The sequence below is a fragment of the Ictalurus furcatus genome, chromosome 18 (genome assembly GCF_023375685.1).
Source record: "Ictalurus furcatus strain D&B chromosome 18, Billie_1.0, whole genome shotgun sequence".
Taxonomy (NCBI): domain Eukaryota; kingdom Metazoa; phylum Chordata; class Actinopteri; order Siluriformes; family Ictaluridae; genus Ictalurus; species Ictalurus furcatus.
Window position 1 is genome coordinate 13,023,846 of NC_071272.1, and position 118,743 is coordinate 13,142,588.

Consider the following 118,743-nt stretch of genomic DNA (forward strand, 5'->3'; position numbering starts at 1 on the left):
TGTTTAGTGAATAGAGAATAAAGAGAATGATTGAGAGAGCCAGTACATATTAGTAAAATGGGGAAAAGAGAATTAGATAAGTTGCCATGATTATTTAGTGGGCTATAGGATGAAAAAATAAGATAGGAAGCCTGTATAAACAATTTGATCTTTAGCAGCTTAATGTCTCTTTTACATCTGTATTAACATGCACTGAGCATCTGAATATCAATATTTGTATAACAAGCAACCTCATCTCTCCCTTGCACTTACATTTGGTATATTGTAGATCTTTTTCTTGTCTCCATTCTGTCCACATTGTGATCTGATTTTATTTGTTCCAGGCAGTATGCACAAAAGCTATGTGGAGTGTAGGGGATTGGCCAGCTGTCAATACATACTCGAATACTGGTAAATTTTCTTCTTATTATTATTATTATTCCCTTATTTTTTATTACTATTATTAATAAATAACTGATAGGATTTAGTTGGACCAGACAGCTAATTATTGTATTTTCAGCTGAAGGGTAACCTAACCTAGATAACTTAAAACTAGGCACTAGCAAGTTAATTTAGCTAGTTAACTACCATTCTTGTTTCTCTAACAGGAACCTTTTATTAGTATAAATTGATGACTAAACAACTCATACAATTACAAATATTTTTTATTTATTTAATTTAGAAACAGACAGTTAGCATACCCCCATCAGCCATAACATTAAAACCACCAGTCTAATATTGTATAGGTTCCCCTTGTGCTATCACTGACCCTTCGAGGCATGGACTCACAAGACTTGTGGATTCATCAGACCAGGCCACCTTCTTCCATTGCTCCATGGTCCAGTTCTGATGCTCACATGCCCATTGTAGATGCTTTCAGTAGGTGGATAGGGGCCAGTATGGACATTCTAACGGCTATGCAGCCCGATACGCAGCAAACTGTGTGTTCTGACATTTTTCTATCATAGCCTGCATTAGCTTTTTCACCAATTTGTGCTACAGTATAGCTCTTCTGTGGGATCGGCTCAGACGGGGTAGACTTCACTCCCACACACAATGAGCCTTGAGCGCCCATGACCCTGTCCAAGTAACTCAGATCCTTATGCTTGCACATTTTTCTTACTTCCAACACATCAACTTCGAGAACTGACTGCTCATTTGCTGCCTAATATAGCCCACCCCTTGACAGTTCCATTGTAATGAGATAATCGTTATTACCACAGGTAAGGTTGTAAGGTTGTAAGTAAGTAATTTTTTAAGTTCAGGTTATATTAAACTATATTTCAGGATTCCATCACAAACATTTTATCCACTGGTATATGATTTAAGTGAACTGATCAGTTATGCTGTGGCATGTAGCTACTTGATCAAACTCTGCCCTTCACTGTGTGAGAAAATCACACTTAGTTAGCAAGGTTTTAAACATCTTTAGGCTCTTTACCCAACATGATCTTTGCAACAAGATAGCCTAGGCAAGGTTACACATTAAATAAAAACATTTCCACATTGATTTGGTGAAATACACTATATTCATGGTTTCATAATGGAGGCATGTCAAAGTATAACTCACATTGATATCCAATGGGTTTTCCCAGACTACCATACCTATATTTACTTTGTAATTTTAATCCATCTTAATATTTGTCTGCTTTAATTGGGTATTTGGGAAATACACCTATTCCAATATGTAATAATAATGTAATAATTTAGACATGTGTGTGTTGCAGACCCACAGAGAATATAGTGCTACGGTTTTAGATTATAATTCATATAAAGAAAAATTTTAATTATTATTTAATTTAAATTTTAATAATCATTTTAAATAATAGGCATACAAATATTTCTTGTTGGGATAAACAAATAGCAAAAATTGTTTAAATTCACCATCCTGCAGGTGAGAAGGCAACAACAATGAAGTCAAAATGTTTGCTGTAATGAGAGAAGCTACTGAAAATGACTGCAGTGAATTGCTCGCTATGGATTCATTTACCTACCTAAAGACATTTCATTTCCTGCTGGCAACAGAGATGGGATTCATATGTTTTCCCTCTCTATGGTTTTTGGGGATCATTTTATTTAATTGTAGCTGCAGGAGTGTAACTTCTTCGTAATGACAGCCTGATGTGAACAGAGTATTCAGATTACATATACACCTGCCAAGGTTTAAATAGATGGTTTGATTCACTTCACTTTTCACCAGGCTGTTATATGATAGGGGTGAACTAGGTAACGGGTGGAAAGTGGCAAAGAGTAGAAGAAAGTGGGGAGAGAAAATTTTTAGGCTCACACAGATATAATTAACTCTCACTCTTTATCAACTATTTAAAAAAAAAATTATCTGATATAACCTAAAACTAGTCATCCATGCTTTTATTTAATTCCACATGGATTATTATAACCTTTTATTATAACCACATGGATTATTACAGCCTGTCATCTCTTTCACATCTGCAGCTAGTTCAAAGTTATACACCTTGAATTTCCTTGGTTTTAGCTGCTGGTTAGAATTTGATTGAAGCTTTTGTTTGTTCTTAAATCTCTAAATAGTCTGCGAAGAAGTCTTTTCAACTTCTTTTATTTGTTCCTTATTCACTTTGTAAATCTAAGGAAGCTTGGGCTTTTTCTATTGCTGTCCCTAAGCTCTGGAACAGTCTATCTTTTAACATCAGGGCATCTCCAACATTGAGTGTTTTTAAAGTTAGCCTTAAGACTTATTTTTATTCTTTAGATTTTGATTAATTGAAATGTATTGTTTAACATTTAACACAACTTTTGTTTTGTTAAATGTGCTCTATAAATAAAGCTGTGACTTGAGTTTTGCCTTGACTTCTTCCCTTTACACCCTTCCATTTATACCTTCCTGATCCTCAAAGCTGGCTAAAACAAAACGTGCTTTTGCAGACGTTCCATCCCTTCTTAAGTCCAAGCTCAAAACATACCTTAATTCAATAGCTTTTGGGAAAGGTTTAATGCATATTGTGTGATTCATGTCTATGCGTTATTGTCTATATATAAAAATATATACATATAGCAACTTGTTTAGCTTTTTTGGTCAAAACTCAGTGTTTTAAATGTGTTTTATAACTATTACTGACTTATTTATACTTATGTCACATCATCTGCATTGTCCATTTTTAGTGACAGTGGTGGCTCAGGTCAGGCTACTCATCAAAACAATGTGAGTATGAATCCCAGAATGGGCAAGCTAGCACTGTTGAGCCCTTGAGCAAGGCCCTTAATCCTCAACTGCCCCCAACTAGGCCACATCATGGTTCTGACCCTGAATGCTGATCGCAGTTTCCTGACAAGTCTTGGTATATGAGGAAAATTCTTTCACTGTACTGTACTGTATAATTAACCATCAGTAACTACATTACCCATGATCCCCAGTCAGACACCATGTCAGCTGAATAACCCCATGCTCTGTCATGCAACCAATCACTGGATCCATGCTCTCTGTCTTCTCGTTACACAATCAGTACATGCCTTTTTAAACTCTGAACAGGTTCCTATAACGTTGTCCCACAAATTTGGAGTTGTCAAGTTTATGCCTTCTCATTTCATGTTTTTTGGTTATTGTCTAGTCCTCCTGTTTTGATTGCCCTGCATTATCATCTCTCTGTCTGTGTGCTGTAACTTACTAGTTGTAACTTACTTGCTCAACCAACCCCAGTATTACGAAGTGTAAATTATGATTAATCAAAGACGGTATGTTCCACGATGTTATGTTTCTACTCCTACGGACCAGTTCTCAATGTTTTCACTCCATGCCTGCTGACTACTTTAATTTAAAAAAAAATAAAAACTAATACAGCACAGTAGGATGACTCCAATAGGACAGCAACTTTTACTGATTACTCTCATTAGCAACAAGTGATGATACACAGCTGGCACCTTGTTTTGGATCTCAGGTGCGCTAAAGAGAGAAGATCAAAGTCAGTTCTCCTTGAACTGGAGCAAGTCCCATCACATCTCAAAGTCACATCTCATTGCTGAGGGGAAAAAAAGCATGTAAAAAGAGTTGGGGCTTGTGGGCTGTGGAGTGAAGGTGGAATCCGAAGAAGACTCTTTATACTTGGTTAAGCTAGCTCAGAGAATTGAGGTGACAAGTTAAATAAATTGAAAAATGTCATGTCAAGGATAGTTCATAAATGATTACAAACTGAATTTTACACTGACAGGATTGAGTATATTTCTGAAAAGTGTATGCTATAAATTCTGGTATTCTAGACTCCAAGCCTGGCAAACCTTAATAGTATTTCTTGCATTAAACACCCCCTCATAACAATATGTCCCTAGGAATACAGTTGAAAGTCTGAATTTCTTAAAACAAATTGATTCCCAGAAACCATGCACATTCACTGCTCTGGGAATCTATTTGTCTGGGAATCTGTTATGTCCCTTCATGCAACCTCCATCGTCTAGCTACTATTAATCCTTTGATTCTCTTCACACTCTTCCCTAAAGCACCGTTTTCTCCATTTCCTTAATTTACATTTACAAAAATGCAATAAAGCATCCCACACACGCACTGAAGCAAATATCTTCTGTCCTAAACCAGGTTGAAATGTCTCAAAGCAGACAGTAAAATATGTGTGCATTTTGATTTTTGACGGTTGTGAGGACATGTTCCAGAAAATTCAGTCAATATTTACAGCACCTCCACTAACCCAATTTCTTTTTTATCCTCCAGCAGTCAATATATGTGTGGTGTTCCCTTAATCTTAACTGAGCTCCATCCATATACACATCCAAACGCACCAGAGCTGAGTTTAACCAAGAGTGCAGGTTTTAAGTGAAATGAAATGGCACATCAATTTTCCCCTGGCCGTGTCACCAAGGCCAGCTGAACCACCTGTCAGTCTGTAAGTCTCCACTAGAACAACACTCCTTGCATTACACTAGAATAACACATGTTGCATTTATACTTTTTTAAAATTCTTGATGACAAGACTGCTGATATGAAAAAGCAGGCCATTATTTGTCAGTTTCCTTCCCTGAAAGAGTATAAATATCTGTGCAAGCATAATAATGACAATCTATTAGAGCCAGTCTAGGTGGATCAATGGGGTACACAGTGGTGTAACGTAACACACACACACACACACACACACACACACACACACACACACACACACACACACTCACTCACTCACTCACACAACACAGCCTGCTAGAGCTGAGCCTTGCCATTTAATAGAACAACTATGCCGGGTCAACAAAGCATTTAACAACAGAACACAAGCTTGTACCTACTGGCGGCATCTCCATATTAGGGACAAAAAACCCTGTTTTTCTTATCTGTACTTTTCATCAGTTGGCTGTGACTCCACAGCAGCCCCTCATCAGTATCCGTCTGTAATTGCTGTGGAAGGAAATCAGGCTTTTCTAATGGCAATTTAATGTGGAGGGCATTATATTTCATCATTAGGGGTGTATTCATTTACCATTTTGAGATCAGAAAATGGGGAAGTTACATATCCTTCATGTGCACACTAAACTGGAAACAGCAAAATGAAGCCAAGATGTAAGTAGTACTTGGAGAGAAAACATCAGTTGACAAATAAGATGATAGGTAATTTCATAAAGCAACAATAACTCTTAGGAGGGATATCAATAGCCGGATGTGTGCCTGTGCTGGGGGGTTTGTCTGATAAACTGAATCGCATTGCATCAGTAGATCAGACTGTTCTCAAAAATAAAAATCACTGTGTACATTGATAAATGCTAGACAGGAATTACTTTGGCATAGCAAACTGAGTTCAAGTGTAATCTTCTCCAGCTGATTCAGAATGTTCACTCTTTATGTACACTTTGAATGAGATGAGGGTGAGAAGAACCAACATGGGTATTTAGACAGAGAGGGAATGTTAATGACAGTATAGCATAGACAATAGTGAGGCTCTTGACTTTGGAATGATGAATAAAACCATAAACTATACCTATACATACACCAATCAGCCATAACATATAGGCAGCAAGTGATTTGCACAACTTTAACAAGGGCCAAATTGTGATGGCTAGACGACTGGATCAGAGCATCTCCAAAACAGTAGGTCTTGTGGGGGTGTTCCAGGTATGCAGTTGTTAGTACTATCAAAAGTGGTCCAAGAAAGGACAACTGGTGAACCAGCAACAGGGTCGTGGGTGCCCAAGGCTCACTGATGCATGTGAGGAGTGAAGGCTAGCTCGTCTGGTCCAATCCCACAGAAGAGATACTGTAAGACAAATTGCTGAAAAAGGTAATGCTGGCTATGATAGAAAGATCTCAGAACACACAGTGCATCACAGTTTGCTGTGTATGGGTCTGTGTAGCCACAGACCAGATAGAGTGCCCATGCTGACCCCTGTCCACTACCGAAAGCACCTACAATGGGCATGTGACCATCGGAACTGGATAATTGAGCAATGGAAAGAGGTGGCCTGGTCTGAAGAATCATGTTTTCTTTTACATCATGTGGATGGCCGAGTGTGTGTGAGTCACTTCCCCGGGAAAGAGATGGCACCAGGATGCACTATGGGAAGAAGACAAGCCGGCGGAGGCAGTGTGGTGCTCTAGGCAGTGTTCTGCTGGGAATCCTTGGGTTCTGGCATTCATGCGTATGTTACTTTGACACATACCACCTACCTAAACATTGCTGCAGATGAAGTACACCCCTTCATGACAATGGTATTCCCTAATGGTAGTGGTCTCTTTCAGCAGGATAATGTGCCCTGCCATACTGCAGAAATTGTTCAGGAATGATTTGAGGAACATGACAAAGACTTCAACGTAGTGACTTGGCCTTCAATTTCCCCAGATTTCAATCTGATCGAGTATCTGTGGGATGTGCTGGACCAACAAGTCCAATCCATGCAGGCCCCACCTTGCAACTTACAGGAGTTAAAGGATCTGCTGCTAACATCTTGATGCCAGATACCACAGCACCTTCAGAAGTCTTGTGAAGTCCATGCCCATGCCATGCTATTTTGGAGGCACAAGAGGGACCTACTGGGGGAAGAAAATTGGGGCGGGGGGGCTTTAACAGACAAACTTTAACTATCCATTTTCGTTGAGCCTGTACTCACTGTAGGCTCATATCCCTGTAATTTACTGCAGCAGTGGAACCCTGTGTGGTCTTCTCCTGTGGTAGACCATCTGATTCTCCGTGCTCAATGTGCTTGTAAAGAGTTTTTATTTGTTTGTATGCATGATTTGGGATCAAGCTTAAGTTAAACTGGTGCACCTAGCTGCATGTCAACAAAATACACACACATAATACATTTCTTTTTTAGACAACACATAATGTTCATACATCATTTGAAGCCAATACTTAAATGCAATACTTGCATTTATATTGGTTTCTCAAATTCTTTGTAATTCTCCACATGTTTGACGATTATACATTAATATTCATAGAACATGAATATAAGTGAAGAGCATCTCACATAATTAATCTCAAACAACAGAAAACTGGTTGAAAATCAGGTGACTGGACATGCAATACATCTTTGTCCTAGCCTGTGTGTTTTATTCAAATGGCTGTCTCAATCAGAATTTAAATGGTCATCACTCTCTATGCGGCTTTCATAGACAGGAAGGGTATAGCTGCTCCTAAAATGTGCAGTGGTAGACTGTGCTTTAAATGTATTACAATAAGCTGTGTTGAATAAGCAAATAGCTAGGCCTTTGACCAGAACCAGGCTATTGAGCTGACTGTTGGACCACCTTGCACTTTCATTTCCTCTGACTGTGATCAGTACTGGGTGGTAACATGCTTTAACCGCCCCATTCACAGCTTCAGTAAAATATTATGCACTTGCGAAACCAATCGCAAGACTGTGTAATGATGGTGGCACATTACTGCCGGGGTGTTGCTGTGCGATGTGAGAAAAGGGGCTTTGTGAACTGTCTAATAGATATTCGGCTCAGGCAGGCTTTAATGACGCAGCTGTCTCAGTTCAAAATACTCCCAACAAGAACAGTGAGTGTTAAGTGAGTTTCCTCAATAAGCAAATTTGCCACCATGTACTCATTTTCATAATCACCGTCATCATATCAGGAGCACAGTGAATGTCTTCATCAAGCAAGCATTACATAGTTGAACAAAAAATGAGCAAATATGAACCAGCTCAATGTCAGTCCCCACTGAGCCCCTGTTTTCTGGTGGAAAGTACTTTTGTTCATTATAATCGAAATGCCTGAGCGCCAGCTGGTCACCTAAAGGCAAGGCTGAGCACTTTTGGAAAAGGTCACCTGCTGCTTGCCTTCAACTGGCTGCATGTGGCATTTTCCAGCCAAAAGTAACACCTGTTTCTCTTTTTTCCAAATCCAGCTCCTTGCAGCATTGTGACATTTGCCCAAAGCATTTACTCAGGTATTCTCTATTCAGCTCGGTGTGTGAGCCTGTACACAAGTGGCTGTCTTTTCAAAAGCACCACCAGGCAATCGGTTCACCATTTCATTTCATTACACACATAGCACTATTTCCAGGCCAATCCCTAGGGCTACATGCCCAATTATCTCTTTTATCACAATTCATTATTATCAAAATTATTCAGCTAATTTGCAGACTGGCTTTATTACACCTTACCATTTTGTCCTTTTAAATTAACAGAAATTGCATTTAATTTTATACTGGTCATTTGAACTCATATTCCTTCACCTGTATAAATATTTAAAATGCTGATTAAAATAAAATAAATCCAATTTGACTCTAAATATAAAGTAACAAATAAATATGCAGTACAATATATCATACAGCAGCTAACAGAAAAAACACCAGATCAGGATTTCAACTCCTGATCTCCCAGCAGTAGGGCCGATAGTTTTCTGTTGTGCCACTCTGAAGCCCAATAAAGTATGATTAATTGTGTCTGCTGTACTCTATGGGATTTGAAGCACTATTGGCATCAGTGACATCTCTTGAATCTGCATTTTTTAATTGTGCAATTACAGGTCAGTGGCCATGCTTAGCTAAGCAAGAAGTGGTATGATGATGGAGATTTTTCAGTCCCCCACTGTTATACTGCTTTCCGATCTACTGGATCTTCATTAAGGTAATAAGTATAAAAACACAGCACTTGTGTGTTGTGAATAGTTCAGTGTCATTTTTACAACTAAGAGATTCATTCAATCATGTATTCATTCATGCTTTATCCAGGTCAGGGTCATGGTAAATCCAAAGTCTTTAACCAGGAACACTGAATGCAAAGTAGGAATACACTCTGGATGGGTGTATAGATGAATATAATTTAATCTGAGAATTAAAACAAGCACGCTACAACTGAACCAGGTTTCATATCACCTGCTTCAGAAACTGGTGAAAGGTACTGACTGCCTGACTGCCAAATTCTCTTTTGCAAAATCAGAAATATTCGTCCATTTCTATTCACACAGGCCACTCAGGTGCTGGTTCATGTCATTTCGAGACTGGACTACTGCAACTCACTCTTGGCAGTTCTGCCTCTGAGCGCGATTCGACCTCTGCAACTGATCCAGAATGTAGTTGCAGACTTCTTTTCAACCTCCCTAAATTCTCTCACACCACCCCATTGCTACGCTCACTCCACTGGCTTCCTGTAGCTGCACGCATCAGATTTAAAACACTGAGCTCAAAGCACTTATCACACCTCACACTGCACCACGCTCCCTCCGATCCTCTAGCACTGCTCGACTGGTCCTACCATCTCTCAGGGTACAAGGAAGGCATGCATCAAGACTGTTCTCTGTTCTGTCACCTAGGTGGTGTGATGAACTTCCCCTAGATATCCAAACAGCTGAGTCACTAGCAGTCTTCAAACGACGTCTAAAGTATTTAAATTAGCACTGAAAAAAATGGTATTGTCTGTGTGCTTTTCTTATTATAATACCTTCCCAACCGAGTTTTTCAACTGATGATATTCTTAGTCTGTGACCTAGTGAACCAGTACTTATTGATAGAGACTTCAAAGCACTTCTATAAGTTGCTCTGGTTAAGGATGTCTGCCAAATGCCATAAATGTAAATGTACTGAAAACTTGCAAATAAGGTATATCTCTCAATCCTAAATGATAGTTTGCCACTCATAAAAGATGTGAAAAATTTGAAGATATGTGGTTTGAAGTTCGCAGAGTGGGGCAGCAGTATTTTTGGGACCGTGGCATTATGTTGAGCAGACCCACTGAGATTGCACAGTGATGTGTGACAGCACTGTATTCCACATTAATGTGCTAGTGAGGGAGAGAGGGACACCACATTAAGTACATGTAGCACTTCCAAATTTACATTCAGAGAGTGTATGAGAGAAGAGCAAAGCCAGACAAATGCTGCACATATTGCATCTGTTAACCTCAAAGAAGAGAGAGAGAGCGAGAGAGAGAGAGAGAGAGTGTGTGTGTATATATATATATATATATATATATATATATATATATATATATATATATATATATATACACACACACACTGATCTACAGTGAATATGTTGACTGATCAGCCCCCAATAAGACTGACCAGATCATAACACAAACTGGCTGTGCTCCTACAAATGCCTCAGTCCATAGTGGGACCAAAACCTTATTATGCTTATGCCAAATACCATCTCATTAATAATTTGTACAAATATGAACAAGGGCATGTATGAAGCAAAACAGTGCCTTCTCTTTTTCCAATGCTCAAATTCCCAGATTTGGAGAGCATGTGCCCACTGAAGGCTCAGATTCCTGTTGTTCCCTGTTTAGCATGTTGTGCATTCTGAGATACTTTCTGCTCACCACAGTTGTAAAGAGTGGTTATTTGAGCTACCATAGACTTTCTGTCAGCTCAAACCAGTCTGGTCATTCTGCTCTGACCTCTCTCACGAACAAGGCATTTATGCCCACAGAACCACCACTCACTAGATGTTTTTGTCTTTTGTACCATTGTGTGTAAACTCCAGAGACTATTGTACTTTAAAACCCCCAGAGATCAACGGTTTCTGAAATACTCAAAAATATTCAAACCAAACTGTCTGGCACAAACAACCATTCCATGATCAGTGTCACTAAGATCACATTTTCCCCATTCTGATGTTTGATGTGAATATTAACTGAAGCTCTTGACCTGTATTGGGGTGATTTTATGAATTGTGCTGCTGCCATATGATTAGCTGATTTGAATATTGCATGAGTAATCAGGTGTACACATATTCCTTGTGTGCATGTAAGTGTATAAAGCTGTAAGAAATGGTATATCCACTAACTCATAACTTTTTATAAAACCTGCACCCAGTGTTCCAATATAACCTCCAGATCCATTGCAACATTGACTAGAATAAAATTGTGTATGATGACGAGTAAAGTAATGCGTGACTTGGGTAAACTGTTACTAATTTGAAAATGTGAAACAGTGTTTGTGGCATACACATCATTTCACACCTACAGAGTGCAGAACCAGAACATTTCATTCCACCTTTACTTAGTAATTGGTAGAATAGTTTCTTCCACTTATACTGCATTGTTAAAGCCTGAGGGAACATAAATCCTTGATTGCTCTGTGATTGGTCTACAATATACACCATGCATACACAAAATGTGGACAGCTGGAGGAAACCCATAGGACACCCATGCAAACACAAGGAGAGCCAAGAGGAACCCCACTTGGACATGGTTAGAACATGTGCTACTCCACACAGACAGTAATTCAAGCTCAGGATCGAACAGGGGACCCCATTACTGTGAGGCAGGCCAAGCTATCCAATGAATCACCTTGCCACCCAAGTGCAGCTTGCATAAATGTTATCCACACCAATCCCTAGACTACTGTTTCTTGTTCCTCCCATTTATCTAAACTGTCACCTCAAAAACAGTGACTGTCAGCAACATAGTAAATGAAAGAAAACTAGCAATGACAAAGCAAAACTAGCAAGTATATCATTGATTATTCTACACTTTGGTAGGTTTATACATGTATGGCTGCATCATTTGAATCCTCCCTGCTGGCACCAATGTACTTTGCTTTGATTGAATGCTGTAAAGGGATGTCAATTAAACAAGCTCATTAGTGGTGTTTTTGTTTTTTTTTTTTCATTCAGGATTTGGTAAAGTTCTTTATTTTTAACTAGAGATTAATATAAGCATTTTTAATATTGTACACTATTTTCCAAGGAACATCCACCAGCTCATGTAGATTCAGCACCATGGATAGCAACCAGAACCCCATTTATGCATGCAGTGTATAAACCCATGACCACCCTCTGCTTTTTGCTAAGATTCTACTTATCTTTTGAATAAACAAATTTCAGCCCTATAAACATTGCTTCCATTTACACATTCAGAATTTTCAATGTGGCACCTTATGTGAGGAGCAGATTTGCTCTTATTATTACCAGATGCCAAGCTGTTCCTCGGCACTGCAAATATTGTTTGTGCCACTGTCCATCTAGCCTGGAGGAATGCTCCTAGGCATATGCAGGCTGTGTTTATGATGGTTTAAACCCAATGAACAAAGCAAGTCACCTGTAAAGGATAAAAGGGTCAAGCTGTTTTCTTCCCCTCTGTGCGCTGGCTGAGGAGTACCCGACTTTGACGGATAGTATGCAATAACTGTGCTGTGTTTAGATGAAAGCCCAGCAATTGTTTGATCCTGGAGGCTCCCAAAAGAATAAGCAAAAAATATTTTATTAATGCAGCTTTCTAAGTGGCCAACTGTGGCACTCATTAGTGAATTTAGAATTACTGCAGAGAAAAGATAATATGCAAAAGTTAAAAGAAGCAGTTTTCTGTTCAAAATCATACGTGCATATATAAAATGTTGGTAAAGAAAGGGGGAAATAAGAGGGCAGAGGGAATGCTGGAGAGATTCAAGCACCAATCAAGTGGAAATAATCAGCTTAACGCAGATTGTTCATCAGATTGCAGATGTTCACCAGGTTTGCTGATCAACGTTCCAGCAACTTCACACAAAAATGCTACCAGCAAGCAGCATGCAGATATTTAACCATGAAAACAAGAGAGCTAATCAAATTGATCCACTGTTGATGGAGTGTATAGTAATATTGAGATAGGCTACACTGCACCCACTTGAGAAGTGCACACAAATGCACTAGGTGAGAATGACAGAGCTCTTCGCACAGTTGATCCTTTTGGGATTTGTTCATTTGTCTGGGATTTGCATTACAATTTAAAAACTGCAAAATATTTGACAATGCAGGGATACATCATAGGCTTGTAAAGGCTTTTGTTATGAAAGTGGCAAATTTCTAAAAGAACACATTTCAAATCATATTTTTATTTTTTTTTAAAAGGCAGTTATCCAGAGTACCAGTTGAACGATAGCACCATTTTGGCCCAGACTTATGAAGTAAAGGACATTTTAATTGCAGTCAGTGGCTCACTTAACTGGATTTATGGGGCTGGAACGTCAAATGGGCATATAGGTCTTTAGACAAAGGTCAGAAATGAAATATGGTGGTTTGGGTGTCAAGCTATAGACTAAGACTTCTGACAGAGCTGATGTTAGAGCAGTAAGCTGTGTATCCTCAGATGACCACACTCTATTAGACCAAAGAGATGGTAAAATGTTTACAGACATATACATATACAGCCCCACACACCACAACAGCAAAACATACATACAGAAAAACAGTGACCTGTGCTTCTGACATCAGATAAAAACCATAGCCTTGGTTAGTTAAGTGTTTGTTTATTTGATCTAACAGTTAATTCCTCAATTTAAACAAATTATATCAGCTGAACACACCCCCCCCACCCTCACCTTGTCTTGAGAGTCTTGCCATTCCCCACCCACTAGCTAACTCCCTATCACATGGCACCTCCCAACTGGATAGGGTTGGGCAAACACATGCTTCCTCCAAGGCATGTGTAGCCAACGTACACCTAGAAAGCATGGACTCTTTTTTTAATGTTCTCTTGACTCCTGGTCATAGATGGTTGAAGACCACCATGGATTTATACTCGCAATCTCCTGATGATAGGGCCAGTGCTTGGAAGTGCTCCCCTTACATGTACCATTAGACACCACAATATCAACGATATCCAGGTTTCCACCTCCACCAAACCCCTTGTCACTGGCCCTTCCCCTAATATCTCCAGAACTCCTTTTTGTGTACAGCCAAAGTTGGATGACTCAGTCTCCTTTATGTGTACAGTCAAAGTTGGATGACTCAGACACAAACTGTGCATGATAAAAATCTGAAATACTTCACACTGATAGTAAATCCACACAATCCAGATCCCCTAGCTCCAACGTCCCTAGCACAATGGTTCACTTTTCTTCCAGTGTAAAAAATTCTAGGTTGTCATCCTAGAACCAATCCTTTGAGATCCTTTCAGATCCATATCAGTTTCATTATCCTAGCTGCCTACCAGTACCTGCACAATATTTTCAGACTCTGACCTTCTCTCTCCTGGTCTAGTAGTGAAATATTTGTGCATGCATCATGCCAAGATGAATGTAGCTGCATTCTTTCCGGCAATCATCCCAATCCAGTCGACTCAAAAATCACCTGGAATGCTGCTTATTATCCTATTTTCATTTCATGACATCACGCTTATTCTTAAAAATCTTTACTGCCATCAAATCTATGCATACTTAGATTACAAAATTCTCCCCTTCACCTTTATACTGGATGAATGTATGTCCTTGCAAACAGCAAATATGGGGCTTTGTCAAATCATGCACTGTGCAAAAAATTTTTAATCCATACATTATAAAAGCAGTTGGAAGAACCGAGATGGCGCACAATGAAAGCATCGGTGATGGAAATGAACCGCTTCTTGAATTCTGCCCACAGCAAGACTGTGATTATTTTCAGTCTGTTAAAAAACAGTAAGATTAACTCAAGCTGTGAGTAATGGTTCTCAATATTAAGGAAGACATGAAGCCTGCAAAACTATGAGCTCTAACATCAGGAAGCCACCTTTACAAGAACACTGGCTGATGCTAAAGTGACTACAGACTGGCCTGCTTGGATAACATAACAATGAAATGAGTATTGTGTTATTTCTGCTGTTTACTCATAGATCTGTCTGAATTATTTATCTTCTTTAGAGTCACTTTAGAGATGTTAGAGACATGGTTGGAGCTGTTCCTATTTCCTCACTGATCCTGCGAAACTGGTAATGTTATAAACAGAAATGAGTCTTATTTAGTGCGTACAGGATATTGTGGCATTTTTCTGCACTACATTGTTTTACACTGTCTTTAACAGTGATGTTTGTTTGTAAATTAGATCTTTTAGCTGTACTCATGTGCAACACACATGAATGAAAGAGGATTTGGGCTGAATGTGTGTTGTGATGTTGTCATATGGTGCGTCTTGGCCCAAATCTGCGGTAATTTTGAAAAATTGCAAGCTCCTCAGACTATTGAGGAGTTTCCTTTATTTTCAAAATCCTGGACGGACTGCTTATTAACAGATCACAGTTTTAGCAAACAACTTACTTCTTTCAGTTACTTTAATCAAGAATACCTCATTTCACATGCTAGAATGGAAGACAAAATATCAGATCTGATACAATATATAGCATCTTTATATTCATGACTGCATCACTACATGGAGATGACCTACGTAACAATTTTAGGTTAATAAAACATTTTCAGAATGTTATGATTCTAAGAGCTTTTGCCTCTAAGAACATTCAATCAGTCCTCTGGGAATCTGTATAAATGTTCCTACAACATCGCTGCCACAGTTTGTTTTCGTAGAAACATTAACACAAACCTTTTCCAAAACTTAGACTCTGAAAAATGAAGTAACAGGAATTGTAATCTAACACATTTTGTGTTAACTATATCATAATTTCCACTATTGTACACTGTTGCTATACGGCAACAATTTACCAACTACCCCACCTGAAGTAATTCAAGCAATAAAAATCCATAAAAACATTTTTTGAAATGTAAATGTAATATTTCATGCAGTAGATGGTTAATGTTAGTGTGTGTATAACTTGAACATTGTGGAAGGAATGTTTTAAGAACATTGTGATGCAACGCGTTAAGAATTTTTGCAGGAGCGTTATTTTTGTATTTGACCTATTGAGCTGTTGAAGTCTTGAATCTGACTGGTCAGAAGGTGTTGATTAATTTTCGATAACAGCAGCTCTGACTATATTGACAGCTATAATTTAGATCACAGCTTTATATTAATGTACTCATTATAATATGCTGTTTCTATAGTAACAGCTAATTCACAGGGATTTGTACAGAGGATGTGCCACATAATCTAAGGCTAATAATAAGCAGATTTTTTTTAAAAAAATGTGTTGTTATTTATAATCATTGTTATGGTGAAGTTTTCTGTAATATACATTTAACGTTTATGTAAGGAGTCTTGGGTGTCAGTTCTAAGGAGTTTCCTGTTTCGTGTGATATGACAAGATGCATTGTTTTGTCTTATTAACTTCAAGAATGAGAAAAGAAATGAGAGGCTGGTGCTGGAATGACTGTATACACAGAAATAGGTATTGAATGTGTCAACATTTTTTTCAGTAAATATATTTCCAATGAGTCTATTCACAACATTAAAGTCCATAAATGAAGTTATGTGTAATAAAGAGGAATGACAGGAAAAAAGTATTGAACATGCTAACTGAAATGTATTTAATATTTAGTGAAGAAGGCTTTGTTTGTAATGACAGCTTCAAGTCACTTCCTGTATGAAGAAATTAATCAGCCGCAGTGTTCAGGTGTGATTTTGGCCCATTCTTCTAAACATATTGTCTTTAAATCTTGTTCAATTGGATTCAAGTCAGGTTATTGACTGGGCCATTCTAACGCCTTGATTTTTTTTTTCCTCTGAAACCAATTGAGAGTTTTCTTTGCTGTATTGTTTGGATCGTTATCCTGCTGGAAGGTCCACCCACATCTCATCTTCATCATCCTAGTGGATGGCAGCAGATTCTTCTCAAGAATCTCCCAGAAAAGGGCTCCATTCATCATTCCTTCAATTATGTGAAGTCTGCCAGTACCATGAGAATAATCTCATTGGAAATATATTAACTGAAAAAAATGTTGACGCGTTCAATAGTTATTTCCCCCACTGTGGCTGCTGTAAGGTAAGTGATAACACAAACTAACTTGCTTCCTTAACGTTAACATAACCATAAATGGTGAAAAAGCTTGACATGTTTATTAATAAATGAAAAACTGTAATCTTTGGCAAATTGCTGTGGTATAAAATGAATAAAATACAGTTATTGGAAAAGAATCTACATCAGGGTGGTAACATGATCTCTGCTCTGTGTAGAGCCACATCACACTATCCTGTCATTGATTATTTTCCTATAACAGTGCACCACATTTGGTTTTATATACGCACACAACATAACCTTCATCACACTTCTAGAATACATGACTGAATGTTCTGATGATGTTCCCTGATAGCTGAGGATGCGCCCAAATATCTTTCTTCTACGTAAGATAATCCTGCAACACTGTTATTTGGTGAAACATTAAACATATGCTGAAGATCTGTCAGGAGATATCTAACAAACTGCTGGTGTATCTTTATCATCTGAATGCGTTTATCTGAAACAGGTGGGCTGTTTCTATAGTGGGAGAACAGGAGCGTTTCCATGAGAACGGTGCCTCCTAAGTGCATGTAGCCACTTTGGAAATGCCACAGGCTTTATAAGTAGGAAATGCACTATATATTTTTTTTAAAAACAAACAAAAAAAAAAAACCCAACCTTTTAGCTATTCATAATACATGCATTAAACATTCACTCGTTGTTTTTGCACAAAACGACAAAGCAGTTCAATTAGTCACTGTGTGATTGTTCAATTCTGTTAAAAACTGAAGAGATGATGATGTTACCTGGAGAGACGGTCTTTTTCTTAATATCAGAGATCCATGTCGGGAAATCAGGCTTGGGAAGGGGATGTTGTCTTCCTGTAAACAAAGGAATGCACGTGAATTAGATGCTTTATAAATTCATTCCACTTAGAAATAAGGGGAAAAAATAGGGTCGATATGCTAAATGTAAATGCACAACACACACACCCCTTCATGTAAGCCCACAAAGCATGTTCATTTTTAAAGTTCAAGCATGTCAGCTTTGTGACTGACACGTGAAAACGTGAACGCGTGAATTCGCTGCATTCCGTGCAATATGATCTCGTAACCAGACAATAATGAGGACCTCAGTGGGCATTTGTTGGCAGGTTAGGTCTACTTACGGTTCGGGGATGGTCGCGTCCAGTCGCTGGTGAAGTCGCGCAGTGAGGATGCTCCGTGTTCAGTCAGTCGTTACGCAGAAACGCATCGCGGCTGCGCAACGGCTCAGGAGCGTGTGGATTTTCCCGCTTTAACGGAGCTTAAGGAAAACGAACAGTAAAGTAATGCACATCTCCAAAATCTAGCTGGAGGGCTGATGGGAAACAAAAGTGCACCTGCAGAGATGGAGTGTCTCAGCTAAGACATGGAGGTGATTGGAACAAGAAAAAAAAAATCTTGAACAGCACAGAGATCTTGTCCACGCCAAGCCTCTATTTTGATTCAATTTATATCGGAGAACGAGATTTTGTTCAACTGAGGTTGTCACTGAAGTTATTGAATGTTTGGAGACACCAAGCGAGCTAGGCATCACCAGAAACACATCAATATAAAAATGGTTCCCTGGCAATCAGTTGTTTTTGCAACAAATCCATCCAGCTCTGAATACCAAACGCAGTTTCTCTGAGATATTGAGAGAGAGAGAGAGAGAGAGAGAGAAAGAGAGAGAGATGACGCGCCAGGCAGGCGGAGGACGCGCGCTGAATGCTAAAGGTGCGCTCCTGTGAGCATCAGCCGCGCGCAATTTCCATGAAGATGATGGACTTTGGAAGTACAACTGGAAAGGCAGGGATGTAAAATGGTGGCAGCTCTGGTTTTCTCCTCACTGCTTTACTGTGGAACGGAGCGGAGAAGCACAGGAACGCAGTTAGTCAGCAGTGAGACTGCAGAGACAGGGGAAGGGAGGGGACACATTCCGGCATCGCGCCCGCGACCCTTACTAATAACCACAGCACATCAGGATCAATCACTGACGAAGCAAGTTAGTCCGACTGGTCATAACGGAACATAGACATAAGCCGACTCAAAAAGATTCCACAGTGACTATCAGGATAATATATGAATATCCTAATTCCTGGTTTAGCTGATATTCTGGATATTGTCATTACTCAGTCTCAGATCCATAAGACAAATGTAGCATAAACATAGAAAATATAGCACCTAGAAATGAATTTAAAGAAAACTTCTCAGAGAGCCTTAGGATGATCTACGAAGTTTGCTAAAAAATACATCATGCAGTTTCTAAGATACGACTTCAGTTCCTGTCTGGCGCCTTCACTATCAAAATGTTTTGTGCGTTATGGACAAACCATGCTGTATATTAAAAATCAGAGAAACAAGGTTTCTCTGAGGTTAGTCTCATAATGCTACCTGCCAAATCTGGTGACAATTGGACTAAATGTGTAGAAGAAGTTTAAAAAAAAACCCAGAAAATTCATAATGGTGGACAATCCATTATGGCGGAAGTGAACACCATGGGCTGCGTCCGAAATCGCATATTGTGACATACTATGCAAACATACTACATGGATGGATTCTGATTAGTTCTTCTGGACCAGTCCCGCTGCATTATGGGATAGGGTAGTATCTACAGTGTCCAGTGGTTCCATACTGCAGAATCTCAGCGGAAGCTGAAGGTCATCCGGGTATTTCTCGCCTACTCTTTAAGGAATACTGAGAATTCTGACATACTACTCCTTTGGTGTACTGATTTTCGCCTACTGTGGTAGGACAGTAGGGTTATTTGGATGCAGCCATGGGGTCCCTGATCTCGGCTGACCCAAATAATTAGAGGAATGTAGAATAATTTTTGTACGACATTCCGTTGTGGAGTTATTATTGTAAAAATATGTCCAAATTTGCCCTATTGGTGGCACTAGAACAACAAAATTGCTGTGAAGCTAACTAAGACTGTCATCTATCACTGTGCCAAATTTCATAAAAAGTCTACAAATAGTTCTATGGACTGCCAATGTTGACCCCCTTGTGGACGTATAACAAGAAGAAGAGGAAAACAAACTAATAGGGTGCCTACACACATTAAGTGCTTGGCCTCTTTAAAATCTTCTGTAATGCTATGCATGGTTATACAACCAGTTTGTCACTTGTTCATTCATTCATTCATTCATCTTCAGTACCTGCTTTATGCTGGTCAGGACAACAGTGGATCCAGAGCCTATTACAGGACTACGGGCCGTGCGACAGGAACACACCCTGGATGAGATACCAGGCCATCACAGGGCACCATGCACACACATATTCACACTTAGGAGCAATTTAGCAATTTAAAACAAACTCAGGCTCAAAATGAGGATCCTGTATCCGTGAGGCAGCAATGCTACTACTGCACCACCATTGCCTCAGCTTGTCCCTTGTGTCAAGCCAAGTTAATGGCCTTGGGTCTCTTGGTTGTAAAACCATTAAAGCGAGTTATTCAGGGGTGGAGAAAGTACTGAGAAATCATACCTAAGTAAAAGTACAGATAATGTGTCAAAATCTCAGTTAAATGAGGAAATATTCAGGATGAAAATGTACTCAAGTGAAAGTTTTTAAATGTTTTTTAAATGTACTTCAGCATTAAAACATGAAAAATAAATGTGTTTAAATTATTACATTAATTTAATGTCATGTTTGCATGTGAAAACTTAACTTTATTACATATAGAAAACTGTTAGGAGATGATTTTCATCTTTAATAATTCTACCTCTAAGGTTGCTAGTCATATACATGACTAATGCTTAGTAGTTTGCTAATGAATTAATCAGAAGTAAAAAATCATGTAGCCAATTTATGCTAGCTGCTGGAATCGATGCTAGTCTAACCTGGCATTAGCAAAGAAAACGGGCTAACTTAGTTAAATATCAACTGTTAATGTTAACAAATTAGAGGGACTTACGTCAACATGCTTTTTTTTCCAATTAGAAGGAGTTAATTCTTTTGTGGAAGGCAAAAGAGACGTCTCATTCTTACTCCAGGATATTGAAACATTTTCTTGAAGTAGGGCCAGGGCGCTCATCCTCAAGCTCAACACTACAGTCTGGGGACTTAACCATATTCAAGTGTACATGGATAACTATAACACTAAGTATGTTGTGTAGCATGAGAAAGTCACTGGAGATAACAAAATGGCTACATTTCTACATTGATGAACTTTATTGAATGCTCAACTGAAATGAATGGATGCTAAACTGAGCCTAGTCTATTTGACATACCGTAACTTTGAAGGTATTTTGAAGGTCTAAATAAAATTGTAAGGAGAAAAATTTATTTGAAAAAAATTTATTAAGTGAGTGTACAACTACTCAATTTCAATAATACTAAAGTAAAGTATAAATATGACAAAAAATAATAATAATATTTAAGTATAGTAACCCATGTATTTTTCCCCTCTGGAGTTATTAGATTTATTATTTCAGTATTAGCTTTCAAATGCAGCAGCCATTTTATATTGCTTTATTCTATACTCATATTTTATCCTCAACACCAGACAGTCATGTATCAGTGGTTGAGGTTCTGGGCTGTTGATCGGAAGTAATAGCAACACCAAGGTACCACCATTAGGCCCTTATGCAAGGCCCTTAATCCTCAGTGCTCCAGGGATGCCATACCACGCCTGACACTGTATCCCATTTTACTTTCTTTCTAACAGATATTCTCAACTAATTCTGTCCTCTGACTAAGGAAGCCAAGGAAGGCTTACGGTTTGGCGACAAAATAAAAGTGGTTTGCTGCTACAAAGTTAAAATAATGTTTAATCTCAGAACTCACATTTAGCACACACAGGTTTAGCAGGCTTTAAAAGGATTGGAATATCATTAAAGTATTAAAAGTTACTATGCGGACGAGAATGAGATCAGGTGTAACAGCTAAAATTAAAAAGTTTGTCATGACCTGTAAACTCTTCCTGAGGTTACTGGGGAGTATAAAACTCTACAGATTACTGTACTGCCAACAAATGGAGCTTGTTGCTTCTACTGTATCTGTTATTTATTTTTCATGTCTTTATGAAATGTACTGGGTTTGTACTCCAGTACATTGGGTTTGAAATGAAACATAGTCAATGTAGAAGTATAAAACCTCAGGTCACCCTTATCTTAACATCTATACTGATAAGCCCTTTTTAATCAAATAAGCAAACAATACACAGCCATAAACCCAAGTAATCTTGCAAATACAATCTAATGCCTGTCACAAGACACTGAATATATTCCCTGGTTATGTTGTCAGGTTGTAATGCAACAATGTACAGTTCCTGTTTGTTGTTATTGAGTTATTGAACATTATTGAGTTTCAACCCTAAATGATTAACACTATGAGAAACTTAGATAAAACAATAAAATAAAAGCATAAACATGTTAATAATTACAGAACTCTAACGATTAAATATCCTGAATTAGATGTAAGCAGATAATTGACTTGTGTACGTCAGAATTCAGAAATCTTGTTGATGTCATTTACAGTCACATTATCACTTACTATAATAATGCAGTTGCACTTCATGCCCATGCCATGCCATGAGGTATAGCCTAGTTTTAGGCTTGACATCTCACACTTGAAAATCTTTACAATGTGGGCCATTTCATTCATATGAAAGGTTAACAAGCAGGGTTTGGGAGAGTTACTTAAAAATTTGATCCCATTACAATTACCAATTACTTCATACTAAATGTATTCATTAACGTAGTCCAGGTATCACAATGTGAAAGTAGTGTAATCTGATTACTTTTGGATTACTTCAAGGACACATATGTAAATAAAGTCAAGCAGTATGATCTAAAATACTTTTATTTAGATCTTAAAAACATTTTCAGTGTTTGGATTTGTCCCTGATGTGTGTAACATTACATGAATAGCATTAAAAAAACAGCGTTACTATGAATGCAGACTTTAATACACTGAAAAAGACACATTATTAGCATCACATAAATATAGATAAATAAAATTGGTTTAAATTGGCCCACGTTTTACATTTTTTCCTACATTCTTTTGAATGTCCATGGAATAATATAAAATATCAGATGCCATGAGTGAACCTTCTGCCATCATTTACACATTTGTATGACCATGTAATACGAAGCAATGAGTTAACATGAAATAAAAATGACCTTATATGGCCATGGGCATTGTTTCGTCTCAGGACAGCTGTCATTTGCTGCTATTGTCAAGCAATTGTCTGATGCCGTACACAACACCACTTCGTCTTCGCGCGTTCATTGAGAGTAGGCTAATGGTTGAGAGGCAAGAATTCGGACAATAGTTGCTGCAAGCCTTTTATAATCGACCAATTGGTGTGTGAGAAGGCAGGAATTACAGAGAGGGGTTAAAGCAATGCAAACATGTGCACATACGATGCAGTATTAGACCATATACACATCATAATGAAACTAAATACCAATCCCAGACTTTTTCTCAAATTTAGAAATCCCGGTCGGTCGCTTTTTTAAGGTCCGAAAAAGAGGACATGTCCAGGAAAAAGAGGACGTATGGTCCCTAACAAAAGCATTTCAAAGAACAATTTGTGTTCATTTCTACCAAATGAACTTTGCCAAAATTAATTTGTGCATGCACCAGGAGGTTGCTCACGTGAGTCACGACTGGCAAGAGAGAACCAGAACTATAATCAAGCAGCTGTCTATATTGTGTTATGTCCAAATATTAATTTCTTTGGTTTTAAATGAAAAAAAAAAATGGTAATCCTGATAGTATTCCCATTTTTAACAAAATATACCTGATTACTTTGTTTTTTGACATAACTCTTACAGATTATAGTTACCAGTTTTTTGTATCCTGATTACATAACGCCGTTACATGTATCTCGTTACTCCCCAAGGTAAAGGTTAGGGACAAGGACAGGCTTAGCATTTGTAGTATTTATTTCTATGAAACACAGTCAAACAAAATCCAATTACACTGTCCTTGCTTGTTCGAATTTTCTCAGGAGATCAAGCTGACAGGATTTTTTCCCCATGTAACTACCAGCTTATAACCTCATTGTTTTGAGGCTCATCAGTGTTTTTTTTGCTATACACTCTGGGTGCATGGTTGTTTATTTTTCTTCTCTTTGTGGTTGCCTTCTCTTAATCTGTATCTGCATCCAGGCTTGTTTTAAATGAACAATTTAGCAGTTTGTCATCATACCTGAAAGAATTGAAATTGTGGTCTTCTTCTGTGGTTGTCAGGTTGTTTACTGTTGCTAAGCTCACTACTGCATCTTAACAAGCAGGCAAGCAATTGATTTTGGCACAACCAATATTTTGGCTTTCTCTTACTGATTTATTCAGACCTTTCAGATGCCTGTTTTATTGCCACTGGAACTTTGTTGGTCCTTATTTTCAGGGATTATGTTTTCCATCTTGAGTGACAACAGTTATTTATTCAGTTCTATATGGATCAATGAAATATGTATATCTATAAAAAAGATGATTCTTTTTTACCCCAACTCTTTTTTACTCTTTTTTTAAATTCTTATTTCACCCCAACCCTAAGCTGAAACCTACACAAAGATGCAACTATATAGGCTGTGGAATATAATAATCTTATTATACTCTTGTCTAATTATTGGTCCTACTAGAGTGTGAGCCATTTTAAGAAGAATACATTTAAGGTTTCCTAAGTGGTGCAACACAGACGCATTCTCCATATTATCAGGAAATTGTGAGTTTAAACCCAGTAATGACACAGCCATGCATGGGTGGGAGCCAAAGGAACAAAATTCACCACACTCTCTTGTGGGACGGATGGCATACTATAGTATCTCTCTTTTAGCAACACTAGCCAATCGTGGGCATTTGTCAGCACATGTATGCAGAAAAGGGCAGATAGCGCTTTCCTCTGAGTGTGTTACACTGCTCTGTGATGCAGCATGAGCAGCACTTTGAGAAGACACAGTTGGCTGGCTTCACGTGTCTTGGAGGAAGCATGTGTTAGCCTTCATGCTCCCCAGTTGGTAGATTTTGTATGCCAGGGGAGAGATGGCTTTTGGGAGGGAATACTAGTTGTTATTAATAATAATTATTATCATAATAGTATAGAAGTTTAGTATATAATAGTATAGATACACTATACTATATCTATACTATAATAGTATAGATACACCCTAAGTAGAAGTTCAGATGAATCATTAACAAGGATCAGATAGATGATGGTGCTGATGAGGAGGTGTTAACCAGGTGGAGCCAGACTAAGAAGATGAAGCCAAGAGTGTAACAAAAATAAAGAAGTACAAACCAACAAAAAAAATTGGTACAGAAATACATAAAGAGTGACATACTATAAGTTAACGACCTTATGGCATCCTGAAAAGGACACAAGTTTAAGTTTCCCTAAGATATGAAGTGAACCAAGGCGAATACATGTGCCACAGTGGAAGATTTGTATATTTCATTAAACTGTGTTCAGCTGACTAGTGACACTTCACACTGGGTGCTCGAAAAGATGCAATGATCATATACATGTTTTGGTGTGAAGTGCATATTTGTGCATATTCTGTCATTTATCCAGCTGGCAATGTTTAAGCAATAGTTTGGCGAAAAATAACAGAATTGGTAAAATAACAGAATTTTCCACTTACACCAAATACAATCAGCCAAGACATTTATGTAACTAGGACTTTATGAGACCCAGAATAGGAGTTAAAGATACTGCATTCATTTGGGGGTACTGTATGTAACGTGCCACGGACATAGGAGTTAAAGATACTGCATTCATTTGGGGGTACTGTATGTGACGTGCCACGGACTTGGCAAAATCCTCCATGATAGTCTTCATATGGAAAGGACTGACTAGCCAACCCAAGTCCCGCTTGTTGCATGCTACTCCTCAGGTAGGACTACAGACAATGGGGCGGCTGTGGCTCAGGTGGTAGAGCAGGTTGTCCACTAATCATAGGGTTGGCGGTTCGATTCCTGGCCCGCATGCCGAAGTGTCCTTGGGCAAGACACTGAACCCCAAGTTGCTCCTGATGGCATGTTAGTGCCTTGCCAGGTCTGCTACCATTGGTGTGTGAGTGTGTGTGTGTGTGGATGGGTGAATGAGACACAGTGTAAAGCACTTTGGATAAAAGCGCTATATAAGTGCGCCATTTACGATGAGTAACAGGAACAGGTGGTGTTATGAATAGTAGGATGTTAACTGTACGTCATTTAGATAAAATAATCATACGTGATAGTCTGACATTTTACTGAGAAAATAACCAGAACAAATAAGTTTATAGTATTTTCAGAGAACATTTTTCTGTTAAGATATTGGACTTCTGATTGGAAGGTCGTGAGTTCAAATCCCAGCACCACCAAACTGCCACTGCTGGGCCCTTGAGCAAGGCCCTTAACCCTCAACTGCTCAGTTGTATAATGACATAACGTAAGTCGCTCTGGATAAGGGTGTCTGCCAAATGCCATAAATGTAAATGTTACTGTCTATGTGGAGTTTCACATGTTCTCCCCATGTCCATGTGGGTTTTCTAACTGGAACTATGATGCTCTGTGCCATTTCGTTTTTTCCTTTCTAATTGGCAGTCTCATCAATAGATCTGCGCGTGTCAGAAAGCAGCATGGCATATGATCAATCACACTCATTCTGGAAATGTGTCACCTATTATAGGTCAATGTTTAAATGTCTTGAATGATACAACACAGGTATTTCAGAAAATGCTAGACTAGTGACTGGCCCTAGTTAACACTAGGTCCGTGTGCAACAAAACTTTCATTTTAAATGACTTTTCTGCCAGACATAACTTGGATATTTTATTCCTGACGGAGACCTGGGTTAGTCCTGGTGAGTCAACAGTTTTTGAGGAACTCTGTCTGTCGAACTGTTGTTTTATTAGTACTCCAAGGCCTTCTGGTAAGGGCGGTGAGGTTGCTATGGTTTTTAAACAGTCACTTAACATACGGACAGTTTCTCTTGGGCTTTACTCGTCGTTTGAGGTACAGTGTGTTGTGTTAGAGTCGACCTCCTCCACGCTATTCTGTGCTTTGATCTATAGGCCACCTAACCTGGACAATGCTTTTTTAAGTGGCTTTTGGGATTTTTTACTTCTATTGTTCCGTTGTATGATCGTATGTTATTATTGGGTGATTTTAATGTACATGTCTGCTGCCCTGGTCGACCCTTGGTTACTGAATTTTGTAATATCTTGGGTTCCTTTGGTCTTATTCAACATATAAATCAGACAACACATGTCTTTGGTCATACTCTAGACCTTATATTGTCATATGGAATCACTGTTGATAATGTTAATATTGAAGATGCTTTCTTCTCTGATCACAAGCCCATTGTTTTTAATGTCCCTGCTGCCAGCTCTGCCGTTGTGACTAGGCCTTCAGGCTATTACTCCCGTTTTATTCATTCACTCACTGCCTCTCAGTTTAGTGAAAGTTATCGAACTAATGCTGCTGAAAAATCTATCTTGAGTGCTGCAGAGTCTTCTTCTGGGCCTGATGATTTGATTGCCTTATTTTACACATTTTGCTCTAATATTTTAGATACCATTGCCCCTTTTAAGCTGAAACAACCAAAGCATAAATCTTATTACTGGCTGGACGATAATACTCGTTCTCTCAGACAGGCTTGTCGTAAAGCAGAGAGGAGATGGAAGCATGATCATTTAACTGTGTCCTTTCAGATTTTTAAAGGTTGTTTGTTTAAGTTTCAGAATGCAGCAAAGTCAACTAGGTCTAGGTATTTCTCTGATTTAAATACTACACACTGTCATAGACCTAAGATTTTATTCACCATGATAAATTCAATTATTAATCCAAGTTGCCAATTCCACGGTGAACCCTCGGCTGAACTTTGTGAGAAGTTTTTAAAGTTTTTTGCTGATAAAGTAATTACCATTCATTCTTCCTTCACTTCACAGTTCTTCAACATGTTTCTCTAAAGGAACTGTGTGATCTGGTTAACCAGATGAAAATAACGGCCACAGCATTTGATGTTGTTCCCTCTGTGATTATGAAAGCAACTTTTTCTGAAATTGGCCCCAGTATCCAGGTGTTGATAAATTCATCTTTGGATGCTGGGGTGGTCCCAGATTGTTTTAAGCATTCTATTGTTCAACCTTTGCTTAAGAAACAGGGTTTGGATGAAGGTTGCTTTAATAATTATCGGCCTGTCTCTAAGCTATCATTTCTGTCAAAGCTGTTAGAGAAAGTAGTACAGTCACAATTGCTCCTGTTTTTAAATTCAGCTAAGTTATTGGAACCTTTACAATCTGGTCTCACTGCTTATCATAGCACGGAGTTTGCTTTGCTAAAAGTGTCCAATGACATTTTAATGGGAATGGATGCAGGAAAAAATACTGTGTTGATGCTACTAAATCTTACAGCTGCCTTTGATACTGTAGACCATAACATACTTCTTTGGCGCTTAGAGCATCTGTTTGGTATCAAGGGTACCGTCCTACAATGGTTCAGCTAATATCTTAAGGACAGGTCCTTTCCGGTAGTGTTGGGTAATTTCTCCTCATCTTCCGCTCCTATTATTAGTGGTGTACCTCAAAGATCCATTCTGGGCCCACTTCTTTTTAACTTATATATGCGTCCGTTGGGGAATATTATTAGGGCACACAATGTCTCTTTTCATTTATATGCTGATGATACCCAGTTGTACATACCATTGAAAGCTGGTGACTCCATTCAGCCATTGTTGGACTGTCTGGACGACATTTAAAAAATGGTTAACAAATAATTTCCTCCAACTTAATGAAGACAAAACCGAAATAATTGTTTTTGGCCCCCTGAGATTGAGAGATGGTCTCATTAATGAGCTTCATAACCATTTCCCTTCAATATCTTCCCAGGTTGGAACCTTGGCATCATTCTGGACTCAGAATTATGCTTAACCAAGCAAATAAATTTGGTCGTTAAGAATAGTTTTTATCAACTACGGATTATTTCTAAACTTAAAACATTTTTGTCTTTCCAAGATTTGGAGAAGGTTATTCATGCTTTTATCACTTCGCACTTAGATTATTGTAATTCATTATACTTGGGTCTTCCTCAGTCATCTCTGGCTCGTCTCCAGATGGTTCAGAATGCAGCTGCAAGGCTGTTGACTAGGGCAAAGAAATTTGATCATGTCACCCCAATGTTAGCATCGCACCATTGGCTCCCGGTCCGTATCAGGATTCAGTTTAAGATTCTGATGTTTGTTTTTAAAACTCTAAATGATCAAGCTCCTTCCTATGTCAAAGATCTTCTTACACCACATTTACCGAACAGACTTCTAAGATCTTCTGATAGGATTCTTTTGCATGTCCCTCGGTCCCGGTTCAAAGCAAAGGGGGATAGAGCTTTTTCAGTTGCTGCCCCTCGTCTATGGAATCAATTGCCACTGGACATCCGCCTTGCACCTTCTATTACCACTTTTAAAAAGAGGCTTAAAACATATCTCTTCTCCCAGGCATTTTAATCTAATTTTCTAATTTTTACTATTGTCTATTGTCTGTTTTTATTTGGTTTTATTCTGTTTTCTATTTTTTCTTTCCTTACTCTTTTCCTTACTCACTTTGGTCAGCTTTGCTGTGTGAAACGTGCTATATAAATAAAATTTACTTACTTACTTAGACTGATGTGCACATAGTACACACTTATACATCTCATAAATGACAGACTTAACACCATGCCTTTAAAACATGCTTTGTAAACAATTAAAAGTAATTAATCAAAAACAGCACAATCTCCATGCTTAAAAATTCTTTATATTAACTGCTAAAAAAAAGTAGTAGCTTAAAATGATGTTCTGTAGTGTGTATGAGGTGAAATAGGTATTTTTCCACACACTGAATATGCAGTGCTGAGAGATATGTTTGTCCCAGTTGCTATTCGTGCCTGGAAAAATAAACCTAGATTTATTTCATAGGAAATTCTAGGATCTAATATTGAAACAGAGGTGTGACCACATGAGTGAGATGTCTCTCTGAGAAGTCTTTTACTATATATTCATGAAAAATTAATGTATTATAACTAGCTCATAATTCTTGATTAAGGAATAATGGAACAAAATAATAATTTTAGCATTAATTAGCACTTTCTGAACTATCAAAATGAGTGCTATACTATAAGTAAGGAATAAAACATGACAGGGCTGCCGTTATAGAAAAAATAATCAACGACAGGGCAGTGTAATGCAACCCAACAGAAAAAAAGAAATACTGTAATCACCCTGAAGTCGATTATTGTCCAATAACAGCACTTTCTGAAGTGTTTTATTTCTCTTACACCACCACTATTTGCCACCTCTAACCATTTTCTGTTAATTAAAGAACAACACATCATACTTTTAATATATATTTATAGATCCATTTAATGCTGTCAAACTTTCATGAAGTTAGTTCCTGTTATCACTTACATGACAGCAACTATAAACATTTCTGTATCAGCCTCTCTTTTTTAAGAGTGTTTTCACCATACAAGTCCTTGTGAATTACTTATTATTATAGAAACAATAACATATTAAAAATAGTGCATTAATTTAAACCTATGATTTGCCTTGCAGACTGCATTATATCAGAGGTGTGTTATAAAATAATACAATAATCGATTAAATAATAAATGTAGGATTTAAAGCAAATCATTCATTCATCATATATTCAGTAACCACTTTATCATGGTCAGAGTTGCAATGAATCTGGAGCCTTTCCTGGGGTTTGGACACCTTGGTTTGGACACCGGTCTATCGCAGGGCACCATGTACACACACATTCACACCTAGGGGCAAGTTAGAGTGACCAATCCATCTACTGGCATGTTTTTGTGATGTCAAGGAAAACCAGAGAACCTGGAGCAAACCCATGTCAAATACACAGAACATGCACAAACACTTCCAGCTCAGAATCGAACCAGGGATCCAGGCTACACCTCCAAGTTGTGCCACCTTGTTTTGACCAAATACTTGAGTATTATTAACTGGACAACTTAGAAGCCAATACAGTATTATCATATGTGACCATTCCTATTGCACCAAGAATAAATTCACTATATGGCCAAAAGTTTGTGGACACCTGAGCATCATAACCATGTGTGCTTGTTGAACACCTCATTCCAACATTGGTCCCCTCTTTGCTGTGATAACAGCCTCCACTCTTTTGAGAAGGCTTTCCATTAGATCTTGAAGCGTGGCTGTGGGAATTTCTGCCCATTACACAAGAGCATTAGTAAGGTCGGGCACTGATGTCAGGTGAGGAGGCATGGTGCACAGTTGGTGTTCCAGTTCATCCCAAAAGTGTACAATGGGGTTGAGATCAGGCCTCTGCATAGACAACTCGAGTTCTTCCACACCAACTGTGGCAAACCATGTCTGCATGGACCTTGCTTTGTGTGCACAGAGGCATTGTTATGCTGGAACAGGTTTGGGCCTCTTAGTTCCACTGAAGGGATTGTAACACTACAGCATACAAAAGAAATTCCAAACAACTGTGTGATTTCAACTTGGTGGCAACAGTTTAGAGAAGAACCACATACAGTACAGGTGTGATGGTCACGTTTGTCGACATACTTTTGGCCATATAGAGCATCTTTTAAATGCATCCAAGATCTTTAGATAAATAAGCAGTGGCTCTCTTTGCTCCATGTTTTAGACCAGTGGTCACCAACCCTGTTCCTGAAGATCTACCTTCCTGAAGTCTTCGGCTCCAACCATAATCGTGCCCACCTGACCCTCTAATCAAGTAGTTCTTGATCAACTAAAACAAGTGTGTTAGATTTTGTTTGGAGATGAAACCTGCAGGAAGGAAGATCTCAAGGTAGATGGTTGTTGACTGCTGTTTTAGAACCTGTATTAAAGGTGAGTAGAGATTTGATTATTGAGTTGTAGACCAATTAAAATGTTAAAATGCCCTTTGTCGCCATCTAGAGAACAAAAAAGGACCATGTTGTGTCTAAATTCCACCACAGGCTTGTTCTAAGCTTATGCTTTCAAATTTACTTGTGATTTAGTCGCTGGAATCCAAAATCATGTTCAGGAAAACGAGTCAGACTTCAGCGTGTTAGCAGGAAAATGAAACTGAGGTAATTTTAATATTAGTGAAATTTTGAAAATACTGTTATACATTTCCCATAATTTTATTAGATACACCTTCATGGAACGTATCGAGTGATGAAGCGAATCATTTTCTTTATTTTTACTCTTTATTTTATATATATATATATATATATATATATATATATATATATATATATATATATATATATATATATATATATAATTATTATTTTTTTTTTTTTTACTTTGCCTTTCTGTGTTTTATAACCTCAGGAAGTAAACAAGTGGCTCGACAGCGCGAGCTGGTACAGCCCTATCGCAACAGTGACGTCTCACAGAACAGCCGCGGAAGAAAAGAAAAAAAAAACAGCCTAGCAGCGGTCTCTGATTGGCGGTGCCAGAAAGCCTCCTCGCACCTGATTGGCTGTGAGTTGAAACTGTACACTACTGTACAGACAACAACAATAAACCCGAGGTGATATGAGATCATCAGACACGCCGCTTCACAAAACAAGAGAGGGTGAGAAATTAGACGGTGCCACCTGTTAGACAGTCGGCGAAGACGATCACTTTGACTAGATGTCGCGTAGGGCGCGGTGTTTTGTTCTTTATTTTCATTCCGTGATGTCAACATTAGAAATCGGGAGAGCGTCTTTGGGTGTGAAACTTGCAGATTAGCTAGACATGTTAGCTTTTGTTATCTGGGTGTGTCGCGTGCCATGAGCAATCAATACCTACTGAGACTGAGGAAAGCTCGTTTTAATTTCGATAAGGAGGAATATACAAAAGTAATAAACACCAGAATAGGAAGTGAAGGAGGAGGAACCATTCTGAATCACTTCTTCTGGAATTCATCAAGAATTACAGGTAACGTTTGTGGATTTTTCTTTTCTTTTCGTTTCTAGGCAGCTTTCGAGATTTCCTAGGTCATTTTAAGCTTCCATATTAATATGAGTTCTGAGCCAGTTGGAGATCTCCTAACTAAAGAAGTAATGTCAGTCTACATGTAATCTACAAGCCTGCAGAGTGAGATCAACTCCTGTGATGCTGGACATTGTTATTTCTGCACTGACTCATTTGAATTTCAGTTAATACTGCTCATGACTAACAGATTGAACCTGTAATAATTCATTGCCACCAGCTTTCACAATGGACGAGACACCACAAAGCGTAAGAGGAGATGCCGGTCCTGTGGATGACAAAGAATCAAGATGGTCAGAGACAGTCGAGAATACTGACTCTCCAAGTAAGACAATTGTGCCTTACACTCAGAAAGTCCTAAAGACTACATGAAGCTTAGATGTTAAAATGTTATCCCTATCTATCTATTTATCTATCATGACTGTGGCTGTTCACATTTATGTCTGCTGTGAGGATGATCTCATCGTGACACTGAAATCTCAGTGGAATATCATTAGAGGACCTTTTCAAGATCATTTCTACCAAATATGGTAAAGCAAAAAAAAAAGATCTGTAACGTCATTTATTGTAGATATCATCTTTCTCAGGTGCGGGCTCTGGTCATATAACACCACCAACATAAAAATGTAAAAACAACAACAAAAAAACTGCTCATATACATTCAGTTTATGCCACAGCTCAGTTGAATTCTCGAATTGAATTCGTCAGAAGGCGTTGATTCATTTTCTTAACCCTCGTGCATCAATGAAAAAAAGTTACACATGGGTCCATAGAGGACAAAAATGTTCATGTCCAAAAACTGTCATAAAATATTATATATTAATATTTTCTTTCCATTTTCACTGATTTTTTATTTATATATATATATAATTAATCATAATTACCAAACATTCATTCATTTTCAGAATTGTAACCCTTTAAATGCTGGTTTGTTTACATAATGCCTCAGATGTTTTTTAATGAAAAAAAAAGAACAATGATTTTTCATATACAAAATTCTAAGCAGATTTTTTTCTTTTATTATTACAGTCTTTACTATGTCAATGATCAACAATAACATTAATTTTGATGCATTAATATTTTTTATGCAGTGTCAGATTTAAAAAACAAAACAAAAATCTACCACTCAGGTCCATAAAGGACAAAAATGTCCATGTCAAAAAACTGTCATGTCATAGAAATGTTATATATATTTTTTTTTTCACCAGCATCAGTTCTGATTATAACTACCAAACATTCATTCATTTTCAGAATTTTAACCCTTTAAACGTCGGTTTCTTTACATAATGCAAAAATCTTCAAAGCTCAGTAACCTTCTCTGACTCATATAAACTGTTCACACACATAAAATTTTCAGTACACACATACAAACCACAACTCTGATATCCATACAAACACAATCACACAATTATAGCTGCATCATTTATTCAGTTGGTCTGCAGCGCTCTATAATACAGCAGAATCAGACAAAAGGAAAAGCATAAATAGCTAGAGACAGAGACTAAACCTGAGAAAATAGTACACATTTCAGAAAGAAAAAAAAAATCAAATCAATGTTTTGAAACCTTGTGAACAAAATAAAAGCCTATTAACACAGAATACATGATTTTGTGCTTAAACGTCACAGGGATTAAATATTACAGTTTGAATGGGTTTCAATGGGGACATTTTCATCCTTAAGGTCCTGAGTGTAACTATTTTGTGTACCTAGTTTAAAATAGATTTATGAAAGCAAATGAGGGTGAAATATTAAAATTTCAATAAAAATACACACCTTTTGGAAAATTTATGCTGTTTGTATTAACACAGACAAAATGTTAAAAAAAAAATTTTTTAAAAATGAAAAGACAAAAATGTCCATAAGAACGCACAAGGGTTTAAAGCAGCTCGGACAGAATTTCTAGCTATAATTCAAATCAAATGAATACGTTCCTTCTTATATGTTATTGGCTCTTTACAGGACTTGTATGGTGAAACGCTGATAAACTGAGTAAAACAAATGGTTCATTCACAAAGATGTACAGTATAATCGTTGATATGGTGATGTTCTCTGTAAGGTTATGATTATTTATGGTCTATTTTATGGTATTTATAGTCTCCAGTATCAGCACTTCTAATGTAATGGTCAGTTCCTCCAGGATTTCACGTTTTGGGATCGCAGAAATGAACGCAAAATCAAGCAAACTCCGCAATATCTGCAGGAGCTTGCGGTTTTTTCAAAATGACAGCAGATTTTCTGCAGAGATTTGGGCCACGTGAGATCATCACAACACGCATTCAGCCAAAGCTTCTTCTTCAGTTCACATGCGTCAAACATGAGTGCAGCTGAAAGGTCTTATTTACCAGTAAACATCACTACGAAAGGCCATGCAAAACTATTTTGTGCAATTGCAGTTCAAGTAGTTTTCCACAGAAAAACGCAGGAAAAAACTCAGTAAATTGCATCACAGATTTTGAAGAAAGAAAGAAAAAAAACAGCCGTAGTAAAATAAAGCATTTTTGGCTACAACAGTCACAAAAAACTCTAGAGCTTCTATTATGTAAGTGATAGAGCAAAACCTTTAGCTTACAATTGAAAATGTTCTTTGGTATAAGAGAAATAAACCTCTTTTTATAGCAACATTTTAGAATAAAATTTCAGCTGAGAATGGTGGAATTAAAGGCTAAAATAAAAGATTATATTTATCAATGTTATTCTAATCCCTCACTCACTCTGGTGTGGCTTGTGGCTTCAGGGGTCGGAGGTCGAGTACGACTCTACTCTGAGTCCCAGGTGCACACGGTGAGCCGCTGGGAAGATGCCGAGCTCCAGGATGGAATTTCAGCTGAAGAGAGCGGAGGAGCTTCAGACGGAGCCCCATTCCGAGGCCGATCCCAATCTGCTCCCGCTGCACTGTGGAAAGCTAAGAAGTATGGACGACAGCTGAGGAGGATGAGTGATGAATTTGACACCTGGCTGGACAGAGGGGTGAGTTTCAATACTAATCATGAGAAGGGATATTAATGATGCATGACATATGAGTACATAATGGACACTGGGAAGAAATAAAATTATACATGTACTCATAAAACCAGCAGAAGGTTAGTCTGTGTTCGTCCCTGTCCCCCCCCCGTGTTTATTTATTCTTTATGTCTTGATGTTGCCAGGACATAAGGAGAGTGAGCAGTCCTGGGAAAGTGTCACAGAAGCAACCCAACCGTGGGTGGTTCTCCTTCCTCTGGGGATCTAGAGAGGAGGAGGAGGGAAGAGAATAAAATTTCACACAGCTAAAATAGAGAGAAAAGTGAAGCAACAATCATCAAGATGAAGGCTGGTCATGTTTGTCACCAGTATGGCCTTTTCATCAAAGTGCTAGGCCAAACTCCTTTTAAAATTTTTTTTTTTTAATTCTATGAAATTACAGGAGAAAGGTGCTAAACATTTGACCACTGCAATACCTAATGTAAAGAATTGTTTTTAGAAGATTTGACAATCTTAACTGACAATCTGATATTTATGGACAATCTCATACTTACTGATAAATTCAACCCCTAAATATTTATTAATTTGTACCCTTTAATATTTGGTAAGAAATGTGATATATTGTTCTATGATGTCTATGATTGTTCTATAAATGAATATATATATATATATATATATATATATATATATATATATATATATATATAAAAAAATATGTTGAGTTTTAAACATGTGTCTTATTGAAGGCTTTAAAGGAATTGTTGGGAAAATGTAAATATAGTGCAAGTGACTCTAAAAGTCACTGAAACAGCCTGTGAAAGTCGTGTGTAGTGGTGGTTAATGATGCGGGTATTGGTCTAATTCAGTCAGGTTCGTCTCAGGGTTTTCTTTTATCACAGCATTTGCTGTTGCTTTCGTTATTGTTTCCATTTTAATAAGACATCAACTGGAGACCTGAGTGCATAATGTGTTTATGAAATGTTTTTGGATTTCACACCTTTTCATGTTTCAAGAGCTGGTGGTTGTCTTTGGCCTTTTATATACACACACAGTACTGGACTTTAGCAGATTGGGTTAAATTGCTTTGTATGCAAAAGTACAGTGAGTTCCAGCCAAACGTTTGCATCAGCATTACAGATGGACAACCCAAATGCTGTGTAAGCTGGTCTTGAATCTCTTAAGCATTTTGTTGATGCCTTACTTGAAATGTGTTTCTGTGTCTTTTTCACAAGCTCTTGGTAAGAATTTATACTGCATTAAATATATTGTGATGAAGCTGTTTGTATAACGATTTGTTCTGTTTGTATCATTGTTTAATTTATTATTTGTGATCGAAAATAAAATTTTGAACTCCATAAATTTCTGCTTTTATTTAGCCAGGTATCAAACATTTTTACAATTAACAAAGATTACCAGACCTAGAAAACTTTAGTGTTGTGGCCAAATGCTTGAATTTGGTGTAGCTTTTTTCAAAATTTTCGATGCAACTTGCAGAGGTTTTTTTGTGCTTTTTTATCTGAAAACTACTTGAATTGGCCAAATTGCAATTGCACAAAATCGTTTTGCCGGTCTTGCGCAATGATGTCGAAGACAGCTTTGGCTGAATGCGCCAAGTGATGTCATCGTAACCAAATATTGGATGAAATCTATGATAATTTTGAAAAATTGCAAGCTCCTGCAAATATTGCAGAGTTTCCTTTCATTTCTGCAATCGCAAAATCCTGGAGGGACTGACTTTCAATATCTACTGCCGAGTTTACCCAAACTCTACAGTGTTGAAGCTTATACTGTTTTAAACTTTGATCTAGTACTCAATAGCACAGTCACACAAAAATAATTTTATTAAAATACACCATCTTTCCAAAGACCAGGGGCACGTTACAAAAGTAATACAAGTGACCATAGGCAACTTAATACAGAGGGCACTTTTAAACTGGGCTTAAATGTTAAAGAGGCATATCAGGCATATTTAAGCCCTGAATCATTACTCAGTTACAAAAATATTTTATAACAACTTTATTATTGTATGGAGGTTGAATCTCTCGTACAATACCTAGTTTCACAGTTTAGGGCATCAAGTCTCTGCATTTCTTTTTCGCTCAGCTCAAAGTCAAAGATTCTGCTGTTTTCTTGAACGCTTTGTGGCTGCGATGAGCGAGGCAGAACAGAAATGCCCTGCTGAACGGCCCACCGGAGTAACACCTGAGCTGGAGTTCGTCCACAGCTCTTAGCCACGTCCTTCACCTCCAGATCCTCCAGGAGTGCACCCTTTCCAAGAGATGAGTACGCTTGGAAGTGAACACCTGCCTTTTTGCACATGTCCCTGAGTTGTATTTGAATAAGTTTCGGGTGACACTCCATCTGCAGCACTGCTGGAGGCACACGGCAGCTTTTAAACAACTCTAAAAGATGCCTCTCAGTGTAATTCGAGACCCCTATGGCCTTAAACTTCCCACTATCATAAAGTTCCTCCAGTACAGCCCAGCTCTGCGAGCGATACTTGGCATGTAGGGGATCTGTTGGTTCTAAACCCCCAATCCCAGGCCAGTGCACCAGATACAGGTCTATGTATTCACAACCCAGCTGTTCCAGACTCCTCAAGCATCCCTCTTTGGCTCTGGGACCATGGTCTTCCGGTCCCAGCTTGCTGATGAGGAACACGTCTGAACGCACAAGGCCATGCTTGGGCAGGAGCTCCCTGATGACTTGCCCTAGATGACCTTCGTTGCCGTACGCTGCAGCCGTATCAAAAGCACGATAGCCTGCATCAAGAGCAGCACTGAGGGACTTGTACAGCTCTCCATAAGTGCGCAGCTTGTACGTGCCCAGACCCAAGAGAGGAATCTGTGTTCCAGAGTTGAGAGGAACTGCACTCACAGTGGACTGCATCTGAAAATAGGTTCCTCAAGTGAGACAAAAGAAGGAACTTAGTTTGCCTTTAGGTTCTCAACCTTGGGGTCTTTCCTGAGGTATTTTACCAACACTTATTCATAATGTAGTTCTATGCATATAAACATTATACAAAATGTAATAATGTAATAGTAATTAACACTGTCTGTTTATTTTTTCAATTTCACTAGCCTTCAATTCAATTTGGAACTCGTTGTAAGCTCACTTTATACCAGACTGCAGCGGCACCCGTCCATCATGCGCATGTTATTCAAAGACGCCTTTCCACCACACGCTGCCATTTAAAATAAAAATATGTGTACGTGTAATTAGTATATTAATAATGTGTGTTTATATATAAATAAGTGTATTTTTGTATGGCATGGTCATGTGTTATAGTTAGAAACACTACAAAACACAATATTCATGCTATATTTTCTTGTGTATGCCCAAAATCTACACACATGGGTGATGTATCAGTCTGTAGCCTACTGCGCAGTACATGCTGTAGCTTCGGTTAATATCTAAACTTTGTATAAAAAATTAATTAAAAAAATAAAACTTCGTAAGCATATACAATGGTAATGATTGTTTATATTAATTACAGATATTTGCATGTAATATTTACTGAAACAGTGCAAACAAACCAAACAAACAAACAAAAAAAGCATGAATGAATACCACACAACCGGATGTGGACAGGCTCCTATGCTTCATGCTCATGATATGTGAAATACAATTCGTGAACCTAATTAAACTAACAAACCCAACCATTTGCTACAACTTGTTTAGTTGTTGCAGGTTGGAGGTTTCAGCAGCCTTGTGGTCCTGTGGCGAACTCGTTTGGAGGTGACATCTTGACTAGATCTCCTGACTTTGATAAGATGCAGTGAGACACACAATCCCGGGCCTCTCATTACACAAGGTGAGTGCAGAGCAGCTGCAGTTGTAGGCTTTTACACAGTCATTCATAAAAGTGTCATTAAATGTGTAAATAAAAATAACCCATGTACTATCTTTTTTTTTTTTTTACGTTTGATGTATAACAATTAAATGTTGTGTGATATGTTTTTATACTTATTTGTTAAGATAAATGTTAGTCTTTAAATAAGAAAGTTGCCTTACATCTTGTGGACTGGATGTATGAATGAATTCTCAGTGCATTACTGTAAAGTAGTATGCTTAACATTTCTACTAATAAGGACCAAGGGCCATTAAAATGGTGTAATTGGCGACAAAATGTTAAGAACAGCTGCTTTAGAGTGTCACAATATTACTTCAACAAGAACCTCCCTGGTGAAAAAAACAATAGAAACCATCACAGAAATTCTAATGGTTTCCACTACAAATACCATCAGTTAACCATTAAAACCAATACCATTATTGGTCCTAAATGGTATCCAGCCATAACGTCAACAGAAGGCAACAAATTACCAATAGAGACTCAGAGGGACCATTAAAAGCAATACAATTCCCATTATTACCATTAAAAATTCTATGAGGGTTTCTATAGTTTTGTTTTCAGCAGGGGTGGAAGAAATAGTGGTCTCTCTCTCACGCACGCACGCGCACACACACACATAGTTTGTCTAATACTGCTTTCTAGACAAATACACAGCTAGAAAGATGTTTTCTCTGTACTCGTGTGACCTTTATCTTATCTCAGTCTACCAAAACCAACATAGATACTTACGCTTTATGTAAATAAGTTAGTATTCAGGACTTTAATAATGCCGATTCTCTTTTAAGCCATGCAGGAACTTCCGCTAAATGGCTTCCGGTTGATTACTTGCAATGCGTCCTTTCGCCACAGGAGGGCACTTAGTGTATTTTATAATTGACGAGGGGGTGGGGGTCATGAACGTTTTTCATTAAAACACAAAGACGTCGTTTGGATTTCTGTGCAGTCCACCCTCCCCTTTTTTCCTTCCCTATGACAAGTACACCTTATACTAGATCTCAACCACTGATATTTAATCACGTTTGCCTAACCCTGGTCCTGTCCTACACATCTTAACATTTTCCCTGCTCGAGCAAACCCACTTTGGCTCAGGAAGGGCTGTTATTTAGCTAATTAGTTGAATCAGGTGTATTGGGAGTGCAGGGATAACACCAAATGTGCAGGACAGGGGATTCTTATGGGCCAGGATTGGATACTCAAAGAACTCCATAAGTTAGGCTAGTGCTTTTCAAACTTTTTTGCAGAAGCAACCCCTTCCATTTATCATCAGTAGCAGAGTGGGAATACAAGCTGGATGGGACACCAGCCCAGAACTGTTCACCATGCACACACCTTCACACCAGGGGCCAATTTAGAATAGTCAATCAACCTTTTTGGTAGGTGAGAGGGAACCAGAGCCACTGGAGGAAGCCCATGAAGAGATCATGGGAAATCATGGGACAGTAACCCAAGCTCAGGATCGAGCAAGGAACAACTGGTGCTGTAACATGTCAACTTTTCCAGTGTTTTTTGTTATTTTGTTTTATTAATCCACTAACTCCATTATGCTCAATAAAAAGTATTTTATGAACACAATCCAACTATTCAAATATTAGACATACTAGGCAAATGTGGATCCACAGTTTAATTTATTGGAGCTATGTAGTATTTCATTTATAAAGTTCCCACCCTTTGAACCCAAACAAGATGCACTGTTCTAAAATGTAGATTCAGAACATTCAGTTAAAAAAAAAAAAAGCAGTTGGATTGAAGCTGACATTATTTGGATAAAAGCCATTTAATTAAAGTGACCAAAAGAAGTCATAGCCCACTTAACATTCTCAGGAAAAACTAGACTTCCCTGGGCAGGTATGCTACCTTGGTACTTATTCTACTAAGTGAATTTACTAGTATAATTTACAACTATAACTTTCTGAAGGTACTTAACTGATTAAAAGCGTTTGAGAGTGCTTATACGTTATATTTTACATTGAGTAACAAATGAACCTGTGTAACATTTTTTCACACTGAAAGAGGATGGAAACTATTTTGCCACCTTCAAATCTCTGCACTGTTACAACTGCCCCAAATTACATTATTAACGGGATTCACCACGAAGTAGCACAAACTCCCAAAATGGGAACTAAGTACTGATGCACATAAGGTGTAAAAGTGATCTAGCCTTGACTGAAACATTTCTCCCAAACATCCAACCTTTTTCTGGAGGCACAAGAACTGGTTATCAGGATACAATGGTTTACGATAATAGAACCACACAAAGGCCTACAGTAGGAGTCATAACTTACGTAAACGAATGGCATAAAAGCTATTGAACTCAAGCACAAACAAGAATTACTCGTCTAATAATCTTTTTTTGTAAAAATACAGAGGACATCCAGCACATAATAATAGAGCTGTCTTTATTCACATGTTCCATACATGAACAGACACCCTGTAAATTTACAGGAGACATGTTTGTTGAAGACATGTTGGTTAACTGAGGACAAAAAGAAATGATTGTTCAGTTGAATTCACAAATTTTCAAATATTGCTCTTGGTTAAATTTTGCAATTTAGATTGAAAGTGAGTCATATGCATCCAAGCTCCTATTTAGAAACATCCCTTTGAAAGTGGGGAAAATGCCTTAATTTCAAGTGCACCTTCCCTGATTTCTGAAGTAGGGACAATAAATTTTGCAATCTCTAAATATAAGCACAGAACAGCAATTTATTGTCAAAACATTCATACTATAACTATAGCTGGATGACAATCTGATTTGACTTTATAATTCTGGTACACAAGTGTTTAGAAAAAGACTAAGATAGCTAGTAATCAAAGAGAGCTCTTCAAGGCATTGGTAAACAACAGACAAATTTGGGATGCAGAGCCATTGTGTTTTTAGAAACCTGGTAGTCTGGTTTGGCCAGTACATGCCAGTGTACAGTTGTTTTATATTACAATTTAGATTAATTAGTAGAACAATGTTTTTATGAGGCAACTGATGCATTGAATCCATTGGTATTCTTAAAGTAATAAATGTAATTTACACAATTTTCCATCTACTCCAAATATTACACTTCAATTTTGTACTCAAGTTATGAGGCAAACACAACTGTCAAGTAATGATAATCTATTTTACCCCCCAAAAAATCCATACATGTATAAAACGTCTTTGACAGGCCTCAAACATTCTACAAGCTACAAAATCAAAAATTTAAATAGTGGCATCATCTATATTCACTATTGCACCATTAATTTATTTTCTTATTTTACAATTAAAGTATTTTCCCATAGAAAGTAACCCTAAGTGGTCACCTAAAAGCCTGTTCAAGAAACTACCAAGAGAAACTACTAAGGAATTCCTAGGTTGTGGAAGGGTGGGGTTGACCCATTTCTATGAATGACTGCATGTTTCATCAATGAATGTCCACAGGGATTGGTTGATGCAGTATCAAACTGCATGTTGAACTCAAACAAAAGCCCACGTCTCACAATTACTGGCATTCCTAAAAATTCTTATGAACAAAAAAAACAGAGGGTTATTCAAGTTTATATTTTACTTTAGATTCACCTGAAAGTTTAGGAACTCTTCAGCAGTTACCAGGATATAAATATACAAGAGAACACAGAGGCCAAAATCATTCAACAACATGGGGAGGATTTGAGAATACAAAAAATAAATTAGGAAAAAAAGTGTGTAGACGTTCATAAATCAGACAATGGCTATAAAAATAGCTACATATGCCCAAAAATACCCATATTCACAATCAAGGTTATGTAAGAAGCTTAAAACATCCAGAGCTATAATGCTCTTGCCTGGAAGTGGATACAACCGTATTTAACCCCTCACACACGGTGAGGAGGATGGTTATAGTTATAGAGGCATCATGGCTGGAAATTTGCAGAAGATGGCAACATTTTGGGGTCACCAAATTTCCAATTAGACACTACCGCCATGACAACAAACTATTTGGAAGGCGTACCAGATTATAGCCTTTTCATTCATCTAACCACAAATATAAGTACCTGGAGTTCATAGACACTACTGGAACTGGGTTCTATGGTCTGATGAAACAAAAATAGTTTTCTGTCAATTCTCAACATGGATTTGGAGTAAAAAAAAACAAACAAAAAAAAACAAAGGATGGTTATACAGAAAAGAAACTAATCCCCACTGTTAAGCAGGGTCCTGGGCCCTGGGAACCATGTTAGGGTACACAGTATCATGAAATTCCCGAAGTATATTTTAAATGAAAATTTGGCAAATGGGCCATGGTTGCATCTTTCAGCAGGACAATGATCTAAAACATATGTCCAAATCCACACAAAAAGGAGTGAATGACCACAGAATCAATCTTGTGTCATGACCATCCCAGTTCCCTGAACTACACTCCATTGAAAGGCTGTGGGCTGAGAAAAAGATGGGAGTCCACAAGCAAGAACATATTACCATGGAGTATTTGGACAGATTCCTTGCTCTGTAACCTCCAATCTCATTAAGCACTATATGTGAAGACTCAAAGTATTAAAAGCAAGGATGCCAATAATTGTGATATGGTTTTTTTATTATTTAAAAAAAGAAAAGTTGAGGATTTTTTTTCACATCCTTTGAACAAATATACTTCAGTTAAATGTTAGATTTCTCTTTAGTGTGAGATATATCTAAATAACCAAAGACATTGTTTCATAAACGTTTTACCCACATTTACCAATGGCACCGATAATTTTGTAGCTTAAGTTAAACATATTTTCTGCCTAAACTGTATTTTATGCATGGCTTTGTAGTTTCTAAACTTTAAAAAGAAGTAATGATTATTCATTTTATTATGGCACACATTTTTTTTGTTTGTAATACGACTTGGATTTTCTTTGAGTTTACTGTAAAGAATTCAACATAAGCCAATCACTGTTGACATTTAGTTATGAAACGGCATTGTTCAAAGCAGTCTGGAGAGGGCATTTATTGTTTGATTCCAAACACGATGATGTCTGTGGTTCATCTGCGATGCATAATTGCAATTTTAATGTGGCCAAGCACTGAAAAGCGGTGTGAGCATTAATATTCAGCTAATATTTCATGTTCAAGCTTTGTTAATTTTTTTATAGACTGCAGTACTATGTCCTAAATCAACTCCTTACCTTTGCTTTATTTACATGATATATAAGTGGAGAATTGTAATATTTGGCAAAGTTGTAAACTATATAGTTGTGCTGGCCGGCCCAGTTCGGTAACCAAAATACAAATATGTGGATTACCAACATCTGACTAACCAGAGCAACTGGTTGCAATTCTCTACTTACCAGAATCCTGCTGTAAGAGGGTGAACTTTCATACTGACAGAACATATGACTGACAGGGATTCTAGCCTAGGCAAATTGCTTGTTTCAGGGTGTGGCTTTGGCATAAACCTACACCAAAATCACTACTTACATTGGATGCAGTGTGAGGCATATAATTACAGTGTGTGGATATATGGCCAAAAGAGAAAAAGTATGTAGACACCTGACCATCACACCCATATGTGGTTCTTCCCCAAACTGTTGCCATAAAGTTGGAAGCACTCAATTGTCTAGAATGTCTTCGTATGCTGTAGCATTAAGATTTTGTTCACTGGAACTAAGGGGCCCAAACATGTTCCAGCATGACAATGCCCCTGTGCACTGTTGAGGTCCTGAAAGACATGGTGTGTCAAGGCTGTAGTCGAAGAACTCGAGAGGCCTGCACCTCAACCACGGGACACCTTGAATTGTGCCCAACTACACTAATGCTAGTGGAGCCGTAGTTTTGGAATGGGATGTTCAGTGGTCAGGTGTGCATATACTTTTGGCTAGATAGCATATCTACTGTATGGAAAAGATTTTGGACCAGACTTCCACGGCTTCAGCATCGCAGTGCAAAGCCAAACAACAACAACAAAAAAAAACACTGTACATTTGTAGAAAATGGAAAATTGTGTAAATTTGCTGTTTCCCAGATCAGCCTGAGCTGCTCTGTTTTAAAAGCAAATAGGATATCTCTCAACCTTGTCTCAAAACAGGTAAAATTTTCTGTATTCTTAAGTCTCACCCCATCACTGAAAATCACACGTTAAGATTTTAAAAAGAAAAAAAAAAAAAAGAAAAACAAATTACAAAATTACTCCAAAAACACTTGCCTGACAATCCGATGACTTGTATGGGAATGGAAAAATAAAATAAAAAAAACACAAATTTGACATGAGTGCTTCAAAAAACATGTAAATGTTTAGACAAAACCAAACATTCTTTCCAGTGTTACTTACCTGTGCAATTAACTTACCTGTATTTCGTGTATGGCAACACAGTCAGCAGCAAATTCTTTTAATAATGCAAACATGGTATGAAACTTTTGGCCAGGGATCAAGGCAGGGCAGTAGAGTAATAGCAGAACTTGAACCTGTGGTGGAAAATTTGGAGTACTATTGGCCCCTATTAAGACCATTTAATATTAGCTGGTTTCTTGGCTTTATTTGTAAGAGAGTGGTCAGGTCAACAGGTCACTTGAACGAAACGAGTGTTAACGGGTGCGAAATGTGTGCGACATTCAAAGGGAAAAACGTTACAACGGAAAAAAACGGTAGTCAGATCACTCGGTTTTATTTAAACGGCTGGAGAGACAGCGGCTGTTATGACATAACTAAATTTCTTTTAAAGTAACCACACCAAGCACAGAAATCGACTTGCGTTCGGACACCTGTTAAAGAGCTCAACCATTTATAAAAGACATCGGTTTGCATCCAGTCGAGATATGGGTTCAGAGGTACATTTTAACAAAGTTTTTAACAAAATCAATGTAGGGAAACACCATCACACGTAGGATAGGCTACAATATTTGGGTTTTGATCATAGTTTTAATCACAAGCAGGTCCAGTGTATCGAGATGTTAAAACGTCTTGAATATAAAGAAAGGCTACAAAGTCTGTGTGAACGATTAATGGGCTGACCACAATATTTTAGGAGCAATACCGACTATGTGGTTGTAGTTTTTGTTTTATGTAGCGGATGGTCATTTGTTTTCCCCGAGTTTCCTTTAGTTGACGCTGCTTTTTCCTAGGAGGCGACGTTGTTTCCAAGCGTGGCGTGTCGAGTCGATGTTGTGTTCGGGCGGCTGTTAAGATGCGATTTGATGATCAGTTGTCGTCCCCCGGCTCTGCCCACTACCACATATTTAATAACGTCCTCCCTCTTCCTCATGCCGGTCCCAATTCTGGAACGCAACGTAACTAAGTCTGTGTCAAAGCTATTCATAAAAATGTTGTATAACCTCAATTTAGAGCCTTACCGTTTTTAATCATGCTAGTCATATACAATGATTTAGGAAAAATCTAATGAAATAGCATATGCCTTAATGTTGTACAAAAATGTAACCATGCTGGTATGGGCTAGGGTTAATTTAAATAAGGAGCACATTAAGCCCCTGTAACAAAAATCTATGATAACAGCGCACTCACTAGTACTAGGCAGTCCTTCACAATCTAAACTGACATACATGCAAAACATACCACTTAATTAAAAGACAATTTGAAGAAATCAAATCTTCTAATTTTGAAAAAAAATACTCAAAGCGATAACACCTACAGTCTTTACACACTAAAAAAAAAAAAAAAAACCTGTCTAAATTCTAAGTCAGCATTTGATTCTCTAATACACTAAGTTGAACAGTTTAACAGAATATTAGCTGCGCTATACCCATTGTGAGAATTAGCTACAAGCATCATAGAATATTTCCTAATTCCTGCAGATATGTCCCTGTTTATTAGCTTGCCTTATACAAAAAGGGAGACGTATCGACTTTATGGACAAAGCAAGTTTAGTAGCCACGGCCAAAGCCATTGCTGTACTTGTCCTCCACGTAATCATCTTTATCAAAGCCTGAGCCGAGCGAGTAACGCTGATAGCCGGAGGCCGCGGCGGAGGACGGGGGAGGAACTGCGGAGCCCGAAGCACCACGAGGATAGCTGCGCATGTAGCTAGGAGGCGGCGGCGGTGGCGGCGGAGGCAGCAGCGACCGACGATTGCCCAGAGGGCTGCGCTCTCGGTAGTAGCGAGGGGCGACGGGAGGCGAGGCGGGTTGCTGCGAAGGCGGAGGACGCCGCTCAAAGGGGTCCCGGTCGTAAAAATGCGGGGCGGCGGCATACGGATCGTGGCGAACACCTCTCTCATATGCTTCGCGGTCATAGTAGGAGCGGGGAGGTGGCGGTGGGAGTGGTGGTGGCGGAAGACGACCTCGAGGCGGATAGAAATCGCCGAGTGGAGGACGCGGGGGCAGGTAAGGAGGATGGTGCGGATGGGGTGGATAGTGATGGGGAGGAGGGGGGAAATAGTCATCTCCTCTGCTATTTTTGGCTTGATTACTGCGAGAGAGTGACACAAAGATTTTTTGATCCTCCAATTTCGTATGATTAAGCTCCCTGATGGCCTCCAAGGCCTCGTTTTCCCTCTGCATATGAACAAATGCATAATTCTTCACAATATCACACTCCACCACCTTGCCATATGGCTGGAAGAGCTCCTTGATTTTGGAAGCTGTGACTCCCTCAGGTACGTTGCCCACGTAGATCTTGGTGGCGTTGCGCACCTTGGTGGTGGCGTACTCGACGGTGATGCGCGAGCCATTGAGCACTTGCTTGTGCAAGGCAGCAACAGCTTTCTGTGCTGCATCCTCCTCATCCATGTGCACAAAGCCATAATTCTTCAGGATGTCACAGTCAGAGACAACACCATGTTGTTCAAACAATGCACGCAGCTCTGCTTCGGTGGTTGCTGAAGCTACATTACCAACAAATATCTTCACCATTTTTAGTGGTTGCAATGAGGTTGGATTTTGGACAGGTTCCTTGGCAACTGGACACAGTCCCTAAAAGCAAAAAGAGATGTCAGAAATAACATCAAACTTTCACCAAACATCTGTGTTAACAGCGTTGCAAAATTGGGGACTTTGTTGCTAAATTTGGAGACTTTTTAGACCTGTTTACTGACCTTTGTCTCTAGGCTCTTATTTGAAATAAACACACTGACTTTTTGAGCAGACATCAATACAGCTCTTGTGGTGCCATGACTAAAGACAAGCTTTTCTTTTCGGTAATAAAAAAAGCTATATTATTTCCTATTCGGATAAAACTTTCTTTGCATCTATTCTGTTTTATTTTATGTATCTTCGGAAAAGCTTCCCTTTTCATGTAGCGTAGTTTAATAATATGTCAAATGATGATGACGCATGAATATGCAAAATAGTCCATGACGCACGTGGTGACTTCTTGAGCACGGATTAGCTACTTTCCCCTGAACAGAGCAGGCAACACAGGGTTAACTACAGGGTCCCACCCTCCCTCCACCAAATATGTGTTAGTAGTTTCATTTTTGTGAAACTACTAACATATATTTGTGGATCTCATTCGATGAATTTGTTTAATTTTTGTAAATCTCGCTGCGTTTATTTGTAGATCGTAATCTATTTATTTGGATTTATAAAACAATTCTAACCTCCATACAAAATGGCCGGAGAGATGACTCGTGACGATTTCATGTCGAAGACTCGCGATATTATATTCTCCGCATATCTACCACCCCAAAACAAAACAAACCGCTTTCCCAGTTTATCCATCAGGCTAAGTTATTTTTTAGTGCACTAGTCTCCGCCATGTTCACTGTTATGAACGGATAAGAAATAGATACAAAATGGACTCTTGGCGAAGAGGCAGAAACCATAACACAGCTAAACAACAAAAAAAAGCTTGACAAAACTTAACATTTCTTATTTTCCCCACACACACGATGCTACTCATTCAAACCAAGAGTTCTAACACAAACCAATTTTTAAAACGACCACGTAAAACCATGAAGAAAAAAACATTCAAACAACCGAGCGCATGTCCAATGGTAAAGCTAGCGTACAGCTAACACAAATCTATAGCTATTGTGATTTAGCCATCATGTTAGCTAGTCTTGACATCGCAAAATACCAAGAATATACTGTTATAACGACTCACTACGGTAGCCAAGCTGTTTGAGTGATTAAAACGTGTGAGAATAGCACAGACAGACGATTACTTCAGTAAATATAAACGAATTCTAGCTAGCTTAGCTATCTAGCTAACCTTTCAGTAAATATATGTTTGCATGAAGTAAACGGAAATCATTTGTACATTGCATATCAACACAACGAAAACGTTTAATGGATCAAACACATGAAAACTTACCACGAAAGCAGAACTACAACAACAAATACCCACTGGTTCCTTATTGTCAGTATTTCATTAGCTGTAGAGCCGGGAGTCGACCTTCAAATGAGTTGATTCTCCGTTCCCGCGCATCGTGACTCGGGAATCGACTCATATGCTTCGATTTGGCTCAAACTACATGAAGTTAATAAATGTGTTAAGATTGACACATCTAAATCTACTGTCAATCAAAATAGTATACTGTGATTATTATTATTATTAGTAGTAGTAGTATTTGTATTAAGAATCTACTGACTCATTAAATGGAATCTTTAAGTCCTATGACCGGGAGCCCACTTAGAGTCGACTCCCAAATTTACGGAACAATCGACTCCAGCTCGCTCTGTTCCAATGAGATAAAGTTTACCTCAAGTTGATTGCTTGCATTTGGCTATCGCTCCCTAGTGGTGGGCCCCTTCATTTACATCCGTCAACTGAAATGTATTGTTGTAAATAATCCGTCTCTTGTTATTTTTAAATTTAAAGACGGTCGGAGGAGGAAATATGTTGTATGTTGTTGACGCATCTCGAAAAAACCCTTTTTGTAGTCTCTCTATATAAATAAAAACTCGCTTAAAAATGGCAATAAAACTGCATTGCATTTTAGCCAACTTTTCAAACATATGTATGGTATAATCGGTAAACTTTATTAGTATAAATACATGTGTATAGCTCGGGTGTTTTGACATCATATTAGTTCACAGACTCATCAAAAATCGCATATCAACCCAAATAATCGTCAAAACGATTTGTAACTATTTACCAAAATCCAACCTTGACTTGGAATCAGACATGACATACACAGACCTTAAATGCTGTGTTTCACAACAGAGTTATTTTCTCTTTTCAACAATCCACCTCTGCCTCTCAGCCTCATAGAATGGAGACTGCTGAAACTCTGCCCATGTCATCTCTGCATTCATTCCCCGTGCCTGATACAGGGAGAGCACTTTAGCAGGACAGTAAATGTATTTGCCTGCCACTCCAGGGAAAGCAGTATGGATATGAGGTCTATTGGGTCCTTGTTTTAGTGGCTGGTGACAGAACCTGCACAGACGACCAGAGGATGGTCCACTAATGATTTCCTCTTGCCTCTCTCTTCAATCACCCTCTTCCTCTCTGCCCCCTCTGCTTAGAGGCCTCCAGCTCCCGCTGAAAGAAGGGAGTGTCTGCAAAATCTTCAAATGGCATTCTGGGGTTGGTCAGTCCCTCTGCAGAGTATGCTTCAAAGACTTTCCTGGAGCAGTAGAAGTATTTAACATCACCAGCCTGATAAAATAAATGCACCGAGGAGCCATCACCCAGGTAACGAGACTTTGGCTGACCACAAGCTAAACAGGATCTAATTTGTTTTTTTGGTGTCTGCTGCTGTTGTTGCAGGGCTGCCTGGTGCTTCTCTAGGATGTCTTTAACCATCTTCTCAACTGCTGCCTGTGTCAGAGGAATGTCTTTAGGAACATCTTTGAGGTGTTGACTTGTCTTGCAAAGAATGATTGTCTTTAATCCTTCTTGCCTCTTCAGATGGGTCCTGATGTAAATGACCTGATGGGGCTCTCCTGAAGGACACTTTGATTCTCCCAGGGGAAAAAAATGTTTTCTTCATGCTGACAGCCTGAGTAGTACCCATAGATATGAACAATTGAAATAAATAAATAAATAAAAGCATTTACATAGTTATGCATAATGTTTTGTAAACTAAAAATATGGCAATTGATTCTTTTAAAATGACTTGACAGGTTTCATGTTAGAGTAGAAGATCAATGACCCATATTTAATTATCCATCCATCCATCCATCTTCTACTGCTTACTCCTTCTTCACGGTCACGGGGAAGCTGGAGCCTATTGAAAAGATACACATCTACTCTAATATAATCTAACATAATATAATATAACCTAATCTAATATAATTGTGTGATCTGCTCACTTGTTACCAAAAGACCTTATTTTCATGTGTGTTTAATTACTGAACAACAACAGACACTGAACAATAGACAACAGAAACAATAGACAACAGAAATATCACTCGGCATACAAACGTATAATAATGTTTCTGAATTGACCCTATGTATATAGTTACAAACCATTCAAATGATATTCATAATATACCAATTTTTCTTTTGAGTAAATAATTGTACAGTTCACTTTACCTGTCGCCTTATTGTGCTTCTTTTCAGGTAAAATTACGAATGTTACCCTAACCCTAATCTGACGTCTCGGGGGCGGGGGGCAAACAAAAAGAGATGAAAGCCGAAAAAATAAAGCCGATGAAGTATTAACTGGTTGATAGGCAGCGGAGGCATTTCAAAATGTAGGTCTTCCAAAAAAAAAAAAAATCGGAACAGCACGATGGAATCAACATGTGGCCAAAAATATATTGCATCCGTAGTGATAAGAACTACCATTGAAAATGAACTGGAAAAGTTAAAGAAAGCTGCGCAGACGCAGTACATGTCAGTCTCCGTAGTGTAGTGGTTATCATGTTCGCCTCACAAGGTCCCCAGTTCGAAACCGGGCGGAAACACACGATCACCATTTCCCCCCCTCCGAGTTATGCTTAAATACGTTCAGTCTGAATTTGCTAATAACTTTGAATAACAAGAGACACTAAATCCTAACTATAAAGACAGCCACAAGGGAGGCACAGATCTTACACTTTATTTCATGATGAAATTTCCACCTTGCCAAAAGTCTCATTTCCCCCATAGCCTTTCATTTGGGCTTCATTAGATACATATCCGACCGTGACACTAAAGTAGGGTATGATGTAAAAAAAATGGTTTTAGCTTTTCAAAGTAGATCTACTTCACTATCTATAGTATACTGCTGGTCGCCATGGTTTCCGTGGAAAGGCCAGGCAAAGTCCTCCTCTGTCCACTCGGTGGCCATCTTGGCAACACTACCAGGCAGTTATTCTGAGTCCTAAAAGACCCTACTTAAAAGAGGACAGACCTATATTCCAGAAATGGATTGACAAGATGGCGTGAATAATGTGCGGTCTATGACTTAAAGGTGCAGTAGTCGATTTTTAAAAATTACTTGTACAAATAACCTGAAAGGTATGTTAATATATGATTTTTTAAATAAAAAAAACAACAAAAAAACAACAACAATGGGTTAAGCCATGACCTTAGCAAAAGTTTATAAAGTCAGTGAGAAAACGACTTCCGATCCGGAGTGCTTGTTTATGTTTGGATGTGCCTCCTGTTAATCATTTTATAGACATTATACTGTATAGGCCACCTAAGATCCTGTCGGCAGAGCTTTGCGAAAATAGTACTGTAGCTGCCATGTTGAGCTTGGTACACTGCCTCAGATCCTTCATATTTTCCAGCCACTGCAGTGGATCAGCTACCACAGGCACACACTAAGGCCTGGTTTACTCTTCCTCCTTTTACATGATGCCATTTCATTTGTCTTAATTTATGGATATGGTTTAGATTGCTGTCTTTCAAGGCAATCAATTGAAAACTGAGTTTCACCAAATTTGCACTGAATTCAAGTGAGACAGCTATGCTATTTATTGACAATGCAATTCTTATATAAAATTTAAATAATTCCAGGCACTTATATAATTCGAAGCCTGTAAGTCAAGGTTTACATTCTTGAGTCTTATTAGTCAGTCCATCCAGGAGTTTGTTTTTTTTTTGTGCAATTATTTTGGCCAAAAATGCTCGATTTTGGTGCGTCTTTATTCCAAATTTGCAGTGCAATTTGCGAAGCTTGTGCAGAAAATTACTTTAATTGGCGAAATTGCAATGCACAAAATTTATTTGCACGGTCTTTCGCAGAGATGTTTGTTGGTAAATGAGACCTTTTAGCTGTAGTCATGTTCGACACACGTCAATCAAAGAGGGCGTTGAGTGAACGTGTGTTCTGATGATATATGACATCTTGGCTCAAATCTGCGACAATTTTGAAAAACTGCAAGCTCCTTTTATTATTGCAGTTCAATTGATTTTGCATTAATTTCTGCGATCGCAAAATTGACTGATTAGGGAGTCTCAAATCTATCCACTTTTTTTTTTTTTTAATGAAAGCAACAGATTTACAAATAAAATCATTTGTATCCAGCTTCATAAATGAGGCCCAATGTGACTAAAAAGCATGTTTCCTGAGGTAATGGTACAACATTTGTTCAGTGAATACTTTCATTAACATGCCACACCTGATACCATTAAAACACATGAATCGCAATAACATTTAGTTGAAAAGCAAAACTTTTTGCAAAACAAGAGACAACAAAATCATCCAACTGTTTTATTCTTATAATATAATCTTCTCCAGAAAAAAAAGGCAACAAAAACACAGACTCATTCCAGTGCAGCACATTGAAACCAACCAGCAACTCTTAATTACACTACAATCCACCAATAATTACTTAATTGGCCCTTAATTAGATTTTGACATATGACCCGTGCAGCAGGAAGTGAAAAGAAAAAACGTAATTGTCTGGACTTAGAGTGCAGAGAGGTGATCCACCGCCAGAGCACCAAGGGTTCAAGTGTGCGCTTCCATTTCAGATCAGATAAGACACGTTACTGTGATGTACACGGGAGTGTGGAGGCTGAGAATGTGAACCACAGTAAGATGAATGAATATTCAAATTTCACTATGGCTCTACTAAAATGTGCGTAGTACTTCAGTCTCAGTTACCCATCACTAAGCGTGCTGTACATTCAGTGTCAAAACCACCAATCTACCTCTGTTCAAAAACGGTAATTTGGAACTGGAAGAAAAAGAAAAAAAATAAATCAAGTAAAAGGGGGGGGGGCTGGGGATTAGAGCGTGTTGAGACAGTTGCTGGTTTGAGTTTGTAGTATAAGAATCACCAGCAAACACTGTTCAGTTCAATAATTACATAAATGTCCTTCCTCCATCACTATACTGTTTAAACAGAAAACGACTTGAGGAGCAAGGAGAAACCACAAAACTGGAAACAAAACAAAATCGCCACAAATAAAAGATGACAACAAAATACAGGTGGGGTGGGGGGTGATGTAGGGACAGAAAACCCAAACCAAGGAAGCACCTCCCACTAAAAATAATAAAAAATAAAAATAAATTCAAGGTGGCCCTCAAAACATCTATACACACACACACACACACACACACACACACACACACACACACACACACACACACACACACACAGACCAGCCTCCCCACCAAGCTGTGCTAACCATCCTGCATCATTTACAGTCTTTAAACTCTTCAGTGTCCACGCTTCTGATGGCGCCACTTTGTCCATCTTCTCCTAATGCACATATGGGCTACAGCTCTCACATCTGCCACAATTCGGTATTAGCTTCATCCCCAAATCATGTTTCTATGCTCACAGCTTAAGCTCGTTGGCAATCTTGGAGGCGATGTTCTTGAAGGCGATGGAGCTGCCCGAGATTCGTTTGAAGCGCACGCCGTTGAGGGAGAGGCGGGGCAGCTTGCACACCTCCATCTCCCACTGAACGAAGTCATCACGTGAAGGATTCCCTGAGTTGCAGAGCAGCATGAAGCGCTCGCGCAGCTCATAATCGCAGCTGTTGGAGTCCAGAACTTTCCGGATCTCCTTCATCATCTCGTTGGGCTCCATGGACGAAGTGGTCTTCATGCTCCACGTGAAGCGCAGTGAACGTGGCTTGATGTCCTTGGAGGACTGGGTGGACGAGGGTGTGCTGGACACAGGAGAGGAGGATGACACAGAGTCCCTGTTCTCATCCCCCGCTGATCCCTGGGTGCCTTTCTCCAGCTTTTCTGCAGTGCTCAACATGGGTCTTGGGCAGAGGTGATGAGAGGAGACAAACAAAGGAGAAGGTGAACAAAAGGAGGATAAATTATTAAAGACACAGTAAACATAATGCTCATTTAGGACTGCACAATCTTATCCACTGAAGCAACGCTCACATACTTATAAGAACACAGACATTTCCATCTGAATTGTACATAGGGAAACATGATTAACTCAAAAATAAAATGTGACATTATGATGGGGAGCTACAATGCAGTCAAACCACTTTGGCATCCTTTTAACAAAAATCAATTTGAGTAAAAAAAAAAAAAAATGTATTCACTAAAATCCTTGAATTGACTAGTACTAATGCTGATCTACTGGTGGTTAGCTGGGTGAAATCTAACAATCAAGGTTAAGAACTCTGCAAGTCTATAGATCCAAGTGATTCTCTTCATAGGGACACACTGTCAAGCTTCAATTCTTGTTCATTAAAATGTTAGAAATTATTCATTAATTCTTAGAGACAAATTAAGAGTTATAACCAATTACATTCAATGTATTGATCATGTTTAAACATTGTAATGATCATTACTTAATTGTTGTCCTCACCTGCTGGCCTCATCTCGACCCTCTCCCTCATACGGACTCCTCAAAGAAAACCGGCACAAGTTTAGTCTATTAATCACTTTTTTCATGCTCTTGTTACTGGCCATTAAACAGAACTAACACCTGTATTACTACCTCTGGCTACAGGTTCCTGATACGAGTTTAGATTCTTCAAATAATAACAGTATTGGAATAATATTAAAGTACCTCTGAACTAAAAACAAAAAATATATATATATTAAATGGTTAAGACTCCATTAACACTGACTATGTTCCATCATAGAGTTTGGTATTTGGATAAACTTTGTAAAATTAATTATTAGTTAAAAATAAATAAATAAACTTGCATGAAAAAAAAAAAAGGTCTGAATGGAGTTGCATACAAGTTTAATTTGGGAGGTCATAAAGTGACTCAGCTAATGTTAGTGATAAACAAAACTGTGGTCATCATTAATATTTATTATTTTATTTATAGCCGACCCTTGGGGGAAATATTTTTAAAAATAGGTATATATATATATATATATATATATATATATATATAAAAATAAACAAGGTTCGTACAGATGCTTCATAATGAAATTCCAGGACTTTCAAAGACTTTCATGCACTATTTGTTTTCAAGGACTATACAAGAGATGTCATACATATTCTTTATTTCTTCTTTTTAAATTATTATAATTATTATTAATAATAATAATAAATCAATTTTTATATGGCACCTTTTGCAGCCATGCTGGACAAAATGTGCATTTCCCAGTCATTGCTTCATCTTCACCATAATGTTAATGTACAGGGTGTCCCAAAAGTTTCCACACACAGGAGTTTCATTTTTTTTTTTTCCCAGATAGCATTTAAGACTACCTTTGACAAAAGAAGAATGTATTGAAATCATTCTCAGGCGGGAAGTTGTTGCAAGGTTGAGATGGACTTTAACAGGAAACATGGCAAGCACATCACACACGACACTGTTGCCAAACTAGTAGCCAGAGTTGGGAGAGACGACTCCATGTGTGTTTACAAAGAAATGGCAATCATGTAGAGGATGTTTTGTTTAAAAAATTATTTTTGTTAAATTTCCCTAAAAAAAAATTTTTTTTTAAATTATTTCCCCTATGTATGGAGACTTTTGGGACTCCTTGTACTCCAGGTGAGTAACAGGAGAACTGTTGCCAGCAGCTTTCAATGCAAAGTCGCTAAATGTGACTAGATGATGTCATGCGCTAATTAGCATATCCATTACATCATCGTGTCGCAAAAGAGCTGTCTCTTAAAATGAATGAGTGAATAGCGGGAGGAGGGGGAGGGGCTGCAGCAGGGAGTCATATTGAGTGAAAGGATTGTTTCTTTCAAAAATAAACACTAAAGTTATTTAGCAATTTCGTATTTATTTACTTTTTATAATTCAAGCACTTTTTAAAGCACCACTAGATTAAAAAATGGCTATTTTCAAGGTTTTGCAGTACTTAAATTTCAAAAAGCCAAATTCAAGCACCTGGTACAGACCCTGTATAAATATATATGTTTTAAAATGACATTTTCAGGAGTACTTTAATATTAGACCCACACTGAGTATAACCATACAATTTTAATAGGTTACCAGGCTAATCTTACATTAACAAGAACTAATGTACTAAAAGCTTAGCATGGTCTAGACATTTGCTTCAACAGTGATTTCAATAAGCATTAGCAGTCTTGGGAGTAAAGAGAATAAAAGGGCAATAAACAGATCAGCACAAAAACAGACTTCAAGTGGTGAACCACTTCCATTTCCTCACTGCAGAGAACGGGGAAGCGCAAGCCAGAAAACATTGCTGCAACAGTCCCTCCACCACATACATCGTAGAGCCTCCTCTCTCAAACCCTCCAACCTTCAAGGAGTAGCACACACCCCTTTACTCACTTTACACACACACACACACACACAGTACATTTCTGTAAAATTCGACATCTAGTGTTTATTAGTACAAACACATTTTAAGCACTAATTTTTGAGCAATTAACCAAGAACTAAAACTTAAGCTAGGATGTTTAAAAAAAAATCAGTTAAGAGATTCCGACTTGTAAAAAGCGTTCAGGTATTTGTAGAACTTGTCATTATAACTGCTGCAACGTCATGCGGAAACACTCAAAATGGCAGCAGATTTAGCAGTAAAATGTAGTTAGGTCGTTGTTTTGTAATATTCATGTAATAATTCATATAATTGACTATTACTAATGTCTTAATGCAAGATTAATCAGAAAATAAATGAAATACATACATACATGTACAATACATACATGTAATTATGTATTTTGCAGATCGTCTCGCACGGATTCATTTTGGAGTACAGAACCCAATGTTGTCAACTAGTAATTATGGTAATTCCGACATGGCTTTAACACAGCATTTGTTCCTAGTAAAAACTCACTCATTAGAACATTAATTTGTAAATTATTATTATTATACCAAAGCACTGTTGAATTCTCAAATCTGACTGGTCAGAATTCATTCCAATCGCAGGTTTATACTAACGAGTCTCATCTTCAGACTAGAGAACGTTTTGCTTTGCGGTTTCTCTAAGGCCTCGTTCACACCCTGACATTAACGTGCATCCTGGGTGACAAGATCAGAAGTCATAGCCGAGACTCAACTGGACTTATGAACGCGTCTTGACTGACCACTTGTATTTCATACAGTGTTTCCTCTGGAGAATTGCTGTCATGTACATTTATAACATCAGCCAATTTATTTTCAGGCAGAAGTGTCCTACGAATCGTATCTCGTACCTTTACAGACAGTCTCAAACATTTGAATCATGTGGTTTTAAAAATAAATGCAACAAGTTGAGCTAAGAAAAGCTGCTGAATTCATGCCTGCTGATATAGCTTCACCTTTATCCATTAACCTAGCGGCAGTGAGGTAATTTCCAAACTGTCTTGTAATGATTACGTATTTTCCGGCTAGGGCAATGAAGCAGTCGATTAGTTGGTCCTTTGATGCTGTCTGGGAGAGAATGAGACGCATTCATGTTTACACTACAAATGTGACGTTTGAGTGAACTTAAGTGCGTCACTTAGAGTGACCACTGTGAGCCGATCACCCAGGACGTCCTGCATGTTAATGCCACGAGTGAACTTCTTAACTTGAAGAGAGAGAAAAGTGAAGGAACAGTTTCTAGCTGCTATAATGTAAGTAATAACAGGAACTAACTTGTTTTGTGGACATTCGTCAACATTAAACATAACCATAAACCGATAAAAGTATGATGTGTCCTCGTTTAATAAAAAAAAAAAATGTTAGTGTTGGCAATTTGTTATGGTGTAAGAGACAAACACAGCAGGATGTGCTGTTCTGGGGTTGGGGGGGGGGGGGGGGGGCAGGGCAACTTTGGGGTGGTCATGACCCTCCACTTCGCATCATGTCGCATAACACCACCCCATCGTTGATTAATTTCCTATAATAGCATGAACCAAAGTGTTTTATTCCTTACATATAAACTGCACTGCTTCCCCAAACAGGGCTATGCAATAATTTGGGTTGTTCCACTTGAGGCTTGCATTTGTTGTTCTTATTTAGAAATATCATGAGTGGAACCATAGAAAGCCTTCCGATTTATACCATTACGTTATAGCCAAAAATCTAATTTCATTCACAGTGTCTTGCAAACCCTGTATAGAAAGAAATGAATATTAATATGCATAACATCACATCCCTTCAATACATTAATTTTTCCTAAAGGTGTGAATTCCTTACTGGCAGCCGTATAAGGAACTGTAGTGAGGTGCGTGCATACAAACTCCGAGAGGCTGAGAAGGCGAATACACCGAGGGCAGACAAGACGAGGCCAGAAGACAGACAAAAGCAGCACATCAGCTCCTATACAGGTGGTTTAGTTTAGCCATTAGGACAACTTCAGTAATAGACACAGAACTAGTTTTGTCAGGTTTCAGAGTGTTTTCATCTGAAGCATGTGTGACTTTGAGGAGTCGGTCATTGTAGTTACTTAACTGCATTGTAGGAGATTTGCATGAAAACAGCACAGACTATGGCACAGGGAGACCTATTCACGAGGTCTGAGGCACAACAAACACTGACTGGAGTCAACAGCCCCAACAAAAGGGTGAGATGTGAATGGAAAAGGGATCAGAGTTATTCACTGAGGGAGGAGAAGCGAAGGGAGGAGGAGAAGACTGGAGAAGGAGCGAGCTGGACAATGGACGCAGGGTATTAGTAAAAGGCAAAACCGTAGAGAGATGTATGAAATATTCACAAAAAAAAAAAAAAACATCCCTTGCATTGAAAGACCACAGAAGGAAAAAAAGAGCACAAAAAAGTTTTTGCGATGATTCAAGGGTTTTGGTATTGCCTACCTTCTGGGGAATCTGAATGAGAGATTTCTACAAGGGAAAAAAAAAAAAAGATGGGGAAGAAAAAAAAAGTGTGTTCTCAAATGTGAAGAAAAAACATAGGAAATCTGCAACAAAAAAGTATTAAGTAAGACATAAAATCCCAGGTGGCCTGTCAGGTGAACGGAGAGCTGCCGTGAGAGGAATGAAGGGTTAACTGGACGTAGGGCACAGAACAGGGGTCGCATTAAGCAATTATGTTATTATAGCTGGAATTTTGTAGTAGTTATGAAAAATGGATTTATCTTAAACATTGGGTGTTTTTGGGGATCACAAAGATTAATGAGATTTGGGGGGGGGGGGGGGGGGGGGATTGGGGGTCCATGAGCATGATTAGATCCATTATGGCATTTCTCACAGTGAAACCCATCCCTGCTCCAAGAGCCCATCATTACGAGGAACCAGTTCATAGCCACAGATATCTGTGCCACTCCAAACCAGCTTGTCCTGAAAGAAGGGAGTAACTGCAAAGTCAACAGGCCAAAATGGGTGAACTCTGATCGGATATCCTCGCATCCCACAATAATGATCTGGCAAATTTTAAAGAAGCACTTGGTAAAACGTCTTGAAAGAATTCAGCCAGCATTTCTTCTTAATACCTGGACAAAGTGAGCGAGTACTGATGACTTTGGAATAAGGTGATAAAGACCTCCATTGCTGACAATCATGCCCTGCTTCAATACTGGGTTTAAGACACCCTTGTCCTTGGTCTACACTGAAACACAGCTGTGTCTACCATTCTTTATATAGATGTGAAAAGGAAATTCTACTCATGAAGCCTACATGTCTTCACTTGAGGTATCAGAGTTATGCAAGGGCCCTCAAGAAGATGTTGAGGATTCTACCAAGGAACTGCATTAATACAGGGCTTCAGAGTTATAGTGAGAGAAGCCTAACACAAACCTAAACCTGAACTGAACATTCTGATGGATTTTAATGGAAAAATGAAATGTGTTTTGGGAAAACCCACAGATTGTCTGCTTTTCCTGAAAGTTGTTTATGATTTGTCTAGTAAATCCTAGGCAGACAAGTGTCTTTAAAAGCCTCCAACTCCAACTGATTAGTATCAGTGGCTAAATTAAGGATAATCTAACAATCCAGTGTTCTAGAAAGTTAAGCATACATTACCAAGAACCACCTACATCCACAGGAAAAGGCAATTTGAGTAATGGATGACCAACAACAGACCTATTCCAGTAGCCTATCAGCAAACATACAAGTTTCTCTCGTATCTTCACTCAACACCAACTACATTTGAAGCCCAGGGAGTGGCAGGGGACAAAACTGTCCATGCTCTCTTGGTGGGAGAGACGTCATAGTGTCTTCCCTGTCAATCACCGCAACACTAGCCAATCACTGGCATATGTGAACTCATGTAAGAGGAAGAGGGCAGATGGTGCTTTCCTCAGAGTGTGTTGCACCGCCTTGCGGTGCAGCATAAGTAGCTGTTGGAAAAGACATACTTGGATGGCGTCACGTGTCTCTGAGGAAGCACGTTAGCCTTCACCATACCCAGTTTGTAGCCGTCGTATGATGGGGAGAGCTCGTTTGAGGGTGGGAATTGGCAGGTGACCAAATTTGGGGGAAAGAGTATAAAACATTAACATACATGGAAGTGCTGAGAGCCAATCAGATTACCTTCAAGATCCTAAGACGCTCTGTGTGAGGCTGGTAGGTTTTGACATTTAGAAAACGGCAACATTAAAAGACAACTGTTCGGCTCTTAAACAGCATCCTAAAGGTTTGCTGACTCCCTAAACCCATACCAGCTCCCATAGCTTGTCAGAGGAAATGAGCTTTGTGTCCTGATTGCGGACAAGGACAGCAATATAGCCACTGAAGGTCTTGCTGCCCTCTCCTGACTTATTTATTTATTCTAACTGCGTAAAGCGCCTGTGGAGATTCCCTGACAACTCTTCCTGTCAACAGCCTGCAACTTCCTCATTCCTCTGGGAGAAAAATCCCAAAGCATTAAACTAAACATTGAACCTGCTTTACCTTCTGTGCCAAAAGGCACTCGTATGGTTCAGTTGATAGCCAATTCTACTAAAGGAGGCATTTACTTCCTTATCCCAAATTTGCTCAACTAGCTCATTTTGTCAGTTTGCTTGTTGTGCTCAGATGCACACTATTTGTAAAAAAAGATCAAGTACTTTCACGTTGCCTTGACGCTAAACCTTTGTTCGAAACGTTGCAATTTTTCAAATTGTAACCCACAAAACTGTCCCAAAAATGGGAAGTCATGTTTTTTCTCATCCCCCGAACGTACATAAACATTTTATATCCAGTAAATTAACTGTAATAAAGCTAAACCGTCTCCACTGTTTTGAACTCACCTGCGCACAAATTTGGAGGTGAATTTGCTGAAGATGCCAGTACCAGTGCGACGGACCTGGCTGTTCCCGTGAGAGAGCGAAGGGGAGGCTGGGGGCCCGTTGTAGGTTGAGGCGTGCTGGTCGCGTGAGGCTCTCTGTTGGCCTGCGTGGAAAGTGCTTCTGCTCGTCACCCCTCTGGGGAAGTTGGTGCGGTCTGCTACCGTGGAGTTGCTTATGTTGTTGGTTGAAGGAGACACCACTGGAACTCTTTGTGGAACGGTGCTGTTTTTAAAAACAAGATTAGTTTATTAGTGTTGCCATGCATATCCTCATCATCATCATATTTTCTCACACTGGAAGCAGCTGATTTAGTGTAAAAATTTAGAACATTTAAAATTGCAAAATGTAAAAAAAAAATAATAATAATTAAAACTTAATACTTTCAGTATTAAATAATGTCATTTTTGTCACTGTTGAAAGAACAACTGAACTGCATTTTTTTTTTAAGATTTAGAAAACCTGAATATCACAGTGGTGTGTAGAAATGTTTTCAAATATCTTGAAAATTGTTTGTCATATCATCCACCCCTACTCATACACTTAGATTTTTACTAAGGGAAAAGTCTAAAATATCCATTTTTCATATTAAAAATCTATCATTTTCAGCTTAATATTAATTTCTTTATAAATTCTGCTGCTTTAACTGATGGCAATTTCAATAATTATTGCACAGCGCACAAAAAATAAAGTGCACGGGTATGTATAGCAAGAGCAATTAATGTATGACATAACTTATAGCCCTGGCTGATTGTCCATCTCCAGAAAGTCCATCTCCATTGCTTTGAAAATTTTAACAAAAAACTTCCCCAACTTCCATAACTAACAATTATACTTTCTCGCTCTCTCTCTTCTCTGCTCATTTCAGCTGTGTTGGAAACTAAGAGCATTGGCAATGGGGGGGGGGGGGTGTTCCATTTCTGTCAGCTTGTTTTTCAAGATATTGCATAGGTCAGATACGCCTCTAATTCATTAAACCATTCTTATTTGCACATAGGCTAAGCACCTTTAATACTAATTATACTCTTAAAACAGCTCCAATTCCCTTAGCCTCATGTTTTCCGAAAATAAACTTGTGCACTAATTACATTACATTGTGGCTTACAACTGGAGTCTTCATTCATTCTGTCGTTATTATATCCACTAATGTCCTGCTTCTTCTTCCACTAATGTCCTGCTTCATCGTTTCTTCACAACGTTTTCCCTTTTGACTTCCTGACCGAGAAGTCTGCTTAATTTTGATACATACACGTTCACTTAAACTCACGCAAGTCATGATATCAATCGAGAGGCTTTAGTAGGGATCTCATATTCTTGCACTGAAGTGAGGATTTGGGGCACACTCAAAAAAATGCTCAGGAGCAACTGCCTGCTTTCTTGGATCCTCCTTTTTCATGTAGTTATTAATGAAGTATGAAGTAATGACCACATATTGAGCTAAAATGGTTGTGTATCATTATACTTAACCAACTGGGCTAGCAAGTCCTAAGTAACTACTTAAATCCCAGTGAACCAATTAAAAATAGCAATACTGTAGAAAAGTTAATTTCATGCTATTAAATATAGCTGTTCTACAATACAACCATTCTGAATTTCATTCATATTTTGTACAGGGTTTGTTTGTGGAATTTCTTGACCAAAGAATTTCAGTATTCAAAGACAGACATACATGAATGAAATAAAAACCAGGCATGCAACATGGGCAGAATCTTAAATCCATGCCAGGCCAGAGTTTAATGGCAAGTTAGCAGCCATGGGCATAAACCTTAACTTACCATGTTCAAACCACTCACATGCATTTTAATGTTAAGTCACAGATGTCCCATTCCATTAACAGAATCAAACTCTGTTGTTAGTTAGTGTGGTTTGAATCAAAACTCAAGACACCCACTTGAGGAGGAAAGGTTTCACCTAATATCATGCAGAACTGTAACCATACTACTTTAGTGAACTAAACTCACGTGTAGCAAAATGCTGTGACATACACCGTCTGCGTTTGTTAGAATGTGCATGCTGAATGAGGATGATGTTAGCAGTGCATCTGTGTTGTGTGTGTGTGTGAGTGGAAGATTTTTCTCAGGAGAAAGAGTGAGAAAGAGACGGACGCAGGCTGATACAGGGGTGCACTCTGAGGCAGAGAGTCGAGGCAGCAGGCACTGACAAGTGTGTGGGAGGAGAGCTATAACATACTGCCGTCTGATGCCAAACCTCAAACCACATCACAAATGCTGTTAGAGATGAGCGGAAAATGCACTTTCACACTGATCAGACTGAGACCATCGCTACCATCTCACAAGAACTGGAGCAGAATTTGATGTGAGAAGCAGTTCTATAATCAGTGTGAAAATGCAACTTACGACTGGATTCGTCCGCTGGGAATGAGGGTGAGATATGAAGCAGGAAGCATGGCGTTATAATACACCAGGAAACATATGAAAGTTTTGTGAAAGGTGGTGAAAGTTCAATATGAAAGAGGTTCTTGAGGTAAGGAGCAAGTGGTGGTCTGGTGTCCAAAGCATCTGCAGCACACTTTGAGCATGCTATTACTGACAACAAAGCAAAGACGAACAGTCAGTGAGATAATAGAGAATAATGTAATCTCTGTTATCTGAAGATCCTGGTGTCGTGAGCAGGTCTGCTCTTTGGCTCCAGCCCAGCACGGAAGCTGTGCCGCCACTTGCCTGGGAAGATGTGCATGGAGGTCTGGGGAGTTGGGGTGGGCCGAGGTGGACAGGGACTTGTGGTGGCGGGGGCGGGAGGAAGAAGCGGAAGTTAGAACAGCAGCTGCCGAGGCGGTAGAGGCGCGGGACCCTGGTGTGCTCAAGCTGGGGGGAGAAACATCCACAAACTCCCTCCTCGAACCGCCACACAGGGGGGCGGCAGGAGAGGAGTGTGAAGTGCACGTGTTAGAGAAAAGCTCATGGAAGGATGGATGGCTGGCTGGAGGGACACGGAATTACAACAAAAAGTTCAATACGATGTTGTGTTATGTGGTGTTGATAATGCAGGCTGGGCTTTGCATGGGCCTAGTTTGGTTAGAAGCACATTACTCTTAGTCATTCAGCACAAAGACAAACTTCAAACATCTCACTAAAGCAAATAAACTATAGGGTATTTTCCACTGCACAAAGCACCAAAAAGCTGGAGTGGTTCTTCTTCCAGTACCAAAGGTCTCTGGTGTACGGTTTCTGCTCAAGATAGCGTTAAGAGTTACAAAAAAAAAAGTTAACGTCAATTTCTCACGCATGACAGTTTCTCTACACAGTCATGTCACTATTCCACGCTTACAAATACATTTGTGTCAGCGCAGTTCACGCCACCTTGTGCTCATTTTTAATGGCCACGCTCACCAAGTCAGGTTACTTGTATTGTACAAAGACGCTGTAGTTCCTCTGCTTAATACGCTACATGGCAAGTTTGTGGACACATGACCATATCACTTATATGCACTTGTTGAACACCCCATTCCAGATTTATTCTCCCTTGGCTGTTATAAATAATCCCCACTCTTCTGGGAAGGCTTTCTACTAGATTATGGAGTGCGGCTGTGGGGATGTGTGACCGTTCAGCCACCTGAGCATTAGTGAAGTCAGGCACTGATATCTAGGGTGCAATCGGCATTCCAGTTAATCCCAATGCTGCTCAGTGGGGTTGTGATCACGGCTCTAAGACAAAGACATTCTATACAACTGTGTGCTGCCAACTTTGTGGCAACAGTCTGGGGATGAACCACGTGTGTGACGATCAGGTGCCTGCATACTTTGTGCCATATCATGTATTTTCACAGAGCACAGTGTAGCGTTTGCTTTGCTTGGATTGCAATCGTTAATTGTAAAATACATCTGGATCGCCATCATTTTATGGTGTCTGTTCATTAGAGCAGAAACAACATACACTAAGCTTACGTCCTATTGCATAGCAAATGTTGGTATTGGAGTGCATGTTGCTGAACTGATGGATTGTTTCAGTTGTCTTTCCGGTTGTTGGCCCCCGATTAGGACGACCCTTGTTTTTCCAGTGTGCAATGAAAAAAAATGCTGCAAATCACTAAGCACAAATCAAGAATCAGACAGGCATAATGTGTACACTTTGATGATCTGACTGTTCATCAGATAAATTAAACTAGGTTAAACAAATGATAATTCAATTATTTGGTACATTTGCCTGGAAAAGCAAAAGAAAAAAAAGAGGGGGGGGGGAAATCAACAGGCTGCAGGATTAATGCATTCAAGTAAGAGCAGACAGAATTTGTATATTAAAGCAAATTTGCATGCAGGTGCATGTGTGTGTGCACCACAGAAGCGTCACCTTAAACACCAGGTGCACAGGCATCAGGCTATGAGGAGGTAAATAGATGAAAGATCATTCTTGCATGTAAATAAGGTGTGTGTGTGTGTGTTGGAAAGGACTGTGCTTGACTCAGCACTATGGTACCCAAGTCTTTGCTATTATGCAACTTAAACACACTAATCCCAAGCAGTGTGGTGTATCCTTCTTCCTTCATCTGCCAGAAGTACAGAGTGCATGCTCCACTCTCACCCTCCCAACCCACTCACACGTGCACTGCCTAATCCAACCGTGCACTGCCTAGTGCACTTCCTAATCTACCCGCGCACTGCCTAGTGCACTCCCTAATCCACCCGCGCACTGCCTAATCCACCCGCGCACTGCCTAGTGCACTCCCTAATCCACCCGCGCACTGCCTAATCCACTCACACTATCTACTTGCACACCACCATCCACGCTCTCCTGATATTCACTCACACACACTATCCACTTGCACACTCTAACCACTCGTGCACAATGCATTCAATTGCGCTCTCCTTCTATCCACTCTCACACGCACTATACAAACTAAATCTTTTTCTATCCACTCGAGCACACTCTACCACTCGCATTTTTAAGTAAACAACTTACAAAAGAAAGGAAAAAAAACAGCGGTCTGTATTTATTCATTTAAGTTCACAGCACAACTATATTACCATCCACGTAACTTTCTGGTACAAATTTGCCTTCGAACTTTAGGAGACAAGGCCTAGAGGGCAGAATAATGCAAAGTTCAAGATGGCTGCTCCCATAATGATAGAGTTTTGCTTGTTGTTGCGCATAACAGTAAGTAATGCTATGTCCTAAACCACACTGTTTAGCCTGCGTAACATTACTCGAGGATGGATTTGGTTTGAGGCATATATTTAAACATATTTACAGAAACGACTTCAGGTGGGGACTTTTTTTTTAGTCAGTAACTGCACTAGCTCCAGTGCGAAACTAAAGGCCTTGGTTGATTTGGGGTATAAAAAAAAAAAAAGAAAAAAAAGAAAAAAAAAAAAAACCCCAAAACACAGGCCAGATTTCAGCCTCATGCTGTGCTGAACATGCACGAGTGTGAGCCATTCCACTTCACAAATACACAACACCTCAAACATAGGGTGCACATGCAAAATAAGACATCCACAACATGACCGTACAGGCGTACTGGTTAGTATAATGCATGTGTGCGTGCTTTTCTTCACTATAGTGTGTGTTTAAGGATTTAAATTCGTACCTGTCCTTGCCATTCTGTACACCGAGGGTAGATCTCTCAGGACCTGGAGAGCTTCTCCCACGACTCGTACCAGTTGAAAGTATGCTGTTCTGTATGGCACAGAAAGGAGCGATCAGCATCAATCAGGGTTACGTTAGAACTGCCAACTCCACTACTGTTAACAGGAAGGAAACGTGAACTAACGGTGGACGGGGTCGGGGTTTTCTTTCGATCGGCTGTAGTCAGCGGGCTTGCAGGAACTTTAGCGGAGCTGCCTGAGCTTTTCCTCCCGTAGTCTTCAGCGATGTGCTTACTGTCGCCCTGAGAGCGCTTAACTGACACAGACAAACCTGGAGCAGGGACAGAGAGAGAGAAAGAAAGAAAGAATGAAAGAAATGACATGTATAAATGTAAGCATGAAATGCAAAATTTAATCCAAACAACTTCTAAATGATCTCAACACGTCTTACTTTGGTCTGTGGATCGGCGCGGCTTCTGGTTGGAGGTACTGCGTTGTACCTTGTGAGAAGGTGATTGTGCATTGTTTGTGAGGTCAATGCTTGGGCGGGGCTTTATGGAGAGCTCGTCCAGCTGGGGTAGAAAGCATTGAGCATTAATACTGAAAGAAAGTAGGGCTGCCACAACACTGAAATCATGATGATAAAGGATTTGTTTTCACAGTATACATCTTAAACCTGTATTCCTTAACACGCATAAATCTCGATCACAACAAAACTGCCCTATGTCGTATCAATACCTTTATACAGACGTACAGCGTGACAGGGCAAACAGATGTACAATTAACTAACGCTGGTTAAACACATCACTAATAATGTTCAGGATTACAACTGAAATCTAATTATGCAGAGTGAAAAGAAAATAAACTATACCCATAACAGATACACATAATATATAAGTGTGTGAGAATTAACATTTACATGCATTTGCAGACCTGCCAACCCGGATAAAGAAACACGTACCACGTGTGAGAACTACGGATTATTTTCTAGTGTCTACAACTTAGTTACATTTGTTTTAGTTAAGATTAAAACACTAGAAAATTTTACATGCACACTCACCCTCTTACAATTCTAGGGAGAAAGAAAATGAAAATGGAAAAAAGAAAAAAAAAAAAAAAAATACAGCACACAGCAATTAATAATTAAAGGGTCTCCATCTTAATTAAAACGGCGACAGCTTTCCTCCCAAGTGGCTGGTGGTTACCATAAAACCCCTTATATATGCTCACTCCAGTTTCTATCACAACCGTGCCGTCACTGCAGATGCAGTCAAACATGTGCAGGAGCGTGAACAACTTTATTTATTCACTTTCGATTTAATCAGCAAAATGTTAGATGTAAAAACTTTATTGTAGGCCTGTTTAATCTTTTTTTTCCAGTCAATACTAAACTTATGGTTTAAAAATGTGACATTTTTGACCATTTTCTTCAGTTTATTATATTTATTTAGGGATGCCACCAAATATTTTCAGATTTTAACTATATACCCATCTAAGGTTAGCTAAAAATACATTTACAGATTTTATTTTGCATTAACAAACAATCTCCAATTTCCTTGCCAGAAAGCGAGGGGTACGACTTTCAAGCATGAAAAGCAAGTCAAAATAAGAGCACTGGCAAAAAGATTACTACAGTGAGATGGGGAAGGGGACACGGCTTCCAAGGGCTGTCAGGTAATATCAGAGACACCTGCACAACTGTCAATCATATCAGATTCATATGTCGATTGGTTCATCTGCTGTTTTTTCTGGGGAGGTGACCTTTTGAGTGATAACTTGCAGCATCGTATTACAGTGTTAAAATGTGGAGCGTCTATGTAAAACACAAAGTTTGTCAGATCTAAATTTGTTGCGGAAAAGTTCAAGAAACGTTATCCAAAATACACACAGGACGTTTTTATTTACACGTCTGCATACCTCTGAATTCCTATAGTCCAGTAATAGGTAAGTAGCCATGATTTCATCATACTTCTGGTTGACAAGGGAGTCTTGTATCTCATCTTGTGCGTATCCCATTTGTAGCATGATATCTGGTGAGGGTGGAAACGGATAAAAGGAAAAGTTACAATAAAAATAAAAACAAACAAACTGGCAAGTAAACACGATAACTCATGAAATAGGAGACACTGAGGACACTAAAATGGACAAAAGCACACACAACCAATGCCAAATCTGCACCTCTGAGGCTGCATCCCCTTCCACCCTCTCGCCCTCCCACAACTGCCCGGCCCACCAACACCAGACGTCTGCCCCACCTCTCTTCCAACCCCCTGCACTGCCGGGGTGCTGACCTGTCCTCTTGGGGTCCTTGTAGTCGGGCTGCGGCTCAATGTAAGGCATCAACTCCTCCTCCTCATGGCCCACATTCATCCAGCGGTCAGTCATGATCTGCTGCTGGATGCACGCACAAAGAGACAGAAACAAAACATAGCACAGGTGCAGTTTAAAGTTGGGACTGGAGTGGACACTAACTATTCCACTAAAGGTAGAATTTTGGAGTCCAGATTGAGTAGACTACATTTTCTCACAAACTACGGCGTGACCCGTCAGCACACAGCAGCACCATTACAAACCTCAAGGCTTCCTCGCTTGGTGGGGTTGAGAATAAGAAATTTCTTCAGCAAGTTCTCACAGTCTGTGGACATGTAGAACGGGATTCGGTACTTCCCTCTTAACACGCGTTCGCGCAGCTCCTGCCAAATCAAGTACAACCCCTCTTTAGATCAGCATTCTAAACCCTTCAAGCTCCCCATGACGTGACACCGCCGCATACCGCCAGCTCACCTTCAGGTTCTGGCCATCGAAAGGCAGCGAGCCGCTGACCAGTGTGTACAGGATGACTCCCAAGCTCCACACGTCCACTTCAGGCCCATCGTACTTCTTTCCCTGGAACAGTTCTGGAGCCGCGTACGGAGGGCTGCCACAAAATGTGTCCAGCTTGTTGCCCAGAGTGAACTCGTTACTGAAGCCAAAATCAGCTATCTTTATGTTCATGTCTGCATCCAGAAGCAGGTTTTCAGCCTGGACAAAAGAATAAGGTTAGGTTTTTTTTATTATTATTTATTTTATTTTTTTTTATGTACAGCTCAAGCATGGCTTGGACAAAGAAAGAAGAAAAAAAAAAACATACAGTAAATACAGGCAGCTTAAATAGGATTTTTTGGCATATCAAATTTATTTAATCTGAATGTTTTCTCCATGTTTTCCAATCAGAATGGAGACCAAAGATTATTTTTCCTTTCTTTGTTCTTCAGATCTTGGTTTTTCTTACATACATTCAAAACTAGGCCTGTGCCAGTAACAAAATCACCTGAATCTTGAATATTACACCCACGGTAAACGGTTCAATAGGGTGGATGAGGTGAAGGGTCATGTGTGGGAATACAAATGTCTTGTTACAACACGTATGAAAGCAAATCAATAAATGAACATTTTCCGTCAGTAAACGCATATATTTAATATCACTGGGTGCTGTTACCACGGTAACCCAGTTAATGGTCATCAGAAACAGGCCTATTCAGAGTAGACACCGGGCATTTCCCTCATGTAAACATGAATCCAGGGTATCCATGTTAAAAGCAATCTAATACGCTAACCAATGCGCAAATAGAGGCAAAGGTGACGACAATCCAAACAATCTCGCTGGATTTGTTCACCAATCATTCGTAATTGTGTGAGGGAACAATGCTTAAAACATGACTCAAAAGCAGCCTCACCTTAAGGTCTCTATGAACGATGCACTTCTGGTGACAGTACTGCACTGCTGACACAATCTGTTCAAAAAAAACAACAAAAAAAAAGTGATGAAGACAAATACCTAGTATTCAAAAGCTGTTAACATTCGTTTTGTCAGTTTGGCCGTTTAAATGTTTACTTAAGAAAAATACCCGGTACTTTTACAAGCTCCGAGCGTGTTCAATGCAAACAGACTCTCACCTGTCTGAATTTGGCTCTGGCTTCTTTCTCTTTCATTCTGCCATGGGCAACGAGGTAATCAAACACCTCTCCTATATCAGGATGAGCAAGGGACAGGAAGAGAACAGTCAAGGGGATGACAAAAGCTTGATTTAGGAGCACCTTGTGGACAGCATAAAGAGAAAATGAGATCTGAAAGAGCTACCTTCACAGCACTGTGCAAAAAAAAAAAAAAAAAAAAAAAAAAAGGGGGGGGGGGGGGGGGGCACCGCTTCAGTTTCTTGTCAGCGAACTTCAGTAGTTGTGGGAACCATAAACACATACCTGGGCTTTTTGCTTAAAACAGGAAGCTTAGCGTACATTTGTTGCTGTAATACACAGATAACTTTAAAACACTTCTGCTGCAGGAATGTTTTTCGGAAGTCAACGTTTAGGGGTTTTTCAAGGCTGGTTTTAGTTCTTGGGCCGTAGTTCAAGGAACAGGAGTGATGGGAGTAGAGTTGCCATTGGTCAAACAATATTGACAAAACGACTGACTATCTTACAGAGCACTTCTAACAATCTGTGGTTAATTAACAACATGTTCCTACAGCTTGTTTTATATTAATCCCTGCCAAAAGGTAAAACGAAACAATTACACAGAGTGGCAAGCAGGAGTGATTTCCGTGCATGATTTTTGTTTAATAAAGAAAAGCAAAAAAGTTTGGAATCATGAATTTTCACTTCGTGTGCACAGCTCCTTTAAAAATCTGCTTTTACTATTAACTTCACAATTGCAGAACAAAGCAAAAATAGTGAAAGAACCCAGAAACCTCAAAATGTCAAACGCCTCTATGTTCGCTGTGTACTTTTATAGCATCATAAACGATCAAAAACCGTTGCACAGATTGCATCATTTCTGTTATTTTACACCATGATCACGGGATACGCAATGCTGTTAACGTAAACCACAGAATCATCCCAGAACTGTAATTCCCCTTCAGAAAAAAGTTACAGATCACGTCACTTACTCGAAAAGCTCAGAAATCTCTGTGGAAAAACACTTTAACTCATTTAGGTCAAAGTTATCGCATGCTGCATACATGCATTTAATATTACTGCTTTATTTAGATATTACATGTATATATATCTACATATACTCTGCTCAGAAGAATTAAGGGAACACTTAAATCACACACTGGATCTCAATTAATTAAATATTCAAGTTGATCATCTTTATAAGATAAGATGGCGGATGGTGTCCTGGGGGATCTCCTCCCAGACCTGGATCAGGGCATCAATGAACTCCTAGACAGTCTGTGGTGCTACTTGGCGACTTCGGATGCTCCGATACATAACGTCCCGGAGATTCTCAATTGGATTCAGGTCGGGGGAATGTGAGGGCCACTCAATGGCATAAATGCCTTCGTCATCCAGAAACTGCTTACACACTCTGGCCACATGAGGCCAGGCATTGTCATGCACCAGGAGGAACCCAGGGCCCATACCACCAGCATAAGGTCTGACAACGGGTCTGAGGATTTTATCCTGGTACCCAACAGCAGTAAGGGTACCATTGGCTAGCACATGGAGGTCTGCGCAACCCTTCAAGGATATTCCTCCCCAGACCATCACTGACCCACCACCAAACCGGTCATGCTGGATGATGGTGCAAGCAGCATAACATTCCCCACGGCATCTCCAGACTCTTTCACGTCCGTCACATGCTCAGTGTGAACCTGCTCTCCTCCGTGAAGAGTACAGGGTGTCAATGGTGGGCCTTCCAAATGCCAATCGAGCTGCACGATTCTGGGCTGTGAGCACAGGTCCCACTAAAGGGCTGCGGGCCATCATGGCAGTGCTCCTCTTGTTCTTCCTTGCACAAAGGAGCAGATAGTGGTCCTGCTGCTGGGTTGTTGCCCTTCTACAGCCCTGTCCAGCTCTCCTCATGTAACGGCCTGTTTCTCTGAATCTCCTCCCTGCTCTTGAAACTGTGCTGGGAGACACACCAAACCTCCTTATGATGGCACGTATGGATGTGTGGGGTTGGACTACCTGCAGGTACTGTCTCATGCTACAAGACTACTTGTGCATACTAACAAAACACAAAACTAGAGACAAATCAGTCAGGAAGGATAAGGAGAGAGCAATCGTCTCTGGCCACCACCTGCAAAACCATTCCCTTTTTGGCGGTTGTCTTGATGTTGCCTCTCCAGTCACTTTCATTTGTACCAAAGCAGGTGAAACTGATTCACAGTCACTTATGCTTCCTAACTGGACAGATTGAGATCACTGAAGTACTGTGTATATACTGTGCTTATTAAGTGTTCGCTTAATTTTTTTGAGCAGTATGTAATATATATTTTATATATATATCTCTCACACACATACATATATATTCTTATTTGATTCATCTACAATGTAAAATCACTTAAATCTCTGTGCTGCTGTAATAAGTGAATAAAATGATCTCTATCTATCAAAGATGAAGGAGAGCTCGAACCTCCACTGGCGTACTCCATAACCAGGTAAAGTGTCTTCTCGGTTTCTATCACCTCAAACAATTTCACTATGGACAAGAAGTCATAAGAGGAAAGAAGTCAAAGACTGGTTAAGGAAAAACAGGTAATACATGCTATGACAGTCAAACTTTCTATGACTTCAAGTTGTTCACGTGATATACTGACGCAGGAAAAAACAAACTGACATTCAGAAAAAAAGACTGATGAAGGACAAAAGCATTCTGTAGGCAAACCAGAAATTCAGGCTTGACCAAACCAGTTGTCTTGTAAGTAAAGCTCACCAATATTTGGGTGATTCAACAGCTTCATGATCCTCACTTCCCGAAAGAGCTGCGAATGAGACAGAGTTCATGCTTGATGTACAGCAGAGACATCATATATTTGTACTCAGGAAGTATTTGAGCCTAAATTGGGGTAATTAGCTCGCCTCTTTGGCCTTGAGCGAAATCAAAGTCGAGCATTTCCAGGATGGATGAGAGAAGCTCTAATGAGCGAGGGTCTAACGTGAGGAAGTCGAGGCGTGTACTGCTAAACAACGGATATACTCGAAAAGGTTTGTTCTGTTTTAGAAGTGCAAAAAGGTGCATAATTAAAACACAAGTTCAAACACAAGATGCACTCACCTTTTGGAGACTGGAGGAGTTGAGCTGAGTCTTGTCTATGATTTTTACAGCCACCTGAATACACGGGTTAGAAGTTATTTTTAATATGGAAGGTAAAATTCAAAGAATTTAACATCGTGTTTAAGAGGAGGGACATCTGATGATTTATCTACGTCATTACGTGAAACTAACAGAACAAAATATTGGTAGGAGGAGTGGAAAGAACGTTTCTTGGTGTTCTTGAGGAAATCGGCCTCAAGATTAAACGTGTATACACAAGGAAACCGAGGACAAGACCAGCAAATAAACAGAGCGTGACTTGAAGTAAAGATCTGGCTGACTTCAGCCTTGACTGGTCCTAGCAGAGATCACAATCTAACATCATCAGGAAACAATTCAGCACACCACATGGTGATTACAGAGTGGTGCACAAGCAATAAATACACAAGTTTCTCTTTTTCCTCCTACTCTATCATTCCATAGGCCCTGTGTGGTTGTCAGTATGGACGCTCAGACACCATACAGTCATGAAGCACATTAACAGGCAGTGGATCTAAAACTATAGCAGTGGTGATGTACTGAATGTGAACTGTGTTAAATGAACCACTTTGTCATGCAGAGAGACTGGGCAAAAAAATTAAATAAATAAAAGACTGCCCAGTAGATGCATTGTGGGACAGCTGAGGAACTGGCAGCCTCTACAGATTGTTAAAGGACCAGTAAATAAAATGACGACAAATGAGATCTCTGAAGTCTCAGTCATCTCTAGGGTAAAAAAAATAATAATAATAATTAAAAAGAAAAGAGAGAGAGAAAAAAAAGTCAGCTTTTGAATCCCTGTGCATTATAACAAGCACCACACAACTCCGAAGCTAGTCACTTTCTATTTCACAGATTCACCGAAAGTAGTAAAAGCAGTTCGATTGTCACCTCTTTGCCAGTGAGAACATGCCGAGCCAGTTTGACCTTTGCGAAATTTCCCTTCCCGATGGTCTTCAGCAGCCGGTATTTACCAATGTGCGGCTGCTCGTCAGCTGCAGTGGCCAGCGAGTTGCGGCCGCGGGGCATGTTGGAGCGAACGCCGGCCTTAGAGTCGGAGTGAATCTGCAAAACAAACACAACACGACCTTAACCCAGCAAGTTCTTTCTGGTTAATACTATTCTGATTCATTTTCCACCAGACAGTGGGCAGAATCGGTGAAACCTGCAGAGAACAGAGCTTTGTGGTTAATAATATCCCTGAAAGAGCTTATGTAATGCCTATTGGACCGTCACCAGGCTCAGTCTGACTACACTATCAAGCAGAAAGACACATCAGAGGAAGGGAAGGGGAGAGAAAGAAAAGAGAAGAAGACTGTGGCAAGGAAACAGAGAACACAGAGAGCGAGAGAGAGAGAGAGAGAGAGAGAGAAAGAGAACGAGAGAGAGAAAGAGAACGAGAGAGAGAGAACGAGAAAGAACGAGAGAGAGAGAGAGAGAGAGAGAGAGAGAGACTGAAGAAGCCAAGACAGGAATTTTTTTTTTTAAATATATATTAATGAACATTATATCATGCTTTTTTAACTGAATAGTTATATTAAATGTTAAGGCATAGCCATGAAAAAAGCTAGTTCCTGTTATCACTTATGTTATAGCAAGCATACAATCTTTCCCTCTAAAGCCTTTGTTTATAAGAGGAAAAAAATTGTGCTGCTTAATTTGCACTGTAGTGTAGGGCTGCAACTAACTATTATGTTCATAATCGATTAGTTGTCCGATTACTTTTACGATTAATCGGGGGGGGGGGGGACTTTCAGTATCATTTTTCGTTTATTTATAATAAAATCCACAGTGTAACAAATATAATATAATATAATTATAATATATTATATATTAGTTATATTTATGAATATAACTTCAGACAAAAACTTTACACAACTGTTTGTCCAATTATATAAGACTGAAAAGAACCCAATACGCACCAGAATATATATTATTCATTTACTATTTATAAATTATATATATATATATATATATATATATATATATAAAATATATAAATAATTTTATAGACAAATTTATATTATATAATAGTATCTATGCATTACCTTTTATGTATGCACAAAAAGCACTGAATTAAACTACAGTCCTACATGAATAATAAAAAAAAACTCACTTTCACTGCACCTTGTGGTTTCTGTGTTTAATATAAAATGCTCCCTGCCTTAGAGGACTTGGAGGTCACACACTTTCTTCCTCAGTCACGTGACTATTTCGCCTCTGTCTGATGGTGACTGAGGTCATGTGGGGAATAAAAGGTAACGGTGACGAACAGGAAACCGAAGAAAGTTATTGTCGGTGACTCTGGGTATTCTGGCTAGCGGCGTCACATAACGTGCGTATCACGTCATGCGCCACCGTCTAGGAACCGGCTTATACTTCCGGTTAGTTAAAAAAAAATGCTAGTGATATATTTGAGATGATATTACTTTTCTAAAATCCCCACACTAGACGGTAGACTACACCGTGCATAGTGTAAGTGTATAGTACGTAATTTGGGACACAACTTTAGCATTTACTCTCCAAAGCGTGTTTTCAGAACAGAAGTAACGTTATGAGTAAACGCACTACGTGCCACGTGCAGACCAACTAATCAATGACAGCGATTTTCATAATCGATTATTATCGATTTGTTGTTGCAGCTCTACTGTAGTGCATATCAGTCCGTACAGGATCTTGGTGATTTTTGTGATCGTTGCAGCCAAAAATGCTTGATTTTGCAGCAGCTTTTTTCCGAAATTTTCAATGCAATTTGTGGAGTTTTTTGTGCTTTTGTGATATCACATGATGCGTCTTGGCCCAAATCTGCAGTTTTTCCTTGATTTTGCATTATTTCTGCGATCACAAAAAGCTACAGGGACCAGCATTTTGTCAAAATAGTGTTTATTTATTTCTGAAGCCATATTTCTGAAAGTACACATGGCTTTCTTTGTTTTTTTGGATAACTGTTTGATTTTTTGTGTCATTTATAATTGTGTCAATTTACTAAATCTTATTTTGTCAAATAGTTAAAAGGAGAGCCATTTTGGGATGATATCTATCCAGAAAATGGGCCTTTGGCAAAAACTTCAAGAGCTACTGTTTAACGAATGCAATTTTCCTATGCAACATCTAAATAGGGACTATTTGTTCCTTATCATTGATTTGTGATTTGAGCCCATGCTGATGGAGCTGCTGAGCCTTAACTTTGGCTGATTTTAATCAACCAATCGATATCTCAGTAAGGCACTAGCACTCATTGAGAAACAGTGTGTTGACTGTGGTCCTCCGCTCTCACCTGAGCTCATTGTATCCACAGCGTGAGGACAATGTTAGCAGTTGAGGTGAGCACATGTGTGGACAGATGTGCTATTGTACTGATTGCATAGATTCATTAAAAAAAAATTTAAAAAATAATAATAAAGTTGTTCCAATGAAATGCTCATTCAACAGAACACCTAATTTAAAAAAATAAAAAATAAAAAATTACCCAGAAACCTTTTAAAAGCTTATAAAAATCTAGACATGCACAAAGTCAGCAACACCAATCACGTCAGTTTTGCACTTGAGTGCACATTAGCTCAAGCAGTCTGATTCCCCTCCACTTTACAACCCCTGGCAAACATCACAGCTGCTCAGTGTTTGCTGGCCAGGCTTGTGCGATATAATTTTTTCCCTGCTCGTGATTGACCATTTTTAATATATCTTCATAAATGGTTTCGTTGTCCAGAACTGTTAGCCTAAAAAAATAAGCTTTTTCACCATTTCAGGTTTGAGGGTGCAGTATTATCAGCTGTGTAGTACAATATCAGCCGTGTGATCGGGAACTGCTTGGTGGCAGCGGCATTCACAAAACTTAAAATGAGGAAAAAAATTATATTTTCTCCTCAGTATATTTTCGATATAATTCTTGTGCAAATCAATCAGTTGTCAATTGTCTGTGGCTGACATTATTACTTTTGTGCTTTAATTATAACAACGATTAAGATTATTTGTAAAGTGCTAGACTTGACAGTTCTTCGTACCCTTTCAAGTCAAAATATTTGTCATATTGAAATCCATAAAAGTATAGCTAACTGATTTTAACTAGGAGGGCACGGTGGCTTAGTGGTTAGCACGTTTGCCTCGCACCAACAGGGTGGGGGTTGAAATCCCACCTCCGCCCAGTGTGCGCAGAGTTTCCTCTCGTGCTTTGGGGGTACTCCGGTTTCCTCCCCCAGCCCAGACATTTGGGGCTGATTGGCATTTCCAAATTGTCCGTAGTGTGAGAGTGTGCCCGGCAATGGGTTGGCACCCCTGCCTTGTGCCCCAAGTCCCCCTGGGATAGGCTCCCCGTGACCCTGTGTAGGATAAGCGGTATGAAAAATGGATGGATGGTTCATAACTGTACTGTATATTTACCTGATGTTAACTAACTCTGACGTAATTTGATAGAGCGTATTTCATATTCATGAACTCAAAACTTTTTCCTTTCCCAGAGAGGGCATGCGAGATGTGAGGAGGGGGGCAGGGCTTCCTGGCCATTCCTGGCAAATTCTTCCAGATTATTTGTTGATTGGATCCTCTCCCATTGTATTTTGGATTTTTGAGTGATACTTCATATGAGCATACTCGGATGTTAAACTGTGGTGCTCAGACACAAAAAGCCCAAAGATTGACAGGTCTGAATATACAATACGATCCAAGTGAACATCGCCGGAAATTACGGCAGTGTAATATCGTGTAGGGACGAATAAATCGTTACATCACTCAAGCCTAGCGCTCGTCTCTGGTGACTTAATCAAAATGCAGGGAAATTTAGCCATTAAAAGAATGAGAAATGCATCGCACATATACATCATGCATAAATTAATGCGCTGTACTATGTTTACATTACATTTATTCATTTAGCAGACGCTTTTATCCAAAGCGACTTACAAATGAGAAAATACAAGCAAAACTATGTTACTACAACTATGTTAACTACAACGTGGTCCACTCCATACATTCAGGTTGAAACATATTTGGACTTGCATGCATGTTTCGTAGGTTTGCAGATTATACGTCGTGGGAGTAGCAGGCTAGTTTATGATGACAGTCATTTGCCTAAAAACTCCATGTTGCCTCATTTCTGGTTTTAGACAGCATGTCATTTAGAAGAAAATAAGTCTGAAATATAGTATTTTCTTGAGAAAAACTTATATTTAGAACTTTAATCATCTATCTAATGTATTTATGATCTGTTTTTTGGGGAAAACAATATTTTGCCCGGTTATGTATATACGCGTAAACTCAACAGTACCGTTTTACTCATGTTCCTGCACTGTAAAACCCTGCACGCAGTTTAGCTCTGTAATATGACGTGTTTGCCTGTGCAGCGAGCCGTTCTTAAGATTGCTGTAATTATCCGCTTGCAGTAAGCATATGGCAAGAAGTGTTTTTTCCTCTTACAAGGTTCACAGCAGGGCGAGATCTTAAGAGTGCTAAACGCAGGCAATGTCTTACAATGATAGTCAGATATTGCACAACTGTGAAACTTTTAAACACACACACACACACGAGAGAGATAACACAACACAAACTAGCTGCTGAGACTTTCAAATGAGCAGTTAAGAGATTCAATAAAATGTCGTTTAGGCATTCTACAAGGACAATACATCTTTGTCATCTTCCCCTCATGCAAACACAGAAGTGGCTCCTCGCTAGAAAGGAACCGGAGCCTCAGTTCTTTTGGTGTGCTATGCCACGGTGTTTGCTGCAGCGTGGCGTGCATCTCACAGCGCACAGAAAAAGCTGCAGTGAAACAGCAATGCAGTTCTCACACAGCTCTGACCTTCACCACATCCTCACGATTCCTCGCTCAGATGCTAGACTAAATTACACCCCGATGTCTAAACGTTGTCGCAAACACGTCAGGAGCGACCACAGGGCGCAGGCAAGGCACCTTCCGACTGACCGTTCTTTAACTACACGGGAGGGAAGAGGGGAGGAGAATTACCCAGAGGGACAGGAAGCAGCTTTCACACAGCCGTAAATCTTCAGTCGTCGGCGCTCGGCAGAGGAGACGCGAAAAGACGAACGTCAGCCGCTGGACAAACTGCTCTCATCTCCCTCTGAGTAAACGTATAATTACAGAACTCAGAGCAAAAAAAAATAAATAAATAATAAAAAATATCCCACACACCGCAGCTGCTTAGACACGTTACTAAATGAAAAAGAAACACCTAACACCACACCACTGGTCGAACGCTTGAACACAATTGGCTCCCAAGACTAATGCAAGCAGTAATAGTAAAATGTATTGTAGTTCTTACTGAACTGGTTTCCAAAACTAGTAGCTTTCATTAAAAATGTAGGAAAAGCAGCAAACAACAGCGCAAACTTTTTGGAAAGTTTATTATTGTGGAAATTCTTTCACTGTACAACCTAGTCTAAAAATATCAGGATTTCACTGTATCAAGGTATTAAATCAACCATTTAACAACAGGTAAAAGTGGATTACAAAATCTATGCGTGAGTCTCTTTATACATTTTTGCACACATAACCAAAACAAAGAAGAAAACAAAAAGATCAAATCCCCTAAGAATCTTCTATTCTTATTTTGGAGAGCGACTTTTCCATAAAAAGCTTTTACCTAAATCACGTTGTTGTTATAAGCTGACTAACAATCGTTAGGTTCAGGTCAGAAATGAGATGTTCTTTTGTGCGTTTTAAAGCTGTTCTGCATGAAAGATTTACGAATACGCCAATGAAGTGGCAGCAAAGGTAACAATATAACGTGTTTACAATGGTAACAGATCACAAGACCGAAGTGGTGTCAGTGTCGCCGCACCCCCTGCTCAGAGATCTGCAGTTTGTTGTAGTATGATTTAGGGTCGAGTCCAGAGGGAAGGGTTGTGAAATTTGAGAAGTTGCAATCAGACATAAAAGTGATGAGTACAACTGGAGTAAGGAACTTGATTGGGTTTTTTTTTAAAAATGAACAGGTAGGTGGTACTAGATGCCATTTTAATCTGTATTAAACATTCCAACAGTGAGGTAATCATCCGATCATACACCGTGACCAACCATGAAGCCGCAACAAAACATTGTTGCTGTTTTAAATATTATAAAAATCGATTTGATTTCTTCAATGTACTTGGTCGCCGTAGTTGTAAGGTTTTCTATGAGCAAGCACGTCCAGCGATAGCAGCGTACACCCGAGACCGTCTGAACACCGCATTCCTTGTTCAAAAGTGAACCTCACCTTGCTGAAGTTCTCTGCCACAGTTTGGAGCAAAAGCCTACATGTTGATGGTGTGGACGAATGACTCAGAGGATAGTGGAGCCTAAAATAAGACAAGCATGCTTAGCCTCTCTGGGGGTCCAAGCACTGAGGGACAGCTTCCCCAAACAACAGGAAGTTGTGCAATATGTGGAAGTTGACTTATAACGGCAGAGAAACAGATACCCACAACGTAATCCAAAAACCATGTATGAGTCCGGAAGCGACGTGTCTGGGTTTGTCTGGAGGACTGGCTCTGAGAGAGAGAGAGAGAGAGAGAGAGAGAGAGAGAGAGAGAGAGAGAGAGAGAGAGAGAGAGCCCTGCAAGAAGTCGACTTCACACAAGCTCGGACATGCCAAGACAGCTGGAAAAAGAAGACAATGGAACTGCCTCAGCGTGACCATGCTAAAGCTTCTCATCAGTTTAACTGGCCAAGGAGGGTATGGAGATACTAAAGTTACGTTAGTGCTCTAACCACGCAGGCCCTGCTTGGCATGAACTACCAGCCAAATTATCAGGTTCTCTGAGGTCTATATTTATCCCTTTTCATTGTTTTCAACAATAAATTACATCGTATGTGAATAATGAGTAGCATTACTGCCTCAGAGCTCCGGGTTCCCGGGTCTGATCCTGAGCTCGGGTTCATGTCTGTGTGGGGCTTCGTAAGTTCTACCCGAGCCTACATAGGCCTCCTCCGGGTTCTCCAGCTTCCTCCCACCTCCCAAAATCATGCCAGTAAGAAGACTAAATAAATTGATTTGGAAAAAAGTGGTTTTTTTTAATAATTGCAAACGTGTGGCATCCCATTAAAGATGTATTCCTGGGTTAGGCTCCGGAGCTACCGCAACCCCGATCAGGAATAAGCACTTACTGAAAAAAATTATTTATTTATTTTATGTCATTACTTTTTCAATAAAATAAATACATTCATGTTAATACATTAAAATTAGACAACTCACCCGTCACATGCTAATCTGACCTTCAAATCTCATCTAAACTGGTTTGCCTAGAAGCATTCGACATGTAAGCCAAAAAACGACAACAATTATGTGCGTTTTATGATTATGACAATTATCGTGTTTTAGTATTGGATAATGATACTGTGCTTGTTCTTGATATCAAAGGCAAAATTTTGGTGTCATAACAACCCAATGATCACAAAACTGCATAATTTTTTTTTTTTACTATTCGCCCTTTCGTCAGGAGATCGCAAGTTCGTATCCGAATAATCCATGAGGAAACACTAAACACTAATTTTCGTGTGACAGGGAAGCACAAACTAAGTTACAGTATCTCACAAAAGTGAGTACACCCCTCACATTTTTGTAAATATTTGATTATATCTTTTCATGTGACAACACTGAAGAAAAGACACTTTGCTACAATGTAAAGTAGTGAGTGTACAGCTTGTGTAACAGTGTAAATCTGTCCTCTCAAAATAACTCCGCACACAGCCATTAATGTATAAAACGCTGGCAACAAAAGTGAGTACACCCCTAAATGAAAATGTCCAAATTGGGCCCAATTAGCCATTTTCCCTCCCTGGTGTCATGTAACTTGTTAGTGTTACAAGATCTCAGGTGTGAATGGGAAGCAGTGTGTTAAATTTGGTGTCATCACTCTCACACTCCCTCATACTGGTCACTGGAAGTTCAACATGGCACCTCATGGCAAAGAACTCTCTCAGGATCTGAAAAAAAGAATTGTTGCTCTGCATAAAAGATGGCCTAGGCTATAAGAAGATTGCCAAGACCCTGACAGTGAGCTGCAGCATGGTGGCCAAGACCATACAGCGGTTTAACAGGACAGGTTCCACTCAGAACAGGCCTCGCCATGGTCGACCAAAGAAGTTGAGTTCACGTGCTCAGCGTCATATCCAGAGGTTGTCTTTGGGAAATAGCCGTATGAGTGCTGCCAGCATTGCTGCAGAGGTTGAAGGGGTGGGGGGGTCAGCCTGTCAGTGCTCGGACCATACACCGCACACTGCATCAAATTGGTCTGCATGGCTGTCGTCCCAGAAGGAAGCCTCTTCTAAAGATGATGCACAAGAAAGCCCACAAACAGTCTGCTGAAGACAAGCAGACTAAGGACATGGATTACTGGAACCATGTCCTGTGGTCTGATGAGACCAAGATAAACTTATTTGGTTCAGATGGTGTCAAGCGTGTGTGGCGGCAACCAGGTGAGTAGTACAAAGACAAGTGTGTCTTGGCTACAGTCAAGCATGGTGGTGGGAGTGTCATGGTCTGGTGCTGCATGAGTGCTGCCGGCAGTGGGGAGCTACAGTTCATTGAGGGAACCGTGAATGCCAACATGTACTGTGACATACTAAAGCAGAGCATGATCAGTATGCAGTATTCCAGCATGATAACGACCCCAAACACACCTCCAAGACAACCACTGCCTTGCTAAAGAAACTGAGGGTGAAGGTGATGGACTGGCCAAGCATGTCTCCAGACCTAAACCCTATTGAGCATCTGTGGGGCATCCTCAAACAGAAGCTGGAGGAGCACAAGGTCTCTAACATCCACCAGCTCCGTGATGTCGTCATGGAGGAGTGCAACCTGTGAAGCTCTGGTGAACTCCATGCCCAAGAGGGTTAAGGCAGTGCTGGAAAATAATGGTGGCCACACAAAATATTGACACTTTGGGCCCAATTTGGACATTTTCACTTAGGGGTGTACTCACTTTTGTTGCCAGCGGTTTAGACATTAATGTCTGTGTGTTGAGTTATTTTGAGGGGACAGCAAATTTACACTGTTTACAAGCTAGTCTAGAGAACACGTTTTTGTAATTATAGTATGCACATTGTGTAAGACTTTTTCCCCCCCTATCATATCAGCACAAAAGGTACTTTTTCTTTATATAAAAAAGGGGTCATCAATAAAACAGAGTAGGTATAGATTAACCCAGTGGCTTTCAGTGCCAATATTTTTGTTCATAAGAGTGAAAAACAGAAACCAGGACACTACTAAATCCATGTTTCACACTTCACACAACACCCACTGACATACATGCAAATGAAACTTTATAGCCGTAATCACGCATTCAGAGGGTGATTGATTTTCCACTGATTGGCTTTCATACAGGTCGGTACACAAAAACACCTCCGCCTCCGAGAGGATCCTGTAGCCGTATATACACACACACACACACACACACACACACACACACACACACACACACACGACACCAAGAAGTCTTTGCGATTCAGTAACAGCTAAAATTGTCGTTAACAACATACTGTACAGAGGAAATTTTCTTTACTTTTGGTTTTATATGTGCATAATAAATCTTTTGAAGGTGCAGTATATGAGAACAGTCTAAGAGGATTACTCCGTGTTCTAGAGGTGCAGGAAAATATATAAAATGATACCAGAGGGCTTTTACACACCCATCATTCATAATATTTGCTTATAGGTTTGCTTAAAGGAATGAGGAAATGATTTGCGTTACAGTTCAGCAGTGTTACTGGCTTTCCCCTGTAAGAATAAAAGGAGGCAGAAAATGAACAAGATGGTTCAAAAATTAATTTAAACCACCTCATCGTAACATACTCTCTGAAAAGCACAGAGTTCCTGTCTTTCAAAACCTGCTGAAGAACCCGAAAGTAGATTTCTGGATGTTGCAGTGTCACGTAGGGGATAACACCCTTGGAACTTGCTGTTGCAGGAAATCAAACAGTCCAACACGAGTCAGCGCCACAGTTAGCACCTGAAGTTTTCCTATAACAGCACATCATTGAGAATAAGAAACGAATAAACAAAGTATAACTTCTTGTGGATTCGATAACAGAGATAACATGGCAAAAGATATAGCTAATGTTATAATACAACTAAAGAAATCTCTAACCTAAACATGCTTTTTTTTCCTACCCAAACGCTGGGTTGAGTCTTTTGGGTTATTTAATTGGGTTATTTTCTCAATCTTGTGTAGTTTTGGGGTAGTTTTGTGTAACCCAACTGCTGGGTTAGTGGCTGGGTCATTTTCCCTGACAGTGAATCAGTGCACCCCTCCCCCACCTCGACACCTCAGCCCAGCTCCTTGGGTCAAATCAACCCAGCGTGGACTGTTTGAATTTGCCTATTAGCGGTTTTCACACCGACAGACTATTAGATTTATTTGGAGAATCAAGGTTCATACCAATATATTTATCCATAAAACCATTACTGTACACTAGAAAAAGCAAAAATGTGCGATAACGGGCCAGTTTACATGACATCAATTTGACCCATTTCCAAATTTGAGATGTCTGAAATACTGGTTAATCTCTCTTTTTCTCTTTGAAATTTTCTGACTTTTCCTCATTTAGGGTCATGAACTTGCATGCAAATATTTCTTCTTATGGCTTGTCTCGGACAGGCCGTAATAAAGGTTTACTGTTTTAAGCTGTTCTTTGTTATTTTTTGGTGTGTATTTAAACTGTGGAACTCATTTTGTGTTTTTTTAGAGTGTAACTAACTTACATAGATATTCATGTACTGAATTAAGTTACGCTAGCCAGCGAAGCTAGCTAGTTAACGTTAGATGAATATACCTCGACTCAATTAACGTTAGTATCTAGCGTGGTTAGGTAAAGTGGTCTTCTTCTGATGAAAACTGCTGGTCAAAGCGGTTTTTTAAAATTAATTAATTAATTAATTAATTAACTAATTAATTAAAGATGGGATTATTATGTAAAATAATCTGAAACTGCTTGTTCGCTTCAAAAAAGGTCATTTAAAGATGTTAGATATTTTAATGGGTCCACATATATTTTCATTAAATCTCAAACATGCTACTTGATGAAGTGAAGTGTTGTTTTTTTTTAAAACATACAGCTTTCCTTCACAAATATGGTAAGGATAATGGTCAAAAAACAAGAAGGGAAAATAAATAAATAAAATTAAAATACAATAACTTAAAACTACAGCCCCCCCCCCCCCCACCACCAACAACTACCACCACCACCCACCACCCCAGAACCCAAACTGCACCCAAGCCCTCTGAAAACCTAGGGAAAGCCCTGGAAAAGGGCTTTGGTTGAATGCAACTTTTGATGAAGGCATCTTGGCACAAATCTGCAGCAATTTTGAAAAATCGCAAGCTCCTCCCAATATTGCAGAATTTGCATTCATTTCTGTGATCACCAAAATCTTGGACTGACTGGTAATACAGCTATAAACAGTCATTCCCTCACCAGCCTCTTTCCTTCCACTCGAACTTGAAGTCAAGACCAAAAATAACGTAGCTTGTCTTGTTACCAGGAAACTGACAACAAAGTCCTCTGTCCTAAAAACTGAAACTGTAAAGGTGAAAATTGGAAAAAGGCCAGGTCATATTTTTCCACTTTCAGTACTCATTGTAGTGTCAGATTCCTGTTCTTGGCTGACAAAAGTGGAACCCGTTGTGGTCTTCTGCTGTTGCAACTTCAATCCACCTCAATGTTCGGCATGCAGAATGTATCGAGATGCTTTTCTGCTCACCAAGGTTGTAAAGAGTGATTGAGAACAGCCATTCTCCTCGGTCCTCTCTCATCAACAAAAGGTGCTTCTGCCACTGAACTGCAGTTCACTGGCTGTTTTTTGGTTCTTCATCCCATTCTGCGTAAACAGAGACAGTTGCACGCGGAAATTCCAGAAGATCAGCGGTTTCTGAAATACTCAAACCAGCCCGTCTGGTACCACCAACCAAAGTGGTGGGTGAGTGTATAATATCTGCGCAATAGCTGACTCTGCTCAGCAAAAGATTTACTTTCCTTCCCGTGCATCGTTTTTGCTTGTTTGATGGTGACAAATCATCACAGAACATTAATCTGCACCTAATTGGTACTTTGCATAATAAGAATAAACCCTGAGATCAACCTCACCGCACTCCCTCCCTTTATGTCTTTAAGGTCATATCCTGATACAACCCCGAGAGCATTTTCAAAGAACCAATGGAATGGCAAGATGAAAAGGAGCGAGCAATGCTGTGGTTCGGCAACATCTGCTGTGGTTCCCTGACATCTGTGCAAATCAGTGCAGAGCCATTTACTCTGGGCCACACCCATTCGGCAAACAGAAAGGCAAGCACTTCTGCCGAAGATTAACCTGCTGGAATTATCTTCAAGCTACACACATCTATAAGATATATGAGCACCACCACCACAAACACACAAATTACACTGCTGATGCTACAGCCTTAAGGACTACAGTGGAAAAATAAAGATAGCTTACTGCAGAATTAAAAGTTAACGCCCACACGTTGCAAAGGTTTTTAATGAGCTACAGATGAACTAGCTCTACCTGTACTCGTTGAAAAACCAGTTCGCGCCAAGATCTCAGCTTCCTTTTCTTCACACACATCACTAAGGAGAACAACACATGGGAGCCACCCACTGCCTCCAGCAGCTCCCTCACACCTAACCAGATTTAATATGCAATCTGCGCTACAGCTTTAGAATATAAGGTCCACTAATCTCTATAGACACAAACCAGAGTATTATGGTGTTCTCAGAGTAGACCGAAACATTCGCAGAGCTTCCGGATAAGCCGTCTGTGGGTGGTTCGAGAAATCTTGGCATTAGCGTGAGCCAAAAAAGAAATAAAAACAAGGATTTCGTTTTGGTCAAACGATTGTAATGTTTAACCATGACATCACGGGTTCGCCGGGTTGTTTGTAAAAGCTATAAGCGAGGAAACATGCTATTTTTATCCGCATTGTGCAGCGTTAATATGAACCCTGAGCACCAGTGCTGAATTTCCACGTCTGCAGAGGATGGGCAGCATTTAAAAAAAAAAAAACCTAAACTAAACAAAAAAATAAATACTGCACTTTCCTGAATGTAGGCTGATTCAAACATGATCACACATTAAATAAGTAAGATTTTTAAGATCGTGGTTATTGTCAGAGCCGTACACGTTGAATAAAAGGACACTCGCTTGTACAGCATTACTTTTTTTTTTGGTAATATCCCCATGAAATCAAAATTCATGTTTTGTGGGTTTTAGTACGAGTATGGTTAGCTGTAAGGTTATCTATAAGCCACTCATTATGTGTTGTTGTCCCCCGACTTTCTCTGGAGATTACGTCAATACATCAAATAATTCTGCGTGTTTCAAGGCACATCACAGAGACTTTAATGGCTAATAGGGTCAAAGGGATTAGGAAAAGACTTTGTAAACATAGACTCAGGCAGTATAGACAAATAAATTTAACCAGCTTTTTTGGACAGCCTGTAGTTCAATGATCACTCAGGCCCGGTCCACACGTATACGGACAGTACGTATATGGAATTAAGTTTGGGCCAAAATATACAATGAGAAAGAACACCACTCTGAAATTGAAAACAGTGAACTCGGAGGCAAAAATTTAACGCGGGCTTCAAATAAACAGCATTCTTTGTTAACAGTTTTCTATGCTTCGTTTTTGCTAATCATGGTTTATCAGTGCGCTGCCACAGTTTTCGCTCTGCAAGTTTACATTCGCCATTCTGGCACAACCTTTCGTGTGGGCGGGGCTTAATAGCGATTTACTCTCATTGGCTAGTGAGATTTGTATCGACAGCTCCATGACCCAGAAGTAGAGATTTCAGTGCCGCGAATTTGGAGAACGCGACTCGATCCGAATCTCACTAGCCACTGAGAGTAAATCACTGTTAAGCCCCGGCAACAAAAGAGATTTGTGCCAGATTTAGAGATGATTAGAAAAAAGGAAGCTTAGAAAACTGTTAAAGAATGCTGCTTATGTGAAGACTGTGTTAAATGTAAAAATTCCATCAAGTCGCTCCAAATTTGCATAAAGTTATACTTTTCTCAAATTTTGAGTGTTGCTGGATACGACCACATGGTAGCGGTCACTAATGCTGCCAGCGCTCACTGAAAACGAATGGTCTCCGGACGCTTTGTCGCTGTGAATCGGTGTGTGTGTGTGAGAATGTACCTTTAAACTGTCCAACACAACAGCTACAGCGATAGTTCAAGTCACCCTGATACTATCACCAATCATCTCAATCCTTTTATGTGCTGTACTGCTCCTGAATCAAACGCTCCAGCAATACAAACCACATTACAAACGAATATTTTGGACAAGTACACCCTTAAACCGTAGTTCCACCTCATCGTCAGTCCACGTATATAAATCCATGGCCATGTTGGTGTTTTTCTGCATTTCCACTTTCCGCTCAATATGCATGCGCTTAACATTATTATTGATGCATTTGTTGCAAGAGTTTTCACTGCACAAAACTGCTCATGTGAGCGTCTTCATGTAGATTTCTTGCGTTTCTAAAATGCTGGTCATGTACACGCAGAGGTATAAAACAACACTGTCAAAAACGTTGAACATGTGGACAAAGCCTCAGTCCTGAACAAACAACCGTTAGAGGAAGAAAAACCGAATGGCAGGGTTGCTATGATCTAAAGTGATGAATTCTCAGCGTCTCTCTTAGAACTTTCCTGTTGCCATAGCGATCCACTTCTCAAAACAGGCCTTGCTCACAAACCCCCCCTCCAGCATTACGGCCGCCTCTCGTCTCAAGCTCCGCTTTTTCCAAACACACCTCAGCAGCTCTCAATGACATATGACTTTACACACACGCAGGCACAAACAACTCGGTTTGTACACACAAGATTGTCGCTGTGGCACTGCCTCACCCCCGCAACTTGGTTGAAAAGAAACCGCACGTAGCACATGCAGCTTGTCTTCTTAGTCACCAAGAAAAATCGGAACTGACCTGAATTGTGACACGGACGAGCGGTTTTAAGATCACCAAAACACTAACGCAGATGTTTGGTACTCGTTTGAAAACTAAGCGCTAGCAGGTCCGTAACGAACATGTTCGGAAGGGGCGTAAGAAAAAAACGAGGCGCCTAGAGAGGCGGAGATCATCGAAAGCAAACACACGGGTTCAGTAGCATAAGCAAGCGGGGGTAAATAAAAGAGATGTGTGAGCCAGCTTGTCGATTACTAGGGTATTAATATCACACCACGGCTATTTCCAGAGCAGGGCAGTAGCAGCTAGAACGCAAATAGAGAGCGGCTGAACCCTCCCATCGTCTCCTCCCCTTGTCCCCATCACCGAACACCACATTTCTGTTCCTCAGGAGCAGGACGCAAGGCGCAGGGGTTTTTTTTGTTTGTTTTAAAACACACCTTTACTCGACTGTCTGTTTTTATGCACTACTAAACTAAACACGCGGTGTCAAAAATATCACATCAATAAGCAGATGGCCCATCGGCTTTCTTGACGTTTGGCAGTGCTAAAGTTTTTAACTTGACCCTGCACGTGGACATGTGTTTGAAAGTGCAGTGGTTCGTTTCAGCAAATTATAGGAAAGCTGTTGAGTACAAAAAAACCCGCAAATTTAAATAATTCTTCTTAAAATGATATCTTGATGCCTGTAAGATCATCAGTACTGAAATCTGTTGTGTTGATGGAAATCTACTACCTTTAAATTCTACTACTTACTTAGAATTGAGATGCTTGCAATTCTGTAATTTGTTTATGGGATTGTTTATTGGGTTTACATTTCCCAAAGTAAACCATAAACATAGAAATTTCTTAACCTAAAAGCCTAGAAATTCACAATCTAAAACCCAAGTCTAGAAAAAGATCACATAAGAATAGAAAATTTCCAATCTAAAACTTGCACCCAGAAAATTCCTGATGTAAAACGTGGGTCTAGAAATTTCCCAATCTAAAACATCCTCTAAAACTTAAAAGCTTAGAAAAAGTACCAATCTAATGCCTAAGAATAGAAAAATCCCCAATCATAAAAAAAATCCTAAATCTTAAACTTAAGCCTAGAAAATGCCCAATCTCAACTTGAGCATAGAAACATTGCAATCTAAACCAACAGCATAGACTGTATGAAAGATATCGCTTAAACTGTAGGAAAGCAAGCTGGCAAAAACACACTCATCATTCTGACTAAATTCCCATGCGATAAATCCAGTGCTCAATGTAAGAGCACCCGCCCTGCGAATGGACAACTGCAAACACACTGGAATTGTATTGTTTTTTAACATTATCTCCACAACTACTTGAATCTTGACAAGTCATGAACCAGACAAGGATCAGCCAGACTGCAGCCATAAACATCAGTCAAGCTACATAAGTGAGAAACTCGCTGAAATGTTGCTACATGCCCAATCAGGTGGCCTGGCTTTCAAAGTAGGGAATTTCCCTTTCCAACTTGTGGAGATTTCCAAGGATTCTCAAATGTAGCTACGGATTTAAACTGACTCGCTGTATAGCACAAAACTTGTCGAGTCGCTGTGGTTTAAACCAAGACGGGCTGAAACTGTCTGCACTTCAGGCAACATGAAAACCTCCGGTTACAAAACACGAATATTTCCTCTACACTTTTAGACAGTTTACAAAAACAGAATGTTCCTGTTTATTCATTTACATATACTACTTTAAGGAAGAAAAAAAACAAGCACTTCAACACTGCTATGATTATAAATAATTCATTCTTTTTTTAAGCCCTTGCTTTGCTGTATGTTTCAAATTTACCAAGTTACTTTTGGTCACATAACTGGAATGCAGAAGTACATACTGATTTGGTGGTGGTTACGTGGTTAATATAAAGGCTGGTCAAATACAATCTGCTTCCTTGTTCATTCCAACACCTCCTCATCTATTAAGAGTCATAGTAAATGTTAATTACTCTACGCCATGTCCCAAAAGACAGAAGTGTTAGGTCAGAAAAATCCACCAGAAAGACATATGCTTATATTTGGGCCAGCAGGCTCATCAACTTAGACTCATCTACTCATCTGTAGGACAAAATAACTAATTTTAATACAGATACGAACTTATATTGTACACTGTAGAAAAGATGTTTCAATGGGTGCAGATGCAGAAGTGAAAAATAAAGATAAAGAGTGCAAGATAAAGTCATGTTTTCAAATATGGCTATGGATGTTCTTCCTTGCTACGGCTAAAGACTGCACTTGCCAAAAACAGACTCCGCTCCAGTCTCAGCTGTTGAACAGTCGACAACTTTACTTGGATATGACGGACATAAAGTTAAAACTCAAATCAGAAACGACTCTGATGCTCTTACTCGAGTTGCTTTCAACACGATTAGCACTGTTTGACTCTATAGTATACATACAGCTATAGAAGAGAAATGATTTATAAATCACACTATCCAGTGTCAACCGGATGAGGACGGGTTCCTCTCAAGGTTTCTTCCTTACGTTGTCTCAGCATGTTTTTCCTCGCCAGTATCACCTCTAGCTTGCTCATTAGGGATAACGTTCAATTTTATTTCCGGATTCTTGTAAAGCTGCTTTGTGACAATGTCCATTGTTAAAAGCACTAATAATTGACGGTTTTGAATAAGCAATCCTGAAAGACAAACATTTTTTAACACTTTTTTTTCCCCCCAAGCCTTGGTTTAATAAAATACCGTCAATTGTACACACACAAACATGCTAATTTGTGAAAATACAGTCATCTAAAAAGCTAACCAAACTCAAGCACAGAAAGTGACACGTTCACGTCTTCAGGCACTTAAATATTGAACACTTAGGCTGCAAATTGACTTTTTGGGATAGAATTTGCTGATAGAATTTCGTTTGAACAAATGATAGTTCACCATTTAACACACTGCAAAAGTGTAGTAATAAACCTAAAGCGTTAATCAGCTCTCAAAACGCACAACACAGTAGCTCGATATCGATATCTATAAACAGGCTGTAAACGTGTAGACGGGGACTTGAAGTGTTAACTAGCTCTCAATAAAAGGCTGAACTCGTGTAAGACTGTGTTGAGTAGCTAGTAAGCGTTAGGAGACACATTTATACACCTGCAATGTTCACGAATGTAAATATCACTGGAATTATTTGTTATTTAGTTAGCCAATAGTGACTGTTCTCGTCGAGTATTTAAACAGAGAGCCCTAACTCGTCAGGCGGATAAACAGATACATAGATACGCGCTAGTTCGTCACTCACATGCTAGCTACTTTGTATTAGCTAGTCATGAAAAGCAGACCAGGAAGTAAGCAAAGCAAACTTCTTTTTCCTCTCCGTCAGAACAACGTTATGGCATTCTTACCTGGTTAGATGAATGCTCGATGACTGATAGCATTGGAGTCCGCGTTGTCATTTCAATCTTCGAGTTGTTTACGAGTTCACGGCTCTTAAAAACTCAGTCGAAAGTGACATTGGTTTTGTTTTCTGTCCGAAGTCCACTGCCAGATCAGCTAACTTTCAGTCCGCTAGCGAGCTTGCACAGCAAGGCTGGAGATCCGGTGACTAGTCAAGTCATAGTTAGTTGGTTTGCCCTGTTCGTGAAGTTCCTTCCCCCCCCCCCCTTTGAAATCAGGATGAATAAATCAGACTCCTTTCTTCTCTGCGCCGTTTGCTAACTAGTTAGCTAACCAGTACACCGTAACAAACAACTGCAGCAGGCTAACCAAGTGTTCAACCTAGTTAGCAAGCCTGCTAATGTTGTTTTCTTTCTCCCATGAGTACCGTGAAATATAAATGGAGTCGATACTGTAATTCGGGTATCTAAATGATAGATAACTAAATCAAATGAAAGAGCTTAATAAGTTCAATTTAAAAAAAATCTAACTTGAAAGACTGAAACTCGGTTTCAGATTAGGCCAGAAAATCCAGTAGATCCCTGTTCCGATGAAATACAGGAATATGAAACTGTTGTAGATGGTGGATCATGTGGACGTGGATAATCTGAATTTCAGATCAAGGAGTAGTCAGTCGCGAAGAACAAACCTGTAGAAAAAAGTTTTGGGGTAAGTCAGCCCGCTAAGTAGGTAGCTAACAGGCTAGCTGGTGATGTCGCCTGGTCTTAACCGATTAGCTGATGCTCACGTCCGCGATATTCGGAGAAAAAGATCCGTAAAGCTAGACAGTGTTCTCATTCTACATGGGAGAATGTTTGCTTCCCTCGAGGATTGATTCTTGACAGCCAGGTAATTAGGATTCAGCTCAGTTTGGCTAGTAATCACTGAGCGAAAGCGTCACACCGATGCCTTGATTGGCATTGCAGCTCAGACTGCGTTGCCTGAAATTCATATTACATTCACCAGTTGCTAACCAACAACATTAGCTAAAGCGCGCGCTGATGTTAGGATTCGCGCCGACCAGTTTCAATAGTTTCTCGATCGACGAGTACACCGAAATCGTAGCTTTCTACACGTTATAAATCGGGAGAATGCTGAAGGGAATTAGAGTGCTGGGCGGCCACTGCAGCGCCCGGACCCAGTTCCTCTGTTTGCCTTCAACACAGCAGTCTGAATCCCAGTCGACTCTTCCACTTCCGCCCGCAGGTGGTGCTACAATATAAAAGCTCCTCCAGCTCTAACTCTCAGGGGTGGAACCATGTGACGAAGGCAACCAGTGCCATGAATCGAGGCTAAATACGTACATAGATTATAATTGAATATAAATCGATTCGAATTGATCACAAAACATATATTTTTAATGTCTATAGAGTAGGACTGTCAAGATTCCATAAACATATCTTACGATACTATACTAGCTGTAGTTATTATCACGGTACCACACAATATTGTGTTAATGCCTCATTCAAATCTACAAAATAAACCAAATCTACAGAAATACATAGATATTAAATAGATACAATTTTTTCCTCTGAATATGTTATTAATGAGAATGAATAACTGGCCCTTGGAAAAACTCAAGAACAATCATATAGTTGGCAAGCAACTGATTCAGTGTGCCACATATTTCATCTATCGTTCTCTAGAGCAATGAAATCATGCAAATGGAAACTGTCCTCAGAGCACTAAGAATGAACACATCATTAGAAATAAGCTGAATTTGGAAATGAACTCCGAAAAAATCATAAAATTGGGAACGTTAGCTCATGTACTATCAAACACAGCTAATTTGAGTATTTACACACAGATGTTAGAATAATATTAGCTCATGTACTATCACACACAGGTAATTTTAGTTTTTACACACAGAGGTTAGCATAACATTCGCTCAGTTACTATCAAAAACAGCTCATTTTAGTATTTACACACAGTGGTTAGCATAACGTTAACTCACTTACAATCAAACACGGCTAATTTTAGTATTTACACACAGAGGTTAACATAACATTAGCTCAGTTACTATCAAACACAGCTGATTGTAGTATTTACACACAGCAGTTAGCATAAGGTTAACTCGATTACTATCAAACACAGCTCATTTTAGTATTTACACACAACGGTTAGCATAAGATTAGCTCAGTTACTATCAAAGACAGCTAACTTTAGTATTTAGTTACTAAACTTTGTGTATTCTGTAAAAGCAGTGAGATGTGTTGTTTTAGTGAAAATAGTATTAACTGCAGCACACACAACACTACCGTATTGACAATACTACAATTTTTAAAAATACAGTGGCATCGGCGGCATTTTGACACTTTAGTGTCTTGATACTACCATAGCGCCGGTATACCGTGCAACCCCACATTAGAGACTGCTCAGACACAACAACTGCACACAGCTACTATTTATTTGACTACGTTTTGCACTCTTGTTCACATACTGTGACTGCACCTATTCCAGTGTTTACAGTTCTGCACTTTGCTTCCATAATATTTAGCACATATACCACACATACCAATATATTCTACATATGTTGTATATGTATAGTATTTGTAAATAATCTCTTTCCCCCTTTCTTCTCTCCTCCTCCCTTTTATATGCAGATGTATATATTTTTTGTATTGCACAAATGTAGAGTACCTGAGCCTCACGACAAGCATTTAGTATGGTAAATGTTCTGGATTTAACCAAGAACCGTGTCTGTATATTAACTGATCTAAAGCAAATATTGCTATTAAACTAATTTAAGAGTAGAGAAAGGGGAACTTTACACTGATCACAGTGTGTGCAGCCATGCGGAATTGATGTCACTCTGTAAATGAGGAAGGAACTGGTGGTTGAGAAGACTACCCCAAGTTGATGAGTTGAAATTGCAAGTTGAGGGGGCATTTTGGATTTTTTTAAAAAATGCTTGTAGGCAGGGAATTACAGATTGCAACTTCGCTTCAACGCAGCATTAAAATAGTCACAGTGTCGTCATCTTTTGTGAATTTACAGTAGGCCTATCCCAGTTTCCGAACAAGGCTTATCACATATCGATCAGAGGCTAATAAATCGCATCATATTGTAACGTATCATATCATAGCATATTCAGTGGTATCAAAAAATATATAATTGTTGCTTATTAATTGAAATTGTATCATATCTATCATACAAGATTCATCGAAATTGTCAAGTATCAAATCATTTCCTTAAGATTAAAAATTGTATCATATCATGTGGAAGCCTGAGATTTACATAAATACTGTATAAACAGTACACTATATGGCCAAATGTGCTTTTGGAACATCCCATTCCAGATTTAGTCTCCCTTTGCTGTTATAATAATCTCCACTCTTCTAGGAAGGCTTTCCATTGGATTTTGGAGAGTGGTTGTGGGGATTTGTCCATTCAGCCCCAAGAGCATTGTTGAGATCTGGCACTGATAGAGAGCGAGGACTCCTGGGGTGTAGTGGAAATTCGAGTTCATCCTGAAAGTGTTCAGTGGGGTTGAGGTTAGGGCTCTGTACAAGACACTCGAGTTCTTCCACTCCAACCTTGGCAAACCATGTCTTCATGGACCTCACTTTTTGCACAGGGGCAGTGTTATTCCAGAACGTGTTTGGGCTGCTTAGTTCCAGTGAAGGGAAATCTTAATGCTACAGCAGACAAAGCCATCCTATACAACTGTGCTTCCAATGTTTTTGGCAAAAGTTTGAAGAAGGCCAACATATGAGTGTGATGGTCAGGTGTCCACATAGTTTTGGCCATATAGTGTGCAAGTGGCAGCCTGAGAAAACCCTTCAGATAGTGAAATTCTGCCATTTTTTACTATATAGTCCTGGAAACAGCAGGCTTTCCTGAACAAGTTTATCTCAATCACTCGTAAAGTTATCGTGTCACAAAGTCTAGTTACCCCCAAAAGTAAAAAGGGAGAAAATCACATTTAAAGACCTAACTCTATATTTCTAAATTAATCTACTAATGGCAAAAGAACATTACCTACCATATTGTATTTAAGGAATAACACACATCAGACTCTTTTGTTATGGAAAAATATAATCCACACCAGGGTAGTGTGAAACAGCCTGACTGTGAAAACTTACTGACTGTTACAAATTACTGACACTCAAGACTCCATTCATAAATGTTACATAAATGTCTTATAACAGAAAAATTCACCATATCTATGATATTTATAGTGGTGTTTGAAAGTTTGTGAACCCTTTAGAATTTTCTATAAGTCTGCATAAATATGACCTAAAACATTATCAGTTTTTGTCTAAAATTAGACAAAGAGAACCCACTTAAACAAATGAGACAAAAATATTATAATTGGTCATTTTATTTATTGAGGAAAATGATCCAATATTACATATCTGTGAGTGGCAAATGTATGTGAACCACTAGGATTAGCAGCCAATTTGAGGGTGAAATTAAAGTCAGGTGCTTTCAATCAATGGGATGACAATCAGGTGTGAGTGAGCACCCTATTTGTTTTTAATATACAGGGATCTATCAAAGTCTGATCTTCACAACACACGTTTGTGGAAGTGTATCTTGGCACGAACAAAGGAGATTTCTGAGGACTTCAGAAAAAGAGTTGTTGTTGCTCATCAGGCTGGAAAAGGTTACAAAACCATCTCTAAAAAGTTTGGACTCAACCAAGCCACCGTCAAATTGTGTCCAAATGGAAGAAATTCAAAACCATTATTACCCTCTCCAGGAGTGGTCGACCATTCCAAGAGCAAAACGTGTAATAGTCATGTAATGAGGTAAAAAAGGAACCCAGGGTAACGTCTAGGCATCTAAAGGCCTCTCTCACATTGGCTAATGTTAATATTCATGAGTCCACCATCAGGAGAACACTGAACAACAATTGTGTGCATGACAGGGTTGCAAGGAGAAAGCTACTGTCCATGAATTGAATCTCAAGAAAAAGTGAGGCATGCAGCAAGACAATGAGCCTAAACACACAAGTCATTGTACCAAAGAATGGTTAAAGAAGAATAAAGTTAATGTTTTGGGATGGCTAAGTCAACGTCCTGACCAACCTTATTTCAATAGAAATGTTGTGGAAGGACCTGAAACAAGCAGTTCATGGGAGGAAACCCACCAACATCCCAGAGTTTAAGTTGTTCTGTACTGAGGAATGGACTAAAATTCCTCTGAGCTGATGTGCAGGACTGATCAACAGTTACCGCAAACATTTATTTGCAGTAATTGCTACACAAGGAGGTCACACCAGATAATGAAAGCAAAGGTTCACATTCTTTTGCCACTCACAGATATGTAATATTGGATTATTTTCCTCAATAAATAAATGAGCATATATAATATTTTTTGTCATATTTGTTTAATTGGGTTCTCTTTGTCTACTTTTAGGACTTGTGTGAAAATCTGGTGATGTTTTAGTTCATATTTATGCAGAAATATAGAAAATTCTAAAGGGTTCACAATCTTTCAATTACTACTGTATTACATGTATTTCTTTGTTAAATAGCAATAGAATTTTAAATCCATTCATTGTTAGCCTTAGATTATGTGAGTCATCTGACATACAAATATCTGTGAACAAGTTGTTACTATAGAAACAATAATATACTAGAACGAGTGCACTGAAATAAATCTAGCACCGATCAGCCATAACATTAAAACCACCTGCCTAATATTGTGTAGGTCCCCCTTGTGCCACCATAACAGCTCCGCCCCATCGGAGCATGGGGTGCTTCTCATTTCTTATTTGTGCACCTTCATTTCCTTTCCTCGATTTTTTTCCTTGCATCTTAGCTCCACCTCCTCGGGACCTGAGGGAGGGATGCAAGGATGAGATGCAAAGAGAGAGGATTTGAAGCGTCGAATGGAATATCCTCGCTCTCTCAAGCGTCGCTTCAAAGTGATGTCAATTAATGATGACTGCGCTTCAGGGATCTGCCGTTATGTTGTTGCAGCTTGGTTAATAACAACATTCTTAATAAAGCAAAATGCACTGATAGTATGTGAAATGTCTGGGTTATTCAACAATGAATGTATAAACAATACATAAATTATCGCATCTTTTGTGCAGCTTTGCATATCCAAACATGCAAGGATCAATTAATTACAATACTCACTGTAAGCATATTATTATTTAATTAGATTTCACACAAAATTACATCACATCATCAAAGGACTTTTTGTTTGTGATTGTGGAAGATGTAAAGGAAGAGGGGAATTTAAACGTGCGTCAAGGTTTTTGACAAGAAACACTTCTGCATGGGATACACCTGTGTATCCTTGCTCCTAGCTCCTCTGGATGCTTTCTCACTCCTCGCTCCTCGCCTCCTTGCGGTGCAATTAGAGAATTGATACGCCCTTCAAGATGGAGGACGGAGGAGCAAGGAAACGAGGAAGCATCAATTTAAGTATTCAGAAGCACCCATGGGCTCCGCAAGACTTCTGAAGGTGAGCTGTGGTATTAGGTAGCAAGACATTAGCAGCAGATCCTTGTCCTTTAAGTTATGAGGTGGGGCCTCCATGGATCGGACTTGTTTGTTCAGCACATCCCAATGATGCTTGATTGGACTGAGACCTGGGGAATTTATAAAGAATTTATAAATAGTTCTCAATGAGATATGTGTAATCACTTTGATTAGCAGCATAATCCACATCAGTCTCTGCCTCGTCACCTGAGTAAAAAAAATGCATTGACGCATTTATATGTTAATTAATTCTTGCCCACTGTGAGCTTTGCAGGCATACAGGCAAAGTAAAGTTGGAAAGTAACCTAAATAAATACTTTTCCAACATAGTTTTGGTAAAAAAAATAGACAATTATATTTTTCTCAAAGTAGAAACATCAAAGAATATTTTTGGCAGAAAATGAATTTTTCTATTGGGTGTCACCCAGAAGAGGACAGGTTCCCTTTTGAGTCTGGTTCCTCACAGGATGAATTTCTCATGTGGTCTCAAGGAGTTTTTTCTTGCCATTGTCACATCTGGCTTGCTCATTAAGAATCCAAATCTACATCTATACATCCGGCTTTGTATAAAGCTGCTTTGTGACAATGTCTGTTGTTAAAGCGCTATAGCTCTTCCTGCCATGGAAAGAAACTTTGTAGTCATTCCAAGGACCTCCAACATAGATTATCTAAATAAATGATTCCAGGCATAGCCAAACCCATTATCTTTACCTTTTAATTTAACCTATTTAACTGTACCTAGGCCAAAGATATAATAGACTAATCCAAAATCTACAGGGATGTGCTGTTTTGGCTCAGGTGAAGATCAAAACATTTGGGGACATTGCAGTGCCTACCTCGTCCCCAGACACTCCATCACCATCCCCACAATCTCCAACACCATCCACACCCTTTCCCCATTTCTTCTGTATTACCGCTGTCCCCTCCTAATGGTAAATGGTAATGATAAATGGTCTGCACTTATATAATGCTTTTTTAACCTTAGCGGTTCTACAAAGCTTTACACTTGTTCTCATTCACCCATTCACACACACACACACACACACACACACACACACACACACACACCACAATGGTGCATAGCAGAGCTACCATGCAAGGCGCTAGCTTGCCATTGGGAGTCTTGCTGAACACTTCCCAAGGATACTTCGGCATGTGGAGTCATCGAACCACCAACCCTAGGATTAGTGGACAACCCGCTCTACCACCTGAGCCACCCAAATAGGGTCCTAATGGCTGTCTCTTGTGGAAAATCCTGTGAAAAGTGAGTGAATGAGGAAGTGAGGGAATGAGTGAGGTACAAGTCAGTTACAACAAGTTTCCAAACGAGTTTCCTCACCATTTAATTCCATTTTCACTACCCTGTGATTACCAATGTCTAAGTGATTATTTGACCTATTTCCTTATCCTCATTAATATAAGTGTCTGTGGCTTTGGTCTCACAACATACAAAAATAAGTTGTTATGACTCAAGCAAATCATCTTGTTTATTAGTGAATCACTTGAAGAAGTGCATTAACTGTAGATATCTACAGATATCTAGATTTGTGTTGACCCTAATAGGTCCCTAATAGAAAAGTGGACAGATCATGTGATTGCAGCTTTGGTTGGTCTAATGAGCCACTTGCATACAGTGCTATGAATCATTTCCATTTGAAGTAATGCAGGTCTCACTTTTCCGGCAGCAATGTTTACATTTGTCAAGTACAGTGAGACAGCAACTTGTCCTGTACTATTATTTGTTTGTTTGTTTGTTTTCTTATTACTATTATTTATTTATTTACTTACTTAAATAAATTATATGTAAATTAGGCATTTTCTTTCATCCGTAGTTATGTATGTATGACAAAGTACATAGTTTGAAGCATTTCTCCAGCTTGCATGGAGGGGCTTTGAGAGTATCTGATGACTGTCAGTGACATTGCTCTTCGGGAGCTCTTGTTCCGTAAAATATCACCATTGTGAGCATAGTGAACGAGCCGGAAATGCAGGAGCAGTATTAAGAAGAACGCGGAACCCCATTGTCATTAACCAGTTTGTTCTTATCTTTTTGCTGTTGTTCCATGTTTCACTTTGTGCTAACGTGATACACTTTGCTGCTCTCTGCTGGTGTGAGAAGTATAACATAAAATACTGAAGTATCCTACGCAACCTTTTGAACTTGAAGCAAAAATAAATACGGATTTGATCAGTTCCTATAGCACTAGGCATGTGATTCAGAATGAGAAATTGGTCAAAATGGTCGATCTTTTTATTCAAATATATAACCTACTCTTCAAAATGGTTTCTTAAAGAGTACTTTGGATAGTTATTGGTTCTTAGCTTTCTAAAATTGTTCTACCTGGAACCTTCTCTGTTAGGGAGCCTCTTATTCTAGTTAAAACCTTTAAGGGTTCTATCTAACTTTTTCCCCCTAAAGAGTGAACTTAGGTCTTTTTGGACTAAAGCTTACACAGCCAGTTTTGCAACCAGGAACCACTTCCATTGTAAAATAAAATCTAATAAAACAAACCTTCAATTATTTATTCATTTACATTTATTCATTTAGCAGGTGCTGTTATCCAAAGCGACTTACAAATGAGAACACCTTTACATTACATTACATTACATTACACATTACAAACACCTTTAGTACTGCATCAGATTTATTTGGCGGCACGGTGGCTTATTGGCTAGCCTCAGACCTCCAGGGTTGGGGATTCCAATCCCGCCTCTGCTCTGTGTACATGGAGTTTGCATGTTCTCCCAGTGCTTCAGGGGTTTCCTCTGGGTACTCCGGTTATCTCCCCCTTTCCAAAGACATGTGTTGTAGGCTGATTGCCATTTCCAAATTGTCTGTAGTGTGTGAATGTGTGTGTGATTGTGCCTTGCAATGGGTTGGATCCCCTGCCTTGTGCCCCAAGTTCCTTGGGATACGCTCCAGGAATAGTGTCCCGTGATAATGTGTAGAATAGGCGGTACTGAAAATGGCTGGATGGATGCCCACGTTTTTCCTATTTTTTTTTTTTTTACCTTTCCACTGTCGCCTCTGGCTTGCTCATTAGAGATAAACTTCTAAATGTAAAATTTCTATACTGAATTTATAAATTTCTGTAAAGCTGATTTGTGACAATGTCCATTGTTAAAAGCACCATGCAAATGAAATTGAATTGAATTGAACTGAATTAGCCAAGTACTTAGGAATAACACAGGAATCATATTGCTGCCATTAGAACTTTTTATTGCTGAACCTTCTAACCAAAACCAGTTACATTATGTTTAAGCGCCAATGAAAAAGATTTTGCATCAAACAGAACACTTTGCAGTTTTATTAAAATGGCTGTCAGACTCATGTTGACATAGTTGTTTTGCTGAACACCCCATTCAATTCAACAACTAGGCTAATAAACATATATATATATATATATATATATATATATATACATATATATATATATATATATATATATATATATATATATATATATATATACACACACACACACACTAACTAGCATGTTTTCCCCATGCTACGGGGGTTTCCTCCAGGTACTCCAGTTTCCTCCCCCAGTCCAAAGACATGCATGGTAGGCTGTTTGGCATGTCCAAAGTGTCCGTAGTGTATGAATAGGTGTGTGAATGTGTATGTGATTGGCACCCTGTCCAGGGTGTACCCCACCTTGTGCCCGATGCTCCCTGGGATAGGCTCCAGGTTCCCCGTGACCCTGTAGGATAAGCGGTATAGAAAATGGATGGATGGATGGATGGATGGATATATACTAATTAGTAATAACTTTGATAGTAATTCATAGTGAGCTCCATCACTGTAATGTGAATAAATAGGCTAAATTAATGACAGACCCTTTGCGTCAGGGAGGCTATTTTGAAAGCCATGGCTTTATTTACCACAAACAATGCATTGCAATATTATAATACATACAGTGCGGTATTAATGATGCTTATGTGTATAAGACTGTGTCATAGACTTTTATTGGGCGTGATCCCGGTGAAATAACACGGTTGGATTCTTAGGTTCTGCTTTTGCGTTAGATGGTTGATGTGACATAAATCCGATTTCCCCCAATTTCATTTGTTTTGTTTGCCATTGGGCCAGAATGATGTCATCTACTTGGATACCCCGCCTTCGCGCGCACACATGCGCAGGCACACACACACACACAGACACGCGCGCGCACGCGCGCACGCACGTTGCACAAGATGCGCGACTCCAGTGCAATTGTGCTGTGAGCTCACACAATCGACCGCGGTGACTGCATGCTTTTATGCTGTGCATAAACAGCCTATCCTGCATGTGCGAACTGTAACTGAGAGATCTGCATAAACATAGCTACTGCGTGGTTGTTTTTAGATCATAAAAGCACGCAGATTTAGATACGGCTATGTAAGCATGCATGCATCGGAGCGGAATTATCACTAGAGAAGAAGCACGAGCGTCAATGAGAAATAATGACAATACAGCGGACGTAGGTTACCAGTAATGTGAGTAATTTTTTAATTGCTTCTTTTATTTCTATTCCTGCATGTCTGAGCCACGAACATAGCCATGGCTCGGTTTTCATTAAACCGAAAAATGATAACAAGTGTATTTCTTTGAGATTTAAACATATACAGGCCCGCATGACTGCTTATGATTATTGTTTATCCCAGAGATTCACCTCACATCACATCACATCACACCATCCCTCTTGCAAAGAAGCGCATAAACGCGCAGCTGGAATAGCCTACTCCCAACACAGCTAGAACAAATTTTGCAATATCTTGAGGTCGAATATTCCTCATAATAACCAGAACGAGAGAGAGAGAGAGAGAGAGAGAGAGAGAGACCTGTTACCGGATGCATCAGGGCACATATGTGACAGCATGGCCTAACCAGTCATTTTGGTTTACTGGATCCCAGATGATACATCCTTTGGGCTCCAGTCCAATCAGTTCATGTCTTTAACCAGGACATAGACGGATGTCTATGGTGCTGAAACTGTGAGTAAAGCATATGGATATGCTTGATCACAACTGCATGGCAGTTTTTGGAGGACAATAACAGTAGCCTAGTTCCTGGGACAAAGGAACAGTCGTGCACAAGGATGATAGCCAAACGCAGCTGTTTATCCAAAATGCATTGATGGGTGACAGTGCACCAAATTATTTCGTTATCTAGTTTCCCGTTCATTTATCATTATCACATTACTGCGCATGTCATCTGGACATTTGTTACTACAGAAGAGTAAGCAGGAACAAAGGCAGATGATGTGTAACCTGCAGTTACAGCATCTGAGTAAATGGATGAACATAGATGCTGAGTAGGCCTGAGACTGACGCAGACTTTCCATGAGGGATTTAAGCTGCAGTGAGTGGACATACCTGAAAATAAGTTGTTTTTGTTTTTTTTAAATAAAGACATAATAATAATAATAATAATAATAATAATAATAATAGTAATAATAATAATAGACAGACTGTTACAGAAGAGTGTAATGCAATTTCTTTCTTTATTTTTTCCTTCCTTTCTTTTTATCTATAGGTTTATAGGTCAACAGTTTTGTCTTTATTTGTTAAAATGTACCATGTTGCATTACAATATTTTCACAGGTAGCTGGAGCACATAATTACTATACAGCTCAGAATCCACTTTACTGGCATTCACTGTGAATTTACACTATACAGTATATTGTGACTTCCAATTGTTATTTGACTGTACATCATCCAAAAACCCCACTCATACAACTTAATCATAGTTTTCAAAGGTAAATGTACTGAATTTCTTCAGTAGGTCACATCAGTTTAAGTATAGAATCTCAAGTTAAGGTATGGTCCAAAAACATATTTTGAAAGAATTGTACATTTGTGAAATCTTGAAAACAAAAAAGAAAAAAGAAAATGGCAAAATATATTATAAACAATAAAAATTAGTATTGACATCAACTGAAGATACCAAAGTGAGTATTTCCATTTCCAGTGTTTACCATTTCAACAATAATTTTTAAAAGACATAATACAAATCCACACATTTGGTACCTTTATAAATTTGTTCTGATTTTGAATATGATTTGAAATGACCTAAATTTAAAAGTGCATTTTATCTACATTGCTATATTATCTGTTAACATTATCCTGACAAGCTGTTATTTATAACAGTAGAATAGTAACACTATAATAAAAAAAATCATCATAATAATCTTACACGTACATACTGTAACTTTGTTTTGTAAGGAGAAAAGAAATGAGAAATGTATCCATGATAATGAAAATGAAAAGTCACAATTATTTTTTTTACTGAAATAAGCAAAAGAATTGCTTTTTTAAAATCATTTACCATTTTTTGACATGGGATAGTTTTGCCAGATTTCTCCAGATCCTTCTTGTACCCAAGCAAGATGAAACACGATATAAGCATGTCAATCAATGAGCCTCTGCTAGAAAATATAATTCACCAGATGCTCCCAGCAAAATTTAGTGGGCAGACTCTTAATTTTTTAACATTATCACTTCAACAGGGAGGACTGCAGGGAATGCAGTCATGCACAACCATCTAAATATTCCCATCTTAATGCATTAAGCAGATATCTCAGGCTGCTCCAAGTCCAAGACAATTTGTGCTTCAAAATCAAAGTACTCCCCTCACACGATGTACATTACAAGATATGAGTACATATTACATTAAGTACTTACATTATATTACATTTATTACATTATTACCAGCTCTTTATACACTTATCTTTACCAGTCTTTAATAGTCATATCTGTCCTGCCCACTTCATTCGAAGCAGCTGCTCAAACAGCTTCTGGAAAACTATTAGAAAACAATTAGTAGCATTTTAGGGCTTTTCCTATTTCAAAATAGACACCTATGTTTTTCAAAATCCCAAATGTGGTTCTCTGTCAAGAAACACAAGTCATGTGAACAACAGTCAGAATCATTTTCCCAAGCTAAAGTTCTAGATCACTATTAAGCAAAACAAACATGCGTTAAATGAAAATTAGTAGTGGAGCTCTAGGTGAGCTAAATGACCAAGACACCAATAGCATTCATTAGCATTTGGACATCATATTGACACTCACCAAATATCATTTGATCATTCATTTGCTTTGATTTTAACCTTAAGAGACATTGTCCACCCTGCAACAGACATATTTCACCATACAAGGCCCTGTGTAAGTTGACACTTTAGAAACGGTTGCACATTAGAACAAGCACATTAATATAAACCTTGCAGCTGGAACTGCTGTGCAAGCCATGCTATTAAAGAAAAGGGATCAACAGCGCTGTCGTATATGATAATGAGGACAGATGAGTGCTGAAAATACAAAAATCAAGATTTTTTTAATTTAAAAAATCTACCTTGCTATGTAATGGACTAGCATTTAATAGTCAGGGTAAGATATAGTTAGCTAAAGTTACGTAGATATCATTAATGTTACCATTAATGGTGCTCATTACTACCAGGCTACACAGCTACAAAGCATCACATAATTAGTTACTCTTGCATATAATAAATTTGCTGTCACATACTACAATACTAACCAGCCAGGTTCCAATTTCACAGCAATTTGTTGTCCTAGAAGTATGAAAATTCTGTTAAATCTGTGAATTTCTGGCAAGAATTAACAGGAGGTACGTAAACAAGACAGTCACTTATACAGTATATAGCATATGAAACGTGATGTGTGTGTAACTGGTAAACATGCAGAGGCTGTTTTATACGTTCTAAGCATGCATATGCTGATGCTACAAAAGTTTTCTCCAATGTGATATAAATAGCCTTTACAAATGTACTTTTTTGAGTGATAGTACATACGAGGTGTGTGATCAAAGTGATATGTTACATTAGAAAATCTGGGTCAATGAAACTATCACCCCCTTCACCACAGGCAGAAAAAGGCAACGCTGAAAAAAGAAAGAGGATGAGGATACCATCACCAGGCTCAGTGCGTGGATGTATGCATGTGGGATTAAACGCATGGTGTGATGACTGTCTTGGAGTGTATGTGTTTATCTGAAGTGCAGTTTTGCATGATTGTCCCTCAGACAAGGTCTGTAGCTGAGTCAACAATGTCATATCAATGTCATATATTTGTTCTCCCAGTCCTCCACTCCGAACCTGCCCCCCCTCCCCCCACTCTCCCATCCACTACACACTTCTGATATTACAAAATGCTGATTGTTAATGATACTGGTTGCCACTGCTAAAACATAATAACCTGGTGTTGATTTTTAAAAGATAGCATGTTGTTGTTTTTGTTTGTTTCATGGTGTAAAATTAACAGGAAGGTTGTGGATGACAAACAGAAGCTACAATAAGCTTCTGTGTGGTACTCATCACAATTTTACAATTTTGTGTGTGGTATGACTAACATTGAGCAAATACATAAATATCATGTATAACATAAAATTACTCGAATATCAGAATTACCTGCCATTTATTTGTCTTTTTCTCTCTGATCTTCAAACATGCAGCTCTGCCTAGCCCCAGATGCCTCCCCTCCCACTTGACGAGCGCATTGTGGTAATTCAGCGGCCTAAAAGCCTGGGCTTGTGCGTGGCCTCACCACCAGCCACCTCTCAGTCTTCCTCACGTCTTACCACCCGCAACGAGCCCACACCCCGCTTACCACACACCCAACTTCCTCCATCCCATCCCCATTTACCTTCTAACACTTTGTCACTGGAATGCAGGCACAGGCCCTTACTCCATGGGCAAAGAGCCAAGGGCGAGAGAGGCGGCAGTACAGAGGACAGCAGCTGGATCCCTAGTCACTGTCACAGCAATGGGACTGTGACTCTGGGTCCCAGACCTTACACGCACACTCATACCATTGACATTAAAGTATCAGTGGACAAAGGAGGGACACATTCAGACACAAGGTGCAGTAGCAGCTTGACTCGAGGTGAAAGTGGCAGAGAGAGCAGAGGCCAGTGGGTGTCTTCACACTTAGCTCCAGGGCAAAGTGACAGAAAATTCAGAGGAAAGTCTTCAGACACCACTGAGAGGCACCAGATCAAGGCACAGTATAATAACCACTATCAGAACAACCTCACAGTGTCACCCGGTGGGGTGTTGGAATTTGTTCCAGCCCAAAGACAACAATCTAAATCTAGGTGGACAAAAGAGGAAGAGTTGTTATCAAATCCACGTTTTGCAGCTGCCAACTACAGGGACGTGCCTTCTGTTGGTAACAAAGAAAACTCCAAACTGGGTACTGTCCATCAGCCTCCCAAGCCACACAGTCTATCCCATCACCTTAGCTCTACCCAATCAGCCCATACCTCCATTCTAAACACCCACTATCAGGTGACCCCAAACTCTGTCCCCTTCTGGGCCCCATCTTCCTTCCCTCAAGTCAGTCAAACCCGGTCCTCACGTATCAGAGAAACACACCCCCAGATCCTCCAAAGCTTGCCACTATCTCCAACGTCTTCTTGTGACGGCTTCCCTAGCCCAGATCACACTTGCACTATTGACTTTTCTCGTCCATTCAACTGTGACTGTTGGAGGCTGGTATGCTGTAGAGGAGGGAGAACCCGCTCAGCTGGCTGCAAAGGAGGTACTGGAAGCCCATCTTCTTCATTTTCCCGAGGCCAAAGAGCAAGTTCAAACAACACAGGTGACGGTGCCATGGGATTGAAGAAATTAGGAGGGTGTCTGTCCACGGCTTCAACCACAAACACCTCTTCATCCAACAGCACTGTGTCAGAGTGCCGGACGGGCCTTCTAAGGCCCCTGGGCTGTGCATCCTGTTCAGGGGAAAGTGGAGGTTTTGATAGTCCTGCTGCCTTGCGCAAAAAATTGGTTGGTGGTTGTCTACCCTGTGCCCCATTCTCCCCATCTGCTCCTTTGCGCGCACTGCAAAGTTGTGTCAGTGGCTGCAACCCCAAAGCAAGCCAGGCAGGTAGCTCTTGTAGTTACTGCAGTAGTGATCCTATAGTAGTGACTTTTAACCCTCACAGAGGGAAGCCTCCTGGATTTTCCCATAATGCTGGGGTATATACCATGGGAGGGCACCAACACGATGACGATGATTACAGCGTGCGCACAATTTGGCCTGATGAACTTGCAAAAAAGATGACTCACTCTAAAACCCAACCTAACCATCATAATGTAGGGATGAGGATGGGAACAGGAAACTCTTATATGGGCCATGACCAGAGTACCAGTAATGGAACCAGTCCAGTCATTCTAGATTGCCGTAATCTTCTAGATTTTACCCGCTCCCAACTGACTGACCATGCAGGACGACGGAGACTCCAGCAAGGCAAGATGGCAGTTTTGGACTTCATGGGGTCAGGACACAGGAGAGACCCAGGCCAAGACTCTCTGAAAAGGCTCTTTAACAAGGAAGGTGATGCTGGAATGGGAAATGATGATGGTCTAGATGATATGTTTCCAAGGTCCCCTTCCCATCACTCTCTCACTCCTGAGTCTTCACCCTCCTTCTCCCCTCCACCATCAGCCCCTGGCAGCCTGATCAAGCCCAAACCAAGAGGAAGAGATTGGGAGGGTGGGCACTCCTTACCATCTGCTCAGTCACTCCATTTGGTTCTTAACTCATTCAATAGAGAGCAAGAAGAGGAGAAGAGGAGAGGTAAGAGTGTTTTTTTAGGATTCTTGTAAGTACCTCGTGATTTTGTTCCCATTTTTACCTTCTTGTGTCAGAAAGGAACTCAGCTTCACATTTACATGCTATTAAAATGTGTTGCTTAAAAAAAGCCAGAGGGTAATGATTGCTTATTGTTGCTTGGTTAAAAGAAAAAAGAGAATGGAGCAGCATGATGATGTAAATACAAACTTGAATGATTCAAATGAGTAAAATGATATATTCTTGCAAAGTTCTGTAAACACATACAATAACTATTTTTTCCCATGTTCATCTGCTCTACTTTCTCTGTGCTCTAATCCCTTCTGCTGTTTGTATGTCATTACAATTATATAACAGGATGCTCAAAGCCATATTCAGAACTAATGAAAATTCAATATAATGTGCAACATGGATGAAAGTAATAGCAAATATTATGGAGTGTCTTTTGGATGATGTTCTCTCTTTTACAACCTCCCACTTGCTTTCCTAATTACTAGCTCACTTGCACAACAGGTGCACTTATTTCACACAGAGGACAAGATAATGAAAAGGGTTCTGTTTTTCTCTGTCAGTGCACCTCTCCCTTCCGCTCTCATCCTCCCTCCCTGCATCTCTATCGGATGAGAGTGTAATGACTCCAGATGTGGAGAACGCGGTAATTAGCCCCATTCTACCTTTCCTTTTCTTGGGGAATGAAAGAGATGCTCAGGACCTGGACCTGCTGCTGCGACTGAACATCAGTTATGTGGTTAATGTCACCACCCATCTGCCCCTCTATCACCTGGACACGGGTCTGGTACGCTACAAGCGTCTACCTGCTACTGACAACAGCAAACAGAATCTCAGACAATATTTTGAGGAGGTCTTTGAGTTTATAGGTAAGTGGATTTTTGGATAGACATAGTTTGTCCCACAGTGATCCAGCTTGTATTTTGTGCCTGGTTCTGTGGATTTTTGGTGTGTTTGGCTCAATGCCTGTTTTGTGTGTCACTAATGAATCCTAACCTGAAGAATCCATTGAAATAATCAGTGAATGAGTAGCATGTATGTTGTGCCATTTATTTTCCAGAGGAGGCTCATCAGAGTGGCCGAGGTGTGTTGATTCACTGCCAAGCAGGCGTGTCTCGTTCAGCAACTATCGTGATTGCTTACTTGATGAAGCACACCCTCATGACCATGACTGACGCTTATAAATATGTGCGGAGTCGCAGACCAGTGGTGTCTCCCAACCTCAACTTCATGGGACAGCTACTGGAATTCGAGCGAGATCTCAACTCTGGTGTTACACCTCGAATCTTAACTCCCAAGCTGAGTGGCCTGGAAACACAAGTCTAAAAGATCTAGAACAATAGATTTTTCTAAAAAAAGGGAAGTAATAGAAAGAAATGAAGTAGGCAAAGAAAGCATGGGTTTACAACATGCTTATTGGGGACATTTAAAAAAAAAAAGCTTGAATAAAAATCATTTGGGGGATAATGCAGTAGGGTATTCTAAGGAAATTTAAAAATGATGTACTTCCAGTATTTTAAGTATTTCTATTGCATAATTATAGCACTTAAACAGAAGTAGGCAAATGGGTGTTTGTATAATCAACCTCACAGTGATACTGTGCTCATAATAATGTGCCAAGTTTTATAATGTTAACTACTACATAGTAATACATTATAACTATTATTGTATTCTACGTATTATCAACCTGCCCTCATTGACATAACCAATGTATACAACAGTGAAGACAGGGAGAAAATGCAATGCAAGGGCAAAAAAATGTACTGTCAAGCACAGAAAAAGACACAAAGTGATGAATTTCTCAGACCCGAAAACTGTAGCAAATTTCTCACACCTTCTCCACTGTGCACAGAACTTTTCTAGACATATTATCCAGTAGAGGGTTCAATGCACTTATTTTCTTATCCCAGTTAACGCCAAGTTAGCTGCTGACAAATATTACCACACACAAAGGTTTATTTAGCATTTTTGTCATTTGAATCATCTGCCACTTGTGTTAATACATTTGTGGTTTACATTCTTTTTAGAAACCTCTGTGTGGGAAACGTGCAATAGAAATGCATGAACAGTGGAGGAGATATTGAATTGAATTATTCCAGCTTGGACACTTGCACAAATGGATATTTTAGATGGAACTTGAGATACTAGATGCGAGTATGAAAAGCAAGATTTTTTTCATGCACACAGAGAGAGAATCAAAACAGTGAGAGAGAAAGTGTGTGCGAGAGAGAGATAGAGTCCCAATACTGTGCTTTTAATACATGGTGGATTTAAAAACACTAATGGATTGTGTTCAATTTTTCTTTTCTAATTGAATTTCTGAACTATTGTCTATTTTTTAAATCTCAGTAGGCATGAGGGTGCAAGTATAGATTTTATTTTTCTAAGCACTTTGTATATATTTGTTTTACTGTGTTAAAGGTACTAAATCAAATAGTGTGATATGAGCAAAACAAGAAGGGAATGATCAGAGATGAGCAAAAAGTCCATCGTTTTACATTTTAGTAGAATGGAAACAAACAACAAGGTTAATTTAATAATTGTTTAATTTGACCATGATGCTTGTCACTCTGAATCTAAATGCCCACAGCTTGCTTGAATAAGTTTCATTTTATTTTAAGTTATTTTTAAAACAGATCTTGATTCTGTTTTTCAGTCAAAACAGCAGACTCCAGCTAAAATCATTGTCTGTATTTTTCCACCTATAGATGACTGGCAAAACTTGAATTAATCTAAATGGTACTGGATTCATACATACCAGGAACAGCAATGTGAATTAGCTATAGGTAATATAGTCTTATGAAGGGGGGCACGGTGGCTTAGTGATTAGAATGTTTGCCTCACACCTCCAGGGTTGGGGGGTTCGAATCTATGCTTCAGGGGTTTCCTCTGAGTACTCCGGTTTCCTCCCCCAGTCCAAAGACATGCGCTGTAGGCTGATTGGCATTTCCAAATTGTCCATAGTGTGTGAATGTTTGTGTACGCGTGTGTGATTGTGCCCTATGATGATTTAGCACCCCCTAACCAGGGTGTCCCCTGCTTTGTGCCCAGAGTTCCCTGGGTTAGGCTCCATGCTCCCCGTGGCCCCACATAGGATAAGCAGGGTGGATGGATAGTTAGTCTTATGAATGGTTTTAGAAAATCCAGTTAAAAGTACATTTTAAAAGGCAATAATAATAATATAAGCCACAGCTTTCTATTATTCGTGCTTAATCCAGCCCTCTAGATACCTACCCTAACTGCTATTTAAATCAACTTTGCTTATTTGATTCTGATGCCATTCATTTTCATAGCATTCATTTGAATAAATCAGGAGAGGAGGCAAACTACCTGCCTTTGATGATTAGCTATGGAAAATGTCCACGAGTTTAATTCTTCCTTTCTTACCCTCTGATCCATTGTTTACATTCTCTCCTTAGTTTATAGATTTTGAACAGTGCTCTTATGATACTATGCACCATTCTTTTCAACTTTTCAAATATGGGAGTGTAATCTGTGAAAAAGACCAGGCTTTGTTCAGTTCACTGTGATAAGCTTTCTTCTTCCTGAATATTGTCTAGTTTTCAGGCTTAGTCCTTGAAGTCTCCCTTCATCTGTCTTGGTGCGCAGAGGTGGGGGGGATTTTGTCTGCTGTCTTTGAGCTTTTATCTGCCTGGCTGAAGCAATGCGCTTTCACCCTCCACTGCCATGTCATCACTAAGCCACTCTCCCCAGAGATTTCCACTTTGCATTCCAGTGCAAATCATCTGGGCCAGGACATGGATCCACTAAATATACAAGCAAAAAAAACCAACAATGTTAAGTGTGTGTTGTGTGTTTATGTTTGTATGTATGCCTCAAAATGTTTGATTCTCACAAGCTAACTGTAACAAAAGTGCTTTTGTTTAATGACTTACTGCTTCTTCATTTGGTATGGCTAGGCAAATTCCTGTTCCCCAAAGGAAATTTGTGATGCGTACTGAATGTGTTTTAGTGAGTTAAAAGTGCTCTGTGAGATCAGACCAATCTCAGTCTAGACATGGATGCTGCTGATATACTCAGATATTGAGGACAACAAAGAATTTAAACTTGAATATTTGTACTTTGGATAACAGTTCCAAGACATCTGTATTGATATGATTTCTTGACATATTCCTGTTGGCACTTATTGTATTATTGTACAGTAAGTAATTCTACTTTGCTCTTTGTTTGCATTTTCCTATACATGTACAACTGCAAGTGGTTCCTCCCTGCGTAGGTAAATACATAAATGCCAAAATATTATATAGTGACCTTAGTATTAATTCATAATATTCTCCCATTCATACTTAATCTAGATAGAAACTTATAATACTAAGGTCAGGATATAGTAACAGTCAATGTAGTGCCTAACAGTTGAGAGGAAATTGACATTACGATATCTTCAAATTGTTCAGATTTATTCATGCAGTGTCCACTGTGTCGGTGCAAGACATACAGACAGATGATGTGGAAAATATTTCCTTCTATTTTTAATTGAAATGCCAACCTTAGGCCTGTGCATTAATTAATCATTAATAATATTCCAAACTTGGTAGCACAGCGTATGCAGGTTATGTATGCTGCCACCTCACAGCTCCAGGGTCCCAGTTTGGCTCCTGAGCTTAGGGTAAGTTTATGGTTACTATCTCTACAGAGATTCCCATGTTGTTTCCCCTATGTCTGCCCCGGGTTCCTCTGGATTCACCAGTTTTCTACCACCTCCCCAAAACTGATAGGTATATTGACTACTCTAAATTGCCTCTAGGTATGAATATGTGTGTGTGCATGGTACCCGGTGATGGACTGGCATACCATCCAGGGTGTATTTCCCACTGGCACAGGTGCCAAATCCACCATTAGTGAAGATGAATGAATGAATGAATATATATATGCATTTGTCAATGCCACAGAGTTTTGCTCTTCCATACATTGCGGGGGAAAAAGATACATATTGTGAGCACATTTCTCACGTGTAATGTTCATATAGGAACCATTTGAAGTGTACTTTTTATTGTGTGTTGATTGATCTCTTACATATGTGTTTATTGCACCTAATAATGAACAACTAAATGAAAATTTATGTGTATAATTTACTCAAACTTTTAAGTCAGTGTCTATTTCTGTGAGTATATATTTATTTGTGTGTTATGCCCCTTTTTTTATTTACAATATTGTGCTAAGTATTTTATTTTTATTTTTTTATGGTTTTATGAACTGGTAATGATTTTTTTGGAGGGAAAAAAGGCACCCTGGAGGATGACTGTGTTAAGTGCTGTCCCATTATTGGTGTCTTACCTTCCCTGCCTCCCTTCATGAAGTAATGTTAGTCCATCTAACCTGTCAACAGTGTTGTATTTCATTGCTGTATCTTTATACTTTACATGTAAACTTTCTGCTAAACTGCTAAATAATGATTCTCATAAGACGATGTTCTTTTTTCATATGTTGGCGATTTTTTTCGGTGACTCTTTTGATAGTGGTGTATACAAATATTTGTGGATGTCTGGAATAATCTGAATGCATGGTGTGCTTTTTCTACATTGCCCCTCCATCTCTACCAGTGACCATGCTACACTCTGTAGTGTGCAGTTGGATGGTATGGTGTATTCATTTGGTCCTTGTTGATTTGATCATTGTGAATTTATAGGAAATCTTTTTTTTACTCAAACCTACTGTGACTAAGAGACTGATCTTGTTCTAAAGTAACAATGATAATCAGTCATGATAATCACTTGTAAGGACTTTGTGGATGATTTACCTCTTTAAGAAAGAGCAGAAAACTGTGTATATTACCACAAAATTGTCCACCTTTATGATGTATTCGGAAATCTCTGGAAAACTAAAATGGTTTGCTGAAATACATTTTTTACAGTAAATCATCAAAATACTGTGTCTGGTTTCTTTGCCAGAGTAGTTTTTGACAATGAAATGTGACCAATAGGATGAGGAACCCTGGACGTCACCCAAAAAAAAAAAGATACAAAAAGATCAACAGACAACATAAAAATGCATAGAAAATGGAAAAGAAACATACTTAAACTTTTACCTTCATTAGAAAATCTAGGATGTATAAATTTGCAAATATAACCCTTTTAATTACATAAAATCTAACCCTACATGTTGGGGTAAAAATAGGAGCAAGAAATTATACTAAGGTGAAAGTGTAGATAATGTGTCAAATTCTTTGGGGAAAGTTTGGGGAAGAACCACATATGGGTGTGATGGTCGTGTCAACATACTTTTGGCCATATAGTTTTCGTCAAAGGAAATAAATTGGCACAATACCTGATAGCTCTTTCTACAATGATGAATTTGTTTGGATGATTTAATCTGAGAGGTGAGTGAAATGCAAATAAATTGCAAATTAAATGTGGTAGAGCCCATTCTATTGACGTATTGTGTGCAGACATCGGCCGGATGAGAGAAGAACAGACATTTGTGATTTGTAACTGGTACTTTGAAGGTAAGGAGTAAAAAGTATTTTTCTTGGAAATGGAAGTAAGTAAGAGTACAGCTGTTGAGTACAGGACTTGATTGTGCATTAATGTTATTATCTCTGTCAAGTATTGTATGTTCTGATCATGGGCTCTCTGGTTTCCTACCACCTCTCAAGAATGTGCCAGTATATGTATTGCCTATGGTAAATAGTCCCTAGGTGTGAATGTGTGTGTGTGCATGATGCTTTGAAATAAACTGGTTGACTGGTATTCCTGCCTCCAGAGATAGGCTGACCGGGATAAAGCTGTTACTGGGTAACACAGACTACACAGTCCAAACAGTAATGCCTTAGTTTTCACATTACAAAATCTACAAACAT

The 118,743-nt window shown here is 39.2% G+C and overlaps 5 protein-coding genes across 10 annotated transcripts; 2 read left to right on the forward strand and 3 right to left on the reverse strand.

Annotated features, from left to right (window-relative positions):
* Positions 1 to 31,869: 31,869 nt before the first annotated feature.
* On the forward strand, positions 31,870 to 36,496 carry bada (BCL2 associated agonist of cell death a). The gene is made up of 5 exons (XM_053648226.1): positions 31,870 to 32,002; positions 32,250 to 32,843; positions 33,118 to 33,222; positions 35,633 to 35,865; positions 36,045 to 36,496. Exons 2-5 carry the CDS (start codon positions 32,696 to 32,698, stop codon positions 36,150 to 36,152), a joined length of 594 nt encoding a protein of 197 aa, XP_053504201.1. The 5' UTR covers positions 31,870 to 32,002; positions 32,250 to 32,695; the 3' UTR covers positions 36,153 to 36,496.
* An 83-nt stretch (positions 36,497 to 36,579) lies between these two features.
* Positions 36,580 to 42,304, reverse strand: zgc:110782 (uncharacterized protein LOC541358 homolog). Its single transcript, XM_053648225.1, has 2 exons — positions 40,442 to 42,304; positions 36,580 to 38,748 (listed from the first exon to the last, which is right to left on the reverse strand). The coding sequence occupies exon 2, from the start codon at positions 38,746 to 38,748 to the stop codon at positions 37,879 to 37,881; it is 870 nt and encodes a 289-aa protein (XP_053504200.1). The 5' UTR covers positions 40,442 to 42,304; the 3' UTR covers positions 36,580 to 37,878.
* A 3,983-nt stretch (positions 42,305 to 46,287) lies between these two features.
* zgc:77262 (uncharacterized protein LOC402952 homolog) lies at positions 46,288 to 50,033 on the reverse strand. Its single transcript, XM_053648223.1, has 2 exons — positions 49,906 to 50,033; positions 46,288 to 48,563 (listed from the first exon to the last, which is right to left on the reverse strand). Exon 2 carries the CDS (start codon positions 48,501 to 48,503, stop codon positions 47,517 to 47,519), a length of 987 nt encoding a protein of 328 aa, XP_053504198.1. The 5' UTR covers positions 48,504 to 48,563; positions 49,906 to 50,033; the 3' UTR covers positions 46,288 to 47,516.
* A 4,137-nt stretch (positions 50,034 to 54,170) lies between these two features.
* mark2a (MAP/microtubule affinity-regulating kinase 2a) lies at positions 54,171 to 96,099 on the reverse strand. Of its 6 annotated transcripts, none has more exons than XM_053648214.1 (18): positions 94,875 to 96,099; positions 76,511 to 76,684; positions 75,602 to 75,655; positions 75,260 to 75,308; positions 74,960 to 75,025; positions 72,499 to 72,569; positions 72,279 to 72,335; positions 71,347 to 71,583; positions 71,136 to 71,255; positions 70,854 to 70,953; positions 70,480 to 70,592; positions 69,014 to 69,134; positions 68,748 to 68,893; positions 68,565 to 68,653; positions 62,984 to 63,244; positions 60,612 to 60,638; positions 56,262 to 56,300; positions 54,171 to 55,695 (listed from the first exon to the last, which is right to left on the reverse strand). In XM_053648214.1, the coding sequence occupies exons 1-18, from the start codon at positions 94,923 to 94,925 to the stop codon at positions 55,260 to 55,262; spliced, it is 2,211 nt and encodes a 736-aa protein (XP_053504189.1). In that variant the 5' UTR covers positions 94,926 to 96,099; the 3' UTR covers positions 54,171 to 55,259. The 6 variants fall into 6 exon arrangements, with proteins under 6 accessions (XP_053504189.1, XP_053504187.1, XP_053504186.1 ...); XM_053648212.1 differs by having other exon boundaries at positions 56,262 to 56,297; positions 70,818 to 70,953; XM_053648211.1 differs by having other exon boundaries at positions 70,818 to 70,953.
* Positions 96,100 to 104,883: 8,784 nt separating this feature from the next.
* si:dkey-175m17.7 (uncharacterized) lies at positions 104,884 to 113,371 on the forward strand. The gene is made up of 4 exons (XM_053648231.1): positions 104,884 to 105,824; positions 109,798 to 111,923; positions 112,490 to 112,795; positions 112,987 to 113,371. The coding sequence occupies exons 2-4, from the start codon at positions 109,814 to 109,816 to the stop codon at positions 113,250 to 113,252; spliced, it is 2,682 nt and encodes an 893-aa protein (XP_053504206.1). The 5' UTR covers positions 104,884 to 105,824; positions 109,798 to 109,813; the 3' UTR covers positions 113,253 to 113,371.
* Positions 113,372 to 118,743: the final 5,372 nt, after the last annotated feature.

Bases quoted from the DNA above. Each gene is read 5' to 3' on its own strand.
- bada (XM_053648226.1), top strand. From the start codon at position 32,696: ATGAGCAATCAATACCTACTGAGACTGAGGAAAGCTCGTTTTAATTTC. The intron at 33,223-35,632 runs GTAAGACAATTG...TTGTGGCTTCAG, and splicing joins CGAGAATACTGACTCTCCAA to GGGTCGGAGGTCGAGTACGA. The intron at 35,866-36,044 runs GTGAGTTTCAAT...TGATGTTGCCAG, and splicing joins ACACCTGGCTGGACAGAGGG to GACATAAGGAGAGTGAGCAG.
- zgc:110782 (XM_053648225.1), bottom strand. From the start codon at position 38,748: ATGCAGTCCACTGTGAGTGCAGTTCCTCTCAACTCTGGAACACAGATT.
- zgc:77262 (XM_053648223.1), bottom strand. From the start codon at position 48,503: ATGGTGAAGATATTTGTTGGTAATGTAGCTTCAGCAACCACCGAAGCA.
- mark2a (XM_053648211.1), bottom strand. From the start codon at position 94,925: ATGACAACGCGGACTCCAATGCTATCAGTCATCGAGCATTCATCTAAC. The intron at 75,656-76,510 runs GTGACAATCGAA...CCGTGTATTCAG, and splicing joins ATGTTCTCACTGGCAAAGAG to GTGGCTGTAAAAATCATAGA. The intron at 55,696-56,261 runs GTGAGGACAACA...CCTCTGCCCAAG, and splicing joins GGTCGAGATGAGGCCAGCAG to ACCCATGTTGAGCACTGCAG.
- si:dkey-175m17.7 (XM_053648231.1), top strand. From the start codon at position 109,814: ATGCCTCCCCTCCCACTTGACGAGCGCATTGTGGTAATTCAGCGGCCT. The intron at 111,924-112,489 runs GTAAGAGTGTTT...TTTCTCTGTCAG, and splicing joins AGAAGAGGAGAAGAGGAGAG to TGCACCTCTCCCTTCCGCTC. The intron at 112,796-112,986 runs GTAAGTGGATTT...TTTATTTTCCAG, and splicing joins GGAGGTCTTTGAGTTTATAG to AGGAGGCTCATCAGAGTGGC.